We start from the raw sequence: 112,478 nt of genomic DNA, 5'->3' as shown, positions 1-112,478 counted from the left end.
TTGTTTTTTACATGCTTAATACATCTCTGAATGCCAATACCGTGGTACACATAAAAGATATATGTGAGGAAAGTTTCCAGTCTAATAAAGGATTAATTGTAGTCTGCTCAGAGATTTAAAGGGAATATGTAATGAGACAATTACAGATTTGTTTTTATGGAAGGTGCTACTTTCAGACTGGATGCTTGGCATTATCATAGACTGGCATTACCTGTTCTTACAATGGAAGGTAACACCTCTAAATAAAATAGACAACACAGGATCCACAATTCCCAGTCGGTGATATCACCTCCTCCTACTCATGTACAATGACTGATAACCTCTTTTATACTGGGCTCCACCATTTGCTTTAAGTGATATCACAGCTCACCTCCTCCTCCTGTACAATGACTGACAACACCTCTATATACAGTAGATAACACAGGATCCACCATTCACAATAGGTGATGTCACAGCTCACCTCCTCCTCCTGTACAATGACTGATAACAGCCCTAAATATAGCAGATAACACAGTATCTGTGTAAAAGGACGATTCCAGAATCACTGCTTCAGACTGTGGATTCTGTGTTCCATCTTTCCCCTCCCATAGCGGAAGTTGCACAACACTGAGTGTGTGGCATCGGGAGCATAGATTAGAGGACGGCGCTCTGCTGATTTTATAGGGAAGCTCTGTCTCAGCATAAGTAAGTGCAGGGGGCCTTTTGCATTTGCTGCGTTGTCTCATTTGGGTCCTGGCTCCATGGCGAGGTACTGTATATAGAGGTGTTATCAGTCATTGTACAGGAGGAGGAGGTGAGCTGTGACATCACCTATTGTGAATGGTGGATCCTGTGTTATCTACTGTATATAGAGGTGTTATCAGTCATTGTACAGGAGGAGGAGGTGAGCTGTGACATCACCTATTGTGAATGGTGGATCCTGTGTTATCTACTGTATATAGAGGTGTTATCAGTCATTGTACAGGAGGAGGAGGTGAGCTGTGACATCACCTATTGTGAATGGTGGATCCTGTGATATCTACTGTATATAGAAGTGAAATCAGTCATTGTACAGGAGAGGGAGGTGAGCTGTGACATCTCCTATTGTGAATGGTGGATCCTGTGTTAACACCTCTATATACAGTAGATAACACAGGATCCACCATTCACAATAGGTGATGTCACAGCTCACCACCTCCTCCTCCTGTACAATGTCTGATAACACCTCTATATACAGTAGATATCAGACATTGTACAGGAGGAGGAGGTGAGCTGTGACATCACCTATTGTGAATGGTGGATCCTGTGTTATCTACTGTATATAGAGGTGTTATCAGTCATTGTACAGGAGGAGGAGGTGAGCTGTGACATCACCTATTGTGAATGATGGATCCTGTGTTATCAGGTGTTCGCTGCACTTCTTGTTGTATGTACGAGTGGCATCAGCATAGCGGAGCCAGGAAGGAGAATGCACCCAGCGACTGAGCGAGCGTGGCCGGCACAGCCAGGAGCAGTGCGCATCTGCACACACACGGGGAAGTGTTTGCTCTAGGAGTGAGTGCTGTCAATCACAAACTAGGGCAGTCTTTGAGATGTAAATTGAGGGGGTGTAACTGTGCATCCAGCTCAGTCACGCCATGAGTGCACTGAAACTCCTCTGTTACAGTGGGGCAAAAAAGTATTTAGTCAGTCAGCAATAGTGCAAGTTCCACCACTTAAAAAGATGAGAGGCGTCTGTAATTTACATCATAGGTAGACCTCAACTATGGGAGACAAACTGAGAAAAAAAAATCCAGAAAATCACATTGTCTGTTTTTTTATCATTTTATTTGCATTTTATGGTGGAAAATAAGTATTTGGTCAGAAACAAAATTTCATCTCAATACTTTGTAATATATCCTTTGTTGGCAATGACAGAGGTCAAACGTTTTCTGTAAGTCTTCACAAGGTTGCCACACACTGTTGTTGGTATGTTGGCCCATTCCTCCATGCAGATCTCCTCTAGAGCAGTGATGTTTTTGGCTTTTCGCTTGGCAACACGGACTTTCAACTCCCTCCAAAGGTTTTCTATAGGGTTGAGATCTGGAGACTGGCTAGGCCACTCCAGGACCTTGAAATGCTTCTTACGAAGCCACTCCTTCGTTGCCCTGGCGGTGTGCTTTGGATCATTGTCATGTTGAAAGACCCAGCCACGTTTCATCTTCAATGCCCTTGCTGATGGAAGGTTTGCACTCAAAATCTCACGAAACATGGCCCCATTCATTCTTTCATGTACCCGGATCAGTCGTCCTGGCCCCTTTGCAGAGAAACAGCCCCAAAGCATGATGTTTCCACCACCATGCTTTACAGTAGGTATGGTGTTTGATGGATGCAACTCAGTATTCTTTTTCCTCCAAACACGACAAGTTGTGTTTCTACCAAAGAGTTCCAGTTTGGTTTCATCAGACCATAGGACATTCTCCCAAAACTCCTCTGGATCATCCAAATTCTCTCTAGCAAACTTCAGACGGGCCCGGACATGTACTGGCTTAAGCAGTGGGACACGTCTGGCACTGCAGGATCTGAGTCCATGGTGGCGTAGTGTGTTACTTATGGTAGGCCTTGTTACATTGGTCCCAGCTCTCTGCAGTTCATTCACTAGGTCCCCCCGCGTGGTTCTGGGATTTTTGCTCACCGTTCTTGTGATCATTCTGACCCCACGGGATGGGATTTTGCGTGGAGCCCCAGATTGAGGGAGATTATCAGTGGTCTTGTATGTCTTCCATTTTCTAATTATTGCTCCCACTGTTGATTTCTTCACTCCAAGCTGGTTGGCTATTGCAGATTCAGTCTTCCCAGCCTGGTGCAGGGCTACAATTTTGTTTCTGGTGTCCTTTGACAGCTCTTTGGTCTTCACCATAGTGGAGTTTGGAGTCAGACTGTTTGAGGGTGTGCACAGGTGTCTTTTTATACTGATAACAAGTTTAAACAGGTGCCATTACTACAGGTAATGAGGGGAGGAAAGAGGAGACTCTTAAAGAAGAAGTTACAGGTCTGTGAGAGCCAGAAATCTTGATTGTTTGTTTCTGACCAAATACTTATTTTCCACCATAAAATGCAAATAAAATGATAAAAAAACAGACAATGTGATTTTCTGGATTTTTTTTTCTCAGTTTGTCTCCCATAGTTGAGGTCTACCTATGATGTAAATTACAGACGCCTCTCATCTTTTTAAGTGGTGGAACTTGCACTATTGCTGACTGACTAAATACTTTTTTGCCCCACTGTACCTATGGATTAAAAGTTATTTTCACAATCACTGGTCCGGTATTAGGTATAGAGCTAGCATAATTTTTATAAGGGAGACGTCCCCTATATCATTGGTTAGTGTGAAAGGCATTTTGGGGGTGACAGACTCCATTTTAAGCTTGTTCAATAATTTCATGCAGCACCTTCCAAATATTACTATCCAGATTCTCTAACCCTAACGTTCTATGTATTCTAGGCAGCGCTATTGTATTAAAGGGAATCTGTCATCAGGTTTTTGCCACTTAATCTGAGAGAAGCATGATGTAGGGGTAGATATGCTGATTCCAGTGATGTGTCACTTACTGGGCTGCTTGCTGTTGTTTTGATAAAACCAGTGTTTTATCAGCAGGAGATTATCCCTGGAGGACTAGTAAATCTGCTGTAGGTAGTCCAGTCACGCCCCCACCACTGATTGGCAGCTTTCTGAGTACATGGGTAGAACTCTGCCAATCAGTGGTGTGGGCGGGGTTATGCAGAGCTCAGCAATCTGCAGCAGAGAAAACCGTGATTTTATCAAAATGACTACACGCAGCCCAGTAAGTGATACATTGCTGGAATTGGGCTCTCTGCCCCTACGCTATGCTGTAGATGAATGGGGTAGCAAAACATGCCTTTAATTTCAAACTTCACTATGTAGTGACTTGGGCGTATAGTATTTATTTATTTTTTTATATGCCTAGACGCTAATGGAACTTTTGGTTTTGGACATATAAAGATGATTCTGCCCTAAAAGTGCCAGTCTATTAGCTACAATACCGCTTGGGGCGCTTATATTTTAGATACTAAGGTAATTTGGTCATGTTGTTCTGCAATCTGGTGACCTCTATCACATTCTCTGCAAGGGCGGACTGCACGCCGATCCTCCGCACGCTGTCCACAAACTTTACCTGGTAGTGTATGCGGGTGAATATGCTTTTCTTATAATTATGTGGCTAAAATGGACCTGCTGGATATCTGGTGATGGACCCCTGAGGAAGCCACCTTACTGGCGAAACGTGCAGTGTTCTCGCATACCCTCTAATCCTCCTTGGCTTGATTGCAGTGTCCTTTTCGTTTCTATTTATGATTATTTTTATATTTATTGTCATATTTTATTTGGTTTATTATCTTGGACCTTTATATTTTGCATAGATTTTATTAGCACTTGTTATATTTTCTATGCCAGCGGGGTTTGAGATAGGATGTTTGTTTTACCCCCAATACTTATCATGTTGTCTTGAAAGTTGATATATTTAGTTTTAGGCTGTTTTGTTCTTTTACATTTTTTTTTTTTTTTTTTTTTGACACATGAATTATTTGTACTGATTCACTCAAACTATATTAAAGAGAATTTATCAGCAAGTTTTTAATATGTAATCTGACAGCATCATGATGTAGGGGCAGAGACCCTGATTCCAGCGATGTATCACTTACTGGGCTGCTTGCTGTAGTTTTGTTAAAAATCTCTGTTTTCTCTGCAGTAGATGTGGTGGCCTTCAGAATGCTGAGCCCTGTATAACCCCGCCCACACCGCCGATTGGCCACTTCCTATGTACACTGTCAACAGGCTGCCAATCAGTGGTGGGGGCGTGGTTGGACTAGGAGGCATGAGACACCTAGTCCTGAAGTGATAATCTCCTGCTGATAAAACACTGATTGTATTGAAACTAACTTGAGCAAGTGACACATCCATGGAATCAGACTCTCTGCCCCTACGCTATGCTGCTCTCAAATTAAACAGCCAATACCCGCTGACAGATTCCCTTTAATTGTTTCTTTAGTGTGCTGGACCCATTTTGCAAAAATAATGAATTATTCCCAGTTGGACAGAAGTTAACTGGAAAAAAATTGAACAAAAAATAAAAAAAGTGGTGAACATCCCCTTAAATATTAGGAAAACGTGACTGCTTTTAGAAACAGCGCCACCCCTGACCATGGGTTGTCATGTCTGGTGTTGTAACACAGCCCTATGGAAGAGATGCAGTACCATGCACAACCAGTGGTCAGGGGTGGCGCTGTTTATTAGACATCCTCAGAAACTAAACAGCTCGGAGTGTAAAAGTTCCTAAAAATGGCATCTAAATATGATTATAGAGCGTATGAATAATTATACCATTAATATGTAAGAGCTCACATCAGTGCAAGAGACACACGGACTCTTATCTCATGTACACGGCTCTTATCAAGGTCGTGTTCAGGAAAAACAAGTGTAATGTTGGACTTTGGTCTCCCTCTATTCGTTCCCCGACTTCTGGTCCTGGCCTCCCCGCAACGCCGTCTGCAGAGGGTTATCGACGAGGTAATAACGAGCATGCACCTCCATTATCATGTAGCATGCCGGGGCGTAAAACACGAGCACCTCGCCCACAGGCACCGCGGATGGGGGCCACAAAGGGAGGCATTATTACCGGAGGGGGCCACAAAGGGAGACATTATTACTGGAGGGGGCCACAAAGGGAGGCATTACTAATGGAAGGGGGACACTATTAGAGGACAGGGGCCACAAAGGGAGACATTATTAATGGAGGGGGGACACTATTAGAGAATGGGGGTCACAAAGGGAGACATTATTACTGGAGGGGGGCCACAAAGGGAGACATTAATACTGGAGGGGGCCACAAAGGGAGGCATTACTAATGGAGGGGGGACACTATTAGAGAATGGGGGTCACAAAGGGAGACATTGCTAGATGGGGGGAAAAAAGGGAGACATTATTAATGGAGGGGGGACACTATTAGAGAATGGGGGCCACAAAGGGAGACGTTATTACTAGATGGGGGGCCACAAAAGGAGACATTATTAATGGACGGGGCACTATTAGAGAATGGGGGCCACACAGGGAAGCATTATTAGTAGATGGGGGTCACACAGTTAATTATTATTAGTGCATGGGGGCCACAAAGGGAGACCTTATTACTGGATGGGGGCCACAAAGGGAGACATTAGTAGATGGGGGACATTATTAGAGGATGGGGCCACAAAGCAAGACATTATAAGTAGATGGGGGCCACACTATTAGGGAATGGGGGCCAGACAGTGAAAATTATTAGTAGATGGGGCCACAGAGGGAGCCATTATTAGGGGTGGGGGGCCACGAAGCGAGCCACTATTTGTGCACGGGGGCCACAATGGGAGATATTATTAGTGGACGGGGGACATTACATGCTCCTATTTCATGGGGTCACATAGAGATGTTACTGCTGTACGGGTGTCAGTGGGGAAGAGGTTGCTCCTGTATTATTTGGGCACAAGGAGCGGGGTGGCTCAGTGGTTAGCAGCACTTGCACTTTTGAGCACTGGGGTCCTGGGTTTAATTCCCACCAAGTACGACATCTACGTTGTGTTAGTATGTGGCGATGAGTGAGCGTGCGCGGGTGTTAGCGGAGTATCCTGGGCGTGCTCGGATCATATGTCCGGGTCCCCGCGGCTCCATGGTTGGTTGCCCGTTTGTTGCTAAACATGCAGCCGCAGGGACCCGGACATATTATTCTGGCACGTTCGCTCATCACTAGTTGTGCGCGCTCCCTCCGGTTTCCTCCCACTCTATAAAGACACATACTGATTGAAGTTTAGGTTGTGAGCCCCAATGGGGACAGAGATGATGACGTCTGTAAAAAGCTGCGGAATATGATGGCGCTATATAAGCAAGAAAAAAATAAATAAAAGCGGAACGTTATTACTGTACGGGGGCACAAAGCGGAATTTTACAATTATACGGGGGCTACAGAAGGGAACCTAAACTAATAACGTATGGGGGCCACAAGGGAGGACACTTATACAGTGAGGGGGCACAAATTGGGACATCACTACTGCAATATCTGCTATTTTGGGGCAGAATATAACAAATAGTGCCGCCATATAGTTGTCAGACACCCTTTGCGCACAGACGCTGTATACCGCAGACCGTACAGCGCGACTGATGATTGGTCGCTCCCATCTGGTTATACAACTGCTTACGAGAAGTTATATAAGATGAGTTCTACTGCGCCACCTGGTGGCCACAAAGTGTAAAACACAGGGATGAACATTCCATTATCAAGTCAATGAAGGAATTGATAGTTGTGTCATTTCCTATACAAACTCATGTTCACAAGTCTCTAGTTCATGAATTGTTTTTTTTTTTTTTTCAGGATTGTTCCCAACCATGACGCCCCCCTGGCTTCCAGCTGTTGGGTTCACCATTCTTCCATCAATAGGGAGCACCATTGGACAGATTGGGACAGACGAGCAAATGAAAACCTGGTTTGTGACACTTCGGAAACCAAGATGGGCCCCTCCAAACTGGGTGTTCCCACCAGTGTGGACGACTTTAAATACGTCAGTGGGGTGAGTGTGTTGTGAAGCTGGAGTGGGATCCACAACTGTAGGAAGAAAGACTGAAAGGGACACTGCGTGATTGTACAGGAGGAGGAGGTGAGCTGTGACATCCCCTATTGTGAGTGGTGGATCCTGTGTTATCTACTGTATATAGAGGTGTTATCAGTCATTGTACAGGAGGAGGAGGTGAGCTGTGACATCACCTATTCTGAATGGTGGATCCTGTGTTATCTACTGTATATAGAGATGTTATCAATCATTGTACAGGGGAGGAGGTGACCTGTGACATCACCTATTTATTGTGTGTTATCTACTCTATATACAGTTATAGTCAAATTGTTTGAGACTGACACAAATTTAGGTTTTCACAAAGGTTAGGTTTTTTGCTGCTTCACTGTTTTTAGATATATAATCTGATGATTCTACTGTCTCATCAGCGCTTGTAGTTTTTAACAATTTCTGTGTTTTTGTCTCTTTTTAAGAAATGGGATTGAGATCCCTCTTACAGCCTCCGGTCTGCTCTAATAATTCAATCACCATGACAGAGTGCTATCAGCTGCCTTGTCCTTGTTAACACTTTCCTCTGCACTAATGAGAAAAATCACTGAAATGGTGTCAGCAGGTCATTTTGTGGCAAGCAAAGTTAATAAATAGAAAAAGGTGGAAAACCCTTTCACGGCCTACAACGCAAATCAGACAATATAAATTTTCTGCCCGGACTATTTTTCTAAGGTTTTTTTTAGAATTTTTCTCTTTTAATATTCTACTTACCGTATGTTGATTTAATTTTTATCTTTTTTTCAGATACGGATCTTATTTGATTTGGAAAGAGTTGGGAGGATTTACTAAAGACGCCGTGGTGCCTCTAGGGGTATATGCCACGTACCTTGCCTTGGCCTGGTCATGGAGTCAAGTTTTTTTTGGTGCCCATAAACTCAAACTGGTAATTCTCAAAATTAATGTCTGAAATTCAGAGAACAGTTGGCGTCCGGTCACTAGGACAGGCCCTTTCAGTACGAGCAGGAGTTACACGACTCACACGGTGCCTCTTGGCAAAATTTATGTAAATGATCAATCACTAAAAAAATCCTTGTAGAGTAAGGGTATGTTTCCACGGTCAGGAAACGCTGCTTGTTTGACGCTGCGCAGAGCTGCAGCGTCAACCAAGCAGCGTCCAGATGTTCCAGCATAGTGGAGGGGATTTTATGAAATCCCATCTCCACTATGCGTGGAAACCCGCACGCGGCGGCCCTGCGACTACGGACATGCTGCGCGTCTTTTCAGATCGCAGCATGTCCGTACACCTTGCGGGGACGCAGCGTCCCCGCAAGGCGTATCACAGGGCGCTATGGGAGAGAGCGATGATCCCGGATGTGAAGAGTTAACACATCCGGCATCATCGCGTCCCAGAAAGGGGGCGGGGCTTAGTGCCGAGCGGCTTCGCCGCTGTGGCGATACCGCCGGCCATCCTGACAGTGGAAACATACCCTAAAACAGTAAATGGAAGACTGGGAGGAGAGAGAGGAGGGAGATGCAGCTGCAGGAGAGCATCATCTGGAGAACAAAGCACAACACTCACACCGATCAGCCATAATATTATAGCTACTGACCAATAAAGCACTTAACACAGATTATCCCGTGATTTGGCTCCTATTAAGGAGTGGGATGTATTAGAAATCAAGTGAATGGTCAGTTGTTGGATGCACGGAAAATGGGAAAGCGTAAGCATGTGAGCAAGAAAGGTCAAATTGTAATGGCTGGATGACTGGATTAAAGCATCTCCAAATTGTTGGGTCTTATGGGGTGTACCTGATACACTGCAGGTATTGTGGGGTGCTCTCCGTATACTGCGGATCTCGTGGAGTGTTCCTGGTATACGACAAGGCTCCAGGGGGGTTTGCGGTATACGGCAGGTTTTGTTGGGTTGTCCCTTGTAGTCCAAGGAAGAACTGTTGAATCTACGACAGACTCCGAGGAGTTACATGCAGAGCATCGCAGTTATGATAGAAAAGAGTCAGGGCATGCAGAGCATCACAGCTATGATAGAAAGGAGTCAGGACACGCAGAGCATCACAGCTATGATAGAAAGGAGTCCAGACAGGCAGAGCATCACAGCTATGATAGAAAGGAGTCCAGACAGGCAGAGCATCACAGCTATGATAGAAAGGAGTCAGGACACGCAGAGCATCGCAGTTATGATAGAAAAGAGTCAGGGCATGCAGAGCATCACAGCTATGATAGAAAGGAGTCAGGACACGCAGAGCATCACAGCTATGATAGAAAGGAGTCAGGACACACAGAGCATCACAGCTATGATAGAAAGGAGTCCAGACAGGCAGAGCATCACAGCTATGATAGAAAGGAGTCAGGACACGCAGAGCATCGCAGTTATGATAGAAAGGAGTCAGGAGACAAGGAGCATCACAGCTATGATAGAAAGGAGTCAGGACACGCAGCACATCACAGCTATGATAGAAAGGAGTCAGGACACGCAGAGCTTCACAGCTATGATAGGAGCCAGGACATGCAGAGCATTGCAGCATGCTGTGTATTTATAAACTGCTTGTAGTGCATTGTGAAGCTTTGGGTGGAATTTATAGTTTGGCCCACTTATGGATACAAGCCTCAAGCACTTTCATATAGCTGGTTGTTATGTAGGGTCATTTCAGTAGTTTGTGTATGGCATTGTGCTCATCTATAATTATTATTTTTTTTTTTTTTTTACTACAGGCATTTTTCCATTCCGTTCTGATGACCGGATGTGCAGCTGCTACGGTTGTCGTCTGGTGCCCCATTAATAGGACGGCCTCCTACCTGATGGCCCCCACTGTTCCTTGGTTGGTAATAGAAACTGTCTGGAGCTATCGGTTTTGGAAGGACAACCTAGACAAGACAAAATAGCAGTGATGATGATCAGAGTTCTTCCATAACTTTACTGATAAATGTATTGTTTTGCATTGGATTAAAAAAGGGTTTGTTCAGGGGTTTCCTGTTGAAGTGAATGGAAGCCGAGTTGCAATGTTCCAGCACGGCTACTACAGTGCACAGAGCTGTGATGTTCCAGGGCTGTACATTTTGTAGCCGCAAACAGCTGATTACCGGAAGGAACCCCCCAATAATCGGCCTCCCACCAATCAGATATTGGTGACCTAACCTACAGTCATGGCCAAAAGTATTGACACCCCTGCAATTCTGTCAGAAAATACTCAGTTTCTTCCTGAAAATGATTGCAAACACAAATTCTTTGGTATTATTATCTTCATTTAATTTGTCTTAAATGAAAAAACACAAAAGAGAATGAAGCAAAAAAACAAAACATTGATCATTTCACACAAAACTCCAAAAATGGGCCAGACTAAAGTATTGGCACCCTCAGCCTAATACTTGGTTGCACGACCTTTAGCCAAAATAACTGCGACCAACCGCTTCCGGTAACCATCAATGAGTTTCTTACAATGCTCTGCTGGAATTTTGGACCATTCTTCTTTGGCAAACTGTTCCAGGTCCCTGATATTTGAAGGGTGCCTTCTCCAAACTGCCATTTTTAGATCTCTCCACAGGTGTTCTATGGGATTCAGGTCTGGACTCATTGCTGGCCACCTTAGAAGTCTCCAGTGCTTTCTCTCAAACCATTTTCTAGTGCTTTTTTGAAGTGTGTTTTTGGGTCATTCTCCTGCTGGAAGACCCATGACCTCTGAGGGAGACCCAGCTTTCTCACACTGGGCCCTACATTATGCTGCAAAATTTGTTGGTAGTCTTCAGACTTCATAATGCCATGCACACGGTCAAGCAGTCCAGTACCAGAGGCAGCAAAGCAACCCCAAAACATCAAGGAACCTCCGCCATGTTTGACTGTAGGGACCGTGTTCTTTTCTTTGAATACCTTTTTTTTTCTCCTGTAAACTCTATGTTGATGCCTTTGCCCAAAAAGCTCTACTTTTGTCTCATCTGACCAGAGAACATTCTTCCAAAACGTTTTAGGCTTTTTCAGGTAAGTTTTGGCAAACTCCAGCCTGGCTTTTTTATGTCTCGGGGTAAGAAGTGGGGTTTTCCTGGGTCTCCTACCATACAGTCCCTTTTCATTCAGACGCCAACGGATAGTAGGGGTTGACACTGTTGTACCCTCGCACTGCAGGACAGCTTGAACTTGTTTGGATGTTAGTCGAGGTTCTTTATCCAACATCCGCACAATCTTGCGTTGAAATCTCTTGTCAATTTTTCTTTTCCGTCCACATCTAGGGAGGTTAGCCACAGTGCCATGGGCTTTAAACTTCTTGATGACACTGCGCACGGTAGACACAGGAACATTCAGGTCTTTGGAGATGGACTTGTAGCCTTGAGATTGCTCATGCTTCCTCACAATTTGGTTTCTCAAGTCCTCAGACAGTTCTTTGGTCTTCTTTCTTTTCTCCATGCTCAATGTGGTGCACACAAGGACACAGGACAGAGGTGGAGACAACTGTAATCCATGTCAACTGGCTGCAAGTGTGATTTAGTTATTGCCAACACCTGTTAGGTGCCACAGGGAAGTTACAGGTGCTGTTAATTACACTAATTAGAGAAGTATCACATGATTTTTCGAACAGTGAAAATACTTTTGTCCACCCCTTTTTTATGTTTGGTGTGGAATTATATCCAGTTTGGCTTTAGGACAATTCTTTTTGTGTTTTTTCATTTAAGACAAATTAAATGAAGATAATAATACCAAAGAATTTGTGTTTGCAATCATTTTCAGGAAGAAACTGAGTATTATCTGACAGAATTGCAGGGGTGTCAATACTTTTGGCCATGACTGTATGGATTGGCCATTAATATAGAAGTCCCAACAACCCCTTTAATGCCTTGCACCCACGTTTTGTACTGAATGCACACAGTTTATATTTAATTTTGCACTAACTGTATTAATAAAGAATCGCAAAGAATAAAACTTCAGTCTTGTATCGTGGACGTGAGCAGCGCTGGACAACCTCTTCAATGTTTCACGTCTATGGCATAGAAGCCTGCCGCCTCTTTCTCTGCCCTCAACACCTCTCTACATTACAGCCGAAGGCCGAGAAACGAGTTTCGACTACCTGATAGATGGCCGGCTCTTCTGATCTGAGGCCTCTAGATACCCTAGAGTAAAGCCCAGATCAGGAGCCTTGGCGGTCAGCCTGGATATAAGCAGGAGAAAGCTCCTGTCTCACTTCTGGCTTAATCGCAGCGAAAACAAATGGCCAAGGTGACTACAATCAAACTGTCCAACCCTTATCTATCTGACAGATGCGTCTTTAGGCACTCACACCTTACAATGTAGGAGAATAGTCCGATATATGTGGGTTCAGTCACGTGAGGGCCTTCAAAACCGGCGCAGAGGCTCGCACATTGTATCATGGCCCCCATACTGTATAATGTCCCTCATACTTTATAATAGCTGCCACGGTAGTCTCCACACATTATGAGGGCCATGCACAGTAGTAGTCCACACTGTGTAATGGTCCTCTCATTAGCTCCCACACTGTATAATGGCCCCCACTGTAGTCCCCACACTTTATGGTTGCCCCCTACAGTGGTCCCCACACTGTATATGGGCTCCCACACTCTATCATAGCCCCCACACTGTATAGTGACTCTCGTTAGCTCGCATTCTGACATTCTGTGCATGCGCTGGTGCCTCGGCCGTTCTGTAGACGTCAGGCTTAAAGCAACCTGTGGTCTACAAAATGGAGAGCAGTAGTGCCGGGAGATCGTGCCACCGTGCTCTACTGCAGAGCTTAAAGGGAACCTGTCATGTAAAGTAATGCTGTTAACCTGCAGATATGGGGTTAATCTGCAGGTTAACAGCGTTCTGACATTGTGTGGTGCCTGCACTGAGAGCCCCACTGCCGGGAGGAAATTAACTTTATTCCTCCCAGCAGTCTTCCTCTTCCAGTCATAGGGGCGGCGCCGGCCCTTTTTCAGTCAGCGCTCTGTGTATAGAGAGCGGCGGCGGTAACTGATGCCCCGGGACAGACTGACAGCCGGTTCAGCACCATCTGCCACCCAGTAGCTAGGCTTCAATGCTTCGTAAGTGCCTACTTAATATTTAGGAGTCCCCCTATGTACAGTAATAATGGCCCCAGCGTCGCTGATGAGAGCAGGACGTGGTCGCAGGACCGCCTGATCGCACCAGTGGTGTCTTGGGGTCTCATGACGGCAGGCGCACCACATTATGACTTCGCAGCCTGTAGTTTCACAGTGACTGCAGACAATCATCCCAAGCCTTTAATAATAAGCAATTTACTCTTATAACATAGAACGCAGCCCGTGGTTACTGTTGTACTTGTTAGGGGGCAGACAGATGGACGTAGTTCTCGTGTGAGGATCACATCGCAATCCTCGGACTGACGGTCGGCTCTCCTGACCTGAGGCTGACAGCTGCATAGTAATCCATCAAGCTGTCACGCTCATGTCAGGAGTGGTACCGGCCCGTCTGAGAATTGCAATGTGATCCTTCCATGAGTTATACAGCGTCTGTCTGCGCCCTAATACTTATCCTTGTTATACTAATACTTATAATAAAAGACCCAGCTCACAAGTATAAAAAGCCCCCGACCTCCCCATCTCCCCCAAGACAGCAACTATTACATGTGATGGAGGGCATATAATCTCCATTACACAGTATAATAATAATCAGCCCCCGGCTGCCCTGTGCCCCCTCACCCATCTCAGCCCTCACAATACCCTCAAACTCTCACATTCACCCCCCAGTGCCATGTCCCCCTCCCACAATACCACCATCCTCACATTTACCCCACAGTGCCCTGTCCCCCTCCCCACTTCACCCCTCCCACAATACCCCCCATCCTCTCACATTTACCCCACAGTGCCGTCCCCCTTGCATACCCCAGCCCCCACATTAACCCCCATCCTCTCACATTTACCCCACAGTGCCCTGTTCCCCTCCCCCACTTCACCCCCCCACAATACCCCCATCCTCTCTCATTTACCCCATAGTGCCCTGTCCCCCTTGCACACCCCAGCCCCCACAAACCCCCATCCTCTCACATTTACCCCACATTGCCCTGTCCCCCTTGCACACCCCAGCCCCCACAATACCCCCATCCTCACATTTACCCCACAGTGCCCTGTCCCCCTTGCACACCCTAGCCCCCCCAATACCCCCCATTCTCTCACATTTACCCCACAGTGCCCTGTCCTCCCCTACTTCCGCCCCCCAAAACCCCCATCCTCTCACATTTACCCGACAGTGCCCTGTCCCCCTTGCTCACCCCAGCCCCCACAATGCCCCCCATTATCTCACATTTACCCCACAGTGCCCTGTCCTCCCCCACTTCCGCCCCCCAAAACCCCCATCCTCTCACATTTACCCGACAGTGCCCTGTCCCCCTTGCACACCCCAGCCCCCACAATAACCCCAATCCTCTCACATTTACCCCACAGAGCCCTGTCCCCCTCCCCACCTCAGCCCCCCCACAATACCCCCATCCTCTCACATTTACCTGACAGTGCCCTGTCCCCCTTGGACACCCCAGCCCCCACAATAACCCCAATCCTCTCACATTTACCCCACAGAGCCCTGTCCCCCTCCCCACCTCAGCCCCCCACAATACCCCCATCCTCTCACATTTACCCCACAGTGCCCTGTCCCCCTTGCACACCCCAGCCCCCACAATACCCCCATCCTCTCACATTTACCCCACAGTGCCCAGTACCCCTTGCACACCCCAGCCCCCACAATACCCCCATCCTCTCACATTTACCCCATAGTGCCGTCCCCCTCCCCACCTCAGCCCCCCACAATACCCCCATCCTCTCACATTTACCCCACAGTGCCGTCCCCCTTGCACACCCCAGCCCCCACAATACCCCCATCCTCTCACATTTACCCCACAGTGCCCTGTCCCCCTTGCACACCCCAGCCCCCACAATACCCCCATCCTCTCACATTTACCCCAGTGCCCAGTACCCCTTGCACACCCCAGCCCCCACAATACCCCCATCCTCTCACATTTATCCCACAGAGCCCTGTCCCCCTCCCCACCTCAGCCCCCCACAATACCCCCATCCTCTCACATTTACCCCACAGTGCCGTCCCCCTTGCACACCCCAGCCCCCACAATACCCCCATCCTCTCACATTTACCCCACAGTGCCGTCCCCCTTGCACACCCCAGCCCCCACAATACCCCCATCCTCTCACATTTACCCCACAGTGCCCTGTCCCCCTTGCACACCCCAGCCCCCACAATACCCCCATCCTCTCACATTTACCCCACAGTGCCCAGTACCCCTTGCACACCCCAGCCCCCACAATACCCCCATCCTCTCACATTTACCCCATAGTGCCCTGTCCCCCTTGCACACCCCAGCCCCCACAATACCCCCATTATCTCACATTTACCCCACAGTGCCCTGTCCTCCCCCACTTCCGCCCCCCAAAACCCCCATCCTCTCACATTTACCTGACAGTGCCCTGTCCCCCTTGCACACCCCAGCCCCCACAATACCCCCATCCTCTCACATTTACCCCAGTGCCCAGTACCCCTTGCACACCCCAGCCCCCACAATACCCCCATCCTCTCACATTTACCCCACAGAGCCCTGTCCCCCTCCCCACCTCAGCCCCCCCACAATACCCCCATCCTCTCACATTTACCCCACAGTGCCGTCCCCCTTGCACACCCCAGCCCCCACAATACCCCCATCCTCTCACATTTACCCCACAGTGCCCTGTCCCCCTTGCACACCCCAGCCCCCACAATACCCCCATCCTCTCACATTTACCCCACAGTGCCCAGTACCCCTTGCACACCCCAGCCCCCACAATACCCCCATCCTCTCACATTTACCCCATAGTGCCCTGTCCCCCTTGCACACCCCAGCCCCCACAATACCCCCATTATCTCACATTTACCCCACAGTGCCCTGTCCTCCCCCACTTCCGCCCCCCAAAACCCCCATCCTCTCACATTTACCCGACAGTGCCCTGTCCCCCTTGCACACCCCAGCCCCCACAATAACCCCAATCCTCTCACATTTACCCCACAGAGCCCTGTCCCCCTCCCCACCTCAGCCCCCCACAATACCCCCATCCTCTCACATTTACCTGACAGTGCCCTGTCCCCCTTGGACACCCCAGCCCCCACAATAACCCCAATCCTCTCACATTTACCCCACAGAGCCCTGTCCCCCTCCCCACCTCAGCCCCCCACAATACCCCCATCCTCTCACATTTACCCCACAGTGCCCTGTCCCCCTTGCACACCCCAGCCCCCACAATACCCCCATCCTCTCACATTTACCCCACAGTGCCCAGTACCCCTTGCACACCCCAGCCCCCACAATACCCCCATCCTCTCACATTTACCCCATAGTGCCCTGTCCCCCTCCCCACCTCAGCCCCCCACAATACCCCCATCCTCTCACATTTACCCCACAGTGCCATCCCCCTTGCACACCCCAGCCCCCACAATACCCCCATCCTCTCACATTTACCCCACAGTGCCCTGTCCCCCTTGCACACCCCAGCCCCCACAATACCCCCATCCTCTCACATTTACCCCACAGTGCCCAGTACCCCTTGCACACCCCAGCCCCCACAATACCCCCATCCTCTCACATTTACCCCACAGAGCCCTGTCTCCCTCCCCACCTCAGCCCCCCACAATACCCCCATCCTCTCACATTTACCCCACAGTGCCATCCCCCTTGCACACCCCAGCCCCCACAATACCCCCATCCTCTCACATTTACCCCACAGTGCCCTGTCCCCCTTGCACACCCCTGCCCCCACAATACCCCCATCCTCTCACATTTACCCCACAGTGCCCAGTACCCCTTGCACACCCCAGCCCCCACAATACCCCCATCCTCTCACATTTACCCCATAGTGCCCTGTCCCCCTTGCACACCCCAGCCCCCACAATACCCCCATCCTCTCACATTTACCCCATAGTGCCCTGTCCCCCTTGCACACCCCAGCCCCCACAATACCCCCATCCTCTCACATTTACCCCACAGTGCCCTGTCCCCCTTGCACACCCCTGCCCCCACAATACCCCCATCCTCTCACATTTACCCCACAGTGCCCAGTACCCCTTGCACACCCCAGCCCCCACAATACCCCCATCCTCTCACATTTACCCCATAGTGCCCTGTCCCCCTTGCACACCCCTGCCTTCACAATACCCCCATCCTCTCACATTTACCCCACAGTGCCCAGTACCCCTTGCACACCCCAGCCCCCACAATACCCCCATCCTCTCACATTTACCCCATAGTGCCCTGTCCCCCTTGCACACCCCAGCCCCCACAATACCCCCCATCCTCTCACATTCACCCGACAGTGACCATCATATGCCTAAATCGAATTAAAAATAACCTATCACCCCCAAAATCGAAGTTGAGCTAAGCCCACCGGCATCAGGGGCTTATCTACAGCATTCTGTAAACCCCCGATGTATCCTGAAAGATGAGAAAAAGAGGTTAGATTATACGCACCCAGGGGCGGTCCGGTCCGATGGGCGTCGCGGTCTGGCGCCTCCCATCTTCTTACGATGACGTCCTCTTCTTGTATTCACGCTGCGGCTCTGGCGTACTTTGCCCTGTTGAGGGGAGAGCAAAGTACTGCAGTGCGCAGGAGTCGGGAAAGGTCAGAGAGGCCCAGCACCTGAGAACTGCAGTACTTGGCTTTGCCATCAACAGGGCAGACAAAGAACGCTTGTGCCGGAGCTGCGGCAGAAAGACAAGAAGAGGACGTCATCATAAGGAGATGGGAGGCCCCAGACCGGACCGCGACGCCTATCGGACCAGACCGCAGCGGGACCGCCCCCGGGTATAATCTAACGTCTTTTTCTCATCTTTCCGGATACATTGGGGGCTTATTTACAGCGTTACAGAATGCTGTAGATAAGCCCCTGATGACGGTGGGCTTACCTCATCATCGATTTTGGGGGGTGACAGGTTCCCTTTAATCTAATAAATTCCATCCCCACTACTGATTAAGTTTTCAGGCAGTGAGGAGGAGCAGGAAGTGCCCAGATAGATGCAGGGAGGGCAGTAGGACCCAGCCTGCCTCAGCCAGTCCAAGCGTGCAGAGCCAAAAAGTAACGGCAGGAAGAATTTCCTCGGGTGAGGCCGCATCGCACACTGCATGGACGGAGGCTCCGCAGGCCGCCACTGTGCACAGTGCCACAGTATCAGACAGGGGAACCGCCACTGTGCACAGTCTATCCGACAGAGGAGCCGCCACTGTGCACAGTCTATCAGACAGGAGCCACCACTGTGCAGAGTCTATCAGACAGGTGAGCCGCCATTGTGCTGCTCTCTCCCTGAACGCAGCAGTGCATCTCCCGGAGGGCTCCTTCACGTGACAAGAGCCCGGGGCAATGGCCCCACACAAGGAGGTATTATTAGAGGATGGGGGCCATAAGGGGAGGCATTATTAGTGGATGGGGGCCATAAAGGGAGGCATTATTAGTGGACGGGGGCCACACAGGGAGGCATTATTAGTGGATGGGGGCAACACAGGGAGGCATTATTAGTGGACGGAGGCCACAAAGGGAGGCGCCATTACTCCAAAGCAACATGCCCGCTGCCTTGGGGTCATCCTTGATTCCGAGCTTTCCTTCACCCCCCACATCCGATCACTGGCTCACTCTTCTTATCTGCATCTCAAAAACATTTCTAGAATTCGCCCTTTTCTTACTTTCGACTCTGCAAAAACTCTTACTGTCTCACTTATTCATTCCCGTCTGGACTATTGTAACTCTCTACTAATCGGCCTCCCTCTTACCAAACTCTCCCCGCTCCAATCTGTCCTGAATGCTGCTGCCAGGATCATATTCCTCACCAACCGTTACACCGATGCCTCTACCTTGTGCCAGTCATTACACTGGCTACCCATCCACTCCAGAATCCAGTACAAAACTACTACCCTCATCCACAAAGCACTCCATGGCTCAGCACCACCCTACATCTCCTCTCTGGTCTCAGTCTACCACCCTACCCGTGCCCTCCGCTCCGCTAATGACCTCAGGTTAGCATCCTCAATAATCAGAACTTTCCACTCCCGTCTCCAAGACTTTACACGTGCTGCGCCGATTCTTTGGAATGCACTACCTAGGTTAATACGATTAATCCCCAATCCCCACAGTTTTAAGCGTGCCCTAAAAACGCATTTGTTCAGACTGGCCTACCGCCTCAACGCATTAACCTAACTATCCCTGTGTGGCCTAATAAAAAAATAAAATAAAATAAAAAATAATAATAAATAAAAAAAAAACAATCAGGTTCCTTGCATCGTGTTCTCATACACTTTATGCAGTTAATAGCCTCTGTGTCTGTACTGTTACATACTTAGGCAGTTAACTGGTTCATGCAGCTTTACATGAACACCCGAGCCTTACACTATGGCTGGTCCGAACAACGAGAGCCATTGTTACCATCCACCTCTCGTGTCTCCCCTTTTCCTCATAGTTTGTAAGCTTGCGAGCAGCAGGGCCCTCATTCCTCCTGGTATCTGTTTTGAACTGTGATTTATGTTATGCTGTAATGTCTATTGTCTGTACAAGTCCCCTCTATAAGTTGTAAAGCGCTGCGGAATATGTTGGCGCTATATACATAATTATAATTATTATTATTATTATTATTATCATCATTAGTGGATGGGGGCCACAAAGGGGGACATTATTAGTGGACGGGGGTCACAAAGAGGAATTTTACAATTGTACGGGGGCCACAGAAGGGAACCTAAAACTAATAACTTATGGGGGCCACAAGGCATGACACTTATACAGTGAGAGGGGCACAAATAGGGACATCACTACTGCAATATATGTTATTTTGGGGCAGAATATAACTAATAGTACCGCCATATAGTTGTCAGGCAGCTGCTGTGCACAGACACTGTATACCGCAGACCGTACAGCGCGACTGACGATTGGTCGCTCCCATCTGGTTATACAACTGCTTAGCGAGAAATTATATAAGACTAGATGGTAGCCCGATTCTAATGCATAGGGTATTCTAGAATATGTATGTATGTACGTCGCGCTTAGCACAGCCACGTAGTATATAGCACAGCCACGTAGTATATAGCACAGCCACGTAGTATATAGCACAGCCACGTAGTATATAGCACAGCCACGTAGTATATAGCACAGCCACGTAGTATATAGCACAGCCACGTAGTATATAGCACAACCACATAGTATATAACACAGCCACGTCGTATATAGCAGCCACGTAGTATATAGCACAGCCCACGTAATACAGACAGCCACGTAGTATATAACAGCCACGCAGTATATAGCACAGCCCACGCAGTATATAGCACAGCCCACGCAGTATATAGCACAGCCCACGCAGTATATAGCACAGCCCACACAGTATATAGCAGCCAGGCAGTATATAACACAGCCCACGCAGTATATAACACAGCCCACGTAGTATATAACACTGCCCACGTAGTATATAAGACAGTCCACGCAGTATATAACACTGCCCATGTAGTATATAACAGCGCACGTAGTATAAAACACTGCCTGTTGTGAATTCCGCTCTTGGGCTCCCTCCGGTGGCTGTAAGTGGCACTTTTGTGAGTTCTGCTCTTGGGCTCCTGTTGTGAACTCTGTGTTCAGGCTCCCTCTTGTGGTCACTGGTGGTATGGTGTGACTTTTGCTTTGGGCTCCCCCTGGTGGCTTTGTCTGTTATCCTGCTGGTCTCTGGCTATCAGCTGGTTCGTTATCCTCTGGGAGGTTCCTATATAGCTCTGTTTTACTTCCACTTGTAGCCGGCTGTCGATGTAATCAGTGCTACTCAGATTCCTTCTGACTACCTTGCTCCCAGTCCATCCAGGATAAGCTAAGTTTTGTTTGCTTTTTTTTTTGATCAGCAGTGTTTATCATGTTTTCTGTTCCAGCTTGCTAAAATGTAATTCCCTCGCTTGCTTGTTGCTCTAGTGGGCTGAGTTTCTCCCCACACACCGTTAGTTGGTGTGTGGGTTCTTGAAATCTCAGGATGGATATTTTGTAAGGGTTTTTTATTGATCGCATAGACCCCTGCTCTATTTTCTGCTTTCTAGTACTAGTGGGCCTCTTTTGCTGAATCTGATTTTATCCCTATGTATGTGCCTTCTTCTTGCTTCACCGTTATTATTTGTTGGGGGCTTCTATATCTTTGGGGATTATTTCTCTGGAGGCAAGCGAGGTCTTTCTTTCTCTTTAGGGGTAGCTAGTTCCTCAGGCTGGCTCGAGACGTCTAGGAATTTTTTAGGCACGTTCACCGGCTACCTCTAGTTGTGTTGGATAGGTTCAGATTTGTGATCAGTCCAGTTACCATCTCCCTAGAGCTTGTCCTTAGTTTAATCACTTGCTGATCTATTTGTGATCCTCAGCCACTAGGGATCATAACAGGCTCCCTCCGGTGGTTTTGAGTGGTATGGCTGCTTCTTGGATTTAGCATCAGCAGCTGCTTCCACTGATCGTCTTTCTGGCTTGGCTATTTTAGTCTGGCCTTATCCCTCAGTCAATGCCAGTTGTCAATTGTTCCTGCTTGGAGTCACAGCTCTTTTGGATTTCCCTGACACTCTGACCTGTTCAGCAAAGATAAGTCCTTGCTTGTCCTTTTGCAGTCCACTTGTTGTGGACTTTATTGTTCAGCATATTCTATGTTTTTCTCTTTAGTCCAGCTTATCAGTATGGATCTATTCAGCTAAGCTGGAAGCTCTGGGCAGCAGATTTTGCCCTCCACACCTTTAGTCAGGTGTGGAGATTTTTACATTCTCTGCGGTGGACTTTTTCTAGTTTTTATTACTGACCGCACAGTGTTCTGTCCTGTACTATCTATATAGCTAGAAGTGGCCTCCTTTGCTACATCTTGTTTCATTCTACGTATGTCATTTCCCTCTCCACTCACAGTCATTATTTGTGGGGGGCTGTCCTATCCTTTGGGGATTTTCTCTGAGGCAAGATAGCTTTCCTGTTTCTACCTTTAGGGGTAGTTAGCTCTTAGGCTGTGACGAGGTGTCTAGGGAGTGACAGGAACATCCCACGGCTACTTCTAGTGTTGTGTTGAGAACAGGAACTGCGGTCTGTATAGTTACCACCTGCTCAGAGCTCGTCGCATGTCGCTCCTAAATCACCAGTCCATAACAACTGCCCACGCAGTATATAACACTGCCCACGCAGTATATAACACTGCCCACGCAGTATATAACACTGCCCACGCAGTATATAACACTGCCCACGCAGTATATAACACTGCCCACGCAGTATATAACACTGCCCACGCAGTATATAACAGTGTGGGCACCATATCCCTGTTAAAAAAATAAATAAAATTAAAAATAGTTATATACTCAACCCTGCGGTGTCCTCCGAAGCTGTCCCTATGCGCGTGATGCTGCCGCCAGCTTCCGTTCCCAGTGATGCATTGCGAAAGTACCCAGACCAGCGAGACCGCTAAGTCATCTGGGTAATTTTGCAGTGCATCACTGGGAACTGAAGCTGGCGGCAGCATCGCGCGCATCGGTGGACGGCGGAATGTGAGAATAGCACAATTTTTAATTTTTTTAATTATTTTTAACATCTTTTTACTATTGATGCTGCATATGCATGGGGCGGCACACTGGCACTGACTGGAGGGGAGTAGGGAGGGGCCAATTCGCGGCTGGACTAAGCCTGTCACTGACTAAGCCGGTCCGTAACAGACAAACAGACGGAAGTACCCCTTAGACTATTATATAGATAGATGAGTTCTACTGCGCCACCTGGTGGCCACAAAATGTAAAACACGGGGATGAACATTCCATAATCAAGTCAATAAAGGAATTGCTATTTATGCAATTTCCTATACAAACTCATGTTCACAAGTCTCTAGTTCATGAATTGATGGGGTTTTTTTGTTCAGGATTGTTGCCAACCATGACACCCCCCTGGCTTCCAGCTGTTGCGTTCACCATCCTCCCATCAGTAGGGAGCATGATTGGACAGATTGGAACCGACGAGCAAATCAAAACCTGGTTTGTGACACTGCGGAAACCAAGATGGACCCCTCCAAACTGGGTGTACCCACTAGTATGGACAACTTTAAATACGTCAGTGGGGTGAGTGTGTTGTGAAGCTGGAGTGGGATCCACAACTGTGGAAAGAAAGACTTAAATGGACACTGCGTGATTTTACAGGAGGAGGAAGAGGTGAGCTGTGACATCACCTATTGTGAATGGTGGATCCTGTGTTGTCTACTGTATATAGAGGTGTTATCAGTCATTGTACAGGAGGAGGAGGTGAGCTGTGACATCACCTATTGTGAATGGTGGATCCTGTTGTCTACTGTATATAGAGGTGTTATCAGTCATTGTACAGGAGGAGGAGGTGAGCTGTGACATCACCTATTGTGAATGGTGGATCCTGTTATCTACTGTATATAGAGGTGTTATCAGTCATTGTACAGGAGGAGGAGGTGAGCTGTGACATCACCTATTGTGAATGGTGGATCCTGTTATCTACTGTATATAGAGGTGTTATCAGTCATTGTACAGGAGGAGGAGGTGAGCTGTGACATCACCTATTGTGATTGGTGGATCCTGTGTTATCTACTGTATATAGAGGTGTTATCAGTCATTGTACAGGAGGAGGAGGTGAGCTGTGACATCACCTATTGTGAATGGTGGATCCTGTTATCTACTGTATATAGAGGTGTTATCAGTCATTGTACAGGAGGAGGAGGTGAGCTGTGACATCACCTATTGTGATTGGTGGATCCTGTGTTATCTACTGTATATAGAGGTGTTATCAGTCATTGTACAGGAGGAGGAGGTGAGCTGTGATATCACCTATTGTGAATGGTGGATCCTGTGTTATCTACTGTATATAGAGGTGTTATCAGTCATTGTACAGGAGGAGGAGGTGAGCTGTGACATCACCTATTGTGAATGGTGGATCCTGTGTTATCTACTGTATATAGAGGTGTTATCAGTCATTGTACAGGAGGAGGAGGTGAGCTGTGACATCACCTATTGTGATTGGTGGATCCTGTGTTATCTACTGTATATAGAGGTGTTATCAGTCATTGTACAGGAGGAGGTGAGCTGTGAGATCATCTATGGTGAATGGTGGATCCTGTGTTATCTACTGTATATAAAGATGTTATCAGTCATTATACAGGAGGAGGAGGAGGTGAGCTGTGACATCACCTATTGTGTTTTATCTACTCTATATACAATTATAGTCAAATGTTTTGAGACTGACACAAATTTAGGTTTTCACACTTTGCTGCTTCAGTGTTTTTAGATCTTTAGTTTGATGTTTCTACAGATACTGGAGTACAATTATAATAATTTCAGGAGTTTTTAAACTTTTATTAACAAATACATTAAGTTTATGGAAAACTAAATAGTTACATCGTTGACCATCTTTTTTTTTCAAACTTCGGCCCTTCACCCCGGCAGCTGGGTATCGGCTTCTGGGGCAAATCCTGACTGATGGCTGCCTGTTCTTTTCTCATCAGTGCTTGGAGTTATTATTATTTATTTATATAGCACCATTAATTCCATGGTGCTGTACATGAGAAAGGGGTTACGTACAGAGTTATAGATATTGTTTACAGTAAACAAATTTACAATGACAGACTGGTACAGAGGGGAGAGGACTGTCCTTGCGGACTTACATTCTTCGGGATAATGGGGAAGAGACAGGAGGTCGGTGTGCTGCAGCACTGGTGGTGGTGAGGCGGCAGCTCGGGTGGTTGGTGAGGCAGCAGAATGGTTATTGTAGGCTGTAGGCTTTCTTGAAGAGATGGGTTTTCAGGTTCCATCTGAAGGATCCGAGGGTGGTCGATAATCGGACGTGTTGAGGCGTGGAATTCCAGAGGATGGGGGATATTCGGGAGAAATCTTGGAGGGGGTTGTGTGAGGAACGAATAAGTGTGGTGGAGAGTAGGAGGTCTTGGGAGGATCGAAGATTACGTGAGGGAAGATATTGGGAGATTAGTTCAGAGATATAGGGAGGGGACAGGTTGGGGATGGCTTTGTAGATCAGTGTTAGTAGTTTGAACTGGATTCGTTGGGGAATTGGGAGCCAGCGGAGGGATTTGCAGAGGGGAGAAGCAGGGGAGTAGCGAGGAGAGAGGTGGATTAGCCGGGCAGCAGAGTTGAGGACAGACTGGAGTGGTGCAATGGAGGTAGCGGGGAGGCCACAGAGGAGGGTGTTGCAGTACTCGAGGCGAGAGATGATGAGGGCAGGCACAAGAGTTTTAGTAGATTGTGGGCTGAAAATTCTGGAAATATTTTTGAGTTGGAGGAGACAGGAGGTTGCAAGAGTTTGGACTTGCGGTTTAAAGGACGGGGCAGAGTCGAGAGTCAGGCTGGAGTCACACTGCCGTATTTCTCTTGCGAGAATCGCATCGTAAAACTTGTTTGGTCGATCTTGTTTTTAAAGTAGGTGGCACAGTCCTCGGAAGAGAAGAGGGGAGTTGGAGGTGGCAGTGGTGGGCGGAGGAGAGAGTTAAAAGAGCTGAACAGTTGTTTTTAACAATTTTTGGAGAATTGACCACAGGTTCTCAATGGGACTGAGATCTGGGCAGTTTTCTGGCTGTGATGACTTCTTTTGTTTCCATGTTGGTAACCATTCTTACCAGAAGAAAACAATGATTTTATGCACCAGCCCCCTCTTACAACCTCCAGTGTGCTCTAATAATTCAATCACCATGACAGAGTTCTTATCAGCTGCCTTGTCCTTGTTAACACTTTCTTCTGCACTAATGAGAAAATCACTGAAATGGTGTCAGCAGGTCATTTTGTGGCAAGCAATGCTAATAAATAGAAAAAGGTGGAAAACCCTTTTAAGGCCTACAAAACAAATTGGACAATATAAATTTTCTGCCCGGAATATTCTTCTAAGAACAAAGGCTTTTTATAATTTTTCTCTTTTAATATTTTACTTCTGTTGATTAATTTTTTGTCTTTTTTTTCAGATACGGGTCTTATTTGATTTGGAAGGAGTTGGGAGGATTTAATAAAGACGCCGTGGTGCCTCTAGGAGTATATGCCACGTACCTTGCCTTGGCCTGGTCATGGGGTCAAGTTTTTTTTTGTGCCCATAAAATTAAACTGGTAATTCTCAGAATTAATGTCTGAAATTCAGAGAACAGTTGGTGTCCGGTCGCTAGGACAGACCCTTTAAGTAAGAACAGAAGTTGCACGACTCAAAGATCACATGGTGCAATGAGAGAAAGGAGTCAGGACACGCAGAGCATCACAGCTATGATAGAAAGGAGTCAGAACACGCAGAGCATCACAGCTATGATAGAAAGGAGTCAGGACACCCAGAGCATCGCAGCTATGATAGAAAGAAGTCAGGACACAGAGCATCACAGCTATGATAGAAAGGAGTCAGGACACGCAGAGCATTGCAGCTATGATAGAAAGGAGTCAGGACACCCAGGATATCACAGCTATGATAGAAATGGATCAGGACACGCAGAGCATTGAAGGTATCATGGAAAGATGTCAGGACACGCAGAGCATCACAGCTATGATAGAAAGGAGTCAGGACGCACAGAGCATCGCAGCTATGATAGAAAGGAGTCAGGACACGCAGAGCATCACAGCTATCATAGAAAGGACACAGGACACGCAGAGCATCACAGCTATGATAGAAAGGAGTCAGGTCACGCACAGCATTACAGCATGCTATGTATCTTCAGACTGCTTGTGTATGGTGAAGCTTTAGGTGGAATTTATAGTTTGGCCCACATATGGGTACAAACCTCAAACACTTTCATATTGTTGGCTTTAATGTCAGGTTTTTTTCAATAGATTGTGCATGGCATTGTGCTCATTTACAATTTGTGTCTTTTTTTTTAGGCATTTTTCCATTCTGTCTTGATGACCGGATTTGCAGCTGCTACGGTTGTCGTCTGGTGCCCCATTAACAGGACGGCCGCCTACCTGATGGCCCCCGCTGTTGCTTGGTTGGTGATAGCAACTGTCTTGAGCTATCGGTTTTGGAAGGACAACCTAGACAAGACAAAATAGAAGTGATGATCAGAGTTCTTCCATAACTTTATGGGTAAATGAATATTGTTTTGCATTGGTTTAAAAAGGGTTTGTTCAGGGGTTTCCTATTGAAGTGAATGGAAGCCGAGTTGCAATGTTCCAGCACGGCTACTACAGTGCACAGAGCTGTGACGTTCCAGGGCTGTACATTGTGTATCAGCAAATGGCTGATTACAGGAAGGAACCCCCCAATAATCGGCCTCCCCCCAATCAGATATTGGTGACCTAACCTAAGGAATGGCAGTTAACATAGAAGTCCCAACAACCCCTTTAATGCCTTGCACCCAGATTTTGTACTGAATGCACACAGTTTATATTTCATTTTGCACTAATTGTATTAATAAAGAATCAAACTTCAGTCTTGTATCGCGGACGTGTGCAGCGCTGGACAACCTCTACAATGTCTCACGTCTATGGCAGAGAAGCCTGCCGCCTCGTTCTCTACCCTCAACACCTCTCTACATTACAGCCGAAGGCCGTGAAACGCGTTTCGGGCTACTCTGATAGATGGCCGGCTCTTCTGATCTGAGGCAACTGCATCGTAGATTCCCTAGAATACAGCCCAGATCAGGAGCCTTGACGGTCAGCCTCGATATAAGCAGGAGAAAGCTCCTGTCTCACTTCTGGCTTAATCGCAGCGAAAACAAATGGATCAGGCGACTACAATCAAACTGTCCAACCCTTATCTATCCGACAGATGAGTCTTTAGGCGCTCACACCTTACTATGTCGGAGAATAGTCCAATATGAGTGGGTTCAGTTACTTATAATATGTTTGAGGGCCTTTAAAACCCCCGCAGAGGCTGCTGGAAGCACAGGGAGCAATAAGTCTATTTATTCCCTCCCACCTTACAATGTTGGAGAATAGACCAATACGAGTGGGTTCAGTCACTTATAATATAACGTTTATGAGGCTGCTGTAAGCACAGGGAGCCATAAGTCTATTTAGGCCCTCGCACCTTACGATGTCTGAGAAGAGACCGATACAAGGGGATTCAGCCATTTATAATAGGTTTATAAGGGTCTTTAAAATCAGCGCAGAGGCTGCTGGAAGCACAGGGAGCCATAAGTCTATTCCATATACGTTTCTGCGAAAACTAGGTGACTATTTGCCCGCCATTACAGCACCATAAGTGAAAGGGGTATAATAGGCCCACAGCTCCGCTATACACAGTATGATGAGCTCACAGCTACCCTATACACAGTATAATGCCGACAGAGCTCCACTATACACAGTTTAATTCCCCCACAGCTACCCTATACATGGTATGATGATCCCACAGCTTCCCTATACACAGCATGGTGGGCGTATAGCTCCCCCATACACCGTATGATGAGCCCACAGCTTCCCTATACATAGTATGATGAGCTCATAGCTGCCCTATACACAGTATAATGCTGACAGAGCTCCACTATACACAGTATAATTCCCCCCACAGCTCGCCTATACACAGTATGATGATCCCACAGCTCCCCTATACATAGTTTGATAGGCCCACAGCTCCCCTATACACAGTATAATGGGCCCACAGCTTCCCTATACACATTATAATGCTGACAGAGCTCCACTATATACAGTATAATTCCCCCACAGCTTCCCTATACACAGTATAATGAGCCCACTGCTTCCCTATACACAGTATAATGCTGACAGAGCTCCATTATACACAGTATAATTCCCCCACAGCTCCCCTGTACATAGTATGATGATCCCACAGCTCCCCTATACACAGTATGATGGGCCCACAGCTCCCCCATACACCGTATGATGGGCCCACAGCTCCCCCATACACCGTATGATGATCCCACAGCTCCCCTATACATAGTATGATAGGCCCACAGTTCCTCTATACACAGTATAATGCTGACAGACCTCCACTATACACAGTATAATTCCCGCACAGCTTCCCTATACACAGTTTGATGGGCGTACAGCTTCCCTATACATAGTATGAAGATCCCACAGCTTCCCTATACACAGTATGATGGGCCCACAGCTCCCCTATACACCGTATGACGATCCCACAGCTCCCCTATACATAGTATGATAAGTCCCACAGCTCCCCTATACACAGTATAATGGGCCCACACTTTCCCTATACACACTATAATGCTGACTGAGCTCCACTATATACAGTATAATTCCCCCACAGCTTCCCTATACACCATATGATGATCCCACAGTTCCCCTATACACTGTATGATGATCCCACAGCCCCCTATACACAGTATAATGGGCCCACAGATCCCCTATACACTGTATCATGATCCCACAGCTCCCCTATACACCGTATGATGATCCTACAGCTCCCCTATACACAGAATGATGGGCCCACAGCTCCCCTATACACAGTATAATGCTGAGAGAGTTCCCCCATACACAGTATAATTCCCCCAGAGCTTCTTTATACACATTATGATGGGCCCACAGCTTCCCTATACACAGAATGATGGGCCCACAGCTCACCTATACACAGTATAATGCTGACAGAGCTCCACTATACACACTATAATTCCCCCACAGCTTCCTTATGCACAGTATGATGGGCCCACAGCTCCCCTACATATAGTATGATTTCCCCCAGAGTTACCCTATACATAGAATTATGTCCTCACTGCAGTCCCAAACACAGTAGAATGACTCCCACAGTAGTCCTCACACTTTATATTGTCCCCCACACAGTATATTCACCCCTACAGTAGCCTCGACAATGTTTATTGGTCCTCACAGTAGCCCCCATACTGTATAATGCCCCTCACACTGCATAATATCTGCCACGGTAGTCCCTGCACATTATGAGGGCCATGCACAGTAGTGCACACTGTATAATGGCCCTCTCATTAGCCCCCACACTGTGTAATGGCCCCACTGTACTCCCCACACTTTATGGTTGCCTCCTCCAGTGGTCCCCACACTGTATATGGGCTCCCACATTGTATGATGGACCTCACACTGTATAGTGACTCTCGTTAGCTCGCATTCTGACATTCTGTGCATGCGCTGGTGCCTCAGCTGTTCTGTAGACGTCAGGCTTAAAGCGACCTGTGGTCAGCAAAACTGAGAGCACTAGTGCATGCAGCATTGCCATAAAGTAAGAGCAATTAACTAAAGCAACCTTTTTAGAGATGCAGAGAGCCATTGTCTCCTGTCAGTGTGTCACTGGAGGCCCTATAGAGCGGTGACGTCACCCGATGTCACTGTTCTATAGGGGAGATCGTCGTGGGACACTGGGAGTATACTGTTGGTTAATTTTTATTTTTTTGCAGGTGATCGAGGGCGTCACAGGAATTAGGAGTGCTTGTTAGTATGGTGAAATTAAGAATATTAAAATACTTTTTTTCTGGCTGTGTCTATTTTTATTTTTTTTAACTCTTTCACTACTGTGAGGACTTAACTATAGAGACTATAGGGTGGACCCACTGGACCGTGACAACGAACCTCCCACGGGCAAGCTGACCAGGTGAACCACCCCCTATACAGGGAGCGTTAGGGGCAGACCCAAGGGAGACTATCGCCACGGCAACTGGTAAGCAAGGACGGACAAGAGGGTAACTAATAGGGATCAGTAAGGACTGACGGAGAGACAAACAGGGAAGGCGTGGGAATACGGACTGGACGGAGAACATGGGCAGAAAGGCAAGACGCGGGAATACGGACTGGACGGAGAACATGGGCAGAAAGGCAAGACGCGGGAATACGGACTGGACGGAGGATACGGGCAGACAGGCTGGAGACAGGAACACGGACAAGGCGGAGAAGACGGGCAGGCAGGCAAGACACTGGAACACTGACAGGACGGAGAACACGGGCAGGCAGGAAAAACACTGGAACATGGACTGGACGGAGAACACGGGCAGGCACTAGGAGAAAACAAAGGAGAGGACCAGGATTAGGCAAACGGGTACAGCAGCGGGAAGTGTGCGGCAAACAAGAAAGGCAGGGACGAACGCAGGAAAGACGTGGGGCCAGAATTACTTGTGGATCACAAATGAGCATCAGGCACGGTCAAGAGGAGGAGGCTGCCTAATAAGGGTAGCGCAGTACTTCCGGATTGGGATCTTCCAGGGAGATAGGGCAGGCAAGAGAGGCCAGGACCAGACTCAGAAGTGTGCGTGCGCAGCGCTTAACCCAGCGCGCGTGCACACCCGACGTGGAGCAGAAGCTGGGTGCGAGCGCTGAGAAGACGCCAGGTGGGGAACAGCAGCTGCCGGAGTGCGCCGGGTCGCCGAGGAATGGTAAGTATGCAGGGCTCGGGAAGCGGTGGCGGCGACGTGACAGCTACTATGGGATTAGTAATGAATAGGTGTCTTATTGACGTCTCTCCATTATTAACCGGGCTTAATGTCACCTTACAATGCAAAGGTGACATTAACTCCTTATTACCCCATATGCCACTGCTTCAGGGGAGTGGGAAGAGAGAGGCTAAGTGCCGAAATTGGTGCATCTGTAAGATGCGCCCTTTCTGGGGCGATTGGGGGTTGTTATATGTAGATGGGGGGACAATATCCATGGCCCCTCTCTAGGCTATGAATATCCGCCCACAGCTGTCTGCGTAGCCTTTCTGGCTATAAAATATAGGGGGACCCCACATCATTTTTTTTGTGGGGGGGTCCCCCTATTTTAGTAGCCAGTAAAGGCTATGCAGACAGCTGCAGGCTGATATTCATAGCCTAGAGAGGGGCCATGGTTATTACCCCCTTCCCGGGCTACAAATATTGGCCCCCGGCTTTCCCCCTCTGGTTCAGAAAATTGTGCGGGAGCCCACGCCATTTTTGTTCAAAATTAAACATATTGTTCATTAATAAACATCGGCCTTGCTATTATATATCTTTGGATATATCTATCTATACACTCCCTGACAGAAGTTATGTCGCTTATCCATGTTATGTAAATAAAAGCTTATAAACTGACGTTAAATTCATCCATTGGTTGTATAAATTATTCTTTTGGAAGCTGAAACCCTTCGAAATGTGGTTTAGGTTAAGAAAATAAATTGGCATCAATGCAGAAATATTGATCAGTTAATGGACACAGAATGGTTAGATTTTTGCAAGACAACAGTTTTGTCGCCTGGTCATATAATGCACCCAATCCTAGTTTGCATCCTCACCTGTGCTCAGTAAATGATTGGTTAATTAGTGTGTGTATAAAAAGAAACCCAGCACCCCAGACCTTCACTTGAACTGCAACTTGAGCTCTGACAAAATGCAAAAAATCCACCCTGTGACCAAAGCCAGGATTATCAAGAGGCTAAAGACCAGGTCCACTGCAGAGGTGGCTGGCACCTTTAATGTGTCTCAGTGTCAAGTACAAAGAATTAAAAAAAGATTTGAAGAGACCGGAGATGTGTTTGACAAGCCCAGGTCCAGCAAACCCAGCAAGACAACTGCTCAGGAGGAACATTTGTTGGTTAGAAAATCCAAAGCAAGCCCCTCTTCCACTGCAGCAGAGCTCCAACAGGCCTGGTCACCTCAAGTTCCTGTGTCAACTAGAACAGTTTGTAGGATTCTGTCTCGAAATGGCCTCCATGGTTGAATCAGTGCCCAGACGCCAGCACTAAACAAAAGGCAAATAAAAAGCCGTGTGGCATTTACAAAGTCCCACAGCCTGCTTAACAGATGGACGCTGGAAAAGTGGCAGAAGGTGGATTTCTCTGATGAATACGCAGTAGAATTACACCACAGCCGCTGCAAATACTGCAGGAGACCTACTGGAGCCCATATGGATCCAAAATACATCCAGAAAACAGTTACATTTGGTGGTGGAAAGAACATGGTCTGGGGATACATTCAGTATGGGGGTGTGCAAAACATTTGCAAGGTAGAAGGCAATATCAATAGCCTAAAATATCAAGAAGTATTAGCTACCTCTTATATTCCAAATCATAAAAGGGGTCAAATTCTGCAGCAGGATGGTGCTCCATCTCATACATCCATCTCTACAACAAAGTTCCTCCAGGCAAAAAAGATCAAGGTGCTCAAGGACTGGCCAGCCCAGTCACCAGACATGAACATCATTGATCATGTTTGGGGTAGGATGAAAGAGGAAGCTTGGAAGACAAAACCAAAGAATCTAGATGAACTCTGGGAGGCATGTAAGACTGCATTCTTTGCTATTCCTGATGACTTCATTAATAAATTGTATGAATCATTGTTGAACTGTATGGATGCAGTCCTTCAATCTCATGGAAGTCACACAAAATATTAAATATGACTCTAATAGCACCGCAACTTCATTCACCAATGTTATGCAACATATATTTGTATTTTAAGTTAATTATTTGAATATCACATTACTTTCTGTGGGCGACAAAACTTTTGTCTTGCCAAAATCTGACCATTCTGTGTCCTTTAACTGATCAATATTTCTGCATTGATTACAATTTATTTTCTTAACCTAAACCACTTTTCGGAGGGTTTCAGCTTTCAAAAGAATAATTTATTCCACCAATGGATGAATTTAACGTCCGGTTATAAGCTTTTATTTACATAACATGGATAAGCGACATAGATCTACACTCCCTGACAGAAGTTATCTATTATCTATCTCATTCCTTTTATCTATCCGTGTGTAATGGAGTGTGGGTTGGACAAATGTAAAAGAGGAGGTTGGACAAGAAATTACATCACAAATCTTTTTTTTTTTTGTTCAATAATAGATCTTTATTTAGCTTTCAAAAATGCATCAAAAAACGCACCTGCGTTTTCTGCCAAGGGATGCGGATTCAGTGCGGAAAAATCCGCAACGTGTGCATATAGGCTTATACTTATCCTTGTTATACTAATACTGAAATATTATCCTATTAGTAACGTATTCACGCTATTACCCTGCACTGCTATCCTTGTTATACTAATACTTATAAAAGACCCAGCTCGCAAGTATAAAAAGCCCCCGACCTCCCCATCTCCGGACCCCAAGACAGCAGCTATTACATGTGATGGAGGGCATACTGTATAATCTCCATTACACAGTATCATAGTAATCAGCCCCCGCTGCCCTGTGCCCCCTCACCCACCTCAGCCCTCCCAATACCCTCAAACTCTCACATTCACCCCCACAGTGACCATCATATGCCTAAATCGAATTAATCTAATAAATTCCATTACTGATGAAGTTTTCAGGCAGTGAGGAGGAGCAGGAAGTGCCCAGACAGATGCAGGGAGGGCAGTAGGACCCAGCGTGCCTCAGCCAATCTGGCGGGCAGAGCCAAAAAGTAACGGCAGCTGCTGCCAGCCAGGAAGAGAGTTTCCTCGGGTGAGGCCGCATCGCACACTGCACGGACGGAGGCTCCGCAGGCCGCCACTGTGCACAGTCTATCAGACAGGGGAGCCGCCACTGTGCACAGTCTATCAGACAGAGGAGCCGCCACTGTGCACAGTCTATCAGACAGGGGAGCCGCCACTGTGCACAGTCTATCAGACAGAGGAGCCGCCACTGTGCACAGTCTATCAGACAGGGGAGCCGCCACTGTGCACAGTCTATCATACAGAGGAGCCGCCATTGTGCACAGTCTATCAGACAGAGGAGCCGCCACTGTGCACAGTCTATCAGACAGGGGAGCCGCCACTGTGCACAGTCTATCAGACAGGGGAGCCGCCATTGTGCAGAGTCTATCAGACAGGGGAGCCGCCACTGTGCACAGTCTATCAGACAGGGGAGCCGCCACTGTGCACAGTCTATCAGACAGAGGAGCCGCCACTGTGCACAGTCTATCAGACAGGGGAGCCGCCACTGTGCACAGTCTATCATACAGAGGAGCCGCCATTGTGCACAGTCTATCAGACAGAGGAGCCGCCACTGTGCACAGTCTATCAGACAGGGGAGCCGCCACTGTGCACAGTGTATCATACAGAGGAGCCGCCATTGTGCACAGTCTATCAGACAGGGGAGCCACCACTGTGCACAGTCTATCAGACAGGGGAGCCGCCATTGTGCACAGTCTATCATACAGAGGAGCCGCCATTGTGCACAGTCTATCAGACAGAGGAGCCGCCACTGTGCACAGTCTATCAGACAGGGGAGCCGCCACTGTGCACAGTCTATCATACAGAGGAGCCGCCACTGTGCACAGTCTATCAGACAGAGGAGCCGCCACTGTGCTGCTCTCTCCCTGACTGAGACGCAGCAGCGGATCTCCCGGTGGGCTCCTTCAGGTGACAGGGCTCGAGGCAATGGCCCCACACAAGGAGACATTATTAGTGGACGGGGGCCACACAGGTCGTGCAACGGATGCATCGTGATTTTGCGACCCGTCGTGACAAAAAAAATGTTCAAGGGAACGTTTTTTCGTCCGTCGAATCCGCCATTTCCAACCGCGCATGCGTGGCCGGATCTCCGCCCTCTCCTCCCCGGAACTCATAATGGGCAGCGGATGCGTCTGAAAACTGCATCCGCTGCCCACATTGTGCACAACATCCGTCGGGCCGACGGAAATGTGAAAGAGGCCTTAGCGAGAAGTTATATGAGTTCTACTGCGCCACCTTTTGGCCACAAAATGTAAAACACGGGGATGAACATTCCACAATCAAGTCAATGAAGGAATTGCTATTTATGCAATTTCCTATACAAACTCATGTTCACAAGTCTCTAGTTCATGAATTGATGGGGTTTTTTTGTTCAGGATTGTTGCCAACCATGACACCCCCCTGGTTTCCAGCTGTTGGGTTCACCATCCTTCCATCAGTAGGGAGCATGATTGGACAGATTGGAACAGAAGAGCAAATCAAAACCTGGTTTGTGACACTGCGGAAACCAAGATGGACCCCTCCAAACTGGGTGTTCCCACCAGTATGGACAACTTTACATACGTCAGTGGGGTGAGTGTGTTGTGACGCTGGAGTGGGATCCACAACTGTAGGAAGAAAGACTGAAAGGAATACTGCCTGATTGTTCAGGAGGAGGGGGAGGTGAGCTGTGACATCCCCTATTGTGAATGGTGGATCCTGTGTTATCTACTGTATATAGAGGTGTTATCAGTCATTGTACAGGAGGAGGAGGTGAGCTGTGACATCACCTATTGTGAATGGTGGATCCTGTGTTATCTACTGTATATAGAGGTGTTATCAGTCATTGTACAGGAGGAGGTGAGCTGTGACATCACCTATTGTGAATGGTGGATCCTGTGTTATCTACTGTATATAGAGGTGTTATCAGTCATTGTACAGGAGGAGGTGGTGAGCTGTGACATCACCTATAGTGAATGGTGGATCCTATGTTATCTACTGTATATAGAGGTGTTATCAGTCATTGTACAGGAGGGGGAGGTGAGCTGTGACATCACCTATTGTGAATGGTGGATCCTGTGTTATCTACTGTATATAGAGGTGTTATCAGTCATTGTACAGGAGGAGGAGGTGAGCTGTGACATCACCTATTGTGAATGGTGGATCCTGTGTTATCTACTATATATAGAGGTGTTATCAGTCATTGTACAGGAGGAGGAGGTGAGCTGTGACATCACCTATTGTGTTATCTACTCTCAAAACATTTGACTACAACTGTATATAGACCGACACAGATTTAGGTTTTCACACTTTGCTGCTTCAGTGTTTTTAGATATTTAGTCGGATGTTTCTACAGATACTCGACTACAATTATAAACATTTCAGGAGTTTTTAAACTTTTATTGACAAATACATTAAGTTTATGGAAAACTCAATAGTTAGATCGTTGACCATCTTTTTTTCCAGACTTCGGCCCTTCACCCCAGCAGCTGGGTATCGGCTTTTGGGGCAAATCCTGACTGATGGCCGCCCGTTCTTTTCTCGTCAGTGCTTGGAGTTATTAACAATTTTTGGAGAATTGACCACAGGTTCTCAATGGGACTGAGATCTGGGCAGTTTTCTGGCTGTGATGACTTCTTTTGTTTCCATGTTGGTAACCATTCTTAGCAGAAGAAAACAATGATTTCAAGCACCAGCCCCCTCTTACAACCTCCAGTCTGCTCTAATAACTCAATCACCATGACAGAGTTCTATCAGCTGCCTTGTCCTTGTTAACACTTTCTTCTGCACTAATGAGAAAATCACTGAAATGGTGTCAGCAGGTCATTTTGTGGCAAGCAAAGTTAATAAATAGAAAAAGGTGGAAAACCCTTTTAAGGCCTACAATACAAATCAGACAATATAAACTTTCTGCCCGGAATATTCTTCTAAGAACAAAGGTTTTTTTTATAACTTTTCTCTTTTAATATTTTACTTGTGTTGATTAATTTTTGTTATCTTTTTTTTTCAGATACGGATCTTATTTGATTTGGAAAGAGTTGGGAGGATTTAATAAAGACGCCGTGGTGCCTCTAGGAGTATATGCCACGTACCTTGCCTTGGCCTGGTCATGGGGTCAAGTTTTTTTTGTGCCCATAAAATTAAACTGGTAATTCTCAGAATTAATGTCTGAAATTCAGAGAACAGTTGGTGTCCGGTCGCTAGGACAGGCCCTTTAAGTAAGAACAGAAATTGCACGACTCAACAATCACATGGTGCAATGAGAGAAAGGAGCCAGGACATGCAGAGCATCACAGCTATGATAGGAGTCAGGACACGCAGAGCATCACAGCTATGATAGGAGTCAGGACACGCAGAGCATCACAGCTATGATAGGAGTCAGGACACGCAGAGCATAGCAGCTATGATAGAAAGGAGTCAGGACACGCAGAGCATCGCAGTTATGATAGAAAGGAGTCAGGACACGCAGAGCCTCACAGCTATGATAGAAAGGAGTCAGGACACGCAGAGCATCACAGCTATGATAGAAAGGAGTCGGGACACGCAGAGCCTCACAGCTATGATAGAAAGGAGTCAGGACACGCAGAGCATTACAGCTATAATAGAAAGGAGTCAGGTCACGCAGAGCATTACAGCATGCTATGTATCTTCAGACTGCTTGTGTATGGTGAAGCTTTAGGTGGAATTTATAGTTTGGCCCACATATGGGTACAAACCTCAAATACTTTCATATTGTTGGCTGTAATGTCAGGTTTTTTTTTTCAATAGATTGTGCATGGCATTGTGCCCATCAATATTTTGTGTATTTTTTTTTAAAGGCATTTTTCCATTCTGTCCTGATGACCGGATCTGCAGCTGCTACGGTTGTCATCTGGTGCCCCATTAACAGGACGGCCGCCTACCTGATGGCCCCTGCTGTTCCTTGGTTGGTAATATCAACTGTCTGGAGCTATCGGTTTTGGAAGGACAACCTAGACAAGACAAAAAAAAAGTGATGATCAGAGTTCTTCCATAACTTTAATGATAAATGAATGTATTGTTTTGCATTGGATTAAAAAGGGTTTGTTCAGGGGTTTCCTATTGAAGTGAATGGAAGCCGAGTTGCAATGTTCCAGCCCGGCTACTACAGTGCACAGAGCTGTGACGTTCCAGAGCTGTACATTGTGTAGCTTCAAACAGCTGATTACCGGAAGGAACCCCCCAATAATCGGCCTCCCACCAATCAGATATTGGTGATCTAACCTAAGGAATGGCAGTTAACATAGAAGTCCCAACAACCCCTTTAATGCCTTGCACCCACATTTTGTACTGAATGCACACAGTTTATATTTCATTTTGCACTAATTGTATTAATAAAGAATCAAACTTCAGTCTTGTATCGCGGACGTGAGCGGCGCTGGACAACCTCTACAATGTCTCGCGTCTATGGCATAGAAGCCTGCCGCCTCTTTCTCTGCCCTCAACACCTCTCTACATTACAGCCGAAGGCCGTGAAACGCATTTCGGACTACTCTGATAGACGGCCGGCTCTTCTGATCTGAGGCCTCGTAGATACCCTAGAGTAAAGCCCAGATCAGGAGCCTTGGCGGTCAGCCTGGATATAAGCAGGAGAAAGCTCCCGTCTCACTTCTGGCTTAATCGCAGCGAAAACAAATGGATCAGGCGACGACAATCAAACTGTCCAACCCTTATCTATCCAACAGATGAGTCTTTAGGCGCTCACACCTTACTATGTCGGAGAATAGTCCAATATGAGTGGGTTCAGCCACTTATAATATCATGTTTATGAGAGCTTTTAATACCAGCGCAGAGGCTGCTGGAAGCACAGGGAGCAATAAGTCTATTCCCGCACACCTTACAATGTCAGGGAATAATCCAATACGAGTGGGTTCAGTCACTTATAATATCATTGTGGTGAACTATGTATAGGGATATATGTGTGTAGTGAAATATGTATAGGGATATATGTGTGACTAGCAATAATTTAACATCTGTCCTGAGACTGCAGATCTCACAGGGGGTCACAGCATATGGTATCCTGACCAAGCAGTCTGCTGTCTCCAATCTCGCCAGGGGGTCTTGCTGAAAACCAGGAAAGGGAAACATTTCACACCTTCTAGCTCTTTTGAAGAGAGATGTCATTTACAGCCTGACTATCTATCTGTGGGAAACTTTACACAAAAAATTTCAGAGAAAATAATATATTCATTGGTGGAGTGGCCATGGTCCGGTGAAAAACAAGCAATTATAATATCAACCCGAGAGGCTGTTCTAGAAATCTGACCTCCAGGGTGACTCTATAAATTAGGCCTGTATACATAGGATCGTGTTCACAGATTGAGGGGCAGCCGAGCTGATGTGTCCCAGTCCATATTCATCCCCCCTCAGGGAGCAGAAAGCAGATTAGAAAGTTAGCTATTTCTGTAAGTTTTCTCCTATTTTTATAACTGTTTTGCACAGTTGTATGTCTTTTTATTACCATACTTTTATACCTTTTTTCTTATTGTAAGCACTGTACCTTTTCATATTAAAGCATAAAACTTTAACAAGGTGAACCTTGTATGTTCTAAAGAATCCATAGCCTTAAAGTGTGTGACCCTGCTGGTTGGCAGACAGTAGAATATTTCCGGGACTCATCGCCCGTGTGTTCGGTGAGTGGTGGCAGCGTGTATGAGCGGGTGTGTGGCCTGGGTCGGTGTGTGATTTATGCTCACATGCTGGACTGAGAGAGGGGAGATAGATTAACCCTTGCAGGCGCAACCCCAAGTCGCGTGCTGAGAGCAGGTACGTGACAGTCATGTTTATGAAAGCCTTTAAAACCAGCGCAGAGGCTGCAGGAAGCACAGGGAGACATAAGTCTATTCCATAGATGTTTCTTCGAAAACTAGATGACCATTTGCCGCCATTACAGCACCATAAGTGAAGGGGGACTGCCTACCTCGATTTCTAAATGGCAATTCTACCTATCTGTATCTACCGTAGCCAAAGCAGAAATACCTTGACGGATGAGGAAGACTCAACAATAGTGTTAGAAACAACAAACCACTAATGAGTGAAATAAACGTGACCTTTATTTTTCTGGAATACAACAAAAAAAAGTAACAAGCACGTGTAAATGTGAAAAGCGGAGTCCGGTAGATTGCTTACAGTATGGGCACTCCCCGTTCTGATCCCATGGACATGCAACCGAGAACTCTCCGGGTTAATACAACTGCCCGGTGCTAAATAACAGCTGAAAATCTGCAGCGTATCAAAGGGTAGAAAGAAAAACAGTAGAAATGTCAGCAAAGACCTCATCTCATATAGATATTTTATTTTAGCAGGGTCTCCTCATTTTCGGTATAGCCTAAAGTGATGGCAGCTGAAAAAAAATGAACCTTAACGTGAGATTAGAAAAAAAGTGCCTATTTCTTCCAGAAAAACAGCGCCACTCTTCTCTATGGTAGTATTAAAAGGGTATTTCAATCTTCAAGATCCTATCTCAATATGTAGTAGGTGTAATAATAGAAAATACCTCCAATTAGAAATGTAGCATAGTTCTCCTGATTAGCTATATCACTTACCTCATGTGCATAGTTCTCCTGATTAGCTATATCACTTACCTCATGTGCAGGGCATTGCAGTAGCTTAGGTATCCATGGTTACAACATAGTGACAATTACTTGTTAGTGATCATAAGCTACTGCTATGCCCTGCACATGGGATAAGCGACACAGCTAATCAGGAGAACTATACTACTTTTCTAATTGGAAGTATTTGCGAATATTATTATACCTACTAGATATTGGGATAGGATCTTGGAGATGGGAATACCTCTAAGTATTGCAGCATTCAAGAGAATGGGGCTAACCTGTAATACCAGAGTCGGCCTATAGACAGGAGTGGCGCTTTTTCAAGAAATAGAGCAGAGCATTTATCTGATTCTGGAAAACCCCTTTAAGAGCAGTAATATCAGATTCTTATGAGCCATGTAGTGGTATACTCGAGGATATTATCACCGTGGCTTCGATATGGCTGCTGCTGGTTGTATCAAGTCCAGGAAGATTAATTTCCCAGCGGAATTAAAGGATGGTGGTCATGTGGCAATTGTCGGTTTCATCCAAGAACAGAGTGCTGAAGACGTCATTGAAAAAAGTCGGATGGTACTTGCAGGCCCTGGTACAATCGGGGTTAAAGTTGACTTCTAGAATTTGGGGCCGCATTATCCGTTTGCCTGGAAGAAGAAAAAAAAAAAAAAAAAAAGAGGTTTGGGATCAATCTGAGCTCACATTGAGGAGAACAGTCGTCGTCTTTTCAGTTCATCCATTCAGTTTCAATAGATATTTTCTGTTTGGCGTACACAGCTCTCAGGCGGAACTATGCGTCTCCATGGTTACAGACTACAAACAAATCCAGCGTAGTCATGTGCTTCTCATTGCTCTCCATTATTGGGATTCATTTCTACGGTGTTCACTGCGTGGTAAAAACGACATCGCAGTAGTATATACTGTATATAAGGAGCCGTGTGCGGGATCACACTGTACACAGGGAAGCCGTGTGCGGGATCACACTGTACACAGGGGAGCCGTGTGCGGGATCACACTGTACATAGGGGAGCCGTGTGCGGGATCACACTGTACACAGGGGAGCCGTGTATGGGATCACACTGTATATTGGGGAGCCGTGTGAGGGATCGCACTGTATATTGGGGAGACGTGTGCGGGATCACACTGTATATTGGGGAGCCGTGTGCGGGATCACACTGGATATAGGGGAGCCGTGTGTGGGATTACACTGTACACAGGGGAGCCGTGTGCGGGATCACACTGTACACAGGGGAGCCGTGTGCGGGATCACACTGTACATAGGGGAGCCGTGTGCGGGATCACACTGTACACAGGGGAGCCGTGTATGGGATCACACTGTATATTGGGGAGCCGTGTATGGGATCACACTGTATATTGGGGAGCCGTGTGAGGGATCGCACTGTATATTGGGGAGCCGTGTGCGGGATCACACTGTATATTGGGGAGCCGTGTGCCGGATCACACTGTACATTGGGGAGCCGTGTGCCGGATCACACTGTACATTGGGGAGCCGTGTGCCGGATCACACTGTACATTGGGGAGCCGTGTGCCGGATCACACTGTACATTGGGGAGCCGTGTGCCGGATCACACTGTACATTGGGGAGCCGTGTGCCGGATCACACTGTACATTGGGGAGCCGTGTGCCGGATCACACTGTATATTGGGGAGCCGTGTGCGGGATCACACTGTATATTGGGGAGCCGTGTGCGGGATCACACTGTATATTGGGGAGCCGTGTGCGGGATCACACTGTATATTGGGGAGCCGTGTGCGGGATCACACTGTACACAGGGGAGCCATGTGCGGGATCACACTGTATATTGGGGAGCTGTGTGCCGGATCACACTGTATATTGGGGAGCCGTGTGCGGGATCACACTGTATATTGGGGAGCCGTGTGTGGGATCACACTGTATATTGGGGAGCCATGTGCGGGATCACACTGTATATTGGGGAGCCATGTGCGGGATCACACTGTATATTGGGGAGCCGTGTGCGGGATCACACTGTATATTGGGGAGCCGTGTGCCGGATCACACTGTATATTGGGGAGCCGTGTGCCGGATCACACTGTATATTGGGGAGCCGTGTGCCGGATCACACTGTATATTGGGGAGCCGTGTGCGGGATCACACTGTATATTGGGGAGCCGTGTGCGGGATCACACTGTATATTGGGGAGCCATGTGCGGGATCACACTGTATATTGGGGAGCCGTGTGCGGGATCACACTGTATATTGGGGAGCCATGTGCGGGATCACACTGTATATTGGGGAGCCGTGTGCGGGATCACACTGTATATTGGGGAGCCGTGTGCGGGATCACACTGTACACAGGGGAGCCATGTGCGGGATCACACTGTATATTGGGGAGCTGTGTGCGGGATCACACTGTATATTGGGGAGCTGTATGCGGGATCATACTGTATATTGGGGAGCCGTGTGCGGGATCACACTGTACACAGGGGAGCCGTGTGCGGGATCACACTGGATATAGGGGAGCCGTGTGCGGGATCACACTGGATATAGGGGAGCCGTGTGTGGGATTACACTGTACACAGGGGAGCCGTGTGCGGGATCACACTGGATATAGGGGAGCCGTGTGAGAGATCACACTGTATATTGGGGAGCTGTGTGCCGGATCACACTGTATATTGGGGAGCAGTGTGCGGGATCATACTGTATATTGGGGAGCTGTATGCGGGATCATACTGTATATTGGGGAGCCGTGTGCGGGATCACACTGTACACAGGGGAGCCGTGTGCGGGATCACACCTGTATATAGGGGAGCCGTGTGTGGGATTACACTGTACACAGGGGAGCCGTGTGCGGGATCACACTGGATATAGGGGAGCCGTGTGAGATCACACTGTATATAGGGGAGCCGTGTGCGGGATCACACTGTATATTGGGGAGCCATGTGCGGGATCACACTGTATATTGGGGAGCTGTGTGCGGGATCATACTGTACACAGGGGAGCCGGGTGTGGGATCATACTGTATATTGGGGAGCCGTGTGCGGGATCACACTGTATATTTGGGAGCCGTGTGCGGGATCACACCTGTATATAGGGGAACCGTATGTGGGATCACACTGTACATAGAGAATGTCGTCATACTTAATTCTGCTGACTATTGAGTGATACAATTATAATTAATATGTGAATATTAAATACTGAGAAGAATTATTTTCAGCCTATTGGTTCGGCCTCCACAACAGTCACGGTGTTATGTGGACCCTCAGGAATATTAATTGCCCACCCCCCCCGCGCATGATAATTTACATAGGTACCTCTGAAATCAATGGACATTGCACTGAATTCAGAGGAAGACTGTAGGGAACGCGCGGCCATACCTTCACTGTCCTTGTCCCACTTCAGCATCAGATCTATGGCGTACACGGCTCGGGACGACTGGTAGTCGCAGATCCCGAGGGGGGCTGGCTTGGATGTCGCTGCTTGAAATAGTTCTCCAAAAGTCTTAAATAACTGAGCCTGATAAGAAACAAGAGGCAACAAAAAGTCAACACTTCATCTTATTTGCTCCCTGATCTCATGGATCTGGCTCACTTTCACAGGAGGATCGTAATGACAGGCACGGGGGCTTTCAGCAGACCCCCAGCTGTCATTGCAGTCCATCGGCGCCCCAAAATCACATCGTGGGCTGGTGGAATGATGCTCCCTCATACCGGCGCGTGTTAAACGCCGCTGTCAGAGATGAACAGGTTAACAGGCGTAGCGAGAGCTCTGCTCCACCCGCGGCTATTAGAGGTACATGATGGCTGAAAAAATCAGCCATCATCTGCCGGGAAAGATGCAGGCTCAGCTTGTGAGCCCGCACTATGCACCGGACGTATGACGTAACTGTACGTCATATATGAAGGGGTTAAAAGGGATCAGAAAAAAAAAATTACTTACCTCAATAGTCTTCCAGGGATACTCCGGATACTGCTTCTCGAACATGGTGATAAACTCATCACAGTGAATCTACGACACAAAGGATGAAGAGGCAGAGGATGTAACTTGGGATATTAGAGGGTCTTGGCTTAAAAAAAACAACAACAAAAAAAAAAACAACAACAAAAAAAAACCCTTTTTGTATTCCCGACAGCGATCAAGCTGGCAGCTAGTGTTTATTTTGCCTGCAGCGCCCCCACAGGATAAATGCAGTATTACACAATAACCTTACGGTTTTAAGTTCAAGTCCGGTGACACTGATCAATGAAGGGGCAGCAGTTCTATACATAGGGGAGGGGGATGCTACATGCTGGGACTTGTGGTTTCCCCATTACGGGAGAGCGCTGCCCCTCTGTGGTCACGTATGGTAATGTCACCTGCTTCAGCTGCACATTGGAGGCGTAGTTCATCACCGTGAAGTGCTTCTCGTAGTCATCCAGGTCATCAAGTGAGAACGGCCTGGCGGGAAAAAAAAAAAAGAGAATAGTCTGTAAGATTGTGCCCCGTGGATATTACCCTAAACTGTGCCCCCTCCCTGGCACTAATGCTGCGGGGTCAGCCCGGCCTCCATTGGGCAGTGCGATGTCATCTTTGCACCATTTAGTGGGTGCCAAGTGGCCGGCAGCACCTATCGGCGCGATCTGCACACTCCGGGACAATTGGGGCTCACAATCTAAATTCTGAATTAATATTTAAGGACATAAGATAAAATGGGGTAATTGGTTTTGGGAGGAACTAACTGGGTGTAATGGAAGTGGGCTTTAATAGTACTGGTCTTCTCATATGGGCCAAAGGGACCTCCCAGGCTCAGGCGCGACCGTCGCTAAATTCCTGCTAGGACTCTGCAAGGTAACAGTGCAAACCGCTGAGATAGACACATAACACCCAACTACACCAAGTGACCGGCGGTAGAGAATGGCCGATCATCCGCCAATTGGCGGTCTTCTACAAAAATGGGTACACAGGCCGAGCGCTCTGGGGCAGATTGTACCAGACAGTGCGCACAGTCTGCCATTGTTCTCGGCAGCACAGGTCAGGAATACACAAGAACTGTGCTGCCGAGGAATGCTCGCTGCACAATAATCGAGGATGGATAGATTTATCAGTTACTAGAGAGACAGAGCAAGAGAAAGCAAGAGAGAAAGACACAGAGCGAGAGAGAGAGCAAGAGAGAGCGAGAGAGCGCGCGAGAGCGAGAGAGCGCGCAAGAGCGAGAGAGCGCGCGAGAGCGAGAGAGCGCGCGAGAGCGAGAGAGCGCGCGAGAGCGAGAGAGCGCGCGAGAGCGAGAGAGCGCGCGAGAGCGCGCGAGAGCGAGCGCGAGAGAGCGAGCGAGCGCGAGAGAGCGCGCGAGAGCGAGAGAGCGCGCGAGAGCGAGAGAGCGCGCGAGAGCGCGCGAGAGCGCGCGAGAGCGCGCGAGAGCGAGAGAGCGCGCGAGAGCGAGAGAGCGCGCGAGAGCGAGAGAGCGCGCGAGAGCGAGAGAGCGCGCGAGAGCGAGAGAGCGCGCGAGAGCGAGAGAGCGCGCGAGAGCGAGAGAGCGCGCGAGAGCGAGAGAGCGCGCGAGAGCGAGAGAGAGCGCGAGAGAGAAAGAGAGCGCGAGAGAGAAAGAGAGCGCGAGAGAGAAAGAGCGCGAGAGAGAAAGAGAGCGAGAGAGAGAAAGAGAGCGAGAGAGAGAAAGAGAGCGCGAGAGAGAAAGAGAGCGCGAGAGAGAAAGAGCGCGAGAGAAAGAGAGCGCGAGAGAGAAAGAGAGCGCGAGAGAGAAAGAGCGCGAGAGAGAAAGAGCGCGAGAGAGAAAGAGAGCGCGAGAGAGAAAGCGAGCGCGAGAGAGAAAGAGAGCGCGAGAGAGAAAGAGAGCGCGAGAGAGAAAGAGAGCGCGAGAGAGAAAGAGAGCGCGAGAGAGAAAGAGAGCGCGAGAGAGAAAGAGAGCGCGAGAGAGAAAGAGAGCGCGAGAGAGAAAGAGAGCGCGAGAGAGAAAGAGAGCGCGAGAGAGAAAGAGAGCGCGAGAGAGAAAGAGAGCGCGAGAGAGAAAGAGAGCGCGAGAGAGAAAGAGAGCGCGAGAGAGAAAGAGAGCGCGAGAGAAAGAGCGCGAGAGAGAAAGAGAGCGCGAGAGAAAGAGAGCGCGAGAGAGAAAGAGAGCGCGAGAGAGAAAGAGCGCGAGAGAGAAAGAGCGCGAGAGAGAAAGAGAGCGCGAGAGAGAAAGAGAGCGCGAGAGAGAAAGAGAGCGCGAGAGAGAAAGAGAGCGCGAGAGAGAAAGAGAGCGCGAGAGAGAAAGAGAGCGCGAGAGAGAAAGAGAGCGCGAGAGAGAGAGAGCGCGAGAGAGAAAGAGCGCGAGAGAGAAAGAGAGCGCGAGAGAAAGAGAGCGCGAGAGAGAAAGAGAGCAAAAGAGAGAAAGAGAGCAAAAGAGAGAAAGAGCAAAAGAGAGAAAGAGAGCAAAAGAGAGAACCAGTGAGGGAGAGAATAAGAAACACACACAGAGCGCGAGAGAAAGAGAGCAAAAGAGACAACAAGAGACAGACCCACAGCGAGGGAGAGAACAAGAGACACAGAGCGCGAGAAAAAACAAGAGACAGCAAGAGACAGACACACAGAGAATGACAGATTGAGAGAGAGCGTGAGAGAGCGTGCGCAACAGAGAGCAAAAGAGCGAGAGGGCAAGAGAGACACGCACAGAGTGAGAGAGAACAAGAGCGCGAGACACACAAAGCGTGAGCGACACAGAGAGCGAGAGCAATATACAGAGAGCGTGCGCTAGAGAACAAGACACACAGTGCAAGAGAGCGCGAGAAAAGACGAAGAGACAGACTTACCTGTTAGCAAATCTCAGCCAGAAGACGTTGTAGGTGTAGAGCCGGAGCGGCCGCACAGATCGGAGAAGCAGCACGTAGCGGATATCAAACTTCACCTTCCCGACGTCATCCCGATGGAAGAGCACCGGATCCTCCACGTACTTGGACACAACCTGCAGGAGGAGCGAGCACGTGATGTCCCCTGTGCACGCGCCATTACTAATGGACACAGATTCATAGTATATGTGCAAAAACAATGGACCAAAAACCATCCCTAGAAAAGCGTAAATCCAATAATTTGCTTCATGTCCATCAGTGAAGATTACGGCCCAGATTCATCATTTGCTTCTTTTTTTTGTTTTTAAGTCACTTTCCTTTTTGTCTTGGGTTGTATTAGTTGCTGGTTTTTTTCATCAAAATTTAGGATTTTTGAGCAAAGTCAAAAATGGGGTTTCCTTGCCAAAAGGCACGAAAAAAAAAAAAAAGTTATTCCAAAATACTAGTGAATACACAGGAAAAAATGATCTGCTTTTGCAATTGATGAATAAGCCCCATAGATTGCATTGAGTGAGAGACCAAACCAGGGACCCACAGGCCACGCCGTGGGGTAGGGGGGCTTCTCCTACAGGCCACGCCGTGGGGTAGGGGGGCTCTCCTACAGGCCACGCCATGGGGTAGGGGGGCTCTCCTACAGGCCACGCCATGGGGTAGGGGGGCTCTCCTACAGGCCACGCCATGGGGTAGGGGGGCTATCTCCTGTCTCAGTTCTAGCAATTTACAGCTTTAGGTGTCCGCAGTGAACCAAGTAGATGAGCGGGTGTGTAAAAGGGGGTTTTCTGCCCCTTTAAGGTTATATATGGCCCCACCTAGTCCATTGATCCTCCAGCTTTTAAAAAAACATGGTCGTGATATGACAGTTGCAGCCAATCACTGTGGCCACTGACTGGCTGCAGTGGTCACAAGTCAACTGGAATGGGAACGAAACAGTACATGCCATTTCTGATAACTAACCACACTGGGGTTATATATAAATTTAGAAAAAGGCGAGAAAATCTCTTTAACAGGTTGGAGATCTACCTGTGCGAGGACTTTGCCAGAGAGGGAGCGTCGCAGGCAAACACACACCTGGCGCCAGTGCCCGCAGCCTATTTTCCTTGGGCCGGGGCCAGCGCCATGACGCATCCACCTATGAAGGAGAGGGTTACAGGACAGCGCTGGAGACAAACCTTTGGCGTGCTCTCCCGCTGACGGATGATGTAGGACAGGTTGGTTGTGACATGCGTGTCCAGACTCCGGGCCAGATTCCACGGCTTACAGATCCAGTGATTGTCTTCTCCCCTGCACAGACAATGGCAGGAGAAACGTAAAGTACCAAACTTCCAAAACACGTCAGCCCCCAAGTCCCCTTACACAGACAGTCCCCTTACACAGACAGTCCCCTTACACAGACAGTCCCCTTACACAGACAGTCCCCTTACACAGACAGTCCCCTTACACAGACAGTCCCCTTACACAGACAGTCCCCCTACACAGACAGTCCCCTTACACAGACAGTCCCCTACACGGACAGTCCCCTACACGGACAGTCCCCTACACGGACAGTCCCCTACACGGCCATACCTCTCTTCTCGTTGCTTGAAGTAGCTGATAAACTGCGGGAGTTCTGTCTTCAGATTAAAGGTGCGTGGCAGCCACAGTGGACCCTCCGCGTCTCCGATCCTTCTAGAAACGGACGCCAGGCAATCCTTTACAGTCAGCAGATTCTCACATGGGAACTGATTGAGCAGGACATGGGGTCTCTCCGTGCTGAGCGTCCTGGAATGAGCCAAGAATATGGCATATGTATCATCCCTCACAACAAAAGGATGGGAAATTATCCTTTTCAGTAGTTGGTGCTTTGTTTTTTCAATACTTAGAATTGACAAATTTAGCTTATAAAATTATGACTACTTGTGGCCACCACTAGAGGGAGCTGCAGCTGTGTTTCCATTGAACTTGATAATAAACATGTATGCAGTAATCTCATAGGCTCCCTCTAGTGGTCACTCTGGGAAATTCATGCTTTAGTATCTGCATGAGATGAGAACACAGTAATTTTAGGCCAAAGTTACTCTTTTAGATGCAGTGGAACATCCACATTTTAATTTAGAAGTGTGAGTGTGAATATATATTAATACTGTAATTTATTTCATACTATTAAAAAAATAAGTTATATTTATTATATATGTATATTTTAGATATATTTTAATAATTATTTTTATTAAGATATCTTAAATATATATTTTTTGTTTTTATTTTAGTGAATATATGTAAAAATTCACATGCAGTTCACCAAAGCTAATGTTGTTGAGCAGCAATACCACATGTGACCTTGTAGATAAGTGTGGCGCGGTTTTTGGATGAAGCAACAGTGAATTTCTAATTATGGACTATCCCTTTAAGAGGTGGGAGATGACTGAGAGGACGACCCTCGGCACGCTCACTTATAATCTTTGAAGTGGGAGAAGTTGAAGAGGATGTCGGCTTCCTTCTCGTTGTCGGTGAACACAAATCTCGGGTGGTCCACGCCGGTCAGCACTTGCTGCATATCTGTGTAAACTCTGAAAACAAGAACAGGGTTTATATTTATGGAATTTCTTTGCCAATTTAAAGGCCTACGAACACGCCAATATCTAGTGTGAACGGGGGGCCTTAAAGGGGATTTCCAGTTTGTTAATTGGTTGCAGTGCTGATGTCACATCGACGGCGCTGCAGCCAATCACTGTGTTCAGCAGCCCCGAGCTGCTTGCAATGTCAACTCGGGCAGCACCATTGATCTCAGCGATTGGCTGCAGCATTGTCAACGTGACAGCAGCCCAGACGACACCAGGAGCAGCACCGAACTCAATGCTGGACCTGGGGAGGGTGAGTAAAGCGTTGTTTGTTTTCTTTAAACAAATTGTAGCCTGGGAGAGAAGCTTTTTTTCTGAAACCGAATTATCAGGACTTTGCCTTTAATGGATTACCTTAAAGGCACAGTCAGACAGCCGGACAAGGATCGGAAGGCAGTAGCATAGAAATACATGAAGCCTTCATGCTCGGGAAAGCCGCCAGCCAGCCCGGACAGTGTTACAAGCACATAGTAAGTGGGGGGCTCTCAGTCTGAACATGGACTCTTTCCCATCACTTGGTCGGTGCAATTTTATAAATATATTACAAAGTTTTCCAAACTTTTATTTGCCACGGTGTGAAATAAGTCGCCAATATTACAGAAAACTTACTTAAAAATTTTACTCTTGTCTGGTAACGGCGGCTCCACAGGAAGAGGCAGAGATTCTTTATTTTCAGTAAAAATAGCCTAGAAAAAAAAAAAAGAATAAAAAAAGATCCAACCATAGTAATCATAGTAAAAGTCAGCAGTGCAGATGATAACTGCAGTACAGGGGTGATACCACTAGGGGGCGACAAGTCAATTCCACCCTACGGTTATTTGCCACAGCTTGTAGCACCGAGATTATGACTAGAGTCGGCACTGATCTCACCTGATAGTGGGCGTCGGAGGGCTCCGGGGTCTGGTGGTTTATGTGGGTATGATCCATGGACTGCCAAGGTAACAGCAGACAGCTCCGTAACAAAGGATCGCTCTCTCCATACACATAGTCACGGGACACTTCCTCTGATTAAAAAAAAAAGTTTTTATTCATTGACAGCAAGGAGAGATCTTGAAAATTATGTGAAAGTTAGAATAATTTTACCTCCATTGCTCAGGTCCCGGTGGGGCCAAAGTATGGTGTATGCCAGCTGTTGGGGGATGTAATAAAAGGGAGCAATACCAAATGTCGGCTCATCCGAGTGCTGAATTCTGGATCCGAATTCGTCCATTATGTACCAGACGGGAACTTTCTCCTCTGCGGTCTACGAAGAGAAATGTATGCTTAAAGAGGTAGGTTTTGCTCACATTTTATTCCCGCTCCTCCCCTGTGCAAATAGTTTTTTGATTTTTTGAAATCCGCCATTCCAATCCAGGGATATGGGTCTTTTTATTAAGTACTACTTTACCCTGGGGGCATGTCTAACAAGATCCGCATGGGCGTGTCTTTAGGCAGCAACGCCCATGAGGTAACAGCTATAAAAATCAGGAAACAACAAAGTCTCACATCTCTGGAACCGTATGTCGGATTCTAACAAAACAAACAACGGGATTCTCAGGGAAGAAGCGGGAATAAAATAACAATAAGTGGACATGTTTGACCTCACGATAGGACGTCTTTAAAGGCTGCAATAGTGGAAATACCTCTCCAATGTTGGGAACAACCCTTTAAGCCATATCCTTGGGATATGTATGGGTGAATCTAGGTACCTATGCCCATTCACTGAGGTGAGAGTTGGACCACCATTGATCTGCCCACAGAAGACTAGGGAAGGAAGTTTCACAACGTCCACGGGAAGAGAATATTTCGCTCAGCTCCCATTGAAGTGATCCGAGTTGCAGTACCTGAGAACGGCCACTACATGGTGTATGGAGCTGTACATTTACATCCAGCCAATGCAGAACCTGCTTACAAGCTGGTCAGTGGAGGTGCCCCACCGATCTGGTGTTTAAGACCTATCCTAAATATAGGCCATAAAAATCAAAGATCCGGACAATCCCTTTACAAACAAGTATAGAGCTACCTCAATTACTGATAAAAACTAAAAGTTATCTTTCCTTTAAGTTCTTAAAGGTAAAGTATGGCGTCACCTTACCCCATGAGAGAGCCGATATGTCTGGTTATACTTCCACATTTCCTTCAGAACCATCTCCACCACGTCCACATCCGGGACTTCTCCGTGAAACTCTATGCCCATAAGGTTGGCCATACGATGAAGGAGGCCAGGGACTTCCATCAGCTGGTGCCGAGCGTGCTCCACACGGTAAGTCCATGCGTGGTCAATCAGAAAAATGCTGTAAAACAAGAAAAAAATCAATTGTTTTGAGCACAGTTTCTGTGTAGAACTATACGTTTCCATGGTAACAGACTACAAACAAACCTTGCGTAGTCTGATCCTAAAGTCACACTCAGTCTGACTCCTAGTTCTGGTTAATGTATAATCAAATTAAAGAATATATTGGAAAATATCTACCTACTAATAAAGTTTATTTCAATTTAGTCAAGTGGGAGGTTCCCTAAAAAAACTCTAAAAATTATGGGGAAAAAAACTAATTTAAAAAGTATGACTATCAGCTGATCGACGAGGATCAGGCTACGATCATCACTGGAGAGACAGATCAAGTCACACATTTTTCTCTGCAGCGGCCACTGCTGGGGAAATGTGGTATTACATGTAGGCCACTGAAACAAAAAGTAAAACATGGTGGAAGACAGAGTCCTCCTGATCGGCTCTCAGCACTGACCGTGGAGGACCCCCCGCTATGATGTCCATCCACACTAGTAAGGCAGCAGTTGTCCTTGGCAAAACACCCCCTTTAAGCGCACCCAGCCCACCTATTCCATAAACGCACCAGTTCGGGTCAGTGGCTCGCAGCCCGTGCTCATTGGTGACAATTACTTTGAATGATGGTTCGTTCCCCGGATTCGGTTTCTTTTTCAGTTCTCTTTCAATTTCGTCCCGTTCTTCATCATCCTCTTCCTCCTCGGCCTCCTCCACCTGCATTATCCCAAACATCTCCCCCGCATCAAAGATCTGCAAGGTAAATGAGGACGACTTTGGTTACTCACCCCCAATAGGAATGCAAGATAGGTAATGTATGTACACAGTGACTGCACCAGCAGAATAGTGAGTGCAGCTCTGGGGTATAATACAGGATGTAACTCAGGATCAGTAATGTAATGTATGTACACAGTGACTGCACCAGCAGAATAGTGAGTGCAGCTCTGGGGTATAATACAGGATGTAATTCAGGATCAGTAATGTAATGTATGTACACAGTGACTGCACCAGCAGAATAGTGAGTGCAGCTCTGGAGTAGAATACAGGATGTAACTCAGGATCAGTAATGTAATGTATGTACACAGTGACTGCACCAGCAGAATAGTGAGTACAGCTCTGGAGTATAATACAGGAGGTAACTCAGGATCAGTAATGTAATGTATGTACACAGTGACTGCACCAGCAGAATAGTGAGTGCAGCTTTGGGGTATAATACAGGAGGTAACTCAGGATCAGTAATGTAATGTATGTACACAGTGACTGCACCAGCAGAATAGTGAGTGCAGCTCTGGAGTATAATACAGGATGTAACTCAGGATCAGTAATGTAATGTATGTACACAGTGACTGCACCAGCAGAATAGTGAGTGCAGCTCTGGGGTATAATACAGGAGGTAACTCAGGATCAGTAATGTAATGTATGTACACAGTGACTGCACCAGCAGGATAGTGGGTGCAGCTCTGCTCAGCTGCTGCTCACTGTGCTGATTGTGGGTGCGGTCGCTGCTGAACCTGCTGTGTGCTCCTGAGCTCCTGGGAACCACCACCTCTCCGCCCGGGGACCTGCTCTCTCTCTTACCCAGGGAGTGAGTGGGTTTCCTGGGATGAATGAGGGGGCCAAGTCCCAGGCTTCTGCTTCCCGGACCAGGCTGGCGGGGGGCAGAAGGAACCAGCAACCAGCCTGCACATCAGAAGATTCGGGGGTGAGACGCTCCACCAGGAGTCGCAGCAATGTGGCTCCTACTCCCCCCAGGTCTGCAGAGACCCAGAGAAGCCGCAAGGCTTCCATGGAGGAGAAGCCTGCTAGCGTGCAGGAAGGCGGCCCTTCCGGAGGAAAGCTGAGTGCTCACGGAGGTGAGGCCGACCTCACTGAGGAGGGTTGGGCGCTGCAGAGACCCCGGGAGTCTGTGTCCACCTATGCCTCCCGGGTCATGAGCCACCTTCGTGAGTATGAAGAGGCAAGTAAGAGATTGAGAAGGCTCCGGGAGGAGCTGCGCTGCACAAGCGCAAAAGCTGCAGGCGCTCCAGACCCAGGAAGACACAATTCCAGGCGGAGGTAAAGAGGCTGAAGCTTGAAATTAATGACCTGGAGGTGAGAAAAGCGTTTATCCAAGAAAAAAGTGGACCATTTAAAGAAAAATTGCAAAATGAAGACCGATTCAGAGAAATGGCTAATAACAGAGAGCAAAGGCAGATTGGGCTGCAGCCTGGGAGCCAGGTGGATGATGATGATGATGATGATAAGAAGGAGGATGACCAGCAGAAAGCCCCACCTGGCAGCCTGCTTAGTCACTCACAGGCCACGTGCAGCGAGCTCCCTGCTGGACAGGCGACAATGACATCTTGTCGCAGTTCTGCTGGCTCTGGGGAGGACAGTGACAACATCGGCCAGGGAGGAGCGCTAATGACAGAGATCAAGCTCCTGGAGTCCCCAGTGTGCCTTCAGAACTTCCATCTTGGTGATGATTTGCCTGAGGAGGCACCTGGGGGCCACAAGAAAAAGGTAAAGAAGATCAAACCTAAGCTGCAGGAAGCGGTAAGCTATGTGTATGCCCCCCTCCCTGTACCCCCTGAGTCGGCTGCAGGGTCAGCTCGCTGTATAAGCCCCGTTGCCCAGCCCGGGTTTTGCTGTGGATCCGGTGCAAAGGCGCGGGGAGATTACAAAGCATGGTAGTGAGGCGCAGAGCTCCGTCTCTGCTTGTAGTAGCGGGGACGTAGCAGCAGGTGCATCAGCCGAGAGGCTGGACAGTGAGGGCGGCCCGGCGGCGGGCGAAAAGTCAAGCCACGATACTGTGGTGCGCTCCCCAGTGGGAGGGGGGAGCAGCCCGGTGTCAGGGGCAGCTCCGGTAGCCTCGGTGCCCCTGAATGCTGTTGCCGCTGATCACTTAGTTGAGAGGCGGCGGCAGTGTGAGGGTGTTACCGGGGCGGGGCGTTCCGGTCCTCCCACCAAAGTCCTGTTCTGTGTTGGCATCGCTGGTCAACAAGATGCTGATATAAAGGATCAGCGGCGCCCCACAGTGGCGAAAGATCAGCGGCGCCTGGTATCAGCAGTAAAGCAAAGGAAAATATCATCTGATGATGCGGAGGGCACACGTAAGACCAGGGGTGAGGTCGCCTCCAGTTCTGTGGAGGAGACTCAGCCCCTTGTGCCTGATGATGCGGAGGTCAAAATGTCACCCCCTGTTGTCACTGGTCCAGCAGGAGTGAATGTGGTGGTGGGTATGGATGAGGAAAAGTCTTTGTCTAGTGGTGTGGTTGCTGGTTTGGTAGAGGGTGAGGGGGTTATGGAGGTGGGTAATGGTGATGCTGTTGGTGTGGATGTGGTCACTGGTCCGGTTGCCCCCCCGGTGGTGGCAGCGCCTGTCAGGAGTTATGCCGCTGTCACCTCCGGGGGAAATAGGGCATCCTCCTCGTCTCTGGGCACGGCATGTTGCAACGGCGTCTCCTGGAGGCTCTAAAGAAGGGAGAGAGATCACTAATGGTAGAGGGTCGAGAGGTTGATCTATCCTTCTGGATAGAGAGGCATGGCCTCGGGGCCTTCCGAGAGCAAAGAGGGGGGGATACAGTGTGGTCCCTCCCAACAGCTGGGCCAGGTAGTGTGCGTAGGAATGTTGTCCGTCTTCGGTGGAGGGGCAGTGATGCGTGTCCTCCAAGGTCTAAAGTTGTGGAGCTCCTGCTGAGGATGGGCTTCAAGGCGATTGACATCTATGCCTTGATACATCCCTATTCCACACCTGAGTTTGATGTCAGCTTTGTTCGGCCGGAGGGGCTTGAGCTCTTCTGGTCGAACTATGAGTTGGCAAAAAATGAGCCTGGCTGGCGAGACTTTACCGTTCAGGTGGTGTCTCGCCAAAACCAAGTCAAGAAAGTGACCGTGATGACTTGTAACGAGTCGCTTTCTTGTTATGACATCATGACGTGGCTTGGCCGGTATGGAGAGGTGGTAGAAATGCCAAAGAAAAACCGTGACGAGTTTGGTATCTGGTCAGGGGCCTGGACGTTTATGGTAAAACTTAAGCGTTCAGGGGGTACGGTTGCCCACATACCATCATCTGCCTTCCTGGGTAGGGATCGTATCCTGGTCTTCTACCAGGGGCAACCGAAGCTCTGTCACAGGTGCGGCGATCCCACACACTTCAGTGCAAACTGCACTGTGCAGAAGTGTGCATTGTGTGGGGATATTGGCCATCTTGCTGCATCTTGTGTGGAGATTAGGTGCCACCTGTGTGGTGAGTTAGGTCACCCATTCAGCCGTTGTCCTCGCTCCTTCGCTAACGCAGTCGTGACCCCGGTGGGAGAAAGCCGTGAGGCTGATTCTGCTGGGGAAGGGACTAGCAGGGGTGAGGGAGCTGAGGGGCCAAGGAAGAAAAGCAATAAAAAGACGCCTGCCCAGCTAAGGCGTCTAGACAAGCGCAGACAGGATAGGGAGCTGGGCGAGCCTCGGGCTACTGGGGCGGCTCCTGTCCTGGACGCCAGTCTTGCTGCTGAGGCCCCGAGGGATGATGAGTTGGATGAGGAGGTCAGGAGGATCCACAGGGAGGAAAGTGCCACTGCCTCAGAGTCCTCCCATTATGAAAGTATGGATGAGGATAATAGGCAGTGGCTAGAGAACAAGCATAAGCTCGGTACCAAAAAGAAGAGAAAGAAGGGAGATAAAAAAAATCTTCTCCCGCTCTGACCAAGGTACCTAAGGAAGGAAAAACCGACTCCCCTCTGGTTGGTCTTTCTAACCGGTTCCAAGCCCTTGAAAACATCTCTTCCTCTGAGGAGGAAGCAGAGGGTGAGGTTCTGGCTTCGGCGGGGCTCACAGGGGATGCCGAGTCTCCTTCTTCGGGGAATGTAAGTTCTATGGAGGGAGGGACTGGCCCAGAGTCCGGAGACGAGGACAATAAAAATAAAAAACACATGGGAATGGATACCTCATTGTCATTAAAGAGGGGGAAGGATTCCTCCTCTGAGGCAGAGGATAAGGGTAGTGGGAAAAAGAAAGCCATCTAACTCAATCACCAATGATGGCGGAACCCACTCCGTTGACGCTGGCGTCCATTAATGTCGCCAGCATAAAGTCAAATACAGCTAGATTTGCGGCCTTTGATTTTCTCAGCCGGGTTGAAGCTGACATTTTATTTTTGCAGGAGACCAGGCTGCCAAACATGGCAGATGTGTTTAAAGCTAAGAGGGAGTGGAGACTCGGGCCCTCCTATTGGTCTCTTGCGGCCGAGCCGTATAGCGGAGTGGCGGTCCTTTTTACCGCACCGGTGGAATGCCGACGGGTTATTGAGTTAGAAATGGGGAGGTGCCTGATCTTAGATGTCCTCATGAAGGGACAAGAGCTCCAGCTCATCAACATCTATGGTCCCCAATCTAAGTGGGACCGGAAGTGTCTCTTTATGAGGATCAAGCCCTACCTTTTTACAAGTCGGCAGGTTGTCTTTGGAGGGGACTTCAATGCTGTCACGAGGCCCCGAGATAGAGGAGGTTCCAGAGACAAGCTGACTTATGATAGCATCGCCCTTAATAGTATAGCTAGTGAGGCTCGCCTGGTGGATGTCCACATTTGGCACACCCCAGGCCACGAGGGGTTCACCTATCATAGAGGTAACTGTAGGTCCAGAATAGATAGGTTTTATTTAAAGGAGGAAGCTGTCTCTTCAGCAGTGTCTGTTGTTGAGGTGGAGTTCTCCGACCACTGTTTAATTTTGTTTTCTCTGAATGTTACAGAGACCTTCCGGATGGGAAGAGGCTTTTGGAGGCTCAATTCCTCTCTCTTGGAAGAAGCGGAGATAAGACAGTCCTTTGAGGATTTTCTTCAGAGCCAGGTACCCTTACTGGATCTTTGTAGTAGTAAGTCAGAGTGGTGGGAGATGTTCAAGGAAAGGGTGGCGAGATTCTTCCGCCAGCTCTCGAGCCTCAGGAATCTGAGCAGGTACCGCCTGTATCAGGGTCTGAGGAGGAAACTCGAACATCTTGTCTCAACTGGAGGTAGCCGCGAGGAGATCTCCAGAGTGAAATCTTTGCTTATGAGGTGTCAGTACGATAGACACGCATCTTTGGTTTTTGAGAGGGATTACGGGAAGTACTGCTCGCCCGACCCTTACAGAAACTGCAAGATGTCAGTGAATAGTAAAGTAGATACAGGACTGGTCGACACTACGGGGTCCCTGAGGCGATCCAGATCAGGGATCCTGGAGGTTGTCAAATCCTTCTACTCGCACCTCTTGGGGAAGAGGGATCTTGATTGGGATGAGATGTCGGCTTTCCTGGCTGACGCTGTCCCCGAACCAGGGGTAGACCCCTCTCTTGACAGTTTGACAGAAATGATCAGGGAAGAGGAAGTTCAGTTGGCGATTGAAGGGCTTGCCCAAAAAAAAAAAATCGCCTGGTCCAGATGGCTTAACATCTGAATTCTATAAGACCTTTAAGGACGTTTTGGTTCCCCTCTTGACTGAGGTATTCAATGAGTGTCTTTCCTCGGGCACTCTGCCGAAGTCAATGAGGAGGTCTGCTCTGATCATCTTGTCAAAGGGTAAGGACCCATCTTGCATTGAGAATTGGCGTCCCATATCGCTTCTCAATGCAGACAGGAAGGTTCTGGCAAAGGTGCTGTTTAATCGGCTGGTGAAATTTGCACCCCGACTCCTTTCGGAGGCCCAGCATTGCTCTGTTCCAGGCCGCAGCACATTTAGTGCTGTGCTCTGTGTCCGGGAGGCAGTGGAGCAGGGTAGGGCTGGTCACTGGAAGGGGTATATGCTGTCACTGGACCAGGCAAAAGCGTTTGATCGGGTTAATCACGAGTACCTCTGGTCCGTCCTTCTGAGATATGGCCTGCCGGGGGGGTTTGTTGATTGGCTTAAGACCTTGTACAGTGGGGCAGAGAGTTTCCCGCTTGTGAATGGTTGGATTGGCAGCTCTTTTGAGGTTGGGTCCGGTGTTCGCCAGGGTTGTCCCTTGAGCCCGCTGCTGTACGTGTTTGCGATTGACCCTCTTGTTAGGAGGGTGGAGCGTGGACCGTTGGCCGGGATCGGGATGGACCACGCAGCACCGGAGGCCACTCTGAGGGTGGTGGCGTATGCCGATGATGTCACCGTGTTTGTTTCCTCTCACGAGGAGGCAGGGTGGCTGATGTCAGAGGTAGATCGCTACTCGGAGGCATCCGGGTCCAAGATCAACCGGGATAAGTGTGAGAGTCTCTGGCTGGGAGGAGGAGATCCTGGTTTTGATCTCCGGGACACCCTTCCAGGACCCAAAATCTCTGCAAAAATCCTTGGCATCGAATTTGGCCAGGGGGATTACCCCAAACAAAATTGGGACAGCAGGCTAGAGATCGCCACTCAGAAGGTGAACCAATGGAAGGGTTGGTCTTTGACCCTAAGGGAAAGGGTAAACCTGATCAAAACTTACCTGCTCCCTTTACTGATTTATCTGGGCAGTGTGTGCATCTTGCCGGAATCTCTCTGGACTCGGGTCTACAGTTTGTTCTTCCAACTGTTATGGGGGAATAGACTGAACCTGGTCAAGAGGGAGGTTACTTACCGTACGAGGAGACTAGGAGGGTTGGGTATGGTCAACCCTGTGGTATTCCTTGTGGATACCTTCATTAAGATCAATATTGCAAACCTCTGGAAAGAGAGGGCTCCTCTGTGGGTATTCTCCTGTAGGGGATGGTTTCAGCCTTTCTTCCAGGAATGGGAGACAGGAGGGCAAGTGAAGGATCTTCGCACACCGCATGGACATCTTCCGGCTTACGCTACCTTGGTTCTGAAGGTAATTCGTCGGTGGGGTCTGGGAGTGTGGGGGATCAGGACTCTGCCAAGGAAACTCCTTGACAATAGGGTTCTGTTGACCCATTTCCAGAGGCCTCTGGTGCTCAGGGACTGCCCAAGTCGGGATCTTGGGGTGGGTTTACATCTTTTGAATTCTATCCGGATCCCCTCGAAGTTTTGGGACTTGGCTTGGCGCTGCTTCCATGGGAAACTGTGTGTGAGGGACAATCTGAAGTGTAGGAGCTCTGAGGACAGGAATTGTCCTCGGGAGCATTCTGGTACCTTGCTGGAAAGCATGGACCACTTCCTGCTTCATTGTCCCTTCAACACAGAGGTGTGCAACAGGGTGGGCGCCTTCATTGGCTGGTCTCGGCTGGCCGGTCTCTCCTATGCGGAATGGGCCTATGGAGCATTCGGAGACCTTGGTGGTCGGGACCGTTGCACCTTATTTCTAGTTAGCGCAGTGGTTAGGTATCACACGTGGAACGCACGGTGCTTAGTATCGACGCAACGAAAAATCCTCCCCGTGGATGATGTGTTTAGGACCATACTCGGTGACCTGGTGAAGGTGCGCTCTCTGGAGTATGGGAGACTGGGCGCACGGAGGGCCGCTCTCCTCTGGAGGGGCTTTTCTTTTAGTGTGCCCTAGTCTGGTCATCTCCTTTCATGGTGGTGGGCTGCTGCTGACACTGTAGATTTTTGTTTTGTTTGATCACTGTACAGTGATGTAGGGCTGCAGGCGCCGAACTTGGGCTTCGTGAGTTGTGATTATTGTGGTGTGATGCTGTATATCTATAATATAATGCTGGGAGCGTCACTCTGTCCGAAGCCTTTATAGACTGCGCAAGCGCCGGCGCAGTCTGGACCCCACAGAGTGACGCTCCCAGGAGATCGCGGTATGCGTAAGCGCTGAACGCACACCGCCATCTCCAACGGAGAAGCAGGGACGAGCCAGGAGGGTGAGTATGCAATACTTACCTGTCCCGTTCCACCGACGCGATTCCGGGCCATGAATGTCCCCCTGCTCCCGGAATCGGCGCCTGCGCAGTCCGCGCTTTCCGGTGCCATTTTCTTGAAGACACACTGCGTGTCTTCAAGAAAATGGCGCCAGGAAAGCGCGGACGCCTGTGACGTTCAGTTCAGAGGGCGCGATGACGCGCTTAATGCGCGCCGCCCTCTGACTGAACAGTCACAGACAGAGGACCCGGAAGACGGAGCGGTGGAACAGGGGACAGGTAAATATAGCAAGTGCCGGGGGCCTGAGCTAGCGGCGACTCCGGCACCTGACCCCCACAGCGTGCCGGTGTCCCCGCCTGCTCAGGCCCCCAGCACAGCCGCCCGCACTCCCCAGCACCACCACCGCCACGCACAGCCGCCCGCAGTCACCACCGCCACGCACAGCCGCCCGCACTCAGCACAGCCGCCCGCACTCAGCACAGCCGCCCGCACTCAGCACAGCCGCCCGCACTCAGCACAGCCGCCCGCACTCAGCACAGCCGCCCGCACTCAGCACAGCCGCCCGCACTCAGCACAGCCGCCCGCACTCAACACAGCCGCCCGCACTCAACACAGCCGCCCGCACTCAACACAGCCGCCCGCACTCAACACAGCCGCCCGCACTCAACACAGCCGCCCGCACTCAACACAGCCGCCCGCACTCAACACAGCCGCCCGCACTCAACACAGCCGCCCGCACTCAACACAGCCGCCCGCACTCAACACAGCCGCCCGCACTCAACACAGCCGCCCGCACTCAACACAGCCGCCCGCACTCAACACAGCCGCCCGCACTCAACACAGCCGCCCGCACTCAACACAGCCGCCCGCACTCAACACAGCCGCCCGCACTCAACACAGCCGCCCGCACTCAACACAGCCGCCCGCACTCAACACAGCCGCCCGCACTCAACACAGCCGCCCGCACTCAACACAGCCGCCCGCACTCAACACAGCCGCCCGCACTCAACACAGCCGCCCGCACTCAACACAGCCGCCCGCACTCAACACAGCCGCCCGCACTCAACACAGCCGCCCGCACTCAACACAGCCGCCCGCACTCACCACCGCCACGCACAGCCGCCCAAACTCACCACAGCCACGCACAGCCGCCCGCACTCACCACAGCCGCCCGCACTCAGCACAGCCGCACTCGGGCAGTAGAGCCGGAGAGAGAAAGATGGGAGCAACATATGGCAGAATGGAAACAGGAACAGGCAGAATGGGTGCAGCACATTACAACAGAATGGGGGCACAGGATGGGAGCAGCACATGACAGAATGGGGGCACAGGATGCGAGCAGCACATGACAGAATGATTGCGCACGATGGGAGCAGCACATGACAGGATGGGGGTGCAGGATGGGAGCACATGACAGGATGGGGCGCAGGATGGGGCGCAGGATGGGAGCAGCACATGACAGGATGGGGGCACACACATGACAGGATGGGGGTGTAGGATGGAGCAGCATATGACAGGATGGGGGCGCAGGATGGGAGCACATGACAGGATGGGGATGCAGGATGGAGCAGCACATGACAGGATGGGGATGCAGGATGGAGCAGCACATGACAGGATGGGGATGCAGGATGGAGCAGCACATGACAGGATGGGGATGCAGGATGGAGCAGCACATGACAGGATGGGGGCGCAGGATGGAGCAGCACATGAAAGGATGGGGGCGCAGGATGGAGCAGCACATGACAGGATGGGAGAGCAAGATGAGAGCAGCACATACCAGGATGGAGGCGATATACCAATATAAATGCTCGCCACCCGGGCGTAGAACGGGTTCAGTAGCTAGTATTGTATATGGGGTTTAGATTTGGGTGTAGGTGTTAGGTTGGGTGGTGGGAAAGGGGGGGAGGTGGGTTTATCTTGTGTGACTATGGGACACTGGGTTGTTTGGGGGAAAACTGGCACTGCCTGATCTGGCCTATGGACGTTGGACATGGACTGAGGCATGAGACGCAGGACCAGCTCTCAGGTCAGTGCGGGGGGTTGGGAATGGAGGATAGCTTAGTATTGTATATATTTGTTTAAATTTGTGGCTATTTTATTTAAAACTAAAAAAAAAAAAATAATAATAATAATAATAATAAATTAAAAAAAAAAAAAAAAAAAGAGAAAAAAGTTCATGTATATAGTTTTTGTTTGCCATTGTTTATTTTATTTGTTATTATTATTTTGTTTGGTGACCGGACCAGAAGGTCAAAGTAGTTATTCTGTATATACTGTATAATATGTGTGAGAGGAGAGAATGAGCGGCTGGACCAGTGTTCAGTATACTGATTATTTTTTTCTGGCTGATATTTCTGTTTTGTTTCTGTTATTATTATTGTTATGTTTTTCATTTTTATAATAAAAGATCTACAGGATGTAACTCAGGATCAGTAATGTAATGTATGTACACAGTGACTGCACCAGCAGAATAGTGAGTGCTGCTCTGGGGTATAATACAGGATGTAACTCAGGATCAGTAATGTAATGTATGCACACAGTGACTGCACCAGCAGAATAGTGAGTGCAGCTCTGGAGTATAATACAGGATGTAACTCAGGATCAGTAATGTAATGTATGTACACAGTGACTGCACCAGCAGAATAGTGAGTGCAGCTCTGGAGTATAATACAGGATGTAACTCAGGATCAGTAATGTAATGTATGTACACAGTGACTGCACCAGCAGAATAGTGAGTGCAGCTCTGGAGTATAATACTGGATGTAAGTCAGGATCAGTAATGTGATGTATGCACACAGTGACTGCACCAGCAGAATAGTGAGTGCAGCTCTGGAGTATAATACAGGATGTAACTCAGGATCAGTAATGTAATGTATGTACACAGTGACTGCACCAGCAGAATAGTGAGTGCAGCTCTGGGGTATAATACAGGAGGTAACTCAGGATCAGTAATGTAATGTATGTACACAATGACTGCACCAGCAGAATAGTGAGTGCAGCTCTGGGGTATAATACAGGAGGTAACTCCGGATCAGTAATGTATGTACACAGTGACTGCACCAGCAGAATAGTGAGTGCAGCTCTGGGGTATAATACAGGAGGTAACAAGTCATTCTCGCAGGCCAGACTGTATGATAAAATGTGCTTGTCTCTTTAACAAATCAACGGGAGGGGTTGTAATCTCAGCCATAATTTACGTAACCCCTGATGTATTTGTGCCGCCTTCTCTTACATGACACATCTGCAGTATGATAGGTGCCAGGGCTGCGGGCTCAGGTAACATGCCAGGACCTGGTGCAGTCTGATGACATATAAACACTCCCGGGAGTCACATTCCTATTTTAGATTCAGGGGTAAGATGACAATAAAGGACGTCTGGTGCTCAACGCAAAAGCAGCAGCTCTCCCACATTCCCTCCATCTATGTGGCGGGGTAGATCCCTCTGATATTGTCCCATCTCCCGAGTTGGCAAATTCTATTATCAGGTCCTAAGGTCTGAAGGTCAGAGACATCTGAATCAAAGGAGGAAAAACATTGTTTTATGTCACTGGAAGACTATTATGTGACATTGCCCATAGCGACAGACCCCGCGCTACCCGCGGAGGGCAGGGAGAGAGCGACAGACCCAGCGCTACCCACAGAGGGCAGGGAGAGAGCGACAGACCCCGCGCTACCCACAGAGGGCAGGGAGAGAGCGACAGACCCCGCGCTACCCGCGGAGGGCAGGGAGAGAGCGACAGAACCCGCGCTACCCACAGAGGGCAGGGAGAGAGCGACAGACCCCGCGCTACCCACAGAGGGCAGGGAGAGAGCGACAGACCCCGCGCTACCCGCGGAGGGCAGGGAGAGAGCGACAGAACCCGCGCTACCCGCGGAGGGCAGGGAGAGAGCGACAGACCCAGCGCTACCCGCGGAGGGCAGGGAGAGAGCGCGACAGACCCAGCGCTACCCGCGGAGGGCAGGGAGAGACCGACAGACCCCGCGCTACCCGCGGAGGGCAGAGAGAGAGCGACAGACCCCGCGCTACCCGCGGAGGGCAGGGAGAGAGCGACAGAACCCGCGCTACACGTGGAGGGCAGGGAGAGAGCGACAGACCCCACGGAGGGCAGGGAGAGAGCGACAGACCCCGCGCTACCCGCGGAGGGCAGGGAGAGAGCGACAGACCCCGCGCTACCCGCGGAGGGCAGGGAGAGAGCGACAGACCCCGCGCTACCCGCGGAGGGCAGGGAGAGAGCGACAGACCCCGCGCTACCCGCGGAGGGCAGGGAGAGAGCGACAGACCACCCGCTACCCGTGGAGGGCAGGGAGAGAGCGACAGACCCCGCGCTACAAGTGGAGGGCAGGGAGAGAGTGACAGACCCCGCGCTACCCGCGGGAGGGCAGGAAGAGAGCGTCAGACCCCATGCTACCCGCGGAGGGCAGGGAGAGAGCGACAGACCCCGCGCTACCCGCGGAGGGCAGGGAGAGAGCGACAGACCCCATGCTACCCGCGGAGGGCAGGGAGAGAGCGACAGACCCCGCGCTACCCACGGAGCGATGTATAAAGTGACAGACCCTACCACCACCACACTTGAGGAGGGGCATGTAGAGAGTGACAGACCCCTCACTACTGTGCCCCATGTTAGATGGGCCGCTGCCTATCACTTTTGCCCAGTTTGTGTCTGGTGTCATTTCCTACCTACAGTCCGTGTCTCCGCTGCCCCCCTGTGGCAGTTATGGGGCGCAGCTGTCACCCACCACACGGACCCTCCATGATGGCACCCACCACCTGTTACCCCCTACCCTCCTGTGTTGGGGGCGCTCCCCCCCCTACAGCCATCAATCACCCAGCAGCAGAATTAACCCCTCACGCTCCGCAGCCCCCGATGTGTCCGGGGACACGAGGCCCGGAGCCGCCGCCTACCTCCCCCTCCAGCTTGCGGTGCAGGCTCGGCCAGTACACCCGGGGCACGCCTGAGGCCAGCAGCGCCGCCTGGTGCAGAGCCACGAACTCCGAGAAGCCGCCGTCCTGCTGCTGCTGGGCTCCGGGCTCCGCCATGCTGTCTGCGGCTGCAGCTCTGAGCATGCGGGAGGGAAGCGGCTTATGGGAGGCGGCTCCAGACTCTGCCCTCCCTATACAGCCCGTGCCCGGCTCTGCCCTTCCTATACGGCCAGTGCCCATCTCTGCCCTCCCTATACAGCCTGTGCCCGGCTCTGCTCTTCCTATACGGCCAGTGCCCATCTCTGCCCTCCCTATACAGCCTGTGCCCGGCTCTGCTCTTCCTATACGGCCAGTGCCCATCTCTGCCCTCCCTATACAGCCTGTGCCCGGCTCTGCCCTCCCCATATAATCAGTGCTCAGCTCTGCCCTCCCCGGTAAATGTGCCAAGCCTGTGCACACCTGGGTAAACAGTAACTGTGCCCAGGGGATGTGCGGCTTCTCAGTGTCTGCCCTGCCCTATTATACTGCCCTAACAACAGTGTGCAACGTATTTCATGCCCTCAGTACTGCTGTGTGTGATATATATATATATATATATATATATATATATATACAACAAGACCCCAGTATAAAAGTCCTCCAGTCATTCTGCAGCATCTGATATAGCAGTATATTATATTACTGCAGCACCATCTGGTGGAAATAAGGCAGCACTACAGGCTGCAGGAACAACAGCCTTGTGCGTTCTGGTTCTCATCATGGTGTCCTCCACTCTTGTCATCAGGTATCTAGGAATCCCTCTGATCTCACAGATTGTCTGCAGCGCCTGTGATCTCACTGATTGCCTGTGTCATCAACACTGCAAACAATAATAGACATCGGGATCAGTAGTGGATACTTAGGGTACCGTCACACAGTGGCATTTTTATCGCTACGACGGCACAATTCATGACGTTCTAGCGATATCGTTACGATCTCGCAGTGTCTGACACGCTACTGCGATCAGACACCCTGCTGAGAATCGTACGTCGTAGCACATCGTTTGAAACTTTCTTTCGTCGCTGGATCTCCCGCTGTCATCGCTGGATCGTTGTGTGTGACAGCGATCCAGCGATGCGTTCGCTGGTAACCAGGGTAAACATCGGGTTACTAAGTGCAGGGCCGCGCTTAGTAACCCGATGTTTACCCTGGTTACCAGCGTAAAAAAAAAAAAACCGTACATACTCACCATCTGATGTCCGTCAGGTCCCTTGCCGTCTGCTTCCTGCTCTGACTGTGAGCGCCGGCCGGAAAGTGAGAGCAGATCACAGCGGTGACGTCACTGCTGCGCTCTGCTCTCACTGTACGGCTGCACTCAGTCAGAGCAGGAAGCAGACGGCAAGGGACCTGACGGACATCAGATGGTCAGTATGTACTGTTCGTTTTTTTTTTACTTTTACGCTGGTAACCACGGTAAACATCGGGTTACTAAGCGCGGCCCTGCGCTTAGTAACCCGATGTTTACCCTGGTTACCAGCGAACCTCAGCATCGTTGGTCGCTGGAGAGCGGTCTGTGTGACAGCTCCCCAGCGACCACACAACGACTTACCAACGATCACGGCCAGGTCGTATCGCAGGTCGTGATCGTTGGTAAATCGTATAGTGAGACGGTACCCTTAGTAGTGTATCTGGGGTTGGGTGAGAAAACCGTGATTTTCCAAAAAAGGAACAACCCCTTTACGGACCACTAGGGATTTTTTTTATTAAAAAGTTTGTACCATAAACAACATTTATCCTCTATCCACAGGGTGTATGATCACTGGAGATCTGGCTGCTGAAACCCTCACTGATCCTGAGAGCCGAGGTCCCAGTTGAGTAAAGTTGTAGTGAGCATGTGCGACCACCGCTCCTGTAGATAGTTCATGTGGTCGCACATGCTCAGTAACACAAGCTCTCTTTTCCCACAGCAGACTTAGGGATTCCCATTTTTGTGACCGGTGGGATGATCTATATTATTTATAGTACAACCCCTTTAAACCATTTTCCTAATTTTTGTTGACCAGCTGCAGCGATTACATCAGAACCCTATCTCATGTGACCGCTGCAACCAATCAATAAAGACAAGAGGCAGCGCTGGACCTGTGGAGGGTGTGTATTGCTCCATTTGTTATCTTCTACATCTACAAGTCTTTCGGAGGGCTTGGCTACCAGTTTTCCCACATGAATAATTTCTGGGAGCATCCTTGACTGAAGAAGGGCAGACGTGGCCCTATCCAGGCAGCAGAATTGAAGGGGTTGAGAGTTCTTCACCCTTAACCCGAGTGATGAGATGTGGATCTTCCCACAGGGAATCCCCAGGTCACTTTCCCGGAGAAGTCTTCATTGGCAAAAATTGAGGCATGGATGGACAGATGCCACATTTTGCCGTCTCAAGAAATGAGGCAGAATTCATGGTCAAGTAGGCAGCAGTGATCATACAGTACGTCAGTCCGACTTCCCAGATTTGGGAAAACTCATGTTCCTTCAAAATTAGAGTGCCCCTCACAAGTATTGAAGGCTTTGTTCTCTTTTTGTTATGATCATGAACAGGGCAGTTTCTAGCCCAAAAATGACACAGGGCGAGAGTAGGAAATTTCTCCCCCCCCCCCCCCGGCACCGAAAATAATAAACATTATTTTTGTGGGCTTGAGTAATAAATAGAGAGCAGGCTTGTATCTTCCCTTTTTTTAATAAATTATAATTTGCCTTTAACTTATATAGAACTTGGGGAAAAGGGACAAGTATGCTAATTATTAACGGTGAGAACAAAGTTGTAGGTAAATAATATCTATTAATTATTTTGGAAACAGATCCTAAAAATTGTAGGTTGCAGATTTATGAGAAACTGACTCTTCTAGATTTAGCCGCTGCAAAAGCATTAATAGCTTCCGAATAATTCAGCTTTTCTGCCAGTTCATTTTCTAATTCCAGGTCACATTTACTAATCTCTTCTAAAAGGAGATTGGCGAGACTTTCCCCAGATGTATCAGTAGCAGGACGATAGCCAATAAAATGTTCCTTTATTGCTACGTGATCATCATCTATATCAACAAATCTTAAGGTGTATGACAACTGTTCAGTGTGACCTGCATCTTGTGTGCAGTCCAACATTATTGAAAAATACTTAGATCTTTTGGCTTTTTCTAGAATACATTTCTTCACCTGAGAGGCCATCAAGCAGATAATTTCATTTTGAATTAAATTTCCACAGTAATGTGTATGGATTTCCTGGGAAGTAATTCGTTTTAAATGATCTCTCATTACTGGTTCAAATTTTCCAAGAAGCTCTATAAGCCCAAGGAAATGTCCATTATTTGGTGTAAACAATGTATTTGACGATCCTCGAAAAGCTAAATTATTGGTTGCCAGGTATACAGTTACTGCCATAACTCTTTCCAACACTTCTCGCCTGGGTGAGGATGCCACCAGACTGCCAAAGATGAGGTAAGTCAGCTGGGCCCCCTCCCGGGTTTCATGCTGTGGGGCATGCCAAATCAGCATGCCCCAAGGGTGGTTGGGGGGGGGGCAGGTGTGGGGGTCCCCATCCAAAAAAAAAGGCTAGCCCAACCCATCCCATCCCTCAGACCCCCTCACCTGTTCAGTGTGTCAGTGCCCTCTGCCCTCTGAGTCTGAGCGCGCTCAGACTGCTAAATGGGGCTGCTGGGAAGGGAAGGACTAATCCATAGGCAGGGGGTGGGCATTTTTGCTATACTGCTACCACTGTCAGACTAGACTGCAGCCTGTCCTGTCCAGCATTGAAATTGGCAACAGCCAGGCAGCCTAGTCTGACAGTGATAGTGTGTGTGCTTAGCTCTTTGATCACTGTCTCAGGGAGCGCCCGTGCTCAGCCGAGAGCGCGGCGCCCCTGCTATCAGTGTGGGAGTGGCCGAGCTGCCTCATCCTGGCTGTTCATTCTCGCTGTTCATCCAGCGCGGAGCGGAGGTGAGACTGTGGCGGCGCCGAGGTGGCCGCAACCATTATGTGCGGTGCGGGGGGGGGGGCGCGGCGACGCGAGGCGATGATCTGACCGCTCAGCTGTCAGATTTGCAGCTGAGTTCGGGCAGGGCGCGCCCGCGCTCAGCACTGAGCGCGGCATCCGCGCCCCTGACAGCCCTTAAACAGCAGCAGCAGCGGGCAGGGGACCACCGGGGCCCGAGGCCTCTCCTGCGCCCCCCGGCCCCACGGCGCCCCGTGTGGCCGCCCTGCCCGCCCTGTTGAAGAAACGGCCCTGATCATGAACTTGGAGCGCCTTGTAGGTCCCTCTCAGCTCAAGCTTGTTGAAGACCTTCTGACTTCCATCGAAGAGTTCCAAAATCAATGGAAGAGGCTACTCATTAGTGATTGAAACTTTTTTTTTTTAAGCCCCTATTAATTGATACATGGTCACAGGAATTAATGTTTTTCCTACAAAGAAGGTCCCAAATACAGCAGGAAATTCTTCAAATTTTATTTAATGTTGCAAGATATATAATCGCTAGGGATAGTGGATGTGACCTTCACCATGGAGGTGTGGCACTAACTCAATTGGACCAGTCACAGAGTCTACACCTGATGCCTAAAGAAGATGTCAGCAAAATTTTAGGGGTAAGCCACTAACGTCTTGACCCTTTCGTTAGGGTGAAGACAGTCACAAGACAGAGGAACTATCAAAGTTCTCAAGAAGAAATCTGGCTGGTGTTCCAGTCTAAGGTTGATGTTTATCTTTGAAACCAACATAGTCTTCAAAAGCAAAAGGCTAGTGGATGTTTGCAACACAGAAAAACAAGATCTGTTCTTGTGGAGTTCACCAATTGTGCAACGTCAACAAGACGTTAACGAGGAGTATGACTTCGGGGAGAACTCCACTAACAGAAGCAATAGATTATGGTTTCTCATGGAATAAACCAAAGGATTGGTGAAAGAACATCCCAAAATGCAGAAAAACTTTCACAATAGATTAGATTCCAGTGATAAAAGATTTCCAGACGGGACAAGACAATTTTGTAATATCTGGAGTGGCTCATCTTGGTGGCTTTTTGAGTCAAGTTGAGGACTTCTGGTAAGTGATCCATGGCCTTAGCAATCGAACATGAAGTCTACCTGGAGTTGTGGATCTACTTGGCTACTACAGATTTGGATAAAGGTGAAAAATAAATCTGATTGAGTGTTCTTGATCCTTCAAAATCCAGAAGACTATAAATATATGTCCTCGGCTTCTCCAACCAAGCCACAGCAGTTGAGGAATCTAGCTGTTGGAAGCAGCCTGCTACCATGACCAAAGGTGTTCACACTATAGGAGCAGATCATTACAAGTCACTGTCATCTCCATCTAAAGTGATCGTGACAACCAGCATGAGGATGTGGTCTCCACAACTGCAATATGAGCAAACAAGTTCTCAGAAACTTGTGATGGGGCTTTAGTACTTTCTGCCCCAGAGGTTTGGACTGTGATTTTGTCAAGTAATACCTAAAAAGGCTCACTTTATCTTTGCTATGGCACTCATGTCCCCAAGAATTTCACAAATTAAGTCTATGTTCATGGTGAAGTTACCCAAAGAAAATTTTCTATGAGTCCTCGTGAGCATGATGGTATAATGGTTGTCCTTTGTATGGAGCTGTGGATGGGATGGCAGCACATGGAGTCCAGGAGCTCTATAGTATGAACATAGCCCTACTATATCCCGTAGAGGTTACTCCAAAAATATACACACCATAGAGGCCGACCAGCCGAGCACATGCAGAGATGGTGGCTAGATTTGCTTGGTCCCATCCCTTATTGGTCTGAAAGAACCTATGAAGGACTTCTCTGTCCAAAAGGCATTTAGTTAAGCAAAAAAATGAGAAAAACTTTAGAATAGACTTTGAAGTATCATGATTACAATCAGCTGAAATTAAAGTGGACTTACCACCTACTGGAAAACTTATTGATGTAAAAGGAGACCAAAATATAATACCTTTCTCAAATATTTGTAATTAGCAGATCTGAAAAACTCAAATTTTAGTGATAATAGTTCTGATCCTTTAGGAAAGTGAGAATGAAGTTGGGCTCTCCGCTGTCTCACTGTTTTGACAACTGTGTGAGGCTTTCTGCTTCTGAGCTGGGAGATAGCAATGTGGGGGTCTGGTGTCTGAATGGAAGTATGCAGCATGGAAACACAGGTGAGATCTGTGCTGCTTTCTCATGCTGAATAAATGATTAAGCTCCAGAAGCTGATCATTGCATGAAATGTCTCACAGTAACAAAACATGTGTTATGCACGTGATTGCGGAACCACTGTGCCATGGTCTGGGAAAAGCCTGGAGGGGCATAACTAAGCGAACATCTGGTTCTTCACTGGAGCCCCTGATGGTTTGGTTAAACTTGAACCTAGGTGGATGCCAGGTGCTATGCCAGTACAGACCCAGAGCCGCAGCAGCTGACCCCCAAAGGGCAAGAAAGCAGGACTGACCAGAAACTGAATAACGGGGACGTGCGGCGTGTAGACAGAACAGGTCCCGACCGCATCAGAAAAGGATAGGATAAGTTCAGGAGCACAGGATGGACTTGGATAAAAGGTTACAGGTGCCGGTTCAAACTGGACAGGTGAGGGTAGCGGTACAGGTGTGGACATGACGGATCAGGCTCTGGACTTGGTATCGTCAGGACGGCCTAAGGAACAGGTTACAACAGGACGGAGAGGATTACGTTCAGACAGGGCAGGCAGGATCAGGTGCAGGTAGGACGGACAGGATCGGGTTCAGATAGGGCAGAAAGGATCAGGTTCAGGGAGAACAGGTACAGGAACTTTAAAACTAGGTAGCAGCTAACGCACTGATTACTAGATGTAATAATTATAGGGGATAACTCAGGAGACTCTTTGCGTGGAACAAGACAACTACAGGACACAGTTTCATAAGTGGTAAAGTCTATATTATCACACGGTGATTCAAACAGGTGCAGAGAGAAACTCAAGTCCACAACACTTGGTGCAAATAATAAACGCAGCTTAGCAGTCTACAGGAAACTTCAGAGGAAAATGCAATCACGCAGAAAGTCTATGAAGCACAATTATTCTTGAGGATACTTGACACGAATAAGTCCTTGCTTAGTCCAAAACACAGATAGATATGCTTATAAGGCAGTTCAAATAATATCTTAGCTCAACCAGGGAGGTCTGGGTAATAGTCTCAGGTTCTTGCAGAGCAGCAACAGCTTACATGTCCAGCAAATGCAGATGGAAGTAAACAGGAGCAGCAGATGAAGGAGGATTACTGGAACTGGTGTATGCAGCAGGAATTCAGAGCAGAGTAGCAGGATAACCCCACAGGTTCACAGGAGCAGGTATATAGCCAGGGAGTCACCAGAGGTCAGGAGCTGGATGGAAGGCAGAATACTCTAGCACAGACTGAAGGCTGGGGTGGAGTTTTATAGCAGGAAGACACAGTGCACATGAGACCAAAGACGCCATCTTGGAAAAGGGCAGTAATGCACAAAAGGTAATAAAAAATGTTCAGAGTCCTGACATTACTCCCTCCTTAGAAGCGGCCTCAGGACGATCCTGGACCTGGTTTCTCAGGGAATCTCTGATGAAAACGAGAAATCTTCTGTTGGACATTGATGTTTTCCACAGGATCCCAAGAGTCTTCCTCAGGGGGATATCCCTGCCATCTTATCAGATATTGGAGCCGATTCCTGCGAATCCTGGAATCAATAACTTCCTCCACCACGAATTGTTCTTGCCCATCAATCACCACAGGCTGCGGAGGTGGCACAACACGTCCCTGGAAGGTATTAGGACATACAGGCTTTAGTAAAGATACATGAAAAACTGGGTGTACCTTCATAGTCCTAGGCAGCTTCAGATGGCAGGCCACAGAGCTCACAATACCGTTGATCTTGAAAGGGCCAATGAATTTCTGTCCAAGTTTTTGTGAAGGAACATTTAACTTCAGATTCTTAGTTGATAACCACATGGAATCTCCTACCTTGAACATGGGTGCAGGTTTACGGAATCTATCAGCCGATCTCTTATAACGTTCTTGAGCTGTGGTCAGGGATTCCTTCAGAACCTCCAGATTCTGTCTCATCGCAGTCAGCCTTTCCTCCACTGCCGGAACCGGAGAATTAATTGGAGACCTAGGTAAGATACACGGATGATAACCCAGATTGGCAAAGAAAGGTGTAAATTTAGTGGAGGCGCTCTGAGAATTGTTATATGAAAATTCGGCTAACGGCAGCAACTCCAACCAATCATCCTGGAGATGGCTGACATAGCATCTTAGATATTGTTCCAGCGTCTGGTTGGTACGCTCAGTCTGACCATTTGTCTGGGGATGGTAAGCGGAAGAGAGACAGACATTAATATTGAGTGCAGAGCAAAACCCCTTCCAGAATCTTGAAGTGAACTGCACTCCACGGTCAGAGATGATCTCATCCGGGACCCCATGCAACCGAAAGACATTCTGTATAACCAAGTTCACTGTATCTTTAGCTGAGGGGAGGCCGGTGCATGGAACAAAATGAGCAGCTTTAGTCAGGCGATCAACTACCACCATGATTGTATTCATGCCCCCCGATGTAGGCAGCTCCACAATAAAGTCCATTGATATAGACCCCCAAGGGCAGGACGGAACAGGTAATGGTTGTAGAAGACCCGTAGGTGCCACATGAGGAGTCTTGTAACGAGCACATACCTCGCAAGAGAGAACATAGTCCTTGGTATCCTTCAGGCAAGTTGGCCACCAGAAGAATCGGCTCAGGAACTCTTGTGCCTTCTATACCCCCCTGTGACCAGCCAACTTGGAGTCATGTACCAACTTGAGGATCTGCAGACGGACGACCTCAGGGACGTAGATACGTCGATCTCTGAACCACATGCCACCCTTAAAGACAAGATTAATATCCACAGGTGGGTTGGCCAGAAATACATCACCGTCATAGGCCTCCCTGCACTCCTTCCACAAGTCCTGATCGTGGATAACTCCGATGAAATTGGCATCAGATAGAATGGTCTTGGACGGGGCTCCAGGTACAGAATCCGCAGCATGGATTTGGGATAAAGCATCAGCCTTCCCATTACGAGAACCTGGACGGTACGAGATAACAAAGTTAAATTGATTTAAAAATAAGTTCCAACAAGCCTGACGAGGAGAAAGACAACTAGCGGATCTAAGGAACTCTAAATTGCGATGGTCAGTTAGCACTATGATCTGTTGTGCAGCTCCTTGCAGATGATGCCTCCAGTCTTTGAAAGCCGCAATAATAGCCAGCAATTCCTTGTCTCCCACGTCGTAATTCTTCTCTGCTGAGGTTAGTCTACAGGAAAAGAAAGCACAAGGATGTAGCAGACCCTTCTCTCCAGTTCTTTGGGAGAGAATAGCCCCCAAAGCATTATCAGAAGCGTCCACCTCCACAATGAAAGAAAGTGTTGGATCTGGGTGTATCAACAGCGGTGCTGATGTGAAACAGATCTTAAGCTGATCAAAAGCTTCTTGAGCCTGTGATGACCACTTAATGGGCTTTTCCTTCTTTGTCAAGGAAGTAATGGGACGGACAATATCAGAAAAATTTCGAATGAAGCGTCTGTAGAAATTTGCAAAAGCAATAAAACGTTGGACCTCCTTAACGTTCTTGGGTACCAGCCAGTCAAGGATAGCCTGAATCTTACCAGATTCCATGTTCAGCCCCTGGGGAGAGATGATATAACCTAAGAACTGTATCTCAGAACGATGGAACTCGCATTTCTCCGGTTCTCTTTCAGACGTCTTAAAACAGTTTTGACATGTTCTTCATGTTCCTGTAGAGATTCAGAAAAGATTAGTATATCGTCCAAATAGATCACTACAAACTGGTCCAACAAATCTCTGAAAATGTCATTAGCAAGGTGTTGAAACATTGCAGGGGTGTTACAAAGCCAGAAGGGCATCACAGGAGATTCAAAGTGTCCATACCGGCATCTGAATGCTGTCTTCCACTCATCCCCTGGACGAATACGCACCAAATTATAAGCCCCACGAAGATCCAGTTTAGAGAACACCTTAGCATGGCGGACTCTTTCCAGTAATTTGGGAATCAGAGGCAAAGGGTAACGGTTTCGTACGGTTACCTTATTGATTTCCCGATAGTCAACACAGGGTCTCAGGGTCCCATCCTTCTTTACAAAAAAAGATAGGTGCCCCTGCTGGTGAGGAAGAAGGACGTATGAAGCCTTTGGCCAGATTTTCATCAATATACTCCTTTAATGCTTGAAGCTCAGGTGCCGCCAAAGGGTATACGTTACCAAATGGAATAGCTGCCCCAGGAAGCAACTCAATGGGACAGTCATAATGCCTGTGTGGAGGAAGCTGATCTGCATTCTTCTTGTCACAGATGTCAGAGAACTCTTTATATGCTGGAGGTAAAGAAAATACCTGTACATGTGGTTCCGTAGCCGTGGACTCAGGGACAGCTTCTGTTAACGCTGAGTTGCTCCTTGTTGGAAAGATAATCTCCTTGGTCTCCCAGTTGATAATTGGGTTCTGAGAACACAACCAAGGAATGCCTAAAATCACAGGAACATGAGGAGAAGAAATTAGCAAGAAAGAAAGTTGCTCCTGATGATTAGGCTCCAACAAAATTTCAAGGGGTACGGTCTCCTGATCCACAGGCCCAGAGATTAAAGGTGACCCATCCACTGTTTCCATGGTAATTGGAGAGGCTCTTTGCTGAATTTCAATACCATGTTCCTTGGCAAATGCGATATCCATGAAATTGCCACCTGCACCAGAGTCAATCATAGCTGCACTGGAAATCCACTGTCCCGAACACAGGATCTTAATAGGGAGAGTGAAGTGTCCGAGGGCAAGGCCGCCCATGCATATCCATGATCTGGCCCAGCAAAACCTCCACACTCAGATTCCATTTTAACAAACGTATCTTTACTGTTATACATTTTTCTTAACACAGCAGAACACAATAATAGACAGTACAAAGTATGCTTATTCACAGAAATAACGTGTAATAACAAACTATCCCTCACTGTCCCTATCCACACGTTACCAGTTCCTTTGCTCCAGGAGGTTATCTTCCCACGTCGCAGGCCTGTCTGTCACTGCAGGGAGACGCTCCGTCCGAAGAGAAAAACAACAGGGATTGAGCAAACTCTGTCTCTCAGGTCCAGACTGTAGTCCTTGGGGTTCAGCAGGTAAGGGTGGAATGTTCGGCCTCTCAACAGAGGACCCGCTTACAGTTCATGGGCTCCAGGATCTGTGAAGATGTCACCGCTGAGTGCTACAGGAGGACGCCAGCACACACAGACTTCTCTCTGCACCCAAAAGTTTCCCGGGCTCTCTCTTTTCCTCCCCTTCCTGTTCACATGACACAACAGGGGGGAGTTTAGCCAATACAGTTTGTTTCTCTGTAATCACATTCGGCATAGATATAACTTCTGGCCACACGGGGGCAGTGTCTGTCACAGATTCTATGTCAATGATAACAGAACAGCCACAGCCGGCCAGCTCACTACACGCCCCCCCGCTTAAAGGTTGGCAGTCCCTGTCAACGACTGTCTCCAGGGCGGCGATGGCTGTGGAGGTTGTAGGACCCGGCTGTGAAAAGGGCCACACATATTGGTCTCTGTAGGACTGTCCTGGGGGCACTCCTGCGGTGGTCCTCGCTGTCCGCCTAACGGGTGCAAGTCTCTCTCCCCGATCAGTCACCCCACTCTCCGTCCCAGTCGGTAAGTCAGTCGAGGAGGTAAGGGGTTCAGACGCGTCAGTCAGGCGAGCAGGGGTAGGGATGTCTTCCACCTCTACATCCCCGGTATCGGTGTCTCCCACAGTATTAGTGATATCCGTCTCTCTAGGCATTATAGGAGGGGAGTCAGGCTGAGAACGACAGGGGCGCAACATGTTACGGTGCAGGGTGCGGAGGCTGCCGCTGTCTTCGCCTTGTACTTGGTAGACGGGGCCACCAGGGTATGGGTGTCCAATTATTCGATAGACTTCGGTCTCCCACTTGGGCCGGAGTTTTCCTTGCGGTTTCTTTATACGAACTAGGACTAGTTGACCCACAGTCAGTAGGTCCTCTTGTACTGGAAGTGGATCAGCGTGGACCTGGTCCTGGATCTGCTGCTCCACCAGCCGGTAGACAGTTTCCATCCTTTGACGGTGTGCTTGTAGCCAGGAAGGATAGGTACCACAGGTGTCTTCATCAGAGTTAGACAGGTGTAGCTCATGGATGCCTTTGCCTGGGCGGCCAAAAAGGAGGGTGTAAGGCGTGTATACAGAGACAGAATGGACTTGATTGTTATAGGCCCACAGCAGTTCTGGGAGGAATCGAGGCCAGTCGGGCTTTTTGTCTTCTGCTAAGGTTCGGATCAGTTGGAAGAGGGTCCGGTTGAAACGTTCACACGCGCCATTCCCTTGTGGATGATACGGGGTGGTCCTGGACTTCTTGATTCCATACATCTGCTGAAGTTCTTCAATGACTCGCCCTTCGAAACACGCCCCCTGATCAGAGTGCAGCCGCTCCGGACACCCGTAGACCCGAACGAAGTGTTGACAGATGGCCTGTGCAGCTGATTCGGCAGTCTGATCTTTGGTAGCAACAGCGACGGCGAATTTCGTGAAGTGGTCCACCATCACCAGACAGTACTGGTAGCCACTATTTGCCGTTCCGATCAACAGATAGTCCACCATCAACAACTCGAGGGGCCTGGATGTGCTAATAGTCTGGATGGGTGCACGCTGCTCAGTAGACTTGTGGAGTTCACATGTACGACATCTTAGGCAGATGTTTTCAACCAGCTTACGGAGTCCTGGACAAAAAATGAATTGCTGGGTCCACCGGAGGGTCTTGTCTATGCCGAAATGGCCGTTCCTTCTGTGGGCTTCAGCCACCATCTCATGGGCTAGCTGCACCGGGACGACAATCTGCAAACATTCTTCCAGCATATGGGATAAAAGGGCCCTGCGATACAAGACTCCATCCTTCACGATCAGCCGATCCCATTGGGCAAGTAGGGCAGAGGCCCTGGTTGATAGTCGGGCTCTTACTTCGGAGGGTGGTTTCTCTTGTGTCTTCACGTACTGTTTCAGTAAGACGTGTTCAGGGTCTCGATCTTGAAGCTTGGCCCATTCTTGTTGGGACAGGGGGGACCCCACTACGGCTTCGATCCCACCTACAGCATACTGGCGGCTATCTTCTATTTGTTTAGCTAGCCGGGCAAAGTCGGGCAGTTCATCTTCCTCCAACTCTTCATCCCGGTCCCCTACCGGCGGGGATGATGTCACTCTGGAAAGGCTGTCAGCATTCTGATTCTCCGTCCCCGCTCTGTATTTAATTTTGTATTGGAATCTAGAGAGCCTTGCCATCCAGCGCTGTTCCATTGCCCCTAGCTTGGCATTTTCTAGGTGGGAAAGAGGATTGTTGTCTGTCACGACCAGTACCTCCGCCCCTGTCAGGTAGCCAGCAAATTTCTCTGTCATAGCCCAGGTCAGGGCCAGGAGTTCCAGGCAGAAAGAGCTGTAGTTGACGGGGTTTCTTTTCGGTGTCACGGAGGGATCTACTGGCATAGGCTATCACGCGTTCCTTGTTATCTTGGACTTGGGAGAGGACCGCCCCGAGACCTTGAAGGCTGGCGTCGGTGTATAACTGGAACGGCAAGGTGTAGTCTGCATATGCCAGAATAGGGGGTGATGTCAGAGCAGCTTGAAGCGCCCGGAAGGATTTTTCTTGGTCGGGCCCCCAGTTGATGCGTCGTCCTCTGGGACTGTTCGCGGTCCCTCGGAGGGTCTCATGCAGTGGTTCCGCAAGCCGGGCAAAGTCCTTGACAAATCGGCAGTAATAGCCCGCTAGCCCCAGGAAAGCCTGGACTTCTTTGATGGTAGTTGGCTGTGGCCACTCTTGGACAGCTGCTATCTTCTCTGGAGAGGGTTGGACACCTTCAGCCGAGATCCGGTGTCCCAGGTAATCGATCTCCTGCTGGAATAGACGGCACTTGCTGGGCTTCAACTTCAAGCCGTGTTTCTTCAAGCGCTGGAACACTTTGCCAAGCTTGTGAAGATGATCCTCGAAGGTGGCGGAGTATACCACGATGTCATCAAGGTATATCAGCGTGAATTCGAAGTTGAAATCTCCCAGACAGCGTTCCATCAGTCTCTGAAAGGTCCCTGGTGCGTTATTCAAGCCGAATGGCATCCGGTCAAACTCGTACAGGCCCATGGGAAGGATGAAGGCGGTCTTTTCTCTGTCCTTCTCACTCATGGGGACCTGCCAATATCCACTGGCCAAGTCTAGAAGAAAAATATTTGGCCTTTTTCAGGGCGGTCAGTGACTCTTCGATCCGGGGGAGTGGATAGGAGTCCCAGATCGTGCAAGCGTTCAACCGACGGTAGTCAACGCAAAATCTCAAGGATCCATCTTTCTTTTTGACTATAACCACGGGTGCAGCCCATGGGCTCTGGCTTTCCCGCACCACTCCGGCGTGTAGCATAGATTCTAAGAGGCTTTTCACCTCCTGGTATTGTTGAGGTGGTATTTGTCGGTACCTCTCGCGAATAGGGGCAGCATCGCCCGTGGGAATCTCGTGTTGGATACTGGTGGTGTACCCGAAGTCGGCATCATGCTTTGCAAAGGAGTCTTGGTGTTCTCGCAGTAGTTTCTCCATTTGAGACACTTCCTGTTTGGTGTACTGGGACGGGTCCAGTTGCACTTTTTCCAGTAGTTTTCGCCCAATGTCTTCATCATCTGCTTGAGCATTTATGGCTGAGACAGTTACCGTCCAGCCATCTTCTGTAGACGGGGTGAATTGTAAGGGTCCCATGGGGTTCACTTCTGTGGGTAGAGCATATACTCTGGCAAGTTGCATGCCAGCCTCAAGAGCTACACCTACGTCTGCGGTGTTGTTTAGCCTGACAGGGACTCTTCCGTTCTTCACGACGGCTAGGGTGCGGGCGACTAGTGGGTTTAGCTTACTCCCACTTGGAGCCCTCGGCTCGATTAACACTTCAACTCCTTCAAGTTGTCGGTTGGTGTTAAGAGGCAGGGAAATGACTGTCTCTTTTTCAGCGGGCAAAGTAATCCGGGTACAGCGGGGCACTTTAATGGCTGCTAGGGGTAGTTGTTCCTTTGCCATCTGTTGAAGTCCAACAGTAAGGATTACGCGTTGGAACGCCAGATGAGTCGGTTTATGTTTGGTAACTTTCTGCCAGTACTTGGGCCCTTTTCTTGTCGACAGCATAAGGTCCAGGTCTTTCAAGATATTCATTCCGATTATCACTGGGGTCTCGGAGCCGAAGCCTTCCTTGACAATGACGATTCCTCGTTTCCCTAGGTCTTGTCCGCAGGCCTTCGTATCCATCCAGGCGACTCCGGTTAGTGGAATAGGTAGGTTATTAGCCGCAATAATCTTAATGGTGGTATCTGGACCACAAGCAGTTCTTGGTTTGAGGTACTTTTCATAAAACTGTTCAGAGATCGTGGTCACTTGCGACCCAGTGTCCATCAATCCTTGCACTGCAACTCCCTCCAGAATAACTTCAAGTGTAGGACTACTCGAGGCGAGAATACTCCGTTGCTGGCTCTGTTTTTCTACACCCCATTCTCTGTCCCCCCCTGCTGCTCGAACCTCAGCTGCAGGGGTGTCTAGTTTTAACGGCGGCCATTGTGGTGAGACCTGGCGTGGTGGCTCTGCGTGTGGATGTAGCTGATATTCTGTTCGTCGTGGTAACTGATGGTTTGTTCGTTGAGGACAACGATTCGCCCTGTGGCGAGGGTCACCACAAGACCAACACGGTCCCGCGGGACGGCTAGGTCGTATCCGCTGGTCTCTCTGTCGTTCTAGTGTTAACTGTGACACCTGTTGCTGTAAATCTGCTACCATCTGTTTCAGCTCCTCGGTGTCACTGTTGGGCTGTTTACTGTCTAATATGGATCTGCACGCAGCGCTTTGAGTCCCCACATCCATGACGGGTCCCCTAGAACGTTCTATGGCTTCCTGCTTGACTTCAGCGAAGGTGAGAGTCGGCGTCATCCGAATCAAGTCCTGTAGCGTACGGTTAAGATACTGGTCTCTCAGCCCTATAACGAATTGGTCTCTCAGTACCAGGTCACGAGGAGCTATAGTAGTCTGTTGTTCCCCTTTTGCACAGACTTGTTCAAGGAGTACCTGAAGGGCATTTGCATATTGGGGAATGTCCTCCCATTCAAGCTGTGTCCGTCTGAAGAACAGGTATCGCAGTGTTCCCTGGTACGTAGTAGGTCCATAGGTCTTTTCCAGCACCTGCACCAAATCCTCCAACGCACGCTGCCCCCTGACCGTCTCCAGTCTGACTGTCGTCCATGCCTCCCCCTCTAGCGTCAGTACCGCCATTTCTGCCAAGGTCTTAGGGTCAATATTATACATTTCTCCCAGTATCCGCACTTGTTCCGCCCACTCTGGTACGGGGTAGTTTCGCCCGCCAAACTTCCTGACCTGGTTTACAATGGACACCGGCGGCGGTTTCTGACTGTACACTGGGCCTGGGTGGGAATCTTGCTGGGCACAGATCCTGCCGACTACGCCAGATGAAGTGTCCGAGGGCAAGGCCGCCCATGCATATCCATGATCTGGCCCAGCAAAACCTCCACACTCAGATTCCATTTTAACAAACGTATCTTTACTGTTATACATTTTTCTTAACACAGCAGAACACAATAATAGACAGTACAAAGTATGCTTATTCACAGAAATAACGTGTAATAACAAACTATCCCTCACTGTCCCTATCCACACGTTACCAGTTCCTTTGCTCCAGGAGGTTATCTTCCCACGTCGCAGGCCTGTCTGTCACTGCAGGGAGACGCTCCGTCCGAAGAGAAAAACAACAGGGATTGAACAAACTCTGTCTCTCAGGTCCAGACTGTAGTCCTTGGGGTTCAGCAGGTAAGGGTGGAATGTTCGGCCTCTCAACAGAGGACCCGCTTACAGTTCATGGGCTCCAGGATCTGTGAAGATGTCACCGCTGAGTGCTACAGGAGGACGCCAGCACACACAGACTTCTCTCTGCACTCAAAAGTTTCCCGGGCTCTCTCTTTTCCTCCCCTTCCTGTTCACATGACACAACAGGGGGGAGTTTAGCCAATACAGTTTGTTTCTCTGTAATCACATTCGGTATAGGTATAACTTCTGGCCACACGGGGGCAGTGTCTGTCACAGATTCTATGTCAATGATAACGGAACAGCCACAGCCGGCCAGCTCACTACACGAGAACAGTGAGAGTTCTTTTCCTTAAGCTCCTTGGGGGGTGAAGTCATAGAAAGTGAATGGAATACAGCGTTTAAAGGCAGGCTACATTCAGAGATGTCAGATTCATCATCACAGTTGTCATACTCCCCTACTGCTGCTAGCACCTTGTTAGGCCATCTAGGACGCTTAGGACAATTGATCAAGAAGTGGTCAGACTGGCCGCAGTAGAAACATAGACTTTCATGAAGGCAATGCTCCCGGCGCTCATTGATCTCGCACCTCTGAACGGAATCAATTTGCATGGGCACCTCCTCCACCTCCCGAGATGTTTTACCTGCAGGCTCTTTGGAAGGAAGGGAAAAGTTAGAAATACGGTTATATGCAGCAAACTTCTCCTGCCTACGCTCAGTAAGGCGAATGTCAATGCGCACACAATGCTGTATAAATGTCTCTAGCTCTTGTGGTGACTCAGAGCGGGCTAGTTCATCTTTTACAATACTAGACAGACCCCTTTTAAAAATAGGCAATTGTGCATAACTGTCCCAATTGGTATCTACCGCTAATCTCCTGAATTCAGTAGCATACTCAATAACAGAACGTTTTGCCTGGCGTAAAGACAATAAAGCAGATTCAGCATTTGCACGGCGATTAGGATCATCAAACATTAATGCCATAGCGGACAAGAAATCATCCAAGTTATTTAACCGTGGGTCACGAGACTCAATCATCGGATTCGCCCAGGCGAGCGCTCGTGCGGTCAGCAGCATTATTAAACACAATACTTTGGATCTATCAGTAGGAAACCGGTCAGCATGCACATCAAAATATAGCATACATTGATTCACAAAGCCACAAAATTTGTCGCGATCACCATTAAATCTGAATGGGGGCAACTTAGGTGGGCTAGCTGGTGGCGGTTGCTCAGAGGGAAAAGTTGCTTGTGCAGCTATTTGCGTGCTTATGTCCTGAAAAGCCCGTCCATACTGGAACTCTATGCCAGCAAGTTTGTTTTCCTGGCCTGCCATGCGGGTGCTTAAGTCCTGCAAAGTCTGTCCAAACACTTGTTGATTGTGTTTAAAGCTTCCAAACTTCTTTTGCAGACCTTCCACATCTTTCTGCAGTGATCTAATTCTGGAAAACACCTGCTCTGGTCTGCTTTCTGCAGTCATTGTTCCAGCAGTCGCCTTTTTTTTTTTGGCTAGAGTATCCTGTAATAATTATAGGGGATAACTCAGGAGACTCTGTGCGTGGAACAAGACAACTACAGGACACAGTTTTATAAGTGGTAAAGTCTATATTATCACATGGTGATTCAAACAGGTGCAGAGAGAAACTCAAGTCCACAACACTTGGTGCAAATATCAAATGCAGCTCAGCAGTCTATATGAAACTTCAGAGGAAAATGCAATCACACAGAAAGTCTATGAAGCACAATTATTCTTGAGGATACTTGACACGAATAAGTCCTTGCTTAGTCCAAAACACAGATAGATATTCTTATAGGCAGTTCAAATAATATCTTAGCTCAACCAGGGAGGTCTGGGTAATAGTCTCAGGTTCTTGCAGAGCAGCAACAGCTTACATGTCCAGCAAATGCAGATGGAAGTAAACACGAGCAGCAGATGGAGGATTACTGGAACTGGTGTATGCAGCAGGAACTCAGAGCAGAGTAGCAGGATAACCCCACAGGTTCACAGGAGCAGGTGTATAGCCAGGAAGTTACCAGAGGTCAGGAGCTGGATGCAAGGCAGAATACTCTAGCACAGACTGAAGGCTGGGGTGGAGTTTTATAGCAGGAAGACACAGTGCACATTAGACCAAAGACGCCATCTTGGAAAAGGGCAGTAATGCACAAAAAGGTAATAAAAAATGTTCAGAGTCCTGACACTAGAGTTGCTAAGGCACCTCCCAATAGAGAGGTGTCTCCCTATTCATCAGGCGTCTCCCAGCTATTGGCTTGGGACATTTTTGGAAGCGAATGCTGCCTCTTTAAGCACACTCTCAGGAGACCTACGTGCCATGCGCAGGTCCTGGGAGGTAGCAGACACCGCAGGAGCATGGGCGAGTAAGTTGTTCTAAGAATGCAGTTCCTTTTTGGGCCTAACAATGACCACTGAGGCCTGAGCCTCCTCCTCAGAAGAGAGGCAGTTCTGAGTAACAGGGCTGAGGCATCGCTGTCTGTAAGATGCTAGAGTGCGCTGCTGAAGGGAATAGTTGCCAGCTCCTGATGATAAATAGTAATGATGACCAGCTCCTCACTCAAAAGAAAAAGAAGGGGTAAATATTCAAGAACCAGAGGTGGTGCCTTTACAGACAGTTTAGGCATTTTAATGGATACTCCTGAAGAAAAGGGTGTTGTGGTGACCTTTCAAAGGAAGAGCATAGCCAAAGCCTACAGGAAAGCAGAAGTCCAGTAGGTAGGAGTTGGAGGCTCCCCTCCTGTTGCCAGGAAAGTTGGATGGATAGTAGGTACCTGGTGTCAGCTGGGTATGAGGATTGGGTTCTCTGTACCATACCAGTCAAACCAGTTGAAAGCCGAGTAGAACACCTCTGAGAACTTTAAAGTGGAGGAAAGCTCCCTAGTTTATGTCACAGTGTTGGCCTGCAGAGAAAAGATGGCCTGCAAAACCGCAACGATCTACAGATGTCAATCGACACTGCAGAGAGAGGACTAGAAAGTGGGAGAGGCCCGCTGAGGCAGGCAATCTGGCGCCTGATCGAAATGCATTTACCCTGCAGAAGTAAGCTGAGTGATGGCCACAGAGCTGCAGAGAGGATATGTACCATGGGCATAGCAACCTAGGCGCTGTGCAAGAGACTAAGAACTGCGCGATAGACTCTGGCTATGAGTGTATAAGTCTAATAAGGTCAATAACATAGTGCTCAGGTGAAGTGGCCTCAAGTAGAGATTCTCAAATATGTTTTGTTGACATGCTTATTCATACTTTATTTGACGTTCGTCGATTCCTGCCTTTATTCTTGCGCCATCAGAACAACCTTGCTGAGAACCCGAGTTGAACTTCGCTGTTACACACTTGCCTCGGCTCGGCAGGGCTTCACCACCTTCACCTTTTGCCACTGCCCTTTGCTGTGCTCCACGTTGGGTTTTACAGGTGGCTTGGTGTGCCTCCATGGCATTATCTGCCAAGGCCTATTTAAGAACCAAGACACACAAGAGTGTCTTTGTATTAAGACTCATAGTGTTGCGTTCTGCCTGTGTGCCATGCTTCTTTATCAGGTCTTGGTCCGCATATGCCTTATGACCTGGCATACCTGCTACCTTCATTTCTTTGGACTTGCCTGCGTTCTCTCTGCACCTGTGCTCCTGTGGTCTCCAGTGTCCCAAGTCATTGCTCCACACTTGCCTTCCTGCCTGCTACACCAATTCCTGGGGTCCTTGTGCCCACCTGGATCTGAGGGTTAGTGGATCCTACTCACTAGGTGAGCCTAGCATTCTCTTCTTGCGTCTTAGGCCTTAGGCACTTACCTTACATATCAGCTAGTTTCCAAAAGTTAGAGAAAACAGATAATATAGCAGTGCTCCACTATGGTAGTAAGTTCAGTCAAAAGTGTTGTGGATCTATCCATGGCTATGGGGCTCACCTTGAGCAGTAGTGCTACCTATTAGGCACACGATTCCCTGTGGACCTTAGTAGATCAAGAGCCACCCTGTCTAAGAGCGCCACCCGCTCCTATCGATATGGCAGTGGAAAAACTGTATTTTTATCCAAAATGAAACAAGTTAATTTAAAAGAATACAGATTTTGCGTTCCGAAAGTTTCTGATGGTGCAGAATATAACTAAGCACAAAGCACTCAAGTAGGCTCTCTAATGGTGGCCATATTGATTGTCACCTAAATGTCCAGAAAAAGACTAGGAATACGGTGGTTTAAGGTCTTCACTTTTTTTTCTTATGGAAGAAATGCATTTTGTAGGCCTAGCCAGCAGGAATAGATTGTACTTTATTTTCTCTTTGGCTCCATATCCATTAGGTAGAGCATTAGTACATTCTCCAAAAGCGTAGGAGCTGCTCCTCTTCGACACACCTGGGAAGGAAGATACTTCATCGGCAGTAGTAGATCAAGCAAAACCCAGTCTGAGGCTGCCATCCGGTCCTATCGATATGGCAGTGGCCAAACTTTTTTTATAGCCACAATAAAATAATTTATAAAGAATACAGACTGCGCGTTTCGAATCTTTCCAAAGGCAGAACATATAACTAAGCGCAAAGCACTCAAGTCAACCAGATGTCTCGAAAAACCAAGACTAGTCATAGGGTGATTTAGGATCTCATTTTTTTACAACAGAAACGCATTTTAGAGACTCAGATGGCAGGAATTAATTGTATTTTATTTTCTCTTTAGCTCCATATCCACTGTGCCCAACATTAGTAAGAGTAGGAGCTCCTCCTCTTCAGCACCCCAGGAAAGGAAGATCCTCCATCTGCAATAGAAGATCAAGCTCCACCCGATCTAAAGGCCCCACCTGGTGCTATCGATATGGCAGTGGAGAATTTTTTCTTTGTAATCCAAAATGAATACTGTATTTTGAAAGAATAAAGACAGCGCATTTCTGATCTTTTAGAAGGCACAATGTAAGCACAAAGCACTCAAGAAGGGACTCTACTGGCAGCCACATTAATCATCACCTAGATGTCTCGAAAAACTAAGACTAGTATTAGGGTGATCTAGGGTCTTCACTTTTTTTTAATGTCAGAAACGCATTTCATAGACCCGGCTGTCAGGAATACATTATATTTTATTTTCCCTTTGGCTCCATATCCATTAGGCACAACATTAGTATGCGCAGTATCTGCCCGTCTTCGGCACATTCGGGAAGGAAGATACTCCATCAACAGTAGAAGTAGATCAAGCACCACTCCATCTAAGAGCACCACCCTGTACTATCGATATGGCAGTGTCCAAACTTTTTTTTCATCCAAAATAAAATAATTTTAAAAGAACACAGATGGCGCGTTTCGAATCTTTACGATGGCGCAACCTATAACTAAGCGCAAAGCACTCAAGAAGGGACTCTTAATGGTGGCCACGTTGATTGTCAACCAGATGTCTTGAAAAACCAAGACTAGTCATAATTTTATTTAGGTTCTACACTTTTTTTTTACAACAGAAACTCAATTCATAGACCCACTCGTCAGGAGTAAATTGTATTTTATTTTCTCTTTAGCCCCATATGCATTAGGCACAACATTACGGGTAGGAGCTGCTCCTCTTTGGCACACCGGAGAAGAAAGATACTCCATCGGCAGTAGATCAAGCTCCAACTGATCAAAGGGCCCCACCTGGTCCTATCGATATGGCAGTGAACAAACATATATTCTCTTTAGCCCCATATCCATTAGGCACAACATTAGTATGCGTAGTAGCTGCCCCTCTTTAGGGCGAGGAAGATCCTCTTTCGACAGTAGTGGATCAAGCGCCACCCGATCTAGGGGCACCACGATATGGCAGTGTCCAAACTTTTTTTTTTTAATCCAAAATAAAATAATTTGAAAAGAATACAGACGACGCATTTCAAATGTTTCCGAAGACACAACGTAAGCGCAAATCACTCAAGAAGGAACTCTAACGGCGGCCACAATGATTGTCACCTAGATGTCCCGAAAAACTGAGACCAGTAGTAGGGCGATTCAGGTTCTTCCCTTTTTTTTGTTTTACGCAATGCATTTTATAGACCCAGCCGGCAGGAATAAATTGTATTTTATTTTGTCTTTGGCTCTATTCCTAGCCATATTTAACAGGATAATTATGGATTAAGCCGTCCAGGAGGCCTGGACCTAGAGAATCAAAGATGGGATCTCATAATGCGGGAGAGAGGACATAGTGTCAAAAGGGTCAGCGGCCGAGAGGGGATGGGAGGAAGCCACAATAGGCGTGCGGGGATGAAATAGCCACAGAGCAGAATAGCTATTTTCTTGTTTAAAAAGCTTAAATGGCCATTAAGTTGGGGAAATTGCTGGTAAAACAGCTGGAAATGTAAATAGCAATTTAACCAGTCCATTGCCCCTCAATTCACATGTGGTATGTGCCAAGCGACATCAAAAGCGTTTCCTCTGATTTTATTATATGGTCAACAGTAGGAGGATTGAGAGGGGCTTTTCTCTCCAGGCTGAATGGAGTCTGGCCTTTAGTTGGGAGCATTTACACGGTTTTTCATGTTTTTTTTTCTTCTTTTCTTGGATGTAAGCAGACAGCACAGTTCTTTTTTTTTTTATTTCATTTTTTTTTTTCCAGGCTACTTTCATGGAGACCCTTAACTTGCCTAAGGCCTTTCTTTTTATGATGTGGCACTAATGAGCTGTTTGATGAATGTTGTTCTTTTTCAAAGACTTCTACCTTCACGTTGTTGGTCAAACTTTTAGAAGAGAAGGGGGGAAGGGGACGGGGAATTCTGGGCACCAAGTATAACATTTGGGCCTGAAAAAAATGTGAGATGCTTTGTTCGGTCGATCTGAGGGTGTAAAAGGGGCAGAAAAACTGAATTGTGTTTGTTTTATGTTATAGGACATGGGGAACATTAGAAAACATAAAATAGAGTACAGCTCTGGGGTATAATATAGGATCAGTAATGTAATGTATGTACACAGTGACTGCACCAGCAGAATAGTGAGTGCAGCTCTGGGGTATAATACAGGATGTAACTCAGGATCAGTAATGTAATGTATGTACACCATGACTGCACCAGCAGAATAGTGAGTGCAGCTCTGGAGTATAATACAGGATGTAACTCAGGATCAGTAATGTAATGTATGTACACAGTGACTGCACCAGCAGAATAGTGAGTGCAGCTCTGGAGTATAATACAGGATGTAACTCAGGATCAGTAATGTAATGTATGTAAACAGTGACTGCACCAGCAGAATAGTGAGTGCAGCTCTGGGGTATAAGGGTGGTTTCACACGTCCAGATTTTTCCGGTACTGGAAAAATCGGTGCCGGAGATGTCCGTGTGCTCACGTAGTACATCCGTGTGGCACATGTGCGAGAACCGTGTGCCGCCCATGTACCGCATCAGGACCACACGGACGGCCGCCTGGAAGTATCAGGACCACATGTACAGCGCCGGGAAGCAGCGCTACTGTAAGCGCTGTTCCCCTGCGTGTGGTGCTGAAGCCGGCTGTCATCCCTTCTCCCCTGCTCGGCCGAAAGCAGTGCGAGCAGGGGAGAAGGGATGAAAGAAAGCCCGACGTGCGGTCCCCCCCTATATTTTCCAACCAACCCGGAAAAACTCACAGGTACGGGCTGCTATTCTCAGGCTGATAAGTGGCCTTGGCTATGGCCCCCCCCCCCCCCCAGCCTTAAAACAGCAGCCCGCAGCTGCCCAGAAAAGGCACATCTATTAGATACGCCAATTCCAGCACTTAGCCTCTCTCTTCCCACTGCCCTGTAGTGGTGGCATATGGGGTAATAAGGGGTTAATGTCACCTTGCTATTGTAAGGTGACATTAAGCCTGGTTAATAATGGACGTGCCTTTTCTGGGCAGCTGCGGGCTGCTCTTTTATGGCTGGGGGGGACCCATAGCCATGGCCCCTTACCAGCCTGAGAATAGCAGCTCGCACCTGTGAGTTTTGCTGGGTTGGTTGGAAAATATAGGGGGGGGACCGCACGTCGGGTTTTCTTACATCCCTGCTCCAACGCTCGTGCTGCTTTCGGCCGAGCAGGGGAGAAGGGATGACAGACGGCTTCAGCACCACACGCAGGGGAACAGCGCTTACAGTAGCGCTGTTTCTCCCGTGGCCGTCCATGCACACGGAGGACAGTTTGCAAGGTTCTCCATGTGCACGTGTACGGGACGTATTGCGGTACGTGCTGCCGGTAAAACATGGACATGTCTCTGACCCGCTGACATGTGCATAGAACCATTCATTTGAATGGGTCTACGTGTGTCAGTGTCTCTGGTTCGTGAGAAAACTGTCACTACACGTACCAGAGGCACTAACATGTGAAACCTGCCTAATACAGTATGTAACTGAGGATCAGTAATGTAATGTATCTGCACACTGACTGCACCAGCAGAATAGTGAGTGCAGCTCTGGGGTATAATACAGGATGTAACTCAGGATCAGTAATGTAATGTATGTACACAGTGACTGCACCAGCAGAATAGTGAGTGCAGCTCTGGAGTATAATACAGGATGTAACTCAGGATCAGTAATGTAATGTATGTACACAGTGACTGCACCAGCAGAATAGTGAGTGCAGCTCTGGGGTATAATACAGGATGTAACTCAGGATCAGTAATGTAATGTATGTACACAGTGACTGCACCAGCAGAATAGTGAGTGCAGCTCTGGGGTATAATACAGGATGTAACTCAGGATCAGTAATGTAATGTATGTACACAGTGACTGCACCAGCAGAACAGTGAGTGCAGCTCTGGGGTATAATACAGGATGTAATTCAGGATCAGTAATGTAATGTATGTACACAGTGACTGCACCAGCAGAATAGTGAGTGCAGCTCTGGGGTATAATACAGGATGTAACTCAGGATCAGTAATGTAATGTATGTACACAGTGACTGCACCAGCAGAATAGTGAGTGCAGCTCTGGGGTATAATACAGGATGTAACTCAGGATCAGTAATGTAATGTATGTACACAGTGACTGCACCAGCAGAACAGTGAGTGCAGCTCTGGGGTATAATACAGGATGTAACTCAGGATCAGTAATGTAATGTATGTACACAGTGACTGCACCAGCAGAATAGTGAGTGCAGCTCTGGGGTATAATACAGGATGTAACTCAGGATCAGTAATGTAATGTATGTACACAGTGACTGCACCAGCAGAATAGTGAGTGCAGCTCTGGGGTATAATACAGGATGTAACTCAGGATCAGTAATGTAATGTATGTACACAGTGACTGCACCAGCAGAATAGTGAGTGCAGCTCTGGGGTATAATACAGGATGTAACTCAGGATCAGTACAGGATCAGTAATGTAATGTAATGTATGTGCACAGTAACACATTTTTTTAGATCTATGTCAATAATATGTATCAGTGTCACTTATATTTATTGATGATGCCGTTTTCAGATTTTCAGATGCTTAAACCGATCGACACTGCTCCAAGTTGTTATCATTGACCTAAGCTTTATCTTCCTGATGTAATTCATCTGCCAGTGTATTGTGACTTTGCCTTTGTCATAATGTTCAGTTGTTCTAAACTTTTTCCGCTCAACGCCAGCAATTAAGATAATTTACAGTTTATGGTTATTGATTGATCACGTTTAATGATCCACTCGCTAATGTAGAGCGGGGAAAATGGCCAAACTTCTCCAACACTTCCTCCTGATTAATGGACGCCCTCGCTCCGTTATTGACATGACTGCCGCTCTGTGTCCTTGATGCAATGTTAATGTAGGCAGCAAGGCCTCGTTATATGACACAAACAAGTCATATCGGAAACAGAAAGTCTATGGGTGATGCCATCGTGGATGATTTAGGAGATGGAGGAGGAGTTGTGTGTCTATTTTGTCTTCCCAGTCTGCAGGGAATTATTGAATGCGATACAACACAATATCCACACCAAAATTAAGAAAAGATAATAACAATAGTTATAGACCTCCACAACCAGGAGGGGGACTGGGGATAATGGAGTCTACCTTCACTAGGACAGGTCCCAGGTACAAGTGGCCACCATTTATGCAATGAACAGCTGCCATCATTTAGTTGAGTGGCTGGCCTTCCGTGTCTGAAGGCTGCGATCCCTTGCCAGAGGAAGGAAAGCAGCCCCAGAGGATCACCAAGCCACCATGCTTTACAATAGGTATCACCGAGCCACCCCCATGCTTCACTGTAGGTACAGTACAGGCCAAAAGTTTGAACACACCTTCTCTTTTAAAGATTTTTCTGTATTTTCATGACTATGAAAATTGTACATTCACACTGAAGGCATCAAAACTATGAATTAACACATGTGGAATTATATACTTAACAAAAAAGTGTGAAACAACTGAAAATATCTCTTATATTCTAGGTTCTTCAAAGTAGCCACGTTTTGCTTTGATGACTGCTTTGCACACTCTTGGCATTCTCTTGATGAGCTTCAAGAGGTAGTCACCGGGAATGGTTTTCACTTCACAGGTGTGCCCTATCAGGTCTAATAAGTGGGATTTCTTGCCTTATAAATGGGGTTGGGGCCATCAGTTGCGTTGTGCAGAAGTCTGGTGGATACACAGCTGATAGTTCTACTGAATAGATTGTTAGAATTTGTATTATGGCAAGAAAAAAGCAGCTAAGTAAAGAAAAACGAGTGGCCATCATTACTTTAAGAAATGAAGGTCAGTCAGTCCGAAAAATTGGGAACACTTTGAAAGTGTCCCCAAGTGCAGTTGCAAAAACCATCAAGCGCTACAAAGAAACTGGCTCACATGAGGACGGCCCCAGGAAAGGAAGACCAAGAGTCACCTCTGCTTCTGAGGACAAGTTTATCCGAGTCGCCAGCCTCAGAAATCTCAGGTTAACAGCAGCTCAGATTAGAGACCAGGTCAATGCCACAGAGTTCTAGCAGCAGACACATCTCTACAACAACTGTTAAGAGGAGACTTTGTGCAGCAGGCCTTCATGGTAAAATAACTGCTAGGAAACCACTGCTAAGGACAGGCAACAAGCAGAAGAGACTTGTTTGGGCTAAAGAACACAAGGAATGGACATTAGACCAGTGGAAATCTGTGCTTTGGTCTGATTAATCCAAATTTGAGATCTTTGGTTCCAACCACCGTGTCTTTGTGCGACGCAGAAAAGGTGAACGGATGGACTCTACATGCCTGGTTCCCACCGTGAAGCATGGAGGAGGAGGTGTGATGGTGTGGGGGTGCTTTTTTGGTGACACTGTTGGGGATTTATGTGTATCAGCGAGCCACCGCCATGCTTCACTGTAGGCATCACCGAGCCACCACCATGCTTCATGCTTCACTGTAGGTATCACCGACCTACCGCCATGCTTCACTGTAGGTATCACCGAGCCACCGCCATGCTTCACTGTATGTATCACCGAGCTACAGACATTTTTCACTGTAGGTATCACCAAGCCACCGCCATGCTTCACTGTAGGTATCACTGACCCACAAACATGCTTCACTGTAGGTATCACCGAGCAACAGACATGCTTCACTGTAGGTATCACCGAGCCACCATCATGCTTCACTGTAAGTATCACTGAGCCACAGACATGCTTCACTGTAGGCATCCCTGAGCCAATGTCATGCTTCAAGTTAGGCATCACCAAGCTACCCCCATGCTTCACTGTAGGCATCACCAAGCCACTGTCATGCTTCTCTGTAGGTATCATTCAGCCACCTCCATGCTTCACTGTAAATATTACTGTAAATATCACAAAGCCACTACCATGCTTTGCTATAGATATTACTAAGCCACCACCATGCTTCACTGTAGATATCACCAAGTGTTCACCATGCTTCACTGTATATATCACCGAGTCTCTTTCATGTTTCACTGTAGATATCACCGAGTCTCTGCTATGCTTCTCTGTAGATATCACCGAATCTCCACCATGCATATCACAGGGTCTCTGCCATACTTCACTGTAGATATCACCAAGTCTCCACCATGCTTCACTATCAACAGAGTGTTCTTTTCAGCATATACTTCATTCTTCCTCCTCCAGACACACCACTGATCCATAAACCCCAAAACTTCCAGTTTTTGGTTAATTGCTCCACAGAAAAGTATTACAAAACTTCTGTGGTAACTAATATGGTTTTCAATATATTCCATGCAGTACAACTTTTCTTGAGTTAGTAGAGGTGATGTCTAGGAGTCTGGGCATGGAGATCTTCAGGGTTTTGTACACTCTGTAATGTGCAAACTGAAACCTTAGTGGCTGCTGCCACCAAATCTTGCTGAAGGTCTTTTTGCAGTGACTCCAGATTTTTTGACCACCTGCCTCATGGGGAATCTGGTGGCAGCCGGTAACAGCCTCTTCTTTCTGCCATATCCGGATAATGTAACTGGTGTTCCTGTAACTTTGAACTTGTGAAGTCTGGGAGCAGTCAATGCCTTTGTAGATTTGTGTCTCATTTTCCTTGTTTGTGTAGGTCAAAGAGCTCTTCTCTTAATCATATTGATGACCTATCCTTATCTGTAGCTGGTTACAACAGCCAGAGGTGCTCTACTAAGCAGTAAAGACTCTTATTATTAAGGGGATGAATAATTTGGAGACTGCAGTAGTCGGTAAAAGTGCCATTTTGTGCTGAATATGGAGAAACCACCACTTGTTCTAATTGTTGTGTTCACCTATTTGCAGTGTTCTTTTATTGATTTATTGCAAAGTTTCTAAATTTTGCTAACAAACCAAATTTGCACTGGGGGATGAATAATTCTGATTGCAACTGTATAAGAAAGGAAATATTGTTATTGTCCTTCAGGATTTGTAATGAATATGTTCTCGAGTTTGCTAGGCAGCGGTTATGACATCAGGTTCATGGACTCCCTGCAAATTTTAGTTTAATGTAATGACTAATAGCTGCCATAAGATGGCGCTCTATGATATATAGATCGGAACACATGATTGTGTGTGATGTTATAGGCTTAGCAGTGAAAGTATGTTCCCTGCAGTATTGTCCACTTTCAGGTGGGATTTCAGAAACCCCAAATTTACTAGGACTGTCTCTGAATATCTGGGACAGTCCTGGCAAATTTGCTATGCCCACTTTGCTACCAATGCCCTTACATTCAACCTATCCCCCAACGTTTGCACCAAATATCAGGTATTATAAAAGAAATTAATAGTGAAAGTGAAAAATGCAAAAATTTAGCGTCTGTGGTTCCAGTTCAATATAGAATTTGTGCTTTTTGGGGGTCCAGTTTTTTGTGTTTTTCACCTGTTTTTCATTTGCGTCTTATTCTTCTTTTATTTTATAACTTTTTTAAAGTCTATTTTATATGTTTTCACTTTTTTTTTAGGTTCTTCATTAAGGGTGAAGTTTTTGGGGTTCACAGATATTTTGACTGATTCATCAATTGCAACTTTCTTACAAAAAAAATCACAAATTTTTGGTGCAAACGTCTTCCAGTCCCTCCCTGGAGTGACTTTCCAAACACCTGTAATTTTCACACAAACATTTTAGAAGAAAATTATACTTTTTGCCCTAAAAAGATGCCAGAAGGTAAAAAAAAAAAAAAATTTGATTTTGCTCAAAATTCATTTAGGTTTATTTATCATAAAAAAATTTGATGAAAAATTTGTTATTGAAAATTGGAAAGTTCCCTTCCCCAATTAAAATTTTCTAAAATTCCCAATTCGAGGCTCTTTGGCTGTAGGATATGTTCTCGCACTTTCATTTCACAACCGCCTCTTTAGATGAATCGGTCAGTACAGATCTAAAGTAACCAGAAAGGAAAAGAGAAAAAAAAGGAAGGGGAAGGAGAAAGGGGGACAAAGAATAGAAAAAAGTTTTCTCATAGTTGAATAAAAAAAAACTTGGTTGGTTGCTCAGGGTGACCCGCTGCCTAGTTGGTCCTGCGCTGGATAGCGTCTCCTCAAAAGGCTTTTCTTTCCTTCAGTTTGAGAGTTACCATTTCTGTCTCGGAGGCAGCCACTGAATCAACAAGAAAGGAGCGGGCAGACAATGCCATCGTCTTAACTCCTTCTTCGCTGCAGACAGAAGAAATGCTATTGCTTCGACCCTTGTCTATGCTGTGTTTTTGTAACGCAGGAAATACAAATATTTTTTGGAAAAAAAATTAAGGATTTGATGTTTTGATGACCCCTTTTTCAAATTTTTGGGTTCCTCTGAAGATAAGTTGATGTAGGCAGTCTTCATGATCAGTTGCCAGGATTCGTGAAATGAAGGGCCATGGCCTCCAGAGCTTCAAGCCTGGATGTCCCCAATTCCAGGTGTCCATGGACCAGACCTCTGCTCAGTGTGCCCCGTTGTTGCCAGGATTCGTGAAATGAAGGGCCATGGCCTCCAGAGCTTCAAGCCCGGCTGTCCTCAATTCCAGTTGTCCATGGACCAGACCTCAACTCAGTGTGCCCCGTTAGATTTTGGAAATTCAACCCTGGGTCCTCTTGTCCTGGGAGCACCAGCATTGGTTCTTTGTTTATTTGCTGTGTTGCAGAATCTGGGGCTCTGACCACTTTTTGCTCATCTGGTCACCCTAACTGTTCCTACTTTAATACCTTATATGAAAAGGAAGGTGCCTACATCATTTACGAAGAAAGATAGAAGCAATACTGTCATCTGTACCTCTTTATTTACACCATTTACACCATTTACAAGGTGAAACAGGGAAGTACTATCTGTGCATACATTATTTACAAAAAGAGGTGGGGATACAGCACTATCTGTGTCTACTTAATTTACAAGGACAGGGAGGTAGGGAGCATTATCTGTGACTATACTAATGACAACAGTGGCGGACACTGACAGCTTTGGGCCCCTGTGCAAGAAATGTGTCTGGGCCCCCCTCCCTGCCCAACATCATACCTCCCAAGTTTTGAAGATGGGAAAGAGGGAAAAAGTGTGCGGCGCGCACCGCGCACCGCGGCAAATTTTAGGCCACGCCTCTGGCCACACCCATTCATAACTAGTCACACCCATATCCACGTCCCAACCACATCCATTTAGCACTGCTGATCACACTGTTTTATAAAGAATAATTATAAACAAAAAAATATGGCCACACAGTGCTCCATACTGTATATTGGCTGCACATGATGCTCCATACTGTATATTGACCGCACATGATGCTCCATACTGTATAATGACCGCACATGATGCTTCATACTGTATATTGACCGCACATGATGCTCCATACTGTATAATGGCCGCACATGATGCTCCATAGTGTTTAAAAGTTTAAAATGGGGCCCCAAATGCTAGCATATTGCACATCATACAGAAGCATTTCGGTTGTATTTACCTGCGCTGATCTCAGGCCGCTAAACGAGTGTGATCGACAATACTGAAGTCATGGATGCTTGTTTCCCTGCCTCTTTCCACCATCTGAGAAAGAATGAAGGGGACAGAACGATCACTAATAGATCACTACAGATCACCATACAGCATCATGTTATCAGCAGCATATCTACAGTTTACACCGGCGATGTGCTGCTGAGAACAAGGATTTTTATTCCGGCATAAACAATCCAATCACCCAATGAATATGCAGCATTTTGCTTGTTTAGTATAATAAACCCCATAGTCCTCCATATAGTATTATACACTTCCCATAGTCCTCCATATAGTATACAGCACTGACCACAGTAGTATACAGCACTGACCACAGTAGTGTACAGCAGAGCCCACAGTAGTGTGCAGCAGAGCCCACAGTAGTGTACAGCAGAGCCCACAGTAGTGTACAGCACAGGCCACAGTAGTGTACAGCAGAGCCCACAGTAGTATACAGCAGAGCCCACAGTAGTGTACAGCAGAGCCCACAGTAGTGTACAGCACAGGCCACAGTAGTGTACAGCAGAGCCCACAGTAGTATACAGCAGAGCCCACAGTAGTATACAACAGAGCCCACAGTAGTATACAGCAGAGCCCACAGTAGTATACAGCAGAGCCCACAGTAGTATACAGCAGAGACCACAGTAGTATACAGCAGAGACCACAGTAGTATACAGCAGAGACCACAGTAACAGCACAGGGCTCAGTAGTATACAGCGCTGCCTACACAGTAGTATACAGCAGAGCCCACAGTAGTATACAGCAGAGCCCACAGTAGTATACAGCAGAGCCCACAGTAACAGCACAGGGCTCAGTAGTATACAGCACTGCCCACAGTAGTATACAGCAGAGCCCACAGTAGTATACAGCAGAGCCCACAGTAGTATACAGCAGAGCCCACAGTAACAGCACAGGGCTCAGTAGTATACAGCAGAGCCCACAGTAGTATACAGCAGAGCCCACAGTAGTATACAGCAGAGCCCACAGTAACAGCACAGGGCTCAGTAGTATACAGCAGAGCCCACAGTAGTATACAGCAGAGCCCACAGTAGTATACAGCAGAGCCCACAGTAACAGCACAGGGCTCAGTAGTATACAGCAGAGCCCACAGTAGTATACAGCAGAGCCCACAGTAGTATACAGCAGAGCCCACAGTAACAGCAGAGGGCTCAGTAGTATACAGCACTGCCCACAGTAGTATACAGCAGAGCCCACAGTAGTATAAAGCACAGCCCACAGTAACAGCACAGGGCTCAGTAGTATACAGCACTGCCCACAGTAGTATACAGCAGAACCCACAATAGTATACAGCATGCTCATCCCCCCTTCCCTCCCCTCCCCACCTCTCCTCTCCTGAGAATGGCCCCACAGTCCAGTAAAAAAAAAACCAAAAACACAAGCTCCTCACCTCTCCGCACGTGCCCGCGCTGCTCCCTGCTCCTGTGTCAGTGGCTGCCGCTGCTCTGCCTGGGACACAGTGAGTGCGCGCGCACCCGCTGTGTCAGAGGCAGAGCGGGGAATGATGGGAGAGGGGGCGTCGTCAGGTGACGCTCTCTCCTCCATCATTGCATTGAACTGTACCGGCAGACGCCGGTATAGTTCAATGCGGCGGGGGAGTCGGCGCTGGCGGCAGGCGGGCCCCCCTGCCTCACAGGGGCCCCATAGCGGCTGCGTGACTTGCCGCTAGCTGGGGGCCCCTGGGGGAGTGGGGGCCCCAGGCAGCTGCCTGGTCTGCCTGCCCCTAACGCCGGCCCTGCCTGCAAGGGCCCCCCCTCCACCTCCGGGCCCCGGTGCGGCTGCACCGGTTGAACCGGCGGTAGGTCCGCCCCTGAGTGACAATGAGAGACATGGATTTAGTACTATCTGTGCCTAAATCACTTACAAGGAGAGATTGGAAGGTAGTACTCTCTGTACCTACATCATTTACAAAGAAGGAGACAGAGAGGCAGTGCTATGATTACCTACATCAATTGTAAGGAGAGATGGGGAGTCAGTACTGTCTGTGCCTACATCATTCACAATGATAGACAGTGGGGCAGCACTATCTGTGCCTACACCATTTAGAAAAAGTGACTGGAAAGCAGGATTCTCTGTGTGTACATCACTCACAAACAGACAGAGGTAATACTATCTGTACCTTTGCCATTTACAAGGAAGGAGAGATAGGCAGTACGAACTGTACATACATAATTTATAAGGAGAGATGGGATGGCAGTACTATCTGTGCCTATATGATTAACAATTAGAGATGGGGAGGCAGTACTATCTGTGTATACTTTAGTGTATAGAAATACAGTAATGTGCCTATATCATTTACAAAGAGAGAGAGAGAGAGTCGGTCCTATGTTTGTCTATGTAACGTGACATGCGCCGGTAGCCATGGACAAGGTACTCGTGTCTCACGCTCTAGCACACTACATGAAAATGGGGGTCCTGGCTGGGTGTGTGGACTTTAGCTGTGATGGCAATACTCCCTTGCAGACCGCATGGTGCTGTTCTATTTGGTAGGTAGTAGGCATTCATCTTCATAGAACTTTGTCACACACTTCTTCCTCCCTCTTCTGGAGTCACTCTCGCTCTTCACTTCACTTAGCTCTTCTGACTCAACACAGTCCAGCACTCTCTCCTGGGAGCCTGCTTGTCCCCATTAATAGCATTAAAGTACAGCAAGCAAGAGTGCTATACTTCCACCCACGGTTCCACGTCCTTCTCCCCTAAGCTTTCTGCATTATTAACACCTCTCTGGACCACCACACTGGGCATTTCTCTTCATCTCGTTTATCCTTCTTTCTCTGTTCTGTTACCCAATTGACAGACAACTCCGTTCCGTCGCGCTAGGTTTTCTGCCTGCGGTCTCGATAGTTCTTACTTTTCGTTCTCTTTCACTCTTGAGTCTTGACCCATTTGTCTATAGATTCTTACTTTCCACTTGGTGGTCTCTCTCTTGCCACAGGACACCCAGTGCACGCAGTTCTGCTTCTCAGTCAGACCTCAGGTCTGCTACTGCTGCAGACTCGTCCCTATCTGACATTCTACCCGGAAACTCTCTGTTGTGCCCTCACTTATCTCCTCGCCCCTGGGCTAGTCCCGGTTATTAACTCCCACTATCCCTTTCAACTACCTGGTACTGGGCAGAACAAAACGTCATTACTAGCAATACAAGTTACTATCCATCCAACACATCATAATGTTTTTTATCACTTTACAGATCTTCAAGGTGGACTATGCGCAACACCTCTACTTCCTAATATCTGCATGTCTTACAAGAAAAGAATGGCAGGATGTGCATACACCATTTACAAAGAGAGAAAGGGAAGCACTGTTACTACATAATTTACACAGACAGGGAGATAGGCAGTATCATCTGAACCTATATTTTTTACAAGGATTGACAGGGAGGTAAAACATCTGTGCTTACATAATTTACAAAGAGAGGCCGGAATGCAGCACTCTCTGTGCATAATTTAAGAGAGACAGAGAGGCAGCACTATCTGTGCTTTGTGTTTACAAGGAGAGAGGAAGGTAGTACTATCTGTGCCTACATCATTTACTCGGAGAGATGGGGAGGAAGTATTATCTGTGCCTACATCATTTGGTGGAGGAGCGTAAAAAAAACCAAATTCCCCCATTGCCTAAATACTACAAATGTTACGCTGAAAGAACATGGCAAAACCAGATGCACAACTTTATCCAAAGTGGACTCCGGCACAAAAATGAGATAGTTACTGGACTAACAATACTCATGTGCCCAATGGAGACCTAATTTCATGCACATCTTGGTGCTACCTGGATAATAGTCTAGATTAAAATCTTATTCTTGGGGGTCTGATTTCCAGCACCCCCTTTGATCATCTTGATGTGGGCTGCGGCACAAGCCATTTTTTCACAGACATGATGTCATACTTTTGATTTTGTGTCTGGTACTACAGCTCACTCCTATTTACTTGAGTGGGACTTAAGCATCAGTACCAGGCACAGCCACCACCAGGCAAGTGATGTGGCCCCTTCATTCAGCTGACTGGTGGGGGTGCCTTGAGTCAATCCTCCCACCGTTTAGATATTAATATGAGATAACTTGCATAGTTCATTGCAAAGTTTATCTTCTTGCTTCAAGTTGGTCCTCAAGAATAATTGTTTGTCTTTAGAAGATCTTAAATTTGTGGATCTCCTGTGATGTAGCGTCTACACAATTATCCACAAGTCTATTTTCAGTAGTGTTTCACTTTAATGATGTGGTTTAGTGTTTTACTGAGCAAAACGCCCTGTTAGACAATGCGGGCTTATTGGGTAAGGTGGATCCTTTAAGCCCAAGGTCTGGGTGGGCACACGGACCACGGCATCGGTGCAGCAAGAAGGGTGTGTTCTGGAAGCTGCAGGCGGACACTTAGCAAAAGCAAACATAAAGTCTTAATAAAGTCTTGGAATCCACAAGCGGATAGGAGATATCCTGGAAGCCGCAGGCAGACACATAGCAAAAGCAAAATAAATGTCTTAATAAAGTCCTGAAAGAAGCAAATAGAAAGGAGATGTCCTGGAAGCTGCAGATGGACACGTAGAAAAAAGGTAAACTAAAGTCGTGGAATCCGCAAGCGGACAGGAGATATCCTTGAAGATGCAGGTGGACATGAAGCAAAAACAAACCAAATGTCTTAATAAAGTCCTTGAAGAAGCAAATAGACAGGAGACTTCCTGGTAGCCACTGATGGACACATTGCAAAGACAAACTAAAAGCCTTAATAAAGTCCTGGAATCCGCAAGCGGACAAGAGACGTCCTGGAAGCCACAGGCGGACATGAAACAAGGTTAATGGAAGCCTGCAGACAAATAGGTGAAGTCCTGGAGATCAATGACAAGTAGTGGTGTTACTGGAAGCTGCAGACAAACAAGCAAAGTGCTCGAGATCACTGACAGATTGCGGGTTACTAGAAGTCGCAGACAAGTAAGGCCGGGATCACAAATGCGAGAAATACGTCGGAGTCTTGCAAGACGTGCAATACCAGGTACGGCTAATGGACAAGAGTGGCACTAGTTCTAGAATGGCAGAAAAAAATGGCAGACCGGATTTTTCAAATTGCCTATCACCAAAGTGATTCCTTCTCAGTTTGTTTTTCACCTGTTGGGCTTCCTTTCCATTACAATGATTACACAGGTGCACAAGGGTAAAATTGTTTGAAAAGAGGTGATTTTTATATACTTTTATTCGCTGAACTCAGTAAAAATATTGAAAAAATTCCACATTTTTCACAAACACTGACTCCGTAGGCTTCTCCTTGCACCGTACTTAGACCCCTTTGCTTGACCTTTGGTGGATAATTTTGGTGTCATTAGATTGGTTAGAATAATAACATAATTTTTTATTTATATAGCGCCAACATATTCCGCAGCACTTTAGAAATTAATTAGAAGAAATTAATGGACGCTGTTTCTAAACCCAGCTTCCAAAGAGTGTGGTGGTGTCCATAGCATCCACTCATAGCATATCTTTCATTTTACCTCAGCAGTATAAGAAATGAAAGCTGTGCTGTGATTGGTGGTTTTAATGGCAGTAAAGACTGTTGTTGTTTTTTTAGTCACAGTTCATAACAGTGTGGTGGTGTCTATAGCAACCAATCAGAGCACAGCTTTCAGTTTACCTCAGGAGTATAAGAACTGAAAGCTGCACTGTGATTGGTTGCTATAGGGAGCAAAGGCAGATTTTCTTTTAGTCAGAGGTAAGCAGGTGCTCGGGATGCAGTGACGGACAGGAGGCAGAGCAAGGGTTAGCAACTTTAAAAACGGGAATACTCCACGCAGGGAGGTAAAGGGTTAAATGAGGGAATAAACGGTTCGGTTTGCAAAGGATATGCAGAGTTCAAGAATAAAGAAACAGGCAACAGCAGTTTTTGTGAAATACTTATATCAGAAATTCCTCAAACTGTGACTCCTGCTGGGAAGTCAATGGCGCCGTCAACGGCTGGCGCGGTGTCTTTTCCAATAGGGTCCTGTGGGCAACAATGCCCCGTCTTCTGGCAGTAGCGGTCGGTCTCCGCTACCTTCCGCTGAGCAGCGTCGGACTGGAGCACCTTGGGCCCACCAGAGAAAATCATTCTTGGGGCCCACTATGATACAAGACCACCAATTGTGCGGTAAAAAGCGCTAATATCAGGGTATAATATAAGGTAGTTCACGTCTTAATTATGTAGCAAGTTTTGGGGAAGCCCCCTCATAAAATATAATGCGGTCCCCTCTCATAGAATATAATGCAGCACCCCACAAAATATAATGCAACCCCCTCAGGTATGACGCAGTCCCCACCATAGAATATAATGTAGCACCCCCATAGGGTATAATGCAGCCCCCCTCATATAGTATAATGCAACCCACCACAGAATATAATGTAGTCCCCTGAGAGAATGCAGTTCCACCACAGAATATAATGCAGCCCCCCCAAAGAGTATACTGTAGCCCCTCATATAGTATGATGTAGCCCCCCATAATATAATGTAGTCCCCTGAGAGAATAATGCAGCCCCACCACAGAATATAATGCAGCCCCCCATAGAGTATACAGTAACCCCTCATATAGTATGATGTAACCCCCCATAATATAATGTAGTACCCTGAGTATAATGCAGTCCCCCCACAGAATATAATGTAGCCCCCAGGGCCGTATTTAGAGTTTCTTCTGCCTAGGCACTTTTAGTGCTGCCTCAACTTTGGTGAGTATGACACTATCGGCAGTGACTTTGGCAAGAATCGCTGATGTGAAAGTCGCCTTTTGCAGCAGATCCGGCAGTTTTTCCTGCATCTGCTGCGTAACGGATCACTTATGGCAACAATGCGTTCGGCCTCATTCATTCCCTATGGGATTTGCGGCACTTGCCGTGATCTGGCAAATGCGGTACCAAACCTCCCAACTTTTGAAGAAGGGAAGGAGGCATAAAGTTTGCGGTGCACATAGTGCGCCGCGGCAAATTTTAGGCCACGCCTCTGACCACACCCATTTCACAACTAGTCACACCCATATCCACGTCCCAACCACAACCATTTAGCACTGTGTTGTGAACTCTATTTTTGGGCTCCCTCTAGTGGTCACAAGCGGTACTGTGTAGTGTTGTCTTTCTGCAGGTTGGCTGCATCAGCTGGTTCGTTATCCTTGGTTGGTTTCCTATTTAGCTCACCTGGATACTCAGTTCCTTGCCTGCTATCAATGTATTCAGTGCTCTTCAGATTCCTTGTGACTACCTTGCTCCCAGTCTCTCCAAGACAAGCTAAGTTTTTGTTTGATCATTTTTTGATTATCAGCATTTATTATGTTTTTAGTCCAGCTCGCTAAAATGTGATTTCCTCGCTTGCTGGTTGCTCTAGGGGATTGAGTTTCTCCCCCCACACCGTTAGTTGGTGCGGGGGTTCTTGAAATCTCAGTGTGGATATTTTGTAAGGGTTTTTTACTGACCGCACAGACCCCTTTTCTATTTTCTGCTATCTAGTATTAGTGGGCCTCATTTGCTGAATCTGCTTTCACCCCTGTGTATGTGCCTTCCTCTTACCTCACCGTTATTACATGTTGGGGGCTTCTATATCTTTGGGGATTATTTCTCTGGAGGCAAGAGAGGTCTTTCTTTCTCTCTAGGGGTAGTTAGTTCCTCTGGCTGGCTCGAGACGTCTAGGATTTTTAGGCACGTTCACCGGCTACCTCTAGTGTGTTTGGATAGGTTCAGTTTTGCGGTCAGTCCAGTTTACCACCTCCCTAGAGCTTGTCCTATGTTTGTTACTTAGCTGGAGTAATTTGTGATCCTCAACCACTAAGGATCATAACAGCACTGCTGATCACACTGTTTTATATACAATAATTATAAACAAAAAAAAAAATGGCCACACAGTGCTCCATACTGTATAATGGCCACACATGATGCTCAATACTGTATAACGGCCACACACAGTTCTCCATACTGTATAATGGCCACACATGATGCTCCATAGTGTATAATGGCCACCCATGATGCTCCATAATGTATAATGGCCACACATGATATTCCATACTGTATAATGACCGCACATAGTGCTCCATACTGTATAACGGCCACACACAGTTCTCCATACTGTATAATGATCCCACATGATGCTCAATACTGTATAATGGCCACAAATGATGCTCCATACTGTATAACGGTCACACATGATGCTCCATACTGTATAATGGCCACACACAGTTCTCCATACTGTATAATGATCCCAAATGATGCTCAATACTGTATAATGACCCCCCCCCCTGTATGCATGGCTCATCTCCCTCCCATCCCATATGCATGGCTTATATCCCCCCTGTATTGCATGGCTCATATTCCCCCTCCTGTATGCATGGCTCATATTCTCCCCCCCGTATGCATGGCTCATATCCGCCCTCCTGTATGCATGGCTCATATTCCCCCCCTGAATGCATGGCTTATATCCCCCATATGCATGGCTTATCTCTTCACCCCCCCGCTTCCGTTCCCATCCTGCATGGCGCGCCGGCTTATGTCCTCCTTCATCCCCCCGTCCCCCCGTCCCTCATACTCACCTGTCCCTCACCGCGCCACCTTGGCGACGTCCCTCTGGCTCTGTCCCGACTCCCAGCACAGCACCGTCTTCCTGCGTGAGCGGTCATGTGATACCGCTCATTAAGGTCATGAATATGCGCATATTCATGACCTTAATGAGCGGTACCACATGACCGCTCACTCAGGATGAGCTGCAGACACCGAGACAGGCATCGCTGGAGCAGGGTGAGTATCGTCTTCAAGGAGGGTGGGTAGGAGGCAGGCGGGCGGCCGGGGGGGGGGGCCCCTGGAGCAGTGGGGGCCCTAGGCAGCTGCTGGCCTGTATGCCAGCAGGTGTCAGTGCCTGGGTCCACCGGAGAATCCTTCGGTTCTCCGGTGGGCCAGTCTGAGCCTGCCGCTGAGCCTAGTCCATATGCTGCAGTGGCTGACAAGGGTGTGGGCCACAACACTGTAAGAGCCCAACGTGGCTCTGCAAATATACACTGGCTAAATCAGGGTCTCCCGTGAGTGGGAAAGTATATGCTGGTAAGGTGGGTTACACAAGTCTATCCAGTACTCGGTTCTCTCTTTGCGGCATGTGCGCTGTACTCATGGTCATGAAGCGGCCCCTTTGCAGTCGATGGGGACTGCTGCAGTGCCGGTGCTCGGTGGAAGAATGGGAAGCAGAGTGTGCTGCTCACCTCTCTGCACGATGCCCTGGGTTGGCGCTAAACTGCTCTGCTGCGTGCGCTTTCCAGTTTTATATCCCCGCCCCCCCCTCGGTTAGGATGAAGGTCCGGCTTGCTAATGCTTCCCCATGGAAACAGGGGATGCAGCCTCAACAGTTCCAGCCCTGGCAAGCAAGTACCCGCGGTGCTGTCGTCCCCCTTACACACAGTTCATAAGAGTGTGGCGGTGCACTTACCACCATTCCTTTCAGTATTTAGTGGCTGTGGTGGATCAAGCTTCTGTTTCTAACAACGTGATCGAAATGGCTACACATGGGTGTGGTAATTCACCTGACAACTTTTGCTATATTTGCAATTGTTTTGTAGTAAAGAAACAACGAAGGAACATTACAGACTTTGTTGGAAAAGTGTATTATGCGTACTTTGGTGTAAAACTAGGTGATCAGGACAAGTCGTAGTGTGTTCTGTTTGTGTAGAAGAACTACGACAGTAGGGCAGAAAGAGAGCTTTCGTTTTGGATCTGGAGGGAACTGCAAAATCATAGTGATGACTGCTACTTTTGTACGTGCAACGTGGAGGGATTCAACCTTAAAAATAAGAAGGAAATTATATACCCGGACCTCCTGTCAGCGATTCGCCCTGTGCCTCACGGTCCGGAATACCTGTCCCTTCACCTCAGGAGAAACTTGAAGATACACAGGATTCAGAACATGAAGAGCAGGATTCTGATGAAGACTTTCACACTAGTTCCAGAGCCAGATATTTTTTTCACAGCTGAAATTAAATAATTTAGTCAGCGAGTTGGAGCTTCCTAAACATCTGAAGAACTTTTAGGCTCTAGATTAAAGGAGAAAACCTGCTAGCTCCTGGTACTAGTTTTTCATGGTACAGGTGGTACAGAAGCAGAGAAAAGGAATTCCTTCCATACTATTCTCAAGATGGTGCTCTAGTGTATTGCAGTGATGTTCCTGGGCCGATAGAAAAATTTAACATTGAGCACAATGTGAGAGAGTGGAGACTCTTTATTGATTCATGCAAAAAAAGTCTGAAAGCTGTGCTACTGCACAATGGCAGCAAGTATGCTTCAGTGCCTGTAGGGCATTCTGTGCACTTGAAGGAAAGCTATGAGACTTTAGATTTCTCAAGAAATTTAACTACGAGGATCAAGGATGGTCAATATGTGGTGATCTGAAAGTTCTCTCTTTGCTCCTTAGGCAACAAGATACACAAATTACCGTGCGTTTTGTGTGAGTGGGACAGCTCGAATAGGACTTATCACTGGAGCCAAAAAGGTGGCCAACGAGAACATCTTTGCAACCTGGACTCAAAAACATAGTTGAAGAAAGCTTAGTTGATCCCACTAAAGTTCTCCTGCCACCACTCCACATTAAACCTGGACTGATGAAGGCGATTTTGAAAGCTCTACTCAAAGGAGAGACTTTTAAGTACCAAGTGTCAGAGACTGCCCGAAGCAAAGATGAAGGAAGGCATTTTCGGATATTTGGAAACTCGTGAAGGATGACATATTCGAAACAAAATAGAAAGCTTGGGATTTTTTTTAAAGAAGTTGTGAAGAAATTTCTAGCTAACAACAAAGATCCAAAATTTAAGTCCATCGTGGAGAACATGCTGAAACGTTTCAAAGCCTTCTGTTGGCTGATGAATTTGAAGTTATATTTTTTACATTTCCATTTGGACTACTTTCCTAAAAACCCTAAAAACCTTGGTGCTGTTAGCGAAGAGCAATGAGAAAGAATTAATTAGGATATCAAGGAGATGGGATGATGATACCAAACTATATGGATGGGGGACTACTGCTGGATGCTTCAAAGAGAAGATCAGCAGGCCTGCTATAAGAGAAAAGATATTAAAAGAAGCTTTAAAGAGAAAAGGAAAAGGCACAATAATTTATTTCAAATAAAGTGGTTTTTTTTGTTTGTTTGTTTGTTTTTTAAATCAGGGCATAAGAAAACATAAGAATCAGTCACTGGATTTGAAAATAATTTCATAAACCCAAATTTTGAAGACCTGTGTTATCTCGAAGTAGTTGTAAGGTGCACAGGGTGGTAGTCAAGGGACTGCTGTGTTCCTACACCCTGGCACCCCACAAATATACAGTGTCCTGATTCTCCTGTGCTATGCGTGTAGTTCGTATCACTCACATTTTGGTCTCAGGCCTCTGTCTTCTCCAGTTCAACGTCAGGAACCTTTGCACACACATTAGGGGACATCAAATATGTTTTATCATAAAGAAGTTTACTTAACTGTCAATTTTCATCATATTGAAACATGCAGTATTGGGCATAAAATTTTCAGTTTTCAATGTCTATAGCACAGCACGTTCTGATGTCCGTTGTTCACTGACCCTGAGCTATCCCTTTCCTCTCTGCCCCCTGGGATACTCCATCCGGCTCTGCAGCTTCCATGAGTCCCATTTCAACTCCCTTATACGATTCCGTCTGACTTCCTGTCCTATGAAGATATTGAGGCACGCTTCTAAGTGCCTCAGTTGGACCATAGGTCCTGGACTTTCCAGGAATGTCCGCTCCAGGTTTATGGTTGACCTTCTCTTGCTGCTGAACAGCCCGTGCTCCTCATGCCCTCAGACCTCCAACTACTGCTCTTTCGCCATCTAATCTCTTACTCTGACACTTTATCTCATTCCTAAACCTATATCCTAATTTCCAAACCTTTTACTGTCCCTATATTTAATACAATAACACATAACACTTTATCAAAGCACATTTTGAGTTACCTACAACATTAATATTTTATTAGGAAGGGAAGAAGAGCATGTTTGTCCCTGACACACTACTAAATACTGTTAGAGAAAACATCAACCGTCGTTGATGTGAATCAAGGGTCGATGGTCGAAATGGCAAAATCTACACACTTTCAGCCGAGACTTCATGAAGGACTCACATAAAATTGCTGCTCTAGAAGAAGTTGGTTTCTCTGACCATTTATCGATTAGAGGCAAGGGCCATCTTCTCATGATTGTACTGTAGATATCTTTAGTAACCTAGAGCAAGTTAAGTTTTCACTATTCTAGATCAAACTGTGCTTAAAACCCAATAGTCAAGAGACCAGGTTACCACCCTCTTCTTATATAAATGCCATAATGTCTCCCAGGACTGTGTCAGTGACACCGTAAGGGACTATTTCAGTAGATTTGTGGTGGTGAACCTGCATAACGTCCCAATCTTCTCATTAACCATTCACATTTTTCATAGTAATTAACCCAGTCTAAAAAATATTTGAGATTAAGATTACTTTTGAAGGATGTCTTGTTTCTGTAGGGTTGGCATGTGTATCAAGCAAACTTGGAAATACGTCAGGACTTACTAGTCCTGATCTTCTCTACAACCATCAAATTTTTCATGGTAATTAATTAAATCCCCAAAATATTTATTTGAGATTAAGGAGATTCCTTTTGTAGGATGTCTTTTTTTTTGTAGGGTTGGCATGTGGACCAAGCAAACTTGGGAAGATGTCAGAATTTACTAAGCCCGATCTTCTATTATTTAATGGCCTTCAGCTCGATCTCAGGCCATGGCGACTTGATGGATGACCAGTGTAGGAAGATCGATCTTATGCAAGCCTTGATAGGTCCATCAGGGTCTTCTCTGCCATTATCTTGATAGTAACAAGCCATCAGGTTGCTGATCTTCTTCGCCTTGTTCCTTCTATTCTTCCGACCATGATGTCTTACTATAGCAATTTCTGTCTTTGTATGATGAGCCCAAAGAAAGTCACAGCTTGGTGATCTTTGCATTGAGTGTCATGTCTGGCTTGATTTGTTCCAAAATTGATTTGCTTGTTCTTCTTGCCATCCACGGTATTGATAACAACCTTCTCAAACACATTTCGAAGGCGTCAATTCTTCTTTTGTCTTGTTTCTTTATTGTCCAGGTTTCGCGACCGAATGCTACCACCGATCTTCTATATAACCATAACATTTTTCATGGTAATAAGCCAATCCAAAAAAATATATATTTGGAGATTCAGGAGATTCCTTTTGTAGGATGTCTTGATTCTGTAGGGTTGGCATCTACACCAAGCAAATTTGGGGAAACATCAGAGCTCACAAGGCTTGAGTGTCCCATGGGCGAGCTAAAGCAATGTTATTTATGTTTATTTTGTGAAGTGGACTGATGGCTTACTTTGACTGTCAACAAGGGTTCACTCATACATGGAGCCAGCTAATTTTCCACAAGTTTTAAGGTGAACTCTTCACAAAGTTTAGGAAATAATGATATGGAATGAATGCATGATTGAGGGGGGGTTTGATACTCAGTACTCCCACCGATCAGCTGCTATCAGATCATGCAGCCCTCAGAAATTTTTAGATGTTTGAAGTGCCAAAACAGCCCAGCTCTGTACACTGTGTAGTCTTTTTTTGGCATTGCAGTTCAGCTCCCATTCATCTCAAAATGTTATCAAAATCTTAGTCCCTAGACCACCAGGGATGTTGCCATTACTTCCT

The 112,478-nt window shown here is 47.7% G+C and overlaps 3 protein-coding genes and 1 pseudogene across 9 annotated transcripts; 3 read left to right on the top strand and 1 right to left on the bottom strand.

The window, feature by feature from the left end:
* Positions 1 to 586: 586 nt before the first annotated feature.
* Positions 587 to 12,622, top strand: LOC143776821 (translocator protein-like). 5 transcript variants are annotated; one of them, XM_077266581.1, is made up of 4 exons: positions 587 to 684; positions 7,377 to 7,572; positions 8,368 to 8,506; positions 10,294 to 12,622. In XM_077266581.1, the coding sequence occupies exons 2-4, from the start codon at positions 7,391 to 7,393 to the stop codon at positions 10,462 to 10,464; spliced, it is 492 nt and encodes a 163-aa protein (XP_077122696.1). In that variant the 5' UTR covers positions 587 to 684; positions 7,377 to 7,390; the 3' UTR covers positions 10,465 to 12,622. The 5 variants fall into 5 exon arrangements, with proteins under 5 accessions (XP_077122696.1, XP_077122694.1, XP_077122697.1 ...); XM_077266579.1 differs by having other exon boundaries at positions 615 to 748; XM_077266582.1 differs by lacking the exon at positions 587 to 684 and adding an exon at positions 4,074 to 4,170.
* A 5,920-nt stretch (positions 12,623 to 18,542) lies between these two features.
* On the top strand, positions 18,543 to 27,958 carry LOC143776819 (translocator protein-like). The gene is made up of 4 exons (XM_077266576.1): positions 18,543 to 18,847; positions 23,454 to 23,649; positions 26,517 to 26,655; positions 27,409 to 27,958. Exons 1-4 carry the CDS (start codon positions 18,697 to 18,699, stop codon positions 27,577 to 27,579), a joined length of 657 nt encoding a protein of 218 aa, XP_077122691.1. The 5' UTR covers positions 18,543 to 18,696; the 3' UTR covers positions 27,580 to 27,958.
* An 8,266-nt stretch (positions 27,959 to 36,224) lies between these two features.
* Positions 36,225 to 39,163, top strand: LOC143775151 (translocator protein-like; annotated as a pseudogene). Its single transcript, XR_013215590.1, has 3 exons — positions 36,225 to 36,416; positions 37,834 to 37,971; positions 38,642 to 39,163. The product of XR_013215590.1 is annotated as a translocator protein-like (transcript).
* A 1,713-nt stretch (positions 39,164 to 40,876) lies between these two features.
* Positions 40,877 to 98,830, bottom strand: TTLL12 (tubulin tyrosine ligase like 12). Of its 2 annotated transcripts, none has more exons than XM_077266591.1 (14): positions 98,775 to 98,830; positions 53,612 to 53,793; positions 52,855 to 53,053; positions 51,864 to 52,023; positions 51,651 to 51,784; positions 51,390 to 51,466; positions 50,613 to 50,729; positions 49,750 to 49,944; positions 49,356 to 49,467; positions 48,151 to 48,302; positions 45,724 to 45,805; positions 45,308 to 45,376; positions 44,746 to 44,884; positions 40,877 to 42,036 (listed from the first exon to the last, which is right to left on the bottom strand). In XM_077266591.1, the coding sequence occupies exons 2-14, from the start codon at positions 53,773 to 53,775 to the stop codon at positions 41,885 to 41,887; spliced, it is 1,752 nt and encodes a 583-aa protein (XP_077122706.1). In that variant the 5' UTR covers positions 53,776 to 53,793; positions 98,775 to 98,830; the 3' UTR covers positions 40,877 to 41,884. The 2 variants fall into 2 exon arrangements, with proteins under 2 accessions (XP_077122706.1, XP_077122705.1); XM_077266590.1 differs by lacking the exon at positions 98,775 to 98,830 and adding an exon at positions 66,663 to 66,935.
* Positions 98,831 to 112,478: the final 13,648 nt, after the last annotated feature.

Source organism: Ranitomeya variabilis, chromosome 5 (assembly GCF_051348905.1).
Source record: "Ranitomeya variabilis isolate aRanVar5 chromosome 5, aRanVar5.hap1, whole genome shotgun sequence".
Lineage (NCBI taxonomy): Eukaryota > Metazoa > Chordata > Amphibia > Anura > Dendrobatidae > Ranitomeya > Ranitomeya variabilis.
This window is presented reverse-complemented; position numbering and strand designations above follow the sequence as displayed.

Excerpts from the sequence above, each read along its gene's own strand:
- LOC143776821 (XM_077266578.1), top strand. The coding sequence starts at position 5,413 with ATGTACACGGCTCTTATCAAGGTCGTGTTCAGGAAAAACAAGTGTAAT. Across the intron at positions 5,546-7,376 it reads TGCAGAGGGTTATCGACGAG|GATTGTTCCCAACCATGACG; the intron begins GTAATAACGAGC and ends TTTTTTTTTCAG. Across the intron at positions 8,507-10,293 it reads GTGCCCATAAACTCAAACTG|GCATTTTTCCATTCCGTTCT; the intron begins GTAATTCTCAAA and ends TTTTTACTACAG.
- LOC143776819 (XM_077266576.1), top strand. The coding sequence starts at position 18,697 with ATGGACGGAGGCTCCGCAGGCCGCCACTGTGCACAGTGCCACAGTATC. Across the intron at positions 18,848-23,453 it reads GTGCAGAGTCTATCAGACAG|GATTGTTGCCAACCATGACA; the intron begins GTGAGCCGCCAT and ends TTTTTTGTTCAG. Across the intron at positions 23,650-26,516 it reads ACTTTAAATACGTCAGTGGG|ATACGGGTCTTATTTGATTT; the intron begins GTGAGTGTGTTG and ends CTTTTTTTTCAG.
- TTLL12 (XM_077266590.1), bottom strand. The coding sequence starts at position 66,920 with ATGGGCACTGGCCGTATAGGAAGGGCAGAGCCGGGCACGGGCTGTATA. Across the intron at positions 53,054-53,611 it reads CGAGCCACTGACCCGAACTG|CATTTTTCTGATTGACCACG; the intron begins GTGCGTTTATGG and ends CTTGTTTTACAG. Across the intron at positions 49,468-49,749 it reads TTCAAGCAACGAGAAGAGAG|GGGAGAAGACAATCACTGGA; the intron begins GTATGGCCGTGT and ends TTGTCTGTGCAG.